This window comes from Homalodisca vitripennis, chromosome 8 (assembly GCF_021130785.1).
Source record: "Homalodisca vitripennis isolate AUS2020 chromosome 8, UT_GWSS_2.1, whole genome shotgun sequence".
Taxonomy (NCBI): Eukaryota; Metazoa; Arthropoda; class Insecta; order Hemiptera; family Cicadellidae; genus Homalodisca; species Homalodisca vitripennis.
The window spans coordinates 30,354,856-30,499,034 of NC_060214.1; the positions used below are offsets into that span (position 1 = coordinate 30,354,856).

General features: G+C 34.1%; 1 protein-coding gene across 2 annotated transcripts; it reads left to right on the forward strand.

The window, feature by feature from the left end:
- The first annotated feature begins 31,495 nt into the window (after positions 1-31,495).
- LOC124367472 lies at positions 31,496-90,875 on the forward strand. Of its 2 annotated transcripts, XM_046824308.1 has the most exons (23): positions 31,496-31,634; positions 39,901-39,993; positions 42,074-42,216; positions 45,449-45,583; positions 47,016-47,188; positions 49,235-49,336; positions 51,367-51,472; positions 54,772-54,954; positions 58,759-58,959; positions 60,145-60,364; positions 61,681-61,844; positions 64,882-65,064; positions 65,912-66,050; positions 66,985-67,139; positions 71,954-72,123; positions 74,136-74,310; positions 76,761-77,613; positions 77,653-77,942; positions 80,534-80,710; positions 82,707-82,853; positions 85,389-85,638; positions 88,209-88,312; positions 90,405-90,875. In XM_046824308.1, the coding sequence occupies exons 1-23, from the start codon at positions 31,583-31,585 to the stop codon at positions 90,669-90,671; spliced, it is 4,482 nt and encodes a 1,493-aa protein (XP_046680264.1). In that variant the 5' UTR covers positions 31,496-31,582; the 3' UTR covers positions 90,672-90,875. The 2 variants fall into 2 exon arrangements, with proteins under 2 accessions (XP_046680264.1, XP_046680263.1); XM_046824307.1 differs by having other exon boundaries at positions 76,761-77,942.
- The last annotated feature ends 53,304 nt before the right edge of the window (positions 90,876-144,179 follow it).

Consider the following 144,179-nt stretch of genomic DNA (forward strand, 5'->3'; position numbering starts at 1 on the left):
ATATGTACTTCTGGTTACATACGCCTTCACAGGATGTGACACTGTGTCTGATGTCTATAAGAAGGGAAAAATTGCACCTTATAGGAAAGTTCAAGCCAACAACGTTCTTCGTGAAAAACTTCTGGTCTTCAACAACCCCAAAGTCGACCCCAGTGCAGTGGCTGATGCAGGAAATTACTTCCTACTTGCAATGTTTGGAGCCAAGAACACTGAAGATCTAGATTGTCTCCGCTACCAGTCCTACTTGAAAGCGATTGCAAAGCAGCCTATACATGCATTACTGAAGTTGGATGCACTACCCCCCACTTCAGGAGCGTCCAGAAAGCATTCATTTAGGACCTACCACCAGGTACAACAGTGGCTGAATGAAGATAAGGATCCACTCGAGTGGGGTTGGAAGAAGATTGGCGACCACCTGACACCAATTACAACAGCACGTCCTGCAGCCCCCCAGGAATTACTGTCCCTTATAATGTGTACTTGCAAAGATGAATGCGTTCGTAATTGTGAATGCAGAAGGAGTGGTCTAAACTGCACTAGCATATGCAGCAATTGCTCAGGCCAAGCATGTGATAACATGGACAATAATAACATCTTAGACGACGAGCTAGAGGAGGAGGATAATGTGCTGGAGGATGAGTGAAGTTAATAAAGACATTGAACATTCCAAATTTGAAAGATATTTATGCTTAAGAAGTGAATTTATGTTGCAATGTTCGTAGAAAGTTCAGGGTGGGTTTCTCCGTACCACAGGTTTATATGGCCTAGGCCTGTGGAAGCCTCTTTTCCCTTAAAAAAGAGTGCCCCTTGATAAGGTGGTGAGGTTGTCGTTCCTTCAAGGGCTTATCACTAACATACCACAGGCCACTGAAATAGCAACATTCTTTTACGAAGCTTATTTTTTTTTAAATTATCAAAATTACGAAAAAGTTAACATTTACACCGTCTGTAACTCTTGAACCGTACAACTTAGAGTGATTATGAAAAGGACCATTCTTATTTAAAATTTAACGTAGAACATTTTTGTATATAACAATGTTTAGGATAAACCGCTTAGTTTTTGAAATATTTACGAAAAACTAAAAAAACGTGATTTTTCAAATTCCCCCCCCCCCCTCACCACCAAACCCGACGCTCAAAATGGTGTAAATTTTTACCATAGAATAAGGGGACTATGTAGAGCAATTTGGTGTTGGAGGAAAACTTTTACTTTGGATGTTGAGGTTTAGGTCTAATTACACCGTACTATTTGTTGTACTTCCGTGTTTTACCCCTACATTTCTCCAAACACAGAAAATCAACAAAAACAAACATTACCAAACAAAAACTAAACTCTTTATTGAAAAAAAAAAAACACACACAACTTGTTTTTATTCTTGATCATACTCCGCCACCCAAAATGCGAGTGCCTCCGGCCATCAGCGCGGGGCAGCACCGAAGGTCAACAAAAGAAAAACATCCCTCGAGATAGTACCTATCAGTAAAATATTAAATTCTAGAGGGGCTGATCAGAAATATAAATTGAATTGTAATGGAAAGGCAATTATGTAACGTGCAAAAAACTTAAATAATCATGTGATGCCGCGCGGCCTGCCGTAATCGGGATTCTCGAGAAAGATAAGATAACAGCGACAACAATACCGATCACAATACCTGGAAATGCTTGTTGATTGATGGAATGTTAGTTCTGTTACTCAACTACGTCGTTTTATAACGTTCTAAGTTCATTGAAAAAAGTTTAAGCGTTGGGGGCATATAACGGATCTGACCCCATTAACAATTGATAATAGTTTTAAGTTTGTAATTTTGTAATTAAAGAGTTGTTTTTTCGTTCTATCATGTTTGTTTCTATAAATTTATATTTTTGTGTTCTTCATATTGGTGTGGTCGGTATAATCTTAAAGTACCCTAAAAGGTTTATTATGAGTTAAATTATATTATAAATTAAACTATAATTAAAATAGAATACAATTAGGAAAATTTTATTTTGATATGTATAGCAACTATTTCTAAGTTTATAACAATAACAAACCTGCAATATCAACAATTTTCAAAAAGTGTTGAAAACTAATAATGATATCGTATTATAAATTCATATTTTTGAAATACCAACAGATGATTAATTGGAATTTACGAATGAAAATTGAACTGTATAGTAACACCACATTAACCTAAAATTAAAGTCAACTTTCGACTTACAAGTTTAATATAATTCAGAAGATAGATTACTTTTCCGCCGGATATTTTCATTGAATTATATTACAATTCATACAAATTCGATAAATGTGTATTGTGGACTATTGCCCAATTTCAAGGTAGGCTAAGTAAATAAAGCAATTACAATTAGTCAAATATTTATATCACTGAAATTACATTTTTAAATTCGATCTTTATAGGTAAAATCTTATAAATATTACTATATGGTATTGGGATTTTATTTTACAAACATGGGCGCTGAAAAGATTTTACTCACATTATCAATGACTGTTTTAGGTGTACTGGCATAAATATTCTAGTAAACAGATTGTAATATACTGAATAATTTTACATTTAATTTATAACAGCTATCATAATAAATAGAACTAATATTCAAAATAAAGTGTGTATGGTTCTAATGATAAGTTTAAAAGTGGATAGTATCATGGAGTGGGGTTGTAAATTAACAGCTGTATATTTGTACAAGTGAGGTACAAAATGTGCAATATTCTTCTACAGTTATAATCAATATATGCTATGTGACACACATTAATGTACTGAGAGACATTTTATTATTATAATTTTCTTTCACAATTCTAATCAAGAAACACTGTTGAAGTACTACAGTGTGAGTACAATCCCTTGTCAACCCCTCGTACTGTGAGGTCGGACTGAGGGTCCCTAGCCGGGTGTGTGGACCCAGTGTCCGCCTCTTAAGAATTAACTAAGAAATAGTTACAACAGTTTTAGAACATGGACTTACAGTTGTTTACCTAACACTTCTCGTTGTATTCTTCTTTCTTCTTCTCTAATGTTGTCAAATTGGTTAACGATTTCTTAATAATTATTTTATAATATATCACATTCATTATACGTTTGTTTTATTAGTAAAATAATTAATTTCATAAAATATATGAGTAAGATATGTACAAGAAAACAAATGGACAGATTTTCGCGTGTGCTATTATCCAAAACGTAATACAAGCAAAATTTGTACAGATAGAAAATTGTTTATATGTAAAAAAACTTTTGCATATACAAAACTATACATTTTCTTGCTAAGAAATAAACAGGAAATTGGTTCATGAAACAACTCTTAGTGACAAACTTTGATTTTCTAGAGTTTTAAACACTCTTGTCTAGTAAACAGTGATGTAGTAATTGTGGTATAGTTTGTAACTCCGCCAGTAGAAACTTTTTGGGAGAGTTGGAAACACACACAAGCATATCTCTGTTTTAAATGATGCTATAAATTTTGTTGGTGGTAGTAGGTAAGTGATGGATACATTGTAGGTTCTATTCAGAAAGAGAATGCTCGTAATTCAGATTGTTGAAAAGCGTTTTGTGAAACACATTTTTATATAGAATCCAATATTAAAAAAGAATTATGAATTAAAAACTAATTTGGTTGAAGGCCCCTCTCTCGGCCATGTTAAAATCGGTAACTTAGGAACATACATTTCAGGAACCATTGCACACATGACTTTGAAATGTTGTATCACTGTTTATTAAATATGTTTACACGAAACAGACTAAGATCTCTCTCAAAGCCAACATAAATATAAAATTTTTTTCAAAAGGCAAACGTTTTAAATATTTTTAAAAGTTTAAATTCTGTATATTTTTGTTTTATGAATAAATTAATTATTCTAGTTTATTTTGTAAATTATATATATACATACACTTTCAGTAAACATTTCAAGGCAATATCTCAATTAGAACATCATTGAAATGTACCTAAACCTAAAAAAGTGTACTTTCGGGAAACAGCAAAAGACAAAAACATGTAACTGATTCTAAAGAAATATTTATCTCAAATCCCTCCTGGGCAGTATTGGATGTCATCTAATTCATGTACTTCTAGTCTCTTTCTTCTTCTGCCAATCCTGGCTTCTTTAGTTCCTTCTTGTGCTGCTCGATGAGCTTTGTAGACGAATTTCATCGGAATCTTTTAAGCGCTTCAATAGTTTTTATGCCACATTCACTAATAACTAGTTCTTTCAAAACTTGCAATATCCCTAAATTAATATCATAAGTGTCAAGATGGTATCAAACACTCCTATTTCTAAAGTTTTTCTCCCAAAAAACACATTTTTAGGAATCATTATCCAAACTATATTATGGAAGGCCTCATTCACGTTGTGAGTCTTGTCATGGAGGCCCTTTTTCAGGAGACATGGTTGAGCCAATGCTTGTGTACTATTGTCCAAATGTGTGCCACAGAATAATCGGTGTTACCAAAGTTAATTTTTTCCTAACTGTTTACTATTCAACTCAGTACAGTACAAAGTGCCTGTAAATACGATCGTAAACAACATTTAGCTAACCGCTAATCTGGCCATGAAAAAGGCGTGCAGACTACTTTTTAAAATTACATAAAAAATGCTTAGAAACAATTTTATTGAATATGTTTGGTATCAAACTGTGCAAATACAAGTGGAAAAAATTCTATAGTAAGAAAAAAATGAAATTTTTTAGTATTATAGACCCTTTAAATCCTCTCAAATCATACAAATAGATTTCTGAAAAGCTGAAACACACTGCTGAAATAAACTCTTCTGTCCATGAGCCATGAGGAGACTTCTCTGGCCACGATTATTACGTTGTGGTATCTCGAGTATTGCAGGTACTGGTTTTATTTACGACTTCAGCTTTGCAATGTGCTGTTAGTATAAAATAATTTATCTCATAATAATGTGTTGAAAAAACTTTTTGTTGGAAATTGTAATCCCTCCTCCTGACTCGCAGATAGTAATATACGGCGTTCGGGAGGGCAGACGATGGCCACTGCCTTTCTTCAATAATTTGTTAGAAACACCGAAGTCTTGGAGAAATATGAGGTTTTAACTTCTGAATTGCATTCGTTTTAAAGTTGCAAAAAATATTTTCGAAATAAACCCCTCCCAATGTATCAACATGCAGTTTTTTATGTGATACACATACTTAAAATGAACAAGATTCCAACCAATTACACTGGTTCCAGGTGTGCAAGCCAGAAACTTCCGTTGATTGATATTACACATGAAAACGTTATTTATATTACGAAAACATAACCACCTAACAAATTATACTATATGAACGATTAATGTGTAAAGAGCACAAAATTGTTTGAAGGTTAAACTTTATTGGAGTCTTTTACAGAATATTATAAAAATCCAAACGACAATAAAGCGAAAGCATTTAAATATAACCATTACTGTGATCGATTCAGTACCATAGATAGTAGCTGAGTGTTTTCAGTGAACTTTACTATTATTTTCAAATGAGCCGTATGAATTAAAAACAATTATTTCCTTGTTTTGTCATTTAGTCAGTGAGTTCATTTCACATTTTATTTATAATAAATATGGTCAACATTAAATAAATTTAAAAGATTCTTTGACCTTTTAATATTGTAATATTTATTTTACGTTTTTAAGGTTTTTGATTTGAAAAACAAAAATTCAACCCCACCCACCAAAAATTCCCATCCGTTTGGAAGAGAAACGAGAGCTAACAGAAATCGATCTTAAGGTTCGGCCTCAGAGTATTGGAATAGAAGCAAGTGTTAACAAAGTTCGACCTTAAGGTTCGGGTCTCAGAGTAACTGATTAGAATACTAAACGTGAAACTGTGTACATTTCTTGTTTACACTAAGAACTAAATAAATTTATTTAGAGCATTTTGTGAAAACGAAGAAAAGGCTTTTGCTGCCTGGGAAAACTTGCTATTGCATCATAAAGTAACGGTCGGTGAAAAGTATTTCGTCATTGACCTTGATTAACTTTTATGTCTCTTAAGATACGGCATTTCGTGTTAGTTACGGTAACTAATCACATGTTATAAGAACCATAAAAGTTATAAACCCATTTAGCAGTTGTTGATCACATAAATTATCTACGGTTACCACAATTAACATGGCGCTTGTATTATGAACAAAGCCTGTACGTCTTATCTTTATTCGTCCAGGAGATATTGGTACTTTTAGGAATAATGAGTGTGGACTAGACGGTATAGTATCTATGGACAATATATTTTGCACGCCAACGAATTATCTGACCTAGCCTGAAGTATTAGTAGACATACGGTTCCTGGCCAGAGCTTCTCAATTCATATGCTTTTGAGATACTTAAGGAATTTCAGTGAATGCCAAAGTTCAAAATGTAATTTGTTCTAGAATAAATTGAATATTAGAACTGTGTTTTAGAGCTGTATAAACCGTTAGGCGAATATAAAGCCTTAAATTCGTTTGTATATCGGATTTATGTCCTCGAACGAGATACAGGTTGACAGAACTAAAGGATTTGTTAAAATAAACGAATCTTAAATCTAATAGAGGGTAAATTTTACTTATCATCGTTTTCAAAACTATTTATCCACATAATTTTTTAATTAGTCTTCAAATGGCTGTCACACTCCAAGTGCATTTGTATAGTTTCCTTGTTGGATTACACCACAAATGTTATGGTGAAACAGCACGACCTTTTTCGTTCTCTTTTGAAAATGTTGGCAGTACTGGGCAGTAACTTACAAAGGCCTACAAGGATAACTGAAATTACGGATCTGTACTGGGTAAAATAGAAATACAGCAGGCTTGTTTTTCCAGGATAACATCCATAATTAAAGTATAAATTTAGGAGAACTGTCATATAGTATAATTCTTTTAAGTTGAAACATATCAAAACAAAGTATTGTTTGATATTTTACATTTTTTTATATACCCTCCTTCGATCTCCGCAAGAAATAGCATGGCTGGCGATAGTTTGCAAAAATACTAGATTGGAGATTGGCCCTCAGCTCATGGACTATATAGAACTAATGAAGACATGCTACGGAAGAACTGGACAGAGTCTTTTTCGGCTCCAGCCATAGTCGCATTTACCACTAACTAGGTCACTGGGAATCGGCCTATGGCCGCGGGCTAGGAGGGGCCGTACGGGCTGTAACATATGCATACAGAATTCGAATATAGTCTACCGCATAGCGATATATTGGTTCTCCCACTGATTAATCTTCGGTTCAGTTCTGAAATCCGAGATTATCTGCAGATGTATTTCCATATAGGCCTAAGTGACAACAATCTGAACAATCGCTAAAAACTAACGGTCGCAAAACAGCTGGTGAATTCGTATATCATTCCATGCCGCGTGGCGATAAAGTAGTTCTCCGACTATAAATGTCGTATTGTAATTTGGCTTTTAATTTCTTAAAAATAAATATTTGACTGCGGAAATTCGCTTGTTTCTTAGTGTAAAAAACATTCAATTAGAAATCGAGAGACGTGAACTCGAACCCCACCGAGCAAAACATTTTTTTCTTCGTCAAATTTCTGTAATTTATTTTCGACAAAATTCACAAATACAATATCATCGAAAGATCAGTTTCCACTTTAGTGACAATGTCCATTAAAGGGAGTTAGATGTTCAAAAATGAAAAGAGTATATTTTGTATTATATTGTTTTATTATTACCTAATCCATTACAAATAAATTAAAATAAATTCCAACTGAATCGGTCAAATATAAACATTTCTACAACAGGTTTTATGAAGCGCTGTCTAACGATTTTGCACGTTTTCGGGAGTTTTTATGTTTTGAATAAACCATAGTGCAGTAGGAGCCTTCAAATCCAGAATGATTTTGTGTTGTCAAGTTGGTAATGGTTGCCTCTGAGCAACAAACCAGTTGTAAAAAGCAAAATATCTATCAGCTGTTGTGAGTAAACATTTGAAAAATGTTAATGTTATTATTGTGTTTGTGAGTAGGCCTACTTTAGGGTATTCCAAAGTGTCTACCAATTCTTTTTAAAACACTTTACGTTTAAAGAGAGTTACCGTAAGTGTACCTGTTACATAAACCTTTTAATAAAAGAAGTAAATTCTTATCAAATTTGTACTTTGATGATTGATTGATATCTCATCACTGACCTGTGATGGTTGTGTTTGATAACAAATTAAATAGCAATGTCAGCTATATTTTAACCTTTTTTTATTAATCTACACACGTGTTTGTACGTTTCGTTACATTTTACTGCCATGGTCATGCGTATCTTCATCGACTCTGAACCTTTCTGAACAAGTGATAAGAGATGATAATAATGTATTATCAGATTTTTTAGTTAGTCAGTGTTGTGCCGTGTCCTTGATGACGAGTATTGTTGTCTGTCAAATATGATGCCTTTCACAAAGAAGAAGCTTTCTCTATGTTGACGGTGATAGTGTATTAGGTAAATGTTTGCAGGACTACACAGCTGCTGCCGCGCTGTACGCTGTACGCTTGACGCTACCCGGACCGTGAACATTATTCACAAAAGGTTTAACAAACACTTGCTAGTCGTGTTCGAGAAACTAGAAACACACAACCAGACTACAACAAAGTGAACCAGCTCGCTAGGCCTGTAAGGAATGATAAGGCACCAGACCTTTTGGCTGCGATTCAGCTCAACCGTCATGACTCATCTAGGAGAGTTTGTTATCGATGCAGGAATTAGCCGACAGTACTCAGGTCCTTAGGACAGTAAAACGCACCCATACCGGATTTCACTACATCAAGCATTGCATAGAGATGACTTCTAAGAATGAAATTTTATTTATCAGCCCGTGATAACATGCACGAAGATTGATATTTAATGTTCTATGGTGGGACGAAGCAACTTTTCGGATCAATGGAGAAATGAGCCGTCACAACATGAGGTTTTGAAAAGTTTTTGAAAATCTCACTGGATGCGAGACAACCAACCTTAATACTTGGTGCGATAACCAAATTATTGGCCCGTTTTTTTAAGAACACTTGCATGGACATTTGTATAACAACTTCTCTGAAGCGGTGCGACAAACTGTTCCAGTCAACTACCCTCCCCCCCCAAATCCTCGGATTTAATGCCATGAACTACTACTTGTTGGAAGCTTAAAATACTTGGTTTATTCTTCAAGATCCACGACTCGAGAAGACATGATGCAACGAATCCGGGCTGCCGTTCAATCAATAAATGGAGAAGAGTTCTTAAGGGCTGTAGAAAACTTCTGTTCCCGGGTAAAACTCTGGGAAACAACGGATTGCAGCTCTAACGTATGTAAATGAGGTTAGTTTAATAACACAATTGTCAGGCCGAAACAGTTAGAACCTAGATATATGTGGGAATAATAATTACGGCATGTAACAGAAAAATTGAAAAAGTAAAAATTCAATTCACTAAAACCCTACGCAAATACAGGAGTTCAAAACTTTGCGGTGCAAAAAACGTTACGAAAATTAGTATTTATGAACCATAAAGCCGAATTTTAAATACAAAATATTTGGTGTTTAAGTGAGCTATTTAAAAGGCGTAGTGAAAATTGTATTTAGTAGTATTTTCACTTAGAAGCATTCATAATTCACTTATAAACTGTATCTACTTTTCACGAAGTTTTGACACTTCTACCAACAAAATATAAAATAGGTGTTTATCAGAAAGGTTCGTTATACAGGTTGAGGTAGACCACCCTTATGCGATTTATGGGTGCTGATTACTAAAATGCACGTGTTGCACAGGCACTAACCAGTTTATATCAGCTGATTGGTTACAACGCTCACAAACCAATTTAATATTTCTTTTCTTTACAATATTTGATTTACAATCCGTTCAATAAATATTAAGTAAATACTTTTGTGAGTAAATTATTATATCACAATAAAATAGTTAATAATCTTGTTGCACAACAGACAATGTTTTCACCAAAACCGGTCAGGAAGATCCAGTATGTAACATCTTTGAAGCCTATTGGCAGTCAGACTATTGTCTAATAAATTCGCTGCCCGACGATTAGGGCGATTATTTAATTTGGCTACACATTTTTCCTGCTGTATCTAGTGATTTCTTGTCTTGCTGTTTGAACTTTCAAATTGGCATTCAAAGTTTTATTTCAAATGTACCATGCAGCATGTACAGTTTGTCTTAAGACTGCACTGAAACCTCTGAATGGTTTCGATGTTGGAGTTGCTGGCAGTACCCCACCCCCGTAAGTCCAAATTTTTTGTAAGTCCAAAGGGTAATTTGTTCTCTACAGTTAGTAGTTCTTGCCAAGAAGCCATTCAACTTAAACGAGATTTTAGATGTAGTTGTCTTTTCGTCCATATGTGATGATGCCAATTCCGTTTTCATCAAGGTACAGCCCTAGATATTTATCACTTCGAGCTTCTAGAACCAACTTTATCACACCACTTCATGATGGTTTACACTGTACGACACTGTACAAGATTACTACCGGCAGTTAATGTATTGTTACCAATGCGCGAACTGTCAAAATTGAGGTAGTAATACTGAAGAGCGATCTGAAAACTCAAGATCGAAGCCTCTGTACCATAATTCGCAATAATTTTATTTCCGTGCTTTATGTTTTTAGTCTTTTTAACGTCATGTGATATTATTAGGACAAATAAAAAACTTATTCCTCATTAAAACCATATAACTACTGAACTGAAATGTAGTAAGCAGCTGGACTATATCGTACTTAGCTGAATTCGTTGTTTGCCCCACTCCTCCCCACACCCCACAACCTTGCAATAATCGAACAAGGCAGTCACTACGGCACTCCTATGGGATGACTAAGCAACGGCACTTGATGTACTGATGCCGTATAGGTTAAGCACCTTTCTCTCATGTTGACTTTACTTTCTAGTCAGCCGTTGTAGTTCCCGCCAATCATCTTCAGTTAGTTGTACCATTCGGCCGCTTTCTAACACAGCTGTCGAGGAGCTGACAATGCTGTCGATTTTATTTCATATTTCATTACTACAGTCGCCATTCACAGTAGATGCATCACGAAATACTCTCAGCGCACGGAGAGATCGCCTCCGAGAGGATGAGATTGCTCTCGTACGTTCAAGTGGTATCAAACTTTTTGAAGGTGCTAACATTCTGTAGCACCAGCTGTAAAGAACATTTTGTAAGTTTGAAACTTTTGGAATTTTCTTATAAGGCCAGCAATTGTTACAATTTGATGTATCTGTAGAACTTTCAGGCTTCGTGCCTCCCTTAGAACACTTGACATTTGGTCACGCCCCCCCTCTCTACCATCAGCACCTTATATGGCCAACACAAGTAGTACTATTCAATTTGTAGGTTAGACTTGTAAGTTTTAAAAATTAAATATTCGATACATCTTTTTCGAAACATTACCTCAGATACCATTTGAATAACAGTACTTGCATATACTTATTGTCGGTAGTAAATCTTACTAAATACATCAACAAAACGCATAAGGAAAAAATTGTAATGATATCTAGAAAAGGTAATTGACAATAATATCGCTCACTTTGTAATTTAGTGTGAAGGTTGGCACTGTGTTTTTTTTACAATTTCTTAAATATTAGGTTGTTTCGACGTCCAATCCTGCTCGAAATGTTTACTTTAGATAAGCCAATTTTTAAAATCCAGACTCCAGAATAAATGAAAATTGTATCGACAAATTTTAGCTTTCAAAGCAACTTGCGGTTAAACAGGAAGATAATTCAATCAAAAGTCTTCAACACCCATGGGTTAAATTTCCCCAATGCTGGAGAATCACATTTTATGTCAATTGCCTGTCCGTAAATGTGGTCAGGACGTACATCCACATCAATTTTAAATGGACCTCTTGTCAATTTAAATTGCAAGCTCTCTGTTCTAACTTATATAAGATACTCTCCAATTAAATTTTTTAAAGTTATACCAAATGCCGCGATACAAGATCATTAAATTTGTTGATTATTTGCAGTGTTACCTGTATCTTCAACGACACCTTTCTTTTTTCCATCCGAAAACTTCCAGTAGAGTAGAGTTTCAAGCGTCTAGGCAGCATGGCATTATTACTCAAAATAACTCGCTGGGGTTAATAATAGCAGTTTTTGTGAATAAAGTGAATCCGTATTTAGTATTTTCATCACTATACAGTATTTTCTTTTGCAGTGATTTTCGATGATGTTTAGGCCTACTACATCAACATAAAACTGGTCTCTTCCACTTTTTATGTTTTCTGGTCGAACAAAATGCAGTAAACTACTAACAAACCACGCACATGTCAAAAATCAAATAATAAACAAACTGACACGTAAGCATTAACGAGAATCGCTTGCAAACCGTGTTCCCCAACACTGTCCTACTATTCTAAAAAAACCGGTACCTTCCCGGGGGTGGTGGAGGGGGGGGCGCTCCCATATTGAGAACTGCTGCTGTAAGCAGTAAGATGCGCCTCGCATCCTAACGTCATTTTGAGGTCATTTTGTTATGAGCTCACACTACACTAACCTGTCTACAAACGATCTACCGGGGTGTCATTTTTCCAAAATGCCTGCAGTGATACTGGCCGTGTAGTAAGTGGCATTATAGGCTGAAGAATAAACTGATGACTTGCTGAAACGAACAGGAACGTATATAGCCTACATGCCGTCAGTCCAACAAGTGGACGCTCAAATCACCAGTCTTCATTTCAGTCAGTGTTTTTGCTGCGCGCTTCAATGTTACAGCCTTTACTAACTTTACTTAATTGACGTAACCTGTGCTTTAGCTAATGTATTGCAAACATATTTCTCTGTAACCGTATAATTTCACAGTTAAGGCTAATCTAACTGGATTGATAAAAATGCATTAGTCGTTTATGCTGAACGTGGTAAATGCATTCCCGAAATGAGATTCGAACCCGGGTCTCCGGGATGATAAGTTGGGATCTACTCATTTACGAGGGTTGGCATGAACTTCATATCGGCGGAAGTGAGTGAGGTGAGCATAATGAGTGAGTGACTAGTTACTTACCGAGATCGATCGTTTCTTAGCAAGTTTGCTACAAGCATTATTGTTGTTTATATCCCTATAAGCAGTGGCAGTTACGGGTGTTGTTCAGTTTGACCTGGATTCCGAACCACGACAAACCCGGTTGTGGCTAAGTTTGTGGCCGGCTTCCGTCCAGCTCTAAACACCAAATTCCCAAAACGCCAAAGTAACCCTTAGCGTGTTCCATTTAACTCAAGGCATCAATGCGGAATCAACATCTTTTTGGCAATCAAGTGTACCATGTGACTCGTGAGCAATATATTTAGGACGTGTTAACACTCAATATGGCTACTTAAATAAAATTCTATTTCACTAATATAAAATACCAATGCACTGTATTTACAAGGTTATGAATATGTAGCCAGTGTGTTGAAGCCTATTAATTATTTATGCTTGTTACATTTTTTAGTATCAATTATGAAGTCAGTACTTCTCTTAATGTTTGGTGACCTTTATTTTCGTCCTAAAAATTGTCAAATGTTATTTCATAGTGTTGATTAAATTTATAAGAACATTTTGTTAATATAGATGTCTGTATCTGTGCGTGGTTAATTTTATCTACTCAATCTTTATGTATTAGCAATTTGGATGTCAGCCAACGCATTAAATAATATCTAGGAAAAAGGGTATTATTTTATCAGAACCCTCTAAAGCTGTCTACTTCCCAGCATACGGTGACAACACTGGTAACACGTCATAAAGAAAGGCACAACAATCTTGTGTGATGTATTGTGTTGGCGTTTTGTTTTCACTCTTTTTTAAGCTTAAGTTGTCAAAAGTACTTTTTCAGAAAATAGCGACTAGTATAATTAATTGTGAAATAACCTTATAAGAGTCTACAGCATATATTATTTAAATATATATTTAACCAATTTCTACTTTGTATGGTTTGAGATATAAAATCATATCCGACGGCAAAGAGAACTTCATAGTAAGAAAGATGAAGATGTTGACACAGTCATTACTTTACAATTGCTGCTGAATAGGGAACTGAAAGATTGATAAAGAGAAGACGGCGGCTCTTTTCAAACCTAACCAGAATGAGGTCACCTCGCAAGCGCACGAGCGGTCCGTCCCTGCCTACCTGCTCGTCCCCTGTCTTCCTGTATTCTCGTAAACCTTTATTTGTACAACTGCTTCAAGGGCGTAGCCAGCGAGGGGGCCCAAGAGGTCCGGAGCCCTCCTCCCCAAATTTTGAATTTTTCCAGTTAATTCTTTAGTAAACGATTTTTAAGTTGTCCAAATATCAGATAAATTCTCTGAACCGATTCAACTTAGTTACGGTATCCCTCAAGGATCAATCCTTAGTTCAATTCTTTTTCTTATCTATGTTAATGATATAGTCAGCGCTGCAGCATGGGAGACTTGTAAAGTATTCTGATGACAGAACACTTTGCTTTAATAACAATACCAAAATAATTCAGGAACAAATAATTGTGTTCAACAATTCAACAGTGTAAATCTCAAAGCAAATTCCTCAAAATCAAATGTTCTAACTTTCGCTTTGCGATCGGCAGATCAAAACGATGGACCAATCGTCTTATTAGATGGTTGGCTAGATGAAGTCGATAGTTCAAAGTTCCTCGGAATATTCTTAGATGTGGGATTGACTTGGATCGTCCACATAGATCATGTATGCTCTAAATTGTCCTCCGGTATTTATGTTCAGAGGTCCTTAACCACACACTGCCTTAGGTTCTGATGACGGCGTATTACGGTTTCGTATATCCCCACCTCATCTACGGCTTAGTGTTGTGGGGAGCTAGCGCCAATAGCCAGTTTCACAGAGCGTTCAAAATGCAAAAGCAAGCAATTTATCAGTGCCTTCGTTACAACATTTATGTAAATGTAACTTAATTTTTAGTTACAAATGTATAAAAATAACTACCGTACATTTATTATAAGAGGCCGCCATTTTTATACTCCTCGCATACTTTATTATTAGTATATATTACTGTTATTAGCTTGAAATAAAACGGAATAAGCTAAAGAACGCAATAACCATAGTAAGTGGTGCCGCTATTTTAGTCATAGTACCGCGAAATTACCGTGGGTTCAAATGTTTCACGGTTTGCCGACTGATTGTGAATGCACCAGAAAGCTGTCTGATACGGAAATAAGGCCGGCCGCACACATATAGAAACGTGAGTCAAATTGTTTCGACCGGTAAAGCCACCTGACAAGTTGGAAGCGTTTGGGTTCGAAACATAAAATGTTGTGATAAACAATCTCAGTCGCACTGTGATCACCGACTGATGAATGTTTTGTGATAAACAATCTTAGTCGAATAGTGATCAACGACTGAAGAATTTTAGTGATAAACAATTTCAATCGAACAGTGATCAGCGACTGAAGAATGTTTTGTGATAAACAATATCAGTCGCACAGTGATCACCGACTGATGAATGTTTTTAGTGGGGGTTTTTACAATTTACCGTGGACGAGGATATCACGTTGCCATTCTGTTGAATATATCTTGAAAGTCACCACCGGAAAGAAAAATAAAATATTGGGTTCACCCCACAAACCAGAAATGTTTTGAGTTTATTGCGGAACTCGAAAATGATCGAATAAAGATTTATAACTGTATAAAGAGATCAAAAAAAGTTTACCTTTTTTTGTTCGTAATAGTTGCAAGACCATCACACCAGAAGAAATGCTTCTGGTAACAGTCCGACACGTGTCGCCACGTTCGCGCGCAACTGTTTCGAGACATTTTGTCTTGAAACGTAATTCAGACGTCAGGTGCTTTTAGTAGCGAATCCTGTTTACAACTTTGCGGAGCGACTCGAGCCGATATTTCGACATTGTGCTGCACTCGATATAATGTCTTCGTTGTTCAAGGGTCATCCGCTGAAAAGCTGCGCAGAGCTGCGGTCAAAATGTTTTGATCTGTATGCTGCTGGCCGTGGCGGTTAATAAGTGGATATGTGAAATAATAAGGTCCCAGTAATGATTAATACTTTTCATAGTCACCCTCCATCCGAATATGATCATGATTAACATTAAAAAATATTGGCTTTTAAATATTACAATTTGCATTTGCCTTCAGAATATACGTAACATCTCAACGACAACAGAACTAGTAGCATATTTCAGTACCATGCAGCTATAGAGTAAATCAATACAAGAAAGGTTGTGGTTCAGGTCACAGGTTGTCCGCTAGATTGTAGTCATGTACTCTGAAACGCCACGACATAGGGTTACATAGGTTTGGTCTAACCATGATAAACTCATCGAAGATAGTGGAGGCGTCGATCACATCGATAATCACACCACACAATGTAAACCACGCGCTATCGATACATTCGGAGACATCATCTCCCGCACGTCGTCGACTCTCATTCACAATTAAACGGATCAAAGATGCGTAAAATACAATGTACGGGAATGATCAAATCACGATTCAAGAGGCTGTTCAAATTATGTTGTGATTCCATAAACTCTTAGACAGAAAGTCGGGTTTTAGATATTCCTCTTTCTACAACGAATCTTATTTCACGTATTTCCTCTGCGCGTTAAATTTCCAGCTTATCCCCGGTTTCCTCGGTCGGATAGCCACTCTGTAGCGATGTTACGGGCATACAGGGGATGGTCGTCCCCTCCGACCACCCTTAATTGCTCCCTAAAAGAACCTCTTATCCTTATAACCCCCGTTAACATTGATCCCATCCCAGAACCTCATTGATACGCTTAGATGGGTAAATTAAATCTCCTTTGCTGATAAGGATTACTGACTACTTATTCTCATAATAGTCACAATACCCTCAAGAAAAGAATATCCTTATCTGTTACCACTCGGTAACATTTATTTATTCCTGAGATAGGTAACCATACACCTGGATCTGCTTAACTCCCTGTAAAACGTAATCTCTAAATTCAATATAAATTCCTAATCTCTCTTTTTCATCTTATTCTCGAATCTGGCTCAGCGAGCCTACGGCGAGTTTCTAATATACGTTACTACGCGTATATTAAAAGACCATAGTATATTAATCTTGTACGTATATTGGCTACGGCTTACTAAATTGCGTAGTAAATATATAGCTTTCTTTGAATCTACTTTATTACGTTATTTTTAACAAGCAACAGATTCGACGCAAACAATTACTAGGTTGGAAATCCGGCTCGCAGTCATAGGAAAGTAGTGCTCTAATTATATATTAAGACCTATCAGAGCGTTAGGTTATGCGACGAGCTTTTGCTTTCGTAAGCGCACAGTATAGACAAAGCCAATGAGCGTGAAGCGAGGATAGGGGAGGTGACGGTCTGCAACGCGAACCCCCACCTCCCACAAATAGCCTACCCCTCCCGCACCTCAACCGAATACAGACTTCTCTACAGTCCAAGCGTCACTGAACAATACAATGAACTTCACTTGAAGGAGCGACTTAGTAATAAAACTAAGCGCTCTCGTGTACAGTGGAGAGGGGAGAGTGGCGCTTAGATATGCGCTAGTTACGGTTCGAGCTAGGCGGTTGTCTGTAGCAGGAGCAAGTTAGTGACGTCATACAAACACCAACAGCCAAACTTAGCTCTTTACTTTCTCACTCTCAGTATCGGTTTCCGCGCGGTTTTTGAGGGTGACTAATAAAGAAAAATTGATAGTGATTTGTAAAGGAAACAAATACTGATTGAAATAGTATAATATTTGTAGACATTATATAAAACAAAACATTTTAAAGACAAATAGCTCTTGCAAGGTTCGAAAATGGCGTCAAAAGTTCTAATTCTTATGTCTTTTCGTTAAATTACAGCATAGTGAACTCCAGTATTTGCTGTACGTTTCTAGGGAATTAATTTGTTACCCTAAAAAAACCTTTTCTCCGTTACATGTTGTAATTAAGGTTATTCATTATAATATAGGTTAATTAATTAACAAGGTTCAAAATATTTCGGTTCAATAATTATGTTATTCAACTAACCTTATTTTTAGATGTTCGGACTGTAATTCGCTGTTTTCTACCCTGGAACTATGTTTTATAGAGCCCTTAAGACCCCTTCTACATGTATTGATTGAACAGCAGCCCTGATTCGATGCATCGAGCCCTCTAAAATCATGGGATTTGATGCGTAAATCGAGTTTTTTTTAACCTTCCTTATAATAATAATAATAATAATGTTTTATTGCGTGAACATATTACATGTTATGCAATCGTCAGATAACTGAATTAAGCTAAAATTTTTCACTCATACTTGCATCAAAATCCCTTTCTAACATACAGTTTTGACATTCACTCTCTCCCAGTCATTCGAATTGTTCCACCCTTTCCCCAGTCAGTAAGCCAATTGTTATGTCTCCCAGTTGTGTGCCATGAACTCGTCCGTACTGTAAAATGCGTAAGTGGTCAGTGTTGTTTTTAGACGAGTCTTAAATGCCTTCAGCATTGGGGCACTTTTAATCGAGCTTGGCAATTTGTTGACCAATCGAACTCCTGCCTGAGAAGGCAGTCGTTCATGAGCTACCGTTCTATGTCTCACAGATCGGTAGTCGTCCCTGCCTCTCGTTGCATAAGGGTGTATGTCACTACCTCTTATGGTCTCGCATTTGGACTTGAAAAAAATGCAGGTTTCCAATATGTAGAGGCAAGGAAATGTCAACAGTTTCAGGTTTTTGAAAGCTGGTCTGCACGACTCTCTCCGTTTCAGTTTTGCAATTGTTCGGACTGCTTTTTTTTGAAGGATGAAAATTCTGGAAAAGTTTGCGTTTGTGCAACCTCCCCACAAAGCCACTCCGTAGGAGAGGTGCGGGTAGATTAGTCCGTAATATGCCGTCATCAGTACCTGGGTTGGGCAGTATTCGGACAGTTTCAGCAAGACATAAATGCCTGAGGATAGCTTTGAACAAACATGATCTACATGAGAATCCCAAGTCAAACCTCGATCTAGGTGTATTCCTAGGAATTTCATAGCGTAGACTTCAGTGATTTCAGTTTCATCCAACATGACTGTTGGACTATAATCTGAATCTGTTTGTCGCAAACTGAATTTGATGAAAGATGATTTCGATGGGTTTGTTTTCAGATTGAGCTCGTTGAAGTGTTGAACTAAATTGTTTAGCTCAATGAAAGACATTTTTTCGAGCGCCTCTTGTCCATTTCTACCCCTATGGATGGATTATATTAATGAAAGATGTATGTATTGCTATGTATTACACTGTATAATTCAAAATAAATATGTAAAGGACCTAGGAGCAAAAGATATAAGGCAGAAATTACAGGATGGTTTACTAGAAAGGAGTCACTTTAGTTCAGATATGATAAAGCCAAACTTCTATTGACAGTCAAGCTCCACGCGATAGAACTAATATGGGCTCAAATTAATTTACATATCGCAAAAATAATAAGTCGTTCACTATTACTTGTATCACATAATTTGTAAAGAAGCTTTGGAAAAGACTACACCTGATTGTTGAATGAAAGTTGTAGAGAATAAAAAAATAGTTATTGATAACGCTTGGACCAATAAATGATTGCTGGGGAGGCTGTAGAGAGACTACTAATATTTTGACTGGGGGACAGAAATTCGTCGGAAGGCTGTGTCAGTGAACATGAGGTAAACAGTGAAAATATAACACCGATAACAAAGACGATGATGATAAGATTATGGAAGGTATTCGGCCGCTTCGCTTTGAGGAATATTAACTTCCCTCAAATTATCTGTTAGTGAATTTACAAATATAAGTTTAATTAAATGTTTGTTTTGGGTAAATAAATAATTTAATTGCCTTTCCTTGAATTAATATATTTACCAGAATCATACAAGCCTAATTTAAACATTTTCCTGTTGTGGTTTGTGTGAAAATAAAACTGTCGATATTTTATCTTGTGTTTTTGGCACACGGGGCAAGTTGGTATGTGTGTTTCATTAAGCCATAATGTAGTAAGGTTCCGGCACAGTTACTTGTGTACCTCGCTTGTTCTGCACCCTCACTCATAAGTAAAGACTATTAGTAATAAGCATTGCGTGATTTATAAATAAATACAAGTCTAATGAGTTTCCCAAAAAACTTGTTACGCCTTTAATTATTAACTTAGAACTCTGAATTATCAGTATGTCGTTCTTTAAGAGACATACAACAAATTATATATTATATTTTTAACTGTAATTATTTTTGAATTAGGAGGAGTTAAATTGGAGAAAGCTTAAATTTAAAACAAAAACTGTGTTTTTCTTCATATTTTAGATTATCACAATCAATAAAAATATCTAAAATATCTCACTTTCGCTATAATATATAGATTAATACTACCTAAACCGTCAAACTTTTTCAGATGTAATAAAGGGGTATATTTTAATGTGGTAGACGTTTTAAGTGAGATGTTTAGTGTGTGTGAGAGAGGTCGCCGGGATTCGGTAAAAATAACATATATAAATTCCAAAACGAAACGTCCACCGCCTTCAATTCTTCCAGCGAGCGCGTTAATGCAACCCGCACAGCACGTGTCAATAACCAACTCAGAGCTCTCCCCTAACCACGCGACTCAACGGACGGTCGCCCACTGGCCACGGACAGTGGTGGCGGCCTACCCCTCCGGCGATCCCCACCACTCCCTTTTAGGTGGTGTGATATTAGGTGCTATAAAACTCCAGCACGATCTTTAGGTGCCGTGCGACTCTCAGGCATTTCCTTAGGTGCTGTGAGATTAGGTACTATAATATTAGGTGCTATGAGAATCGGCCTTATTAGACGGTTCAATTTTAGGTGCTGTGATATTAGGTGCTATTAGATTAGGTGCTGTGAACCCCCACGCCACGAACGAACCGCGGATCGTTGCACAGTACCTAACCTTATATCGCCTAATATCACAGCACCTAAACGACGACTTTTTTGCTGTCGGTGGTATGAGATTAGGTGCTAAAAGATTAGGTGCTATGAAGCCGCACCCTGCCAAGGCCATCTCAATTCCTTCTACCTGTTGTCACAAAGTCAGTAAACTCACGCAGTCGGCTGTTTGTGACTTGAGTAGTATTTTATTTTAAATTATTCTGTGCTGTCACCGTTTTCTTATGCAATTTTCAAATCCTTCATGATAAAATTAAGTGTCGCTATTGTTGTTCATATTAACCTTTACTGAAAAATTCTGACCCGCAATTCTAGCCTGCAGCGTGCCCTAGGGTAGTGCTGTTTTGCAAACTGTTTTCTTTATTTTTCCCTAATTGCGTATATGCATAGACGATTTCCGGTGGAAGGGGGAGGTTGTGGTCCACCCCCCCCTTGATTAAGGTATATTTAGCTTGCGTTAAACTGAAAATATACTCGTAGTCGAACTCTATATCATAGTTCCGTTTTGTTTTTATTTGTTTTAATACATTATCTGTAACAGCTGATATGTAGTGAATACAAGACTAGGTATTAGTAATTTTTCGAAATATCCGAGTCCTGTAGGTGTTTACAAATATACGGAATTTCCACTGCACTTCCACAGTTCCCGCACTTCGGCCGAGACAGACAGACAGAAAGTAATGGCCATGAATGACTACCGGCCATATCTTTGAATAGGTTTGGAACCATAACTTTCTGATGTGTAAATTAATATTGTTATTTTATATTTAACTAGCAGTTACCCACGGCTTTATACGCAATTTCCAAAATTGAAGGACGTAACCTACTTAGTGACAGCAATTATATGTAATAATGTGGAGCACTATGATTTTGTCACACGTAAGTAGACATATAATCCCGGTAAAGAAAATATACACCTACATAAGCTTAAAAAGACTATTTTAGTCAAAAATCATATACTACCGTCGCTTGTGTTCTTCTGGTATAAGGGCAAGAGTGTGTCATCCCTTTGTGTAAAAATGTTATACACATGTTAAGGCAGCCAAGCAGTTTCAAGTACAGTATGTTCTTCACTGCTTTGTTCATTAACTTGGGTTTTATAACAGCATTTAAATAGAATTTCCAATGCATTAGATGGTTTAATTTATCACTAGTTCAATATGTAACAAAAATCACATGGTTACTTCGTCTTTGAAATATGCGTTAAACTAATGATCAATGACTGTATATTTAATATATTATAATATTTAAATGTAAATCAATGTTTCTGCTTCTTTGGTGAACTTCAGCTGAATTTAATATTCTAACAGCTGTCTGTATTAGGTAATTTAAAATTGCATTTCGTAAATATTATAATTATTTTCCTGAATTCTCAAAAATATAAATTTTTGCATTATACAAACCTTTGTCTACTTTCTACGATTAAAATATTGATGTATCATATCTAGAAACTTGCCCTAATTCATAACGAAACTGGCAGTGAAAACAACCCGTATCAAAATCCGTTGGAGTTGTTTAGAAAATGCCGGTGCAGAAAACAGACCAACACAGAAAGCGACTTTAATTTATACTATGTATTGATTGGTAACTTTCTTTGTTAATATCCAGGCAATAATGACCTAAATGTTTTCCCTGCATTTTTACACCTCGATGTTAAAATTAAAAAAATTTATATAAAAAATAATTTTTATAAAAATATGTATCTTATAAAAAATATAAAAATTAATTATTAATTTGGGGAATATTATATATTTAGGAAATTATGTGTATTGTGATTATTCTGAGATTTTCTGAAATCTTTTCTTATTTCACTAATCATAGTTTTTATTTATCATACGTACGCACAAACCCACAGTAGCATTTAAAAAAATTAAGTGACCACAAAGATACAATATTTTGTATTTTACACTTCATATTGATTTATTTTTCTATATTAAATTTATCACCTTTCAATCATATTTTAGAACCTAAGTAATATTTTTTTAATTAAATTATACGTCATAATTTATGTTTTTTACTATAGTCAAATGTAGATTATTTTTATCTAAAAACTTGTAGGATGTTATGCAATGGTTCTACATCTATGTGTGGTTAGACAGGGAATTGATTTCCAAACCAACTTTTCAAATAACAGTTTTAGTTACCATAGTATACGTTCAAAACGCTAAATATTTGAATTTCGCCGTTACAACAACAATTAAAGTGAGGTTAGTTTTTGTTCCTTCTTGTAACTTGTAAGTTGTACTGGATACTTCCGGTAATCGAGAACAAAATGTACTCTTCCTGATAATACGTTACAGAATACTCCTAAAATGGTTCAGATACGTGTTACAGTTACTGTTACTGCTAAGGGATTCCGAGTTCTTTGTACCAGTAACGACAGTGACTGCCGTTTAAAGTAACTATTATAAAAGTATCTGTTACAGTAACCTGGGCTGGGTATTTTCGGTTTAAGTACCTTGTAAGGGATCTGTTGTACGGACGTGAACAGTTGTATTAGTTTGTTGTCTTCCGTTGGCACGATGTGGCAACACCGCCCTGTGCAATCTGGCGGTTTCCGAGATTAGACGAGCAGAGTGCAGACTTCGCATCACCTGCTCAATAAGTTGAAAACTAAACGTTTAAAATAGTTGACAAAATTACACGCTCAATAACGAGAGTAATGCCGAACTTTGTAGACTACCCGGTCAAGATTATAAGTTACGATTGTAATTTATTAACAAATTTCTTTCACATAATTCTAAAATACTCAATTACAGTATATTTATTTTACCAGACTTGTATAACAAATTTTGTTTCTGAAAAAATCGGATCACTTGTGTCCGAGCTATGCATATCCAATGTTGTTTGTAGTTTGGTTGAAAAGCGCTAAAAAACTGTTCACTTTTTTGTTGAAATCGATTTATAAATTGGAAGTAAATTGATTTTTTATAGGACTAAAAACAGAAATAAACAATCTCGGATATCAAACTCTTTGATCTAAGAATAGACATCAACATTTAACTTTGATCTAGATCTATGCCTTAAACGTTTCCATTTAACTCAGTATTCTGTTCGTTAATGTTATGATTACATTTTTTAAAGTTAATTATCAGTTTGTGTTATATTATCAGTTTAGGGAAAAGCAATCTTTACGTTAACAATTGTAAAGGCGACAGCGAAATTCTGGATAATGTAAATCATTACTACTTACTTATCATTACTATTGTATTTGTTTCAGAATAGACTATATTATTTATCCCTGTATAAGCTACCTGGTAATTAGTGGTAGAGTGGTTTTACTATACTGTAAACTTTATAAACTGAGCTGATATTTGTTCTCCCTTTTACAAGTTGAGAAGGTACTATACATTTTAGGACCTGACATTTCAAAAATTTCCCGAGCGAGGCCCTCGGACACCCCCTTTTACTGATCAGGGAGCATTTTATATCACGACCCCCGATGTTCCAGGCACCCCCAGAGAAGATTCCTAGATACGCGACTGTTACGTAATGCGTAGTATTATTTGTCAAATAAATTTTGTTATTCACTACCATGGCTTAACAGCCAACATTAAAAACAGCAGAGCAAAAGTGCGACAAGTAATAATAACCATCTCATAATAATAACTTGTTAAGACAAGTCTTAGAAGTCTTCAAAAAACAGTAAATATTAAAAATGTTGTTAACGAAAAATATATTTATACCCTAACGCTTTGGGTAGTAACATTGACTTTACTAGTTGATTTTACTTGAAATATGATATTTAAAATTCCAAGTTGTGTAGAATATGAAATAAAGTCTCTTCATTATTTGAAGGGACTTATAAAGGCTAAAAATGTGAGAAAACTAGTAAAACACATTTTGTTCAACACAAATATTATCAGTTTAGGGAAAAGCAATCTATACGTTAACTATTGTAAAGGCAACAGCGAAATTCGGGATAATGTAAATCAGTACTTAGCCTTACATTACTATCCCATATCACCGGATTTTGCAAACAAGAATATAAATCCTCAAAAATAAAATAGCCTATCTTCTTTTTAAAATGTTTCAAAAATGTTTAAAACGGAATTTTGGTTTTAAATTACTATATAGATCTAAGAGTATTTACGTCTATGACCATCAGTAACGTAACTTGACTTGGCAGGGGGAGGGGGGGTTAATTCTCATTAAAGATCACACCGCACTGGGAAAGTGGGATAAATCAGAATAAATCTATATTTAAATAAATTAGATAGCACATTTTTTAATTACTTTATCCCCCTTACCTCCACCCCCCATTTGTTACGCCACTGGCATTGATTTAAATTCTACATCTACAGGTTGTTCAGTAAAAGTGTTCTAATACTTTCGGATTTTGCTCTGCACATAAAAATGAGCAAAAAGTTCAAATGAAGGTATGTCCTAAAACCTTTATTTTTCCGTCTATCTGTCTGTATTTGTTTTTACGAAGAATATATATACACACACACACACACACACACACACACACACACACACACACACACACACACACACACACACACACACACACACACACACACATTTCACATGTTTTGTGAAGATAGTAAAAGGATTTTATTAATATTTTATTTTCAAAAGGGTATATTATTTTTATATATGTACAAGTTTGAAGTATAAGATAAAATTATGAAACTTGAGAATTGTATTAACCTTTGATAGAACCCTTTGAAAATAAAATATTAACAAAATCCATTTACTATCTTCACAAAACATGTCCCAGTTGAGATGTATCAGTTGTTGCTCCTGGCTTGTGCAAGCGTATCTTTGAAGTGCCCGTGCTAGCTTATGCGTTGACAGATAACTTCGATAAAGGTACCGTTGGAATTTGTATAAAAATTACTAAATAGTTGGAACCTTATACATTTTTTATAACTATATAGGCTTGTTTTGTTACTTGACTTTATAAATTTGTCAACAGACTCCATTTTGAAATTGCTAAAATGATTTGTTAATATTTAATTTTCAAAAACGTCTATCAAAGGTTAATACATAAAATTCTCAAGTTTCATAACTTTATTTTAACTGATTCAAACGATATAATTAAAAAAAAACACAAACATACAGACAGATAGACGGAAAACTAAAGGTTTTAGGACATACCTTCATATGAACTTCTTTGATAATTTTTATCTGTAGATTGAAATCCCAAAGTATTGGAACACTTTTACTGAACACTCTGTATACTACGTCACGCAGCGGTTACCAAACCTAAGCTGACTCTCTCTGTACATTTGGATTTCTATTCGCTTTGCTTTGGTGAACATTGAAATATTTAGTTTTGCGACAAAAATGACACGAGTAAACAAAACCGATGAATTCTGAGAACAGCTTTTCGCTGTTTGCAATATAAGATGGATGACAAGATTACTGGGAAATGACGTAACGTTGTCCTCGATTGCAGATAAGCTCTGTGGGGCTTATCATTTAACGTTCACCGTTAATTAACATTTATATTGATGGATATACAGCAATAAATACCAATGAGGTATTCAGGACTTTTGAAACTAGAACAATACTTCTACAATGCTTCTTATAGAGAAGGCGTTTCCTCATATATCTGATCATTGTACAAAATAAAGGAATAGACCAACATTACATTTAAAGCCCCCCCCTTTATTAACTAAATTATTAATTCTTATAAATATAAATTAAGTGATTTATTTTAGGGGATGTTTATATGACCAACTGAGGGGTTTCTTGACGTATGAAAATTTTTCACTCTCCCAAAAATGGGGAATTTTGGGGGTAAGTCAAAGATTTTAAATACGAACCCCTAGAAAATGACACCCCATTTTAAGGGCATTGTAATAAAAAGAAGAATGGCGCAAACTAGAGGTCTCTAATGTTACTCTATCAAACTTGGTGGCCAATTAAAGTTTGAATTTGTTACAAAACCCCCACTGATTAAATTGCATTTAAAGTTATTGTAAGGCAGATAAAATGAGGAGTGACAAATCAAAACGTGTTTTGTCACAGTTACTAAAATATTGGGAAATCACAAAAAATTGTTGATCATGTTTTTAAGCTTTACATTCTTTAGGCTGCCTCATTATGAAGTTCGTACGATTTAAATTATAATTAACTCTGTTTTTCTGTTAAAAGTTTCCTTTTTCTTTGTAAAAAGTGCTTAAATAAGTTGGACATAACACTATTTGAACAAACGGGTTGGACAAAACACGTTTTGTTTAAATTACTCAAGGACAAATCACGCTTTGATCGAACCATATCTTATAACCACGACAATGGATAAGGGGTCATAATAAAGGTAAAACAGTATAGTTTGTTCAAAAAGTGTATTATTTACATTGATTTTAAGTTGCCTACAGTTGAAAATTAAGAAATACATTGATAAAACTATTTAGCATTTAATTCACCTTCAAGAAATCATTGTTTATATTCTTATGGCAACCTCGTCTTCCAAACACTCACACAAAACTTCATCATTGTCATTGTCTTGATTATTTACTGCCTCAGTGTCATTGATGATTTTCTTGTACCATTCAAAGTATTCACCTGGTAAGGTCTCCCAGTCCTGTCCAAACATAATCTCTAACAGTTTTTGAACGTCCTTTTTCTTTTCACTTGAAATTGGGTGGCCTAAAAGAATCTCTTCTAGTGCGATATCCATTATCTTCTTGTCGTTTACTTGCTTTTTGTACAAAGTCACAGAGTTCTCTTCATCCATATCTTCAAAACGGTAGTTTTTTGTAGCTCTCACGCCAACTTTAATAACTTTCTTCTTTGTCACCAATTGTTTGTCTTTATTTTTCACTTGACTTGTCACAGTTGCTCTCTTGGTTATGAAAATTCGTTTCATTACACTAATTGCTTCTAAGTTCTTGAAGTACGTTGACAAGGATTTCGTATTCAAAGTTTGCCAGTCAATTCCAAGTTGTTTGACCTGTCCAATTTGTTGATACAACTTAGTGTAATCTTCTTTCGATAAAATTGTGACATTCTTTCTTAGAATGTTCTCTACTCTGCCAAAAATCCGGTCCGCAGGTAAAAAGCTGTGTCCTTTGACGGGATAATATATCTGAATTTCCTCTAAGGTTGTATTTACTGTGTGCATGTAAAACATAAGTGTGTGAAGTACTATGTTATTTTTATTTTGAGCACCGCACCCGTCACAAAATAAACGAAGTACAGTCTTACCGTTGAAGTCCATTGTGTTAAGGTGATAAAAAAGTGCTGATGAGACCTCTGTGCTTCCTTTTCCAGATTGGTCTTCCGTCCAAGTGTAAAAAATAGGGTCCTTTGTGGCCAAGTCAACTATTACCAATGAATAAAAATTAAATTGCCTTAGATAAAATGCTTCCTGAATGCAAGTTTTAGGCAGCGGCTGGATCTGTTGGAGATCAAAACATAATGAAATGGAGTTATCAGGTTCCGTTTTAATGTAGTCGTAAAATGCCTTTGCTCTCCTCTTGTGGATGGTTTTTTCGGCCATTAACATAGCTTTTTCTTGAGAATTTGGTGGCGCCTGTTTCAATTTTTCTTTTATTACTAGGCACTGGCTACAAACATCAGACGCTGGAGTTCTGAAACCTATGTTGAATTCATTTCTAAAAATGTCTCTGAACATAGAAAAACTAACTTTTAAGCTACCTTCTGCATCAGAAAGCGTTGAGTAATATGAATTATGTAGTTTTCTTATACTACACTGGCTGCTCAGATAAACCCTTTTTGATTTTGTTCTATTGTAATGACTTTCAGTTGCATGCAACCCTGATATAAATTCTCTAACCTTTTCTTTCTTTGCAATGCTTTTTCTACTTTTTCTATCTCCACCTCTATGTTCAGCGATTGCATCTCCAGAATTTACCTTTTTAATTATACTTGCTAGCCTAGTTCGCCCAAATTTGGTAATGGATAAGAAGTTTTCCTTGCAGACTGGAATACGTTTATTATTGATTACTGAAGGAATAAAGTACTGAACTGAGAATGCATGTTTACCTGAACTTGGTAGCTCACTACGTTCCGGGGCCTACGCCTCTTCACTGGCCTAGGTTGTACTAAACTGGCTACAATATTGTCTTGTCTAATTTTATCTGGGATTTTGTACAGTTTATCCCTGAGAATTTTGACATCTCTTGGCCTAATTTGACAACACATCAAATGTGATGTGTTATGTTTGCAAGGAACAAACAACACTGATCCGGTTGGAGCTGAATACCTTTTAAGCTTAGCTGCCTTAACCTTAGTTGTTACTTTTTTTCTTTTTCTTGAATCGTTGTTAATTAAGGAAACTGGCACTCCACCATCCAACTCACTATGGAAACTATGGATGAAAACTCTTCCATCACTGAAACTACTGTTTATCCTTTTTAAAACACAAGCAAAAATGCCATAAGTTTTTACAGAACTCACTGTAACATAACCTCTACCACTGTGAAATCAACACAACATGGTCACATGACTCATTGAACCAATAAGAACACTTCGCTGACTGACTCCCATTGGTTGTTGGACAAAACATGATTTGATCCAAATGAGGGTGTGGACAAAACACAGTTTGATTAAATTCATGATTTTCCTACTTAAGTTACATGGGACAAAACATTTTTTTGGTGCCTTTTGCTATGTATAGGTTGATAGAATTCAGTGAGAGGAAAAAAACCATGTGCATAACTCAATATCGAATTTTTGGTGACAAAACACGTTTTGATTTGTCACTCCTCAAATATTCACTCACTAGTTGTTTTTGCAAAAAATTCTAACTGATTTTTCCATACTTATATTTAGCAACATATATTGTATCTTACTATCGTTAACAAAATAATAAGATAATGTCAATTAGATAAGTTTGGGGAGTGAGGGCGAAGCGGTATGGTCGGGGCGCGGTGGTGGGATATGAGAGGGCTTGCCTAATATCTTTCCCAGGGCTCGACAGCTGTACGGCCCTGAAAACAAGTGGTGTATACAATACATTCAGGATGTAGTAGTGAGAGTAATTAAATTAAATGTATTTATGTTAGATGTATGTTTAATTAATGTACTATAGAGGGTATAAATTAAGTCCTGATACGCCTGGATATATTCCAAACGGATTGAAATACTGATGTACAATCTTCACCTTTCATATTAAAAACTTTTTTGGCCTTTTTGAAGGATAAAAATACCCCCCCCTTTTTTCAAAGGGGGTTGGATAGGGGGGTCACTTTAAAATTTCAAATTGCAACCCCTATTTGTAGCGTGTCATTTAAAAGGTAAATTAAAAATAAACACAATGACATGAACGACATATTTACGATGATCCTGGCAAAAGTTAAGGGAAAATAATCCCTTACATTGTAATGCCACCTCTTACCAAAACTATGCACACCAGAAACATTACATACTAGTAAAGGGGTAAGCTAGGCCCCTCAAAGTCTTACTAAAACTTGGCATTGTGCCTACAGATAATTTTTTTGTCTTATTTACCCATAAAATTTGCTAGAAATGGCATAGAGGTGTTTTCTTAGTGGCATTATGTTTCTATTGAATAGACCTTTGATATGACATCTCACAAGATAGGGGTTGCAGCTTGAAAATGTAAAGTTACCTCCTTTGAAAAGGGGGATGAATTTTGTTTAACCTCAAAAGATAAAAAAAGTAATTTAATAAGTATGGTGAAAGTTGTACATTGATATCTCAATCCGTTTGGAATATATCCAGGCGCATCAAGACTTACTTTACACCCTTAGATGTAAGGGGTTGTTTGACCATAACTTTTGCTAGGATCGTCGTAGAGATGTTTTGTTCATGCCATTGTGTTTTTTAAAATTTATTTTTAAATGACAACGTACAAGATAGGGGTTGCAGTTTGAAAATTTAAAGTTACCCCCTCTACCACCTTTGAAAGAGGGGCGAAATATTTTTATCCTCCAAGTAGTCCAAAAAGTATTTTAATAGGTATGATGAAGATTTTACGTCGATATCCCATTCCGTTTGGAATATATCCAGGCGTATCAGGACTTAATATACACCCCGCATAAGCTAAATGGCAATGCTGATGGTTAGCTAACACGTATTTTTTTATTATCCATGCATTTATATTCTAGCCCTTTTAATAACGGAAACTTAATAATATATTTATTTATAATTAGTACTTAAAACAAAATGTAAGCCAACCATTCATTTTTCTGTAGCTTATTAATTTACAAGAGAAAATATAATAATTATATTCTTATATAAAGTTTAGCATTTTATATATTGTATAATTTTAAATTAAATACAACAAAAAACAAATACAAATTAAACAATAAATTGGTACAATTTAAATATAATAAAATGTTTCCTGCAAAAAGTGCAATTATAAGCATTACAATGGAAAATTAACTAACTGTAATTTATGTTGAAATTCATCAAAAAGCATTTTAAATACTTAATTTTTTTAAATTTTTCCAAGAGGCCACCCCTCTCTTTTGTGGATTTGTCATCAACTACAATACTATATATTCTCTCCCTACCGCATGACAGTCTTAAGTAAAAATAATCTTTAGCAACGAGAACACATTAAATATAATGAGTGCGACAGATGGAAAATACATTTAAGTCACCGTCACTCATATCTAACCCATAAATGCGATTCTGTTCAAACGAGGATTGTTAGCAAGATGACGCCAACTCTTGCTTCATCGTTTCCTGGATATCTGGGAATGTGGAGTCACAAAAGTTAATGACTCCGAGTATAGTCTGGGTTGAAGACAGTCGCTGATTTTATTGAATGCAAGTAATTCATTGCTGTAAATCAGCTGGCCGTATCTTATCAGAGTGGCCATAGGTCGTGGTCGTCTATTCCCACTCCTTTATCCTCCAGTTTCCAGTTCTATGTGGAGAAGAGATCATAATGGACGGGTTGTCTCTGACTTCGGCGATCCTCCTTCTGTCGCATTTATTTGGTAAAGTTGCATTACATTCTTTATAATTACCATATTAAGAGTAATTAATTCTCATTACACTCCCTCACTGTGTAATCTGTACCTGGCGATTTTCTAGTAATTGAAAATAGTTGCATGTAATATTTAACTTGCCGAAACCTGTTCGAACTTACGTACATAACAATATTCAACTTAACATCGGTGTAATCAGGCTTTCATAATTTTGGTCCCACAATTAATTGTTTAAAGTTTTTCAATGCTTGAAGTCAGTAACTTTGGTAATTGTGATTTTACAACACAATTGTAATTTAGCACAAGAATAAATTTCATGCCGCTATTACCTAAGGGATATAATAGCTTATTTTTAAGAAATAAAAATTTGGAATCGTTATAATCATGGTGGTTGATTATTTAGCTCCACTTTTAGCAGAATCCTCTACTTTTTGAAACCTTCAAAATGTATTTTGAGACCCTACCATTTAACTTATATTTTTTATTTTAAATGATTTGTTTGTGTTTTTTATTCGACATAACTCGGGTTTGAAAGAATGTTTCTTCTTTAACTTCCAAATAAAAAAACACTTTAAAAAACAATTAAATATACTGAAAAATTTCATTTTAAGACCTTTAAGATCTTCCACACACTCGCACTCCAAGTTAATGGTATAGGCTACGTATAGTATATGCAATACCTATTAATTGCAAATTTTTAAGGTGATGCTATTGTTTTTAGATCGGGATTATTTTTTTCGTTTCATAGTTACAATTCAAGATGTATTGCCTGACAATGGCGAAAATAGAACATTTTTTAAATAAAACTCAGCAATTGTGAACATTTCAACTAACCATTTTGAGGCATTTTGTTGCAGTATATAGGTTATAATTTAAGGAAGATTTTTGACATTAAAAATGGAATATCACTGAAGGAAAAATATTATTTACAATTAAACCAGAATTTAGGAGATCAGATATAAAGTAAAACAAGAATTGTTCTCACAAATAATTTTCAAATATATACGGCAAAAGTGTATAGCTTTATACTTAGCAACTTTTTCAAATCTGATTTTAAATTGGTGCAAATTTTTACTTTAAATGCATCCAATTGTTTTCTTCTACCAGCATTTCAATATGTTGGATAGTTAGAAAATTATTAACGTTTGTTCTTTTAACAATGTTTATATCAGTTTCTTAAAACTTATTAGGTTACTAACGTTTCCTACAAAGAAACTAGGTTCTAATGAACCATTTTAAGATAGTAATATATTACTAAAGTAGGTTAAAATATAGTAACTTCTTTTCTGTTGTATAGTAAATAAATGTGTTTTAGGATGAAATATTTCATTTAAAAAATCCATTTCAAATGAACAACTAGCAGGAAAAGAATTTTTATTTAGATAGTTGATAAAAACTTATAAATAAATTTACATAATGAGTTCAGAGTTTTGAGTTTTTCATAAATAGTATTTAATTCTCGTTTACTATTTTTAATTATGCTTTCGAATCTGATTATCAATTCTGACACCACATATAAACAGGATGTTCACAAATATATGTAAAAATGTATATCTTCATATTCAGCAATGTTTCCAAGTATGATATTAAATTAGTGCAAATTTCTACTTTAAATGTATACAGTTTTCTGTAGAATTCTTAAAAGAATTTTTCTATTTTTCTTCAACAAAATTTATCTTTACTATTGTTTTCTTCTGACAGTATTTAAATATGTTGGATAGTTGGAAAAATATTAACGTTTGTTCTTCTAATTTTTTATATCAGTTTCTTAAAACTTATTAGGCTACTAGCGTTTCCTACAAAGAAACTAGTTTCTAATGAACCATTTTAAGATAGGAATAGATTACTAAAGTAGGTTAAAATATAAGAAACTTCTTTTCTGTTGTATAATAAATAAACGTGTTTTAGGATTAAATATATCATTTTTTTAAATCCATTTCAGATGTAAAAGTTGCAGGAAGGAAATTCCGTTTAGATAATTTAAAAATAACTTAAGTTACTTATAAATTAGTTTACATCATAATTTTCAGATATTTGAGTTTTTCGTAAATAAAATTCTTGTTTACTGTTCTTATTATGCTTTCGAATCTGATTATCAATTCTGACATCATATATGTACAGGGTGTTCACAAAAGGGTGTCAAAACTTATGTGGCTGATAGTATACAAGAATATAAACAAAATATGTTTAACAATGTTGAGTAATGTGTCGTTTAGCCACTAGCCGCCATTTTGTATTTTTGATAAAAATAGTATCTCTAGAGATAGTACAGCTACAGACAGGGCCGTACTCAGATCGGCGCCCGGGCCCTTAGGGGCCCGGACTGGGCCCTACATTTGTATATTTGAGGGGACAGTGCCGACGGACGAGATAGCTCAATCTAATTACTGTAACGCTATTATAGGCTACATTTGTAATAACGTTCATTACAATTTCGAAGAAACTGTGACTATTACTTTAAAAGTAATAATCTTACTTTTGATTTAACAATCTTGATCGTGTTTATTTATATAATAATAATAAATATTTATTTTCCAACATTTACATTCATGTTTACATATAAATGAAAAAACTTGGGAAGTCACTGACCAAAATCAAGTAGCTGGTCAGTGTAACAGATACACAATACACAAATAAACAGTTTATAGCTTGCTCTCACATAAAAAAAAAACGAAAAGGTCAGCAGACTGCTCTCCGCGACGTCTGCACAAGACTACACAAAACTACAACCAAAATAAATACATATAACCGACGTTTATACAATATAGAGTGACTAGGAACTAATTAGACAATGCAAAGAATAGAAAATAAAAAACAAGCTTTAAAAAAATACAAATATACAATCTTATGTACTAAAATCATAAATAATTTTACAAAAAAAATATATATTGAGATAATGGAAAATTAAATTAATGTATTACATAAAATTACATAAAAATATATCATGCATTCAAACTGAAAAGTCAATAATAGTTCCTGCGATCAAACAACAAACATCTCAACACTTGTGTCCGGTCCGACCCGATGAGTCATAACTGGAATGTCGATATACAAGACGATTTATTTTTAACTAAATAAAAATAAAATTTATTCCTCACAATTATTAATAACTAAAAATAAGTTCGCTAAATGAGTAAAAAAACCAATGCTTAAAATGGTCCGATTTGTAAGATATTTTCCATACTTATTTTAAGCAACATATATTGAATCTTACTATCATTAAAAAATGAGATGTGTCAATGGGATAACCGTGGGGGGGGGGTTGAAGCGGTGTGACGGGGGGGTGCGGTGGCGGGACATGACGGGGCCCGTTAAAGCTGTGTACGGCCCTGGCTACAGATACCAAACTGCACATTTGTTTATCGAAAATTCAAAATGATACTAGTAGTTAAACGACGCATTTCCCGACCTACGTTTATAGGACATGTTTTGTTTGAAGTCATAAGTACTATTAGCCACAGAAGTGTGGGTGCCCTTTTGTGAACACCCTGTAAATGTATACAAAGACTGTGTACGTTTACGGTGATAAAGATTTGAAAGTGGTGCAATGTAATTTTGTTTTTTATTGCTCGCTACGCTCAATAGTGTTTCATAGTTTTTTGCCTACACCAGAACCTGCTCAAGATATCACCCTTACTAATTTTATATAAGTTTTTATAATAGGGATTTCAATTTTTTTTATTGTTGAATCAGTAAAAAAATATTGATTAAATAGTAAGTCATATTTAAAGAAATTAATTAACAAGCTAGTCCAAATTATGTTACGTAGGCCTGTACGATCCACGGATTTAACGTTGAGTAGAAATAGCATGTATTATGTTATATTTGTATTTGCATCTAAAACCAGAAATTGTGATTTTTATATAATTAAAAAAAAAATAATTAAGCTGTGCATTTTCAGTTTTATAGATGAATCTGTTGTTCGAACAATGCTTAAAGGAGGAGATATTAGGACGAGGCTATTGTTCCCAACCTACCCCCGACATAAGTTGGAGACTTGTACACAGTGTGTCTAATGTCTGGAAACATCAAAACATTCTTATTAGTAATCGGAATCCGAAAGTTTTTATTCAATTCTTTTAACGATCAAAGTGCTTTATTTTCTGATAGGGTGATTCCTAAAACGTTAATTCTATACCAAAATTACGGCCATTTAAAGGTTCACTATTGGTTTTATTTCAACAGCTGCTATTTTATAACGAATAAAGCTTACGAGGTTTGCGGAATTGTTTTCTAATAAACAATACCTTTTGATATGATACGCGCCTATTGGCATAGACTTGCATTTGAGACATTCTCCACGGGTCTTGCCTCCAATGTATGCTTATGATAGTTATTGGATAAAAAAGTATATAGAATATCCGTATAACATTGTGCAAAGTTTATAGATTTTATATGCTATGACGTAAAAAATATGAGGGTCTTTCCAGAAATTTTACACGCCATGTATGATGTCATCCAGCCGTCTTTCCATTAGTGATTATGCCATACTATTATATCTTCCTGTACTCTTATACCTAAATCTGATACATCTCTTTCTTCCTATAAAAAGCACCCATAGCACTGCGGATATCAGTTCTTTACCTTTCCGTTTCCTGTACTTTTATCTTCCTTTTCCATTTAAATGGTTTAATTGAGTGGGAGAAAACCTTTAGTTCTACCCATTAGAAATACTGAGATACTTAACGTTTATAAGCTGGAACCTTTCCTGCCAAAAGGCTGAAACCAATTTCAAGAATGGGTTCAGAGAAATAATATGTTTAACGATCTTTGGCGTGTATTAAATAACCTAAAGTTAACTACTCAAATTTGGAATCAACCATTTTAAAATTAGTAGGCAATGTTACAACACAGTAAAAATACCACAAAAGTAAAACATTTCTTAATGAGTCTCAAAAACATCTTTGAAAATACTTCGCGCTAAAATGAAGCACTTTGTCTCTTTACATACAAAAAAACTACGAAAGTACTAAAGTGTCTTGGAAAATCTACTGGCAAATATAATTCTAAACTATTTAAATTCTATTTGCTACTTCAAATCTTGGAGAATAATAACACGAAAAGGATTTACTGCACATATTCTTAATTTAGACTTATATGAGAATATAATAAAATTGTTCCTATTAATTTGGCATATATAACGTTTTAGTTACGTTCAATCAATATTTAAAAACAAGTGTTTAATAAAATTGAATAAAAACGTACAGAGAAATGTTACTTTCAATGTTTTTAAAAATGGCTAAACTGAGTCGCTAAATTATGAAAAATGTCAGAGTAGGATAATTGTAATACTTGTATAATTTAACTAACCAAAATGTTCTATACAGACTAAAATTGCGTATGAGGATATATTAAATTGTAAAAATGTCCGAGGAAGAAACGTAACTAAAATTAACAATTAAGAGTAACTAAAACAGCGTATAAAGTCCCAAATTTAAAAAATGTTATTCCTACGAGAGTAAACGCCAAGTTCTTATTTCCTTATAAACCAATTGTTTGTTCAAGTATTAAAAGCATCCAAAAATCCTGGTATTAAAAAACTTAAATTTTATAGATCGTTTCTGAAGGAGTAAACGTAGTTTTTAAAATATGTTTTCCAGTTTAGTTAACTAAAGTCGCTAAAACCATGTGCTTACTTCCAAATATCAATAATTTGATGCGAAAACAGTATTAGGTGCATGTTTTAAACCTATTTCGTAAAATATGTTGTAAAAATTGTGTTTTGAACATTAAAAAGTCTTTCCCGGGCGTATACGTGGTAATATGTTTATATTTTTCGAAAATAGGATTTAGTTTAACAACCATTTAGAGACCCTAAAATCCCTATATTTTTACTGCCCCTTGAAACCTGTTTGTGACGTATTCCTTTGCTACCAGACACGAAAAAGTAGTTTTATTTCGATTATGAAGTGGGGGGGGGATGAGGCGGATATGACCACATCAAAGAGCCCTAAATAGAAATGAATCATAATTTATTCAAATTTAGATTCATCCCCCCAAAGCCAAGTCCTAGTTACGCCTCTGCCACTTGCCAAAATTGGGACAAGGGTTAATACGAAAACTTTTAAAATTTAACAGATTTTAGTTATATCAAGCATTATTTGTTGTATTTATCTATGCTTGTTACGTATTACAGTTTCACTCTCTTTCTGTCCAGTTTTTATTTCATTACTTACTTAGTTCACATTTTCTTTGTATCCTTTATATATGTTAGTTTAAGTTTATTATATTTTACTATACACAAAAGTCATCGCAATTGGTTCAATAAATAAATGAAGTCTCATCGAGTAATATCTCAAAGTAATACTCTGGTCTTAATGAGGCCAAATCAACGATACCAACATTTACCACGAATTTCTGACTTTTCTGTCAGAAGTGGTTTGGCTACCCTTTGAACGAAGGTGAAGGAATTAATTTAGATACGTTTAATTTCCACCAATGTTCTTCTTTTATCAATACCGTTAAACTGATTCATCACATAATAGGGTTATTGTTAAAGTCATTTTGCTTACTTCGACAAACACTAATTTCTTGTGAAAGTGTCCAAAAGTTTTAGCTGTAACTAACTCCATATCATAGCATATCATATCATAGCATATTAATAAAGGTGAAGGTTAAAGATCTCCAAGTTGCTTCATCCAGCATAGCGTCCAGTTAAATTTATAATTTTATCTTTGTTCCACCTTTAAACTTGAATACAGATTGAACAAATTCGTGAAACAAATGAAAAGCCAGGATGGCAAAACGTTTTGTTTCAGACACGCACGTATCGTAATTTTGAGAATCTGTCAGTTTCTTCACTCAACTAACGGCTTACGTGTTGGTTTTGGTTGTTCCAAAGAGTAATGTTAAAACCCAGGAGCAGAGAGCCAATTCGAATCGATTGAAGACACAACCTGATTATTCTTAAAATCGATAGAGAACTTTTCCTTAAGAAAACATCTAGCCACGCCAGTTTTGGTGGAGGTCGAATGGAAGGGTATCGTAGAGGTTAAAAATATGAAATGATAATTTTTCTCACATGATATTTTCTTAGCACACGTAAATAAATAAATTTTAAATCAGCGTCACCTAAATATGCACACCACCTTAAAGTGGTGTCTTTCAGTTTTTTCATCTCGTTATCTGACGGGATCGTTATATAACGATTATTTGTGTACATGAAGGTCGGTTTTACGTGTCCCAAATTAGGATAGTAAATATCTTTTCATATTTTTAACTCTTTTAACCCCCCCCCCCCCATTTCGACCTCCACTAGCGCGACCAAATTTCTTTCTCTGTTAAAAATTCCTCTATCGGTTTTTAGGTCGTGTTCTCCCGGAAATATTTATTTACACCAGCTTTCAAACTCAGTTATATTGGCATTTAGCCGATTTTATACTTCTAGTCTTCGCATGTGCTCCAAGAACTGTAATTGTCCCATCGTTACACCTGCTCACAGCTAGATGACGATAAATTACACAATTAAAATACAAAAACAAAAATAAATTATCAAGAATTTCGTAAATCGTTTTTGTTTTAATACTTATAAAAAAGTTAATTTTAGTATCCTAATAAGGAAACATAATTCTTTGAGTATTATTAATTAATAGATAAGAAATTAGTCATATATTATTAACCGATTTCCGGCCCTTCTTGGCACCTTAGTCTACAGCTAGTAGTACGGGTTAGAGTTGTCCTCAATATTATGTTCCATACTCATTTGTCTTAAAATAATTCATTCCTAGTACTTTTTAAATCTTGCAGCAGCCTTATAAATTGTAAATTAAATTATAAATAATGTAAAAATTATAATGGAATTCTTTAGTGTCTCTTCTCACGCACAAGCTATGTTTATGTGGAAAGTACATTTCAGTAAATATCTAATAGCAGAAGCTAATGTATCTGTTAGATACGTAGAAAAAGGTGCTATCAATGCTATAATGTATAAAATAACAGATGTTTGTGTTGTTTTGCTTTTTTAATGTTTTACTTAATTATTTTTTTTATATTTATAACGTAGCTATGATGGGAATGATTAATTCTGTGAATGTTAATTTTAGCTCCAGTTCACCTTCCTCTTAGTGCAGCGTCTGAAATGTGACACTGCTATAGCTTGATTCCTGGAACTGGAGTCCACTTCACTCTGGAAAAAGCCGTAAAAAGTTGGCGACGAAGACAACGAACGTTTAGCAAAGTGAAAAATGGAGCTAAACCTAACATGCACAACTTTTTTTATTGTTAATGTAAAGCTGTATAGTGTTTTACATTTACACGATCGTGTATTCTGCTGCAGTGTCTTGTAGTGGAGACTATTCTACAGGAGCACTCCAGGCCATAAGATGTACTTTGTCACGGACTTTGCCAGAGGATTGTTCCAGTCTTCCAGGTAAGGATGACCTTATTGTTTGCGATCATTACGACTACTATTGCTTATTGTTTGCGAATTCGCAAACTTCAAAGCGGTTTTATCGCATAAATAGAAAATAAAGACTTATGATAGTTCAATTGATTTTCAGTTGTGAAAACATCTTGTTATTGTTATATTCATAGCTCTTTCAGATAACTTTCCTTATAAAAAGTAGTAACAAATGTTTGCATCCTATTTCGTGAAATTACAAGAATTTTAGGAAATGCATTTAGGCCAAAATCAAAATGGCTGAAGATAAAAATGTAAATGTTTACAATATTTACAAGATTTATACTTCAGGAAGTGTCTTGTTTTTTATTCATTTTCGAACCCAAGTAATTTTTTTAATTTAATAAAATTTTTTTAAATTACGTGCTTGTTATATATTTCTTAATTTTGTTACTTACATTTTTTAGAAGTAAAAATGTGTCAGTTCTTGGAGCTATTATTCTTGTAGACTACATACATAGCAGTTTTTGGGTCTGATTAAAAACGGCCTAAATTGCTTATAATGGTTGCCTTATTGCCTTATTGCTTATTTAATTGCCTTTAAATGATTGCAACAATCTGAACTCAACCAAAGATAAATCAAGTCTCATTGTATGACCACCCGTATAATTTATTTTTTTACAGAGTTTAAGCCATAAGGTCTACAAAATTTTAATTTAGCACTTTATGGTCAAGTGTAAGCCGCATTTCAGGGAATTAACATATGATTGAGTTAATTTCATCAGTAAAAATTTAAATCATAAGTTTTAAGCGTGAAATTACACCGTAATTAAACGTAATTAAAGTTAACAATAACAAATGGCACCTACGTCAGAAAAATCATAGAACGAACGTACTGTAACGCAGCACCACCCCAAAAATTGTTAGGGTTCGTTTGGAGCTGTTAAGAAACAAATTTGGGGAACCAAAAAATCTTCTCCATTTTGTTTTTCTTACTACTGTAAATACCAAGTATCCAGTATCCCAAGTATCCAATTTCATTCCGCAAAAGAAATGTCCTAATGAAAGGATATTAGGATTTCAGTAGATGGAAAGTGGCACACTTTACATAGTAGTCATAAAAAATAATCAAAATGTGAAATAAGAGTTTGGAACAATGGAACCAAACCTAACTACATCAATTCAGAACATTAACCTGTTGCATTTTATCATACTGTTTTAATGGCAGTTTTTTTTAATACAATACGATTTCATGTTCACTGAACTACTGTTACTTTAAATTTATACTTTATGAAATTCTCAGTGACTGTATAATATGTATGAAACATGGTTTTAGTTTCATTTTACTTAATGAAAGTTTCCTAGCTTATTTTTCTAAGACCAATCATTGATTTCTCGTTTTTTTACATCGTTGGCACAAACGTTGTAATATTTTATGGGTAATTAACTTGATGTGGTTCAGGTAAGTATATTGTTTTTGAGGTACAGTGTTTTTTTGTGTTTACGGCCGAAAACAGGCCCAACAAATTAGTTCATTAATTCTCCTAAACAGGATTGTAGCAGATACCCTTACACGATAACAAGGCTCCTTGTTTGGGTCTCATAGCAACGCTATCAAGAAGGCATTTTATCTGTCACTGTTCCAACTCTTATCAATAACACCGGCTAACGCCATGACGAGTTGAAGATAATGATTGAAGACAAAATCCTTTGATTGAGTATAACATCTGTTATGTTCACACTTTCACAATGGTTCACAGCTATGATTAAATTCTTCACAAACAGTGTCCAACAATGTTAATTTTACGAATATGTGGAGCAAACTTTCACCATCTATAAACATTTAAGTGGTTTTGAGGTTAGAATGCATTGTAATGTGCAGTTTCTGCTTCTAAAAATAATTGTAAAACTAAAATAGTGTATCAAGTTGTATATAAAATCAATGTAGTTTTATTGTATTCTGATAGTTTAAAAATTATACTTCCATTTGGATATAAATGAATCGAACTCGATGAATATTGTACTTCCAAAAACTTAGCACCTATAATGGATACAGTATTATGGAGACTTGGTAACACATCTGAACTTAAAATGCCTTTTATTGTTGCAGAGGTAATGGTTCCCAGTTGTTTAATAGTTGCGTACAACGACAGTCCCAGTACGCTACACAACGCTTTACGCGCAGGCAAATTGAGTCAGCTGACTGATGGGCAAGTTGCTAGTCTTCCTCTCAGTTTGCTATACTTCATTCCGGTAAGTCTTGCTTGCTATCTTGCTCATTATTATGAAATTATTTGTTTTAAACCTACCTGTATCAAATTAGTGAGATCATGTCTACTTAGAGACACCAGTGAATTTTAACTTTAAACATTCTGTTACTTAAATTTCAGTAGGTATACCACAAGGTTCTATCTTAGAACTAATTTTTTCGTTTTTTTTTATCAAGAATTTTCTAATTATTTACCTAAAGATCATGCCAAACGAGTACGGTAATCTTATATACACATATTTATATAACACATATTTAACTGAATATAAAATCCTGTCAAAATAATTTTTATGTAGGCTATAATGTACATGAACATTTCACTAAAAATTTAAATTTCATGGCACAATTTACGAATTATGTCTGTACTAAAATGCCAAAATTGAGTGTATTGAAATCTGTAGAAATGTGTTAAAACTTAGATACTATTATAAATGTGAGACATAGGGTGTTAAATAATTTTCATCTTGATCTGGTTCCGTAGTTTCCTCACAGGGCGGGAACAGCGAGTGCGGTTTGGCGTACGACGTGCGGTTTGGCGTGCGGTTTCGACGCTTCTCGTCGAAACAGGTGTGCCTCAAGGCAGTCATCTCCGCTTCTCTGTTTCTGATTGTTTTAATGATTTATAAAATAAAATTGTTATGAGAAGTTTAGTGCTTTCGCTGACGTCATAGCTTTTTTCTTTTCTCAAAAAACGCACGAACCAGCTAGAACCAAACTGATCAAGATCTTCCTTATTTTAAGACGATGGCGTGAATTGAGCAAAATGTTCATTAATGTTGATAAAATAAAGTATATTAGATTTTAGAGATTTTAACTTTAACTGCAATTTTAAATTTCGTGCGATTGACTGTGCGGAAAATATGGAATATCTATGTAATTTTAAATATGCAACAAAAGAATAAAATTTTAAACATCTTATAGTAATTTTTTATTGAAAATCGACATGGCAAAAGCATATAACTGCCCTGCAAAACAATCTTAAATCGACCACAAGAAAATTTTGTTTTATTTTAATTTTATATTTTTATTATTTTATAAGAATAACTACACACAAGTGAATACAAGATAGCTCATTTCCGATTTTCTTTCAGTTAAAAGTATTACCATTACAGCATTTATTTATTTTTAAAATCCTAGGTGTAAAAAAACGAAGAGTCGTAATTTAGTTACGACGGATCTAAATTACAGCGAAAGAGACCGGCGAATATTTAGAACTCTTAAGATTAACAAGTCCGTATTGAGGCAATAATTCTTTATAATGGTTCAAGTTTTTCAACAAGTTACCGTATAATATTAAAATTTCCGTTAACATTAGAAAGTTTTGTAGCAATTTAAAAACTGTTCAGTTATAAAATGAAAATTGTAACCTATTCTATGGGTAAAAAGACGTCTTGTTTTCTCTGTGTAGTGTTTGTTATATACAGTAGTTGTGAAAAGCAATGAGGGTAGGGTCTTGCTCAGGAGCAGGATACCTTATCAATGTTTAGCGTAAAACCACTGAGGGCAGCCCTGCTGATAAAAAAGCGCTGTTCTAATCTTTCCTCTGATAAGATATTATCTGTTGCATACTGTGTACTAAACTGACCACAATACTCGTAAAAGTGGTTAATCAATTCCCGGTCGTTTTCTTATGTAACCATGTACTGATTATAATGGGATTCATTCTTATTTATGTCTAATATGAATGTAAGTGCTAGTATAATATAAAATTGAAGGTCTCAGTGATTGATTAAAATAAGGAAATTAAAATACTTCCTTAGACCTCCGAAGCCATTATTCTAGAATCTAGGTCGGTGGTGCCATTTGCTACTAGACTATAGCTAGGAAACTTAGCAGCAACAGGCGGTATGTATTGCCTGATGTAAAGCATTTTACCCCAAAGGCCACCTCCTTCTTCTAAAAAAAATCTTCTTTTAAGCCTTATTCTACCTGATCTTCTGAAGCACTGGTCTTCGCGATGATCCTATCAAACAGAATAAAAAGGAGAGTCGATACAGTACAAAGTTTATGGTACAACGATCGCAGTCAGGATTTGAACTTGTACTATCTATAACTCAGATCCGTGATCATTTATAGCCTTGAATTCATGTATTCAGCATTTTTCAGAATTAAACTAAGGGTCAACTCTAAATTAAGGTTCTAAATCAAATGCAATCTACTTTTGCCTACGGCAACGAGAACCCGAGAACCTCGTAGCTGTGATGGCGGATGATGTCCTCCTAAAGAAACACCAAGTTCCTAGGGATGCATCTAGATCGAGATCTGAGCTGGGATAATCACATTGAAAGCATCTGTCCTAAGGTTTCTTCAGGCATTTATGTATTACGAAAACTTACCAAATTCTGCTCTGCGGATGTACTAAGAACGGCCTACTTTGGCCTTGTGAATCCCAATGTGAAATATGGCTTGACGTTATGGGGCACCTGTTCTAAATAAAATTCTAAAGGGTGCTTTGTAAGTCAAAATAAAACTGTCCGAATCATTTCGAAATTGAATTTGAGATTTTTGTAAGGATGCCATTAGGGAGCTTAGATTGCTGACTTTCCCTGCCTTTATATCCTTGAGTTGGCCCTGTACTGCCGATTCAAGTGTGACTTGGTCCAAGGCAGGAACGTTCACCAGTACAGGACTAGAGGCAGGGACGACTTCCGCGTACAGCAACACAGAACGGCAACATTTGAGCGTTTGCCAACCGAGGTTGGTGTCAGGCTGGTCAATAGACCCCCTGAGGAAATAAAACAATTGAGTGACCCTAAACAATTCACAGCTTGGTTAAGACACCTATTGGTGTCTAGGGTGTTCTACTCAATTGACTAGTTTAAAATGAGCCGCTGGGATGCAATCCAAAACTAATCAATCATCTGGTTCTGATATGAAGTGTATCAAGAACGGCTGACAAGAGTGAATTACATTTGAGTGAATGAAAAAAGTTGTGTCTCTGTGAGTGAGCGAATGGCAGTTATCTGTAAAAGTTTTATGCAATGGCTTCTGTATACTGAAACACAAAATACTGACATTTGTAACCAAATGTGAACATGTTTGCCACAATAAATATTTATTATTATTAGATCGAAAGTCTGACGTCTTAGAACGTACAGAAATCTGTTCTCGTTTGACGTCGCGTCGATTTTAAAAACACAATTTTTAATGTACACAGTAAGCCTTCTCAGTGTTACTGTACAACTTGCACTCGTATTTGAGGATTGTATTTTGCAGATAAGTCGGCTTGCAGAACTCAACGGCACACAGTTGGGCATCATCATCCAAAAGCACGCGAAAGACACAAGCCTTGCACGCCAGGTCATAGCGAGTGTGCAGAACACAAGGCAGCAGTTCCAGCTGTTGCACAAGGTATTATAGATAAGTGGTGGATAAGTTAGAGTAGGTTAGCATAAGTATGTTACCAGCAGTACCAATGTTGCCCTATATGTGCCCTCAGGTGATCTGAGCTAAAATTTAGGTACTATCTCGAGGGATAGCTTTCTTGTTTCACAATAAATGTCCCAAGTAACACCACCGAAGCCCGCACTTATGGTCAGGGCCATTTACGATCTGTACTTTCCCGACCTCAGATTACGTCCCAGATTGTCCAACGAAAAGTGAATGCCCCTAGCCATCAGAGCGTGCTTCGTTGGCGCCTTGGGCGCCAACCAGCACATCTTCCAGAAGAAGAAAATTCCCTGGAGATGATACCTAAATTGAAGCTCAGATCACGTGAGCGCCCTTAAAGGTCAACTTTGACTTTTCCTATTTATAATAATTACGTGTGAATCTAACTACTTGTACCTAAGTAGTAGATAGGGACAGAGTATAATACCAAAGTCTCGATGTGGTGATGTAGGAAAGGGAAAGAGTGTCAGAACGAAAGAGTGTCATTCTTACCGATTTATTTTTCTAAAATCATCTTGAGTTTGCATGAAAGTCTCCGTTTAGATCCAAGATAACTATGACTATCCAGTGACTATCCTAGTAATTAAAAAATAGTCATTCAGAAGCAGGTATTAGGGGCCGACTGTGCTGGTTTTAGTCTACGTTAAACTTTGTTAAACCTCAACAATTTTAATTTTTTGCTATTGTAGAGTGTAGGTACATGTCTCGTTTAATAAAAATAATTAATATGTATACAAAACGTTGTTCGTTTCTCTTGTAAAGATTTTTTGTGTATGCAAACGATTTAGTTTCAATGTAGTGTGACTGAAAATTTAGATTAATATTGACGAATGCTATGGATTATATTATGTTTCTGGCAATAAACATATTTTATTTATTGGCGATACAATAAAAGTTCTTTGTTTAAAACCTGATAAAAAATATCGAAACTTATGTTATGGTGGATATTTATTATATTTTTAAATTCAAACATGTCCTATACTTATATATTTAAAAATAAGACCATGCAGTCATTTTTTAAGTTTAACATTGTTTTTATGGGGTTAAAGCAGATATCCCTTAAAATATTTGGCAAAGAAATAGCCCTTATCAAAATATCTTTATTGCGACACTGAAGTTGAAATAAAAATATTCAGGAGGTCCCTTAAGAATTAAAATCTTTATTGGTTCTTTTAGCATCGAATTATCTAATTTCCTCTTTATTATTTAAACTGATCGCGCCTGTCAGCTTTTTCCATGTTCGTGGGATTTTTGCGACATAAAAAGAGTACCGAAGTACCGAAGTGCTTAGAGCACTTCTAGCCATTTCTACTTTTTTCACCTACCCAGCAATTCTTATGATGAGTAGAAATTTGCACGTAAGTAAAATATTGATTCTCAATATTGTTGACAGCTGAAAGCATCGTCTTTGCCTCAAGATGTGGCACAAGTGGTGGGAGAAGGCATCAAAAAGTCAGATCTGAAGGAGGTCTTCGTCAAGACGCTTCCAAAATTCGAAGAACCCATCTTAGCGTACGTACGTCCGAATACTTACCTCAGGCTGGCCGTTGACACTGTCTATGCAATGTAAGTACCACTTATTGCAATAAATAAAACATTGCTGTAAAAGATTCATCCATTTAAATCCGTAAAAAATAAGATCAGTTGAGTAAGGTGCATGAGCCTTTAGAAAAGTCCTAATGCTCTCCTACGTCCATAAGTCAATTCACTGAAAGTGTCATTGTTACTGTCAATATTTTTTAATATCATTGATGAGCTATTTGACATTCTCATTACTCATATCCAACGTTCAGTGATACAAAAAATCAGTAACACTACGTTTCGATATCTGCAATCTGATCTCTTCTTCAGGTAATTACTAACCTAACACATAATTACAAACTAGGTTAAAACGAACAAAGCATACCAGAGCGTTGTGACACGCGTAGGTCAGGAATCACAACCACCATGTTGTGTGTCAACTTTAGTAACTCTAAAACATGCACTTAATAAAAAACTATACACAACACTAATTATTATACTTGGTTGGGTTTAATCTTTGAGGAGGAAGACAAAGCGTGGAGATCCAACCACGGAATTTGATTGAGCATTCAAATTCCAAACCATTTGTGCACTTTCTTAATGATGCCGTTTACTTCAAACTGTGTATAACTAACTCTCTTTCTGCTGCATTAAGAGTGAAATATCCTTAAACATACTGCTACAGACGAGTAAAGAAATGTTTGATAGAAAATCGCCCATGGATGATGTTTAGCAACATGTATTATTGGTAGTTCAACGCGTTGGCTGTGCTACATGCATAATCGGATTGAAAGTACTCAAGATGACTTATAATAGAGCTGCAGTGAAGATGTTAAGTGTAATTAATTATTCTACTGTCCCTTATACAAGTTCGAATAACTTTTTAATTCATATTAACAGCATCGTAAGTTATTACTTTTTAATTTAATATTTACTAATGAATAAATTTGTTTTTACTTAACAAAGAGTCATACTGGCTGGCAAGAACGTAGCCAGGAAAGCCTTTGTTGGTGGGGGGAGGGGGTTCAGGCAACTGATATTTTCCCGTAGTGGACAGAGAGTAAGGCCCCATTTTGTTTCTTAAAAAGGTTTTAAACCGTTTTTTTTTTTTTTTTTTTTTTTTTTTTTTTTTTTTTTTTTTTTTGAGAACGATCTTTCAGCAGTATACATAAGTAATACCGAATTATTTAAATAATAATAATAGTTTACTAAAAAGTCATTGAACATTTGGGGGGGTCTGGACCACTTGGACCCCCTCGCTGGCTACGCCCTTGTTGGCTGGCTCATTTTATAATTACAGGCGTGTAAAGTTTGAAAACGTAGATTAGCATCTCATTTTCCCTTTAGTGCCAAAAATATCGAGATATTTATACTTAAATCGGTGATTTTTCTAAATAAGTTCAGTAGCGTAGTCGTGTCCAACTTTGGGAGCCACATTTGTCTGTAGCATAACGTGGTTAATTCTTGATAAATTGACTATCATCAACATTTTTCCGGATCAAACCTAATCAAAATCTTACTAACACTATTACAGTTTTTAAATATTGTTCTAGCCTTGCTATGGATGGCCCTCTTTAGTCAGTAGCCTACTGTTGTATGAAAACTGGCAGAACCAGTAATATATTTCCGCAGGGAGCAGCTTTTTCATGATTGGCTAATATCAACACAATTCCACGAAAACACACAAAACATCTATACAGAAAATTTAACCATAGCAGGAATAGGCACATAACCATCAGGCAATGGACTTTGAAAAAACAAAAGAAGTCTACGTGCAAAAATTCCATGGCATTATTCAAGAATAATAGAAATATTAGAGACAATTCAGAAGGAAAGTTACTTGAAACAAAATAGGTCAGTGCATCGAAAACTCGAACTTGTGGTAAAGAAGCCAAAATGATCACTGATTCGTCAAATTAATCACGATTGGTTCAGTAAGAAATTATTGTTTCTTTTCTCCATTACTAAATTATCTAGGATATGCTAAATTCTTGCCCATTACAAAAATTACTAGTTGCATTTCTGTTACTCCTTACATGTGTGTTATGTGTTAAGCCCTGTAGCCTACTATTCTATTGTTTGTTGTTTCAGAAATTACCTACTAAACGAGTTCGAACTGTCCAAGATTCCAAAAAAATCCACCATTCGAGTTATTGCTCAAGCCAGCATTAGAAATCACTTCCCACTGCCAAAGTAAGTAGGAACATAAGTCAGAGGTATTTTAAAATTAAACTATTCACGGTAAAAATAATGTAATGAAACTGTAAATGTATTCCAAATTTTGTAGTTTCAGCTGATAACCGAAAGCTGTAGTAGCTTTTTGTTAGGCTCAAAGGAAAATTTAGAAAACCTGTTGTTTTTTTACACGATCATTTTCAAATTGACCAATATGCGATTGAAGTGATTTTTCTGATTTTGAATTTTTGTTTTCCAGTTATTTCACTTCCAAATAAAACAAAAACCATAATTTACTCAGCCTATGTTGTTTGAAATTGTTGAGGACGCAACTTTGAAGGAGGTTTATTTGTACAGTATTTATATAAAGCATGCCTGGACATGAGGGCATCTATCTCTACCCGCTCTTGCTGGAGAGGCTGATGCCAATGATTACTACACTATGTATTCATTGCTGGTACAAAACTGGCCTCCCCTTGTTCCAAGGTGACATGGCTGACTATACCCGCAATCCTTTCCCATGGATCTCGACAGGAAGTGCCTCCTTCCGCTGACCTTAACCATCCTGAATATCTTGTCTTCGGAGGCTAGCGCAAATGCTCTTTTAGGGCTAGGTGCAATGGAAGGTATCTCAGCTTCTTGTCCTACAAGAATAAATGTATATATATATATATATAGGAGAAAAAATATTTATACAGTATAACAATGTAACTGGGATTGTACTGGGAAGTTTATTATATACTGCCTCTTGTTTATTACTTGATTACTGAATATATTTATTATATTTTATAGTATATATTTTATAGGCTACACGATATGCATATCAATAGCGACAATAGCTGGTTATCATATGAATTCCACGCAGCAAAGAATACGTTATTACTCCACATTATAGGGTTATCTTAAAATGGTGAACTAAAACCTTTTTTAAAGAAAGTTAATATTAATTTTATTTCATACACGTGTTTTGGTATAAACCATCTTCAGTGGGTACATTAACCTCAAACTCTATGTATGTATGTGTATGAAATAAATTTAAAATTAATTTAAAAAAAGGTGAATATTATATATAAATGAATATTTGTCTGTATGTCCTTTATAGACCCAGAAAATTTTTGATCAATCATAAAAATGTGTATGTATATGTATTTTTTCCACGTAGAATGTTTATATGGTACGCCCATTGATGTAACTCACCACCAGGTGGCGTTGCAAAATATAAACACTATCAAAGCGCCTGCACATTATAAAATGCAATTACTAGACAGTTACGTATAGCCGAATACGATTTGAAGGCGCTAAGTTTTGATGTATATTTGTTTTCAAAAAAAATTTCTGGTTGAACTTAAAGCTTGAGTGTTAGACCACTTTATAATAAAGTACATGTACGTGTACAATGGCTATAAACATACTCTTTTGTCAGATTTTCTTGATCGTGACAACAAGGTAAAGTCTACATCGGCGTTGGAAATATAATTTACTTGAACCAGAAGTGCTCACACAAGGGCAAAGCTTGCGAAAAACGTGCGAAGCCGCGGGAAACAGCTAGTACCAAATGTTTGTTTTAAGCGCTGATACAAATAGACTTGTATTCATCAACTTTCATATTCTCAAGAGAATTTGTCAGCAACGTTTTTCTTAACCATTGCTGGAACCTCGCTCTACCCTCGTCATAATACTTCATTCCACTCTATGCAACAGCATTCTTTAAAAACACAATTTTTACAACTACATAACCATGATAATCTCTCTTCCTGTTTGCTATAAAGTAGAGGCTGCTGTTGAAAAATGTCCAGAAGTATTCCTAGTTGATGGGTCGTTTTATAGTTTCCACGAACTTGACAGTCAATGGAGATTTTTCTTATGTTTGTTTAAATATCAATTTAAGTTCCAACAAATTATGTTTTCTTTATTCTGATTGGTTTTCTTTATCTACAACAGTCTATCACATAATATACGGAAGAGTTTTAAATACAGTGTTTTACAGTAATAATAATACAACTAAATTAAAAAATGGTAGTTTGTTAAAATGGTGACGTATTTTGTAGAGTGTACTGGCTTCTGAGTGGACTATCACCCGATGAGATCAAGAACGACTCCTTGGTTCGTCAACTGGACAGGAGCAGCTTCAAACTTGACCTTGACAGTATGCAGGTTAGTGAAGCTTACCTTATCATAACACCGATAAACAGCTGCGCTGTACCATCGATGTTGACGTCGATACAGAAATATCGGATAATAGCATTGATATCTTACCAACAACCATCTATGTTTTTAAATATCCAGTCGTATGGTTTAAATATTTCTTCAATAGAATGGATTATTTGTTGTAACCAGGCCCGTACTTAGGCACGTGCAATTCTATGCTCATGCACAGGGGGCAAAATTTGGGAGGCAAAAAGTGTAAAATAATTTGTCATTTTTCATATACCCTGAAAGACCAGTGTTAAACATCAAACACTTTTATTCCTTTTTTTGATCGTATGTATGGGGGATGTGTTATATAAACATGTTATGTATACAAGCAAAGAATAAAAGTAAATATATAATGAATTTTTACAATCAGCTGAAATGTGCTCATCTAAATTTATAGTGTAATTTTTAAATTCCTTGGTATATTATAAGACATTTTTTGAAGTGGCTTTATATTTAAATTGAGATGATGAACAAATATAATAAAGGCGTTCTGACTGCTTAAAATTAAAATAAAATAAAATATTAACAATTTTGTTGTTTTTGAGTTGTGCATTCATAACAAAAATAAATAAATAATAAAGTAGGCAATACATTTTGTTTTAAATTTATTAGACTATTTTTAACAGATTATAAAGGGTAATTTTGACTTCGTGACTAATTAATACACTTGTTTTTAATTTTCTAATTGAATTCCGAAAGAATCTTCTGATACTTTACAAATCCCTTTTAATGTGTAACAGTTATTAAATCATTTGTTATGAGCCAATGCATGTTGTGAAACCAATTTGTTGTCTTTTCTGTTGGATGAAGACCGATGGTTATTCATCCTAATATGTAAGGGATTAGTCGTTAAACCAATATAGTCCTTGGCACAAAATTTGCATAACAACTGATAAATTACATTCTTTGATTTACAGTTAGAGTTATCTGAAATTGGATATGTTTTATTGTCGTGTTACTTGTAAATGTTTTAGAATTTTGCATGTAGCACAACGCTTGTCTTCCCAATATTTAACGGCTCATAACAAAATATTTAATAATTATTACACATTAAAAGGGAAGTCACTAAGTCAAAATTAGGGAGTCTTGTCTCCTCTCCTGTGGGCGATGGTAGTGGATGATCTCCTAAGCAAAGCAGAGAAGAGGGGAATAAGGCTACTATGTTATGCGGACGACCTAGTGCTTATGATTAAAGGAAAAAACATAGGCAGGCTGGAACGCCTAATACAAACAGAACTGAACTTCATAAGTAACTGGTGTCATGGGGAAGGTCTGCGGATCAACCCATCAAAAACTAATATGATTACCTTTACCAGGAACAGAAAATTCCAGCTAGAAAAACCGGTCCTGGAGGGAATCAGCTTTAACCAAACAAAGGAAGTGAAGTATCTGGGTTTAATCCTGGATGAGAAGCTCACTTGGAACTCCCATATTAGAAACAGGACATCCAAAGCAATAATGGCCCTTGGGGCCTGTAAGAGACTCTTTGGATTTAAATGGGGACTTAAACCCAAAATGATATATTGGATTTACGAAACCATAGTAAAACCAATGGTCACATATGCTGCCTTAGTGTGGTGGCCGAAGGTCGAACAAACAACAAGCTGCAAAAAGGCTACAGAGTCTTCAAAGGTTAGCTTGCTTAAGCATCACGGGAGCAATGAGCTCCTGCCCAACACTAGCTATGGAAGCGGTCCTGGGGTACACTCCTCTTGGCCAGGAGGTGATGAGAACAGCTGCGATGAGCGCAATGAAGCTTCTAGGAACAAAGTTAATAAATGCTACCTCCTTAGAAGGCCACATGAAGATATTGGTAAATTTTCCTGAGGCTGAAATGCTAACCAAAGTATCTGATACTATGGTTAAGAAATACTCCTTTGAAAAACCATATATGGTCTCTATAGGAAGTAGAGAGGAATGGATTTAAAGGGAGGTCTACCCTAAAAAAGGAGTCCTGAAGTTTTTCACTGATGGTTCATTTCTAGACTCTAGGGCAGGATACGGAATACATGGACCTTGAGTCGACATGGCTGTGCCCCTAGGAAGACATGCCTCGGTTTTTCAGGCGGAGGTCATGGCAATAGATTCTTGTTCCAGAAGACTCACACAGTTGAGGACAAAAGGATTATCATACCTAATACTTTCTGATAGTCAGGCTGCACTGAAGACACTGGATACCTGTTCGATTGATTCGAAAGCGGTCTGGGAATGCAGGAATGCTCTAGCAGAGCTGGCAACAAATAACAAGTAACACTCGGTTGGGTGCCGGGTCATGAAGGTATTCATGGGAATGAAAAAGCGGACATCCTCGCCAAAAAGGGAGCAGAATCCACATTGGTGGGGCCGGAGCCAGGTTGTGGGATAGCCTTCTCCAACATTAAAGCTCTGGTCAAAGATTGGGAAAAGAGGACAAGACACAAGAATTGGAGTAGAGCCTCGGGTTTAAGAATATCCAAAATGTTTATCTCTCCTTATGCAAAAGGGTGGACAGCTCTCCTAGACCAGAATAAGGAGGATATAAGACTGATATTAGGAATGTTGACAGGACATGGCCCTCTGAGGAAGCACCTTTTGAAGGTAGGCCTTAGTCAGAGCAGCGAATATAGACTCTGTGAAGAAGAGGAGGAGTCAGCGGAGCACATTTGGTTGGAATGTCCTGCCATAGTAGAGACTAGGAAAAGATACTTGGGAGCATATCTCCTCAGCCCCAAGGACATTAGAGAACAGGAGCCCTTAAATCTGATTGGCTTTTGCAAAAGCCTCGGTTTCTGAGGGCACAAATTAAAGTAAGGGAGGCGCAAAGGTCCTTTTAGGACTAAGTGCGGGGACAAATTGTCCTCTTCACTCAGGAAGGAAAAAAAAGTCAAAATTACCTTTTGGTTTGAGTAAGAAATGGTCTGTTTAAAATAGTCTAACAAATCTAAACCAAAATGTATTGTCCATTTTTTATGAAAATGTACAACTCAAAAACAACAAAATTGTTAATATTTTTATTTTAAGCTGCTGGAACGTCTTTGTTATATTTGTTTATTTATACATATGCTTCATAAGCACACAAACACTATTTAGTTTTTATATATAAGTAATGCATAGTGTGGGTACAAATGACTACCACTAGCTCTTAAAAGTGTTGGAATTTCATCACTGTTCTTATAGATCGTTTTACAACAGCTAACTCATGAAAATAAATCCAACTTCTAAAGTTTTGTCAGAACTGTAGTTACCTTACCACTCACTCTTGACTACAACTATTTCAGGCAAGAGCCGTCTTCGAGACTCACTACCAAGGTCGTCAACTACGTGGAGGAGACTACATAGACAGTATATCTCTGCTAGGAAGACTATCTCCCAGCCTTCTTCAGAAGTTCCCAGTCCAGGAACACAGATATGAAATTCTTCAGGTTATTCCTAAGCCTCACTCCCTACCTACAGCGTACCAGGTTAGATTTTGACAGAAACATGTTAATAAATATTTTTTTTAACCAATTGCTATGTTCAAAAATATTAAAATAGTATTTATTGAATTGGGAGAACTTCATTTTTCGTTTGGAAGAGGATTTTGGTTCGGCATTTGATCTATTTTACACTGACGGACAATTACCCTTTGTTGCTTTTGGAAGATGCAAATTCCTTGACAGATATTTCTTATTTTGTAAGAACTAAACAAAATTTCTCTAACCATTAAGGTGAAGTCCTACAATTTTGCCACGAAAGGGTGCAGTTGGCGGCGACCAATAGATTGGACAGGCCCGCGCGACGTTGTCACATCACACTTCAAATGCCGCCCGGCACGGCGAGCTGTGGTTATGCGGGGATCAAGTTTGGCAACGTCGCTCAGTCCTCATTGGCTGCTCCAAGGTCACCCGCCAAACAGGCTCCTCCTTCAAATGCACTTTCTGATTGTTCTTACTGTAGTCAAAATGATACTTATCTCTAAAGCTGATTTATCACCTCAATCTTATGAATTCTGCAACAACGGATTTTGTTTTGTTTATGTTGCGTAGCATCCAATTCCAAAGTCAGGAAATTGTTGTTTGGTGGTTACAATTAATCAAACCACTGAAATGCCGACTCTCCAATTAAAGTACGATTTTGATGCCAAATTGCTCAATGGTATGTTAATAGTATAATTTTGAAAAATTGTTTTCTATGATAATTTTATATTTTTTTTTTTTTGGTAAACAAAATTGTAATAGTAATTAATACTAATATAATAGATATAATTTGTATATAATGTATATTTTTAAGTATATAAAATTTTAAACATATAAAATGAAAAATTAACCATTTAAATATGAAACAAATAAACTATAAATAAATTAATTAATGCATTCATGTTTATAGCTTAGTAAATAATATTGTAATATGGGTCACAAAACTATGGATAAAACTTTAAATTTTATCCTGCACCAGTGACATAACTAAGGGGCGGACTGGGGTTAGAACCCTCGAAATCACTAAACATTTCATAATTACATGTAAAACAGCAATTTTATTTGTTTAAAATATAGCAGTTTAATGTTTTCCTTTAAAATAAAACTAACTAATTTTAATTTGGATTTATTCCACAACCCTGGAATGTTCTGGGTGTGAACCCTGTGGTATGTTTTTCATTAAAATTTTATCTCCCCCGCCCCCAAGTAAATCCTAGTTGCCGGTGATTGCAGTAATAGTTAAATTATCTGATTACAATTTCAATAGTTTTAAATTCAGGCAAAATAAGAGGTTTGCCAGGAAAATTATTATATTATATATGCCTTTATAGTTACTAATATCCAAAGTTCACTGGGGAAATGTAGTATTGTATTCTAAATTAAAGGATAGAATCCTTAATGCTATTGTTATATGGTATGCTGTACTAATCACCTGATTACAACATAACATTGTTAAATTGTTGTCATAAGTATCCTTAGCTATTGCATATTCTAGTTTTCATCTCAAATCAAAAATCAAATCTGTCTTGGGACCAGTACTTTTCATTCTGCTAACCAACGATCTCCCAAACTATCTCCAAGAGCTAAGCCAGGTACTCATGTATCCTGATGATACTGTCCTCCTCATAGCAAATAAACAAGTACAAGAACTAGAAATAGCATCCTTCATCGCTCTAAATACAGCAAAACAATATTGTAATCAGAATTTGGAAGAAGAGCAGTTGAATTGACAGGACTCCCAGAAGTTGACCTTGATAATAAAGCTAAATACTTGGGAGTAACTATTGATAACAAACTCACCTGGACACCACATATTGATCAACTTTGTTCAAAACTTAACTTCTGGATCTATGTCCTTAAAAGACTAAAGGCTACCAATACTCAGGAGATAACTAGAATTGCCTATTTCGCACTTTTTGAGGCTCATCTCCGATATGGCATAACAGTCTGGGGCAACTCCTCAGCAAAAAATGTGCAACGTATCCTGGTAATTAAAAAAAAGCGATTAGGATCTTAGCCAACCTCAATCCACTTGAAGTACATTTAAAAAACTAAAGATACTCACATCAGTATCCCTCTACATCCAGGAAGTCATCCTTTACACTACTAATCAAAATCTAACAAGAACAGGACAGCACCATTATTACAACACCAGGCATGAAAACAATTTCATTTTGCTGAACCACCATCTCAGTCTATATGAAGAGAAGCCAAGCTACATGGGACCAAAATTGTTTAACTGCCTTCCTGACTACTTGAAGAAGATCTCCAGACAAAACCATTTTAAGAGGAAACTTCAAGAATGGCTCCTGGAGTGGTCTTTTTACTCGATCAAAGAATTCACTGACTTAAAACAACATCAAAATTTGTAAAATTAAAAACCACTTTTGTATATTTATATAAAATATGACTTTACTATCATGACGCCATTGTATTTCTCCATAAAATTATAAATAAAGAATTTTTGATTTTTTTAATTTTAATTTTTTGATTTTTTGATCTGATTAATGTACAAAAATAATAATTATTAACACAGGTCTTCGAATGAATTTACACAAGTTTATATATCATAGCAATGAATATTGTTTAGTAATTAGTTTTTTAAAGGCACATTATCTTCCTTATTTATCAACCGATTTTTTAAAAATTTGTAAAAATTTGGTTGAATTTGTAATTAAATTGTACAACTAAAATGTGACTTTATAATTGTCGTTTTAAGGATATGTACGCTTAAAGATATAAAGATTTTAGTAAGTGCTTTCAAAAATAAAGCTTCTAAAAAAATTAAAATTTTTATTTATTTACGTTTTTAGATTATAAAGGTATATACAACATTTCAACCTATTATATCTAGCTATATATCTAAATTAAACATATTTAAGTGAAAAAAAATTAGTAGCTATGCAGGGAATTATTGAGTTTTTGGAAGTTTTAATATTATATTTTGGTTTGTCTTTGGTCCAAGAATAATACCTGAAAATATTGGTAGAGTGCTCTAGGACATTCTGTATATATTAATGTTTAGTATTCACGCATATTTTATAGTATATAGCATAATATTAGTTAACAATTTCATCGATGTTGACAGTAGGTATTTAACTTACACTGGAGCAATATAACGTAAATAATTTAATTGCCAATAAATGTAGGTACATATTGTAATTGGTAATAATAGTAAACTATAAAATAAAGAACTATACAGTTGAGTGCCTGGTTTATAGTCTGGTTTTTGTAACATTTTGTGTGTAGGGTGCCAAATAATAATATATAGTCTATTAGAACCAGCCCTTCTCTGACTGTTACACCTTAAATTAAAAAATTCATAATTTTTTTTCACTGAGCTTCTTTAAAATTATTATACCCCGTCTTTGTATATAGGCAGTAAGTTTTGAAAAAATCCTCATAAAATATGTAGGAAAAACATCTATAAAATAGTAATTTTCGTAATATGCTAATTAAATTCCATATTATTCTTCCCAGTCAAAGCTTTCATTGCATTTTGGTTTCAATCGTGAAATAGAACTGTCAATACGGTAGGCCAGAAATTATGGGATCGGTCCTATGTTACGAGGATTGGCAGAAATTATGGATCAGTCCTATGTTGCGAGGATTGGCCAGAATTATGGGATCGATCCTATGTTTTGAGGATTGGTCAGAACCATTAAAAAATTCTGCAATTAACAAATACTGTGGTGTTTTTTATTTCCTCATTTTATCATTGGCTCTTCTACTTCTTCAAAGCACACTTATTGTGATGTCAATGTTTCCAGTCATAGATCAACATTCCGGTCACACCTGTTGATGTTACAGCTCATGGAGTACGTGAAGGCTGACTGTAGAAAGACAGGGAAGTTGCCATTACATGAAGAGGAAATGTGGGGCGTGCGTATCCATTACATGGGCCAATGGGTGTACACCCTGCCTCTGGAGATCCTGAGGGAGTACCTCCATACTCCTCTGGACACGGCTTGGCTGAGAACTGTACAATCACCTGCTCTGTCACCCATCCAGGTAAATCTTTTTGGCTGGATTTTGGCTGAGTTTGGGTTCCTTGAGATCTGGCTGTATTGCAACAACCTCGAGCTTAACCCCATAAGAACAATGTTAAACCACATGCACATTACCGTCCTTATTTATGTAAGATGTCTCATTTTAAAGTTTGATTCATACACATCCAAATTCTGTTTAGTTATTTTTTAATGGTAGACTAGTTCAATATTTAAATGATGAAGTAGACAGTAGTATAAGATTAAAATGGAAATCTAAACAATTACATGGATTTTGATGCATATTAGTTGCTTTATATCATAAAATGAGACATGTCCCATGATTATATTTAAAGAGATAAATTAATTACGATAATCCTTCATCATCAAATGTCACAATGAGAAAAAGACAACATTTCGAGGACTGTAATCTGCCTTTTTCTTCAGGAGCAAAATCCTGAAACAAGGTTAACCATACAAGGAAGTAAACAACTCACTATGATGATAAACATTATTGTAGACAAAGTTGAGAACAAAAAGGTAGCACGTCAAAAATTTAAACATACCTGAACACAGCACTTATTTTACATTTAAGTACTTTCTTATCAACTATCATTACTACTAGAATAAACATGGGTAAAAGTCCTATCAAATCTCCTATGTACTTATGGTGTTTCTTTTAGTTTTTGTATTTCAAAGGGACAATTCATGCCCTTGACCCAACAGTAACCTTTTCCTTTTCTCACCTTATATACTCAATCTGCTTACCCTAAGGATAGATATAGTATTGAATTGGGGGTAGTGGTCTTGGTTTTATTTTATCACTAATCTTTATCGTAACAAGTGATTTCGCATTTCAATACAACAAAAAATTAAATGTTTAGAAAAAAATTTGATCATACTCATTGATTAGCCCAAACACTTACGTTAATTGTATTTTCAATTATTAAAATAAGAGAGTGATTGTTTCTTTTCATAAAAACATATTTTACAAAATTTTGGAGAGGGGCCCCTAACCCCATTCTAGATCCGCCACTGCTCTGCTCTTATGCTTGGTTACTCCAAGATTAGCCCAAAACTCGTGTTAATCGTATTTTAAATTGTACATTAAGAAAGTGATTGTTTCCTTAAAAAAAATCTTTCACAAAATTTGGGGGGCCCTTGACCCTCCACTAGATCCGTCACTGGCTTACTCTTGGTCTGTCTGAAGGCGTACTACCTGACTGGGAAAGGGGAGGTGCTGAATGCCGGAGCAGCAAACACCCTGATGGACTTGGACACTATGCTGCATGCTCTGCCAGCCAGTGAGCTGGTCAGCCGCTATTCAGGGAATATTAGCTCTAATGTACTTCAACACCTGACAGCTAACCTCCCTGGCGGTAACATACCCAGGACTATCGCACTTGTCAATAAAATATCACATATCTTAGGTGAGTCGGGAATAGTAATATATTTATTTTCTCAAACAAACATTACAATAGTTACATAAAAAATCAAATCAAAATCGTTTATTCTCAGAAAAATGTATGAAAGTTACATATTAATATATTCACTGTCTTAAAAAACATATAATTAAATTTAATATTTTGGTGTAAAAATAAATTGATAGTTTAGCCGCCAGCTGTCATTTTGTATTGTTTATTAACAAATTATTATCTCTAAAACTAGTAAAGCTAAAGAAACCACATTTGGCACGTAAATTTGAAGAGGAAAAAAAATTGTGTTATTTTCTTTAATACTAACAAAATTGTGTCTATTGAAAATTTTTAAAGTCAAATAACAAAAACTCCAGTATAGTTATAAAACATATACTATACACAAATTATTTGGAGAATTTTATTGCAATTCCAACGGTACTAGTTTCAACGAAATCTGTCAAGGCATAAACGAGCACGACCACTTTAAAGATACGCTTCCACAAGCCGGGAGCACCAAACAAGTCATAGTTGAGAGTTATCAGTTGTTTGTCGCTCATTGCTTCTACAACAGCACCTTTAAAGTGGTCAAGCTCGCTTATGCCTTGACGGATTTTGTTAAAACTAGTACCGTTGGAATTGCAATAAAATTCTCTAAATAATTGGTATCCTGTACATGTTTTATAACTATACTGGTTTTATTTCTTAATATTAAAGAAAATAACAAAATTATTTTTTTATTTTCCTCTTTCTTACCTACTCAAACCTACGGTTGATTTCTTTAGCTTTACTAGTTTTAGAGATTTTCATATGTTAATGAAAATACAAAATGACGACTAGCGGCTAAACAAAGTGGAAATTGGAAAAAAGTTATTCTTCATTTTTAGCTTAGGATCACAATAAAATCTGAAAATACATAGCCAGCCCAACCTTTTAGTTACACCCTGTATATCAAGAGTTGTGACAACACTGTTTTGGATTTGATAGTGGTATGTGTACCTAATTATTTTTTTCTTTTTAAGGTGACTAACTTCTTGAACTGGAAGAGCTACTGAACAAATTTCAACAAAATAATTTCTTTTGATTTGTTGTTATTTCTACTTGCCAAAAACATTGATACATTGGTTTTTATAAAACTGGGTAGTAGTTGAAAAGCACTTCATATGTGCTTATATCAGACCTTAATAATTACTTCAAAGTGACTTGTACATATGCCTTTTTAGGGTCAAGGAGTAGGTACTGATACAAAAAAAAAAGATTTTAATAATGCATATACAACTTTGTGACAATCATGGTGATGGTACATATTTATGATATTTTGAATATTTCAGACGAACCATTTATTCTGGAGAATCTACTGAACAGCTCTAATCTGAACAATATCATGAGCCTGGTGCCCCCTAATGATTTCAAGAAGGCCGGCATGAGGTTCATACACTGGTCGATCACTAACCCAGAGTCTGTGGAGAAGATACAGCAGATGCCACAACCCATTGTGAGTATGATTCATTATTTGGGTGCTGAATTTTGAGTTGTTCCTTGTATTAAATCAGAGTGTGGAGGCAAACTCATTAAAAAAGCAGGCCTGTCACACACCAGCTTTATTGCTTTATAAATTATATAAACGTATTAGTGATAATATCTCAGATTGTCTAAATAATAATTAAAAAAGAACCATTAACCAATAACATTTAAATAATAACAATCGACAAACAACAATTAACAAATAAGAATAAACAATTAAAACCTAATGAAAAAAATTTTCCTATGGAGTATAAACAGTTTTCTGTTGGTTTATTTTTAATGCATCTTTTAAACGAATGAAGATAAAGTTCTTTTATTTTTGTTGGCAAACAGTTAAAAAATCTATTACTGCTACCATAAAAACTTGAGTAAGACTTACTTTATGAACAAAAATTGTTAATTAATTTGAAGCGATTTCTGGTTTTACAGCTGTGTACTTTTGAATAATCTCTAATTCTCTGTTTATTCCCCTTCACAAATGTCAAACACTGCAAGATAGACTGTTGGAATTCTAGGCCTATACTTTGAAAACAGTGGTGGACAGCGTTCATCATGCTTGGCTCCAGAAGTGATTCGTAAAGCTCTTTTCTGCAGCACAAATAAGCGTGAGACTAATGTATGGTGCGCCCATACAGTAATGCAGTAAGAAAGATGGTTATGAACATGGGCATAATATAAACTCTTTAAATTTTCAATTTTGATTCTCCTCACTTAATCACCGAAGCATAAAAATTCCTTTCGAAACTCTATTTCCAATAGACTCTACGTGGTTATTCCAATTCAGATTCGACTGTATCGCAAAACCTAAAAAATGTACTGTGGCAAACTCATGACATATTTAAAAGAAAATTGTACGTTTTGAGTTTTTTTTTATATTTAGTTTAAGTTTGTTGGCTGTGCACCAGTTTTTCACATTTTCATTCTTTTATTTTGTAAACTAATTCAAAGAAATTATCATGGTTTGAATTCAAAGCAATGTCATCTGCAAAAAGCTAGCAGGAAGTGTTCCGCAATTAAGGTTTGATGGCAGGTCATTTATATAAATTATAAATAAAAAAGGTCCTAAAACTGATCCCTGTGGAACACTGTTTCTTACCAAGGACTGAGGAGAGAATTATCCATTAAAAAACACGGATTATTTTCTGTCTTCAAAGGTAAGACAAAAAAATTGCATGTAATTAATTCTATCAAATCCATAAAACTTCAGCTTAGAAACCAAAATGCTATGATTTACTGTATCAATAGCTTTTGTCAAATCATAAAATGTGGATTTCATCTGGTTTTTGTTTTCAAGAGATGAATAGCAGTCCTTGCTAAAACTAACCACTGCATCACTAGTACCTTTGCCTGGCCTGAAGTTAAACTGCAGTGATGATAAAATATTAATTTTTTCAAAATATTTTGTCAGTTCCCAATGAACTAAATATTTAAATACCAATTTTGAGAATATAGGAATCAGAGATATGGGGCGGTAGCTTTCAAAAGACTTTACATTGCACTTCTTTTGAATGGGAATAACTTTAGAAACCTTAAAAATATTTGGAAAAACTCCCTTATCCAAACATGAACTAAAAATATGCTGTAGACCTCACAGATTTCAAAAGCACAAAATTTTACTATTTTTCAATTTCAATTATATATATATATATATAAACTTCCTCTACAAAAACACGTCTTAGATAAAACTGAAAGTTTCTGATAGGAAAAATATTCAGAAAATCAGAATAAATATGTGACAAATTACAACTATTAACATTATTTACAATCTTATCTATACTATCTACAAAATAAGAGTTAATCACTACTGAGATCTTACGGTAAGTCATTTTTTGTGTTTTACAAACACCACTCTGAAAAGGTTTTAAGAATGCAGAATTAATGAGATTCCAGGACACCTTAACCTTAACACAAGCATTTTCAAAACATTCTTCATTCATTTCTTCTTCATTTTCAAAGTAGCTTCAAAACATTTAAGCATTTTGTAACTCTTAAGTTTGATTATTTCATTTGCATCTTTCATTCTTCCATAAGATTTACTTTTTTGCTACTCTTTTGTCTTCTTCAAAATATCTCTATTACTAAGCCCTTCTTCCATTGTACTGTAAGCTATACTCCCCTATTCAAATTCAATTGAATAAAATCATTGACAATTTCTGGATAAATCAATAAAATTTTAATTAAAGACTATCTATTGCCTTTCATGATATAGCATAATCAGAACAAAAAAACTCAAATGTAATTAACAAACAAAACCAGGAGTGATTCAAATTTGTACCACCAGTCGTTTTGACTTATCAGCATGTTTTGCTGTACCCAAGATATTACAGCCTTTAACTGATTGAATAAGGTAAAGTGCTGAAATTTAGGGACGCTAATGAAAATTGAATGCGGTAAACTAAACAAATGAATTCAGTGCAAAAATATAATGCAATCCTTAAAATAAAATAAACGTACATGTAGAGCCTAGAGTGGAAAGCAACAATGTATTTTTGTAGACTAAGGTCTAACTTAGTACATTATAAAGTATGATAGCAAGATCTGCCAAAGCTAAATGAAACAATTTGTTATCTTAGTTCTCATCTAAGTTTGCCGAATTCAGTTACCACAGCAAAAATGCAATAGACCTGAACAAAATACCTTTAAAATCTCCATATTACTATCCAAGGATAAGAGAAGTCTTATAAATAAGCAATAAAGAAAAATAACTTCAACTAGAAGATAGTATCAAATTATTAAAAAGCTGGCATCATGTGATGTCATATTTCTTTCTCTTTGATTATTGCTTGGTTAAGCTTCTGCAAATCAGAACACAGCTTCTTCCCTTTTAACTCATATGTATAAGTGGATATGTATTACTGGCAGTTCCACATTAATATCTCTTGACTGAGGACGGCTGTCCACAGCAAAGGCAAACTATTTCAAGATTTAAATTCTATTAACAATATTTTGGTGCGGTTTGAACTGGAAAACTTTGGCGATACTTTATTTGTTCTCTTGGTGTTGTTTAGTTGGCAGCTCTACTTGAAATGGTCAGAGAAGATAAGAAAGATGTTGGGTGGAGTTGGCACTACTTGTTGGAGAGGAAAGAAGTCAGGCAGCTGATTGGTGGGATGACTTGTGAACATATTGAGGAGATGGATACCGGCCTCTTTATCCCCATAATTTCTATGTACAACAGACAGCGGCAACAGGTAAGATGTTTATTTCTACATCCCGTCTGGAACACAATAACGTTACGTAACGTTACATTACGTTAGAAAGTAAAACGTAACACTGTATGTCCTGTATTGGAACATTGCTGTAATAGGAAGAATGATCACATTAGGAATGATAAAGCATTAATAAAATATACACAATAAACTTAAGTATTGTGTCTTTCAGAGGATATTACTATACAGTGTAGAGTATAGCCTAATAACAAAATAAATTTTAAAATTAATTGTTTACAAACTTCTTTATCTGGTTGAGCTTAAAATATTTACAGTTTAGACTTTATGGAACACTTGTAAATATTGCCCCTTCTAGCAATAAAATGTACAGTGTTTGTTTAATAAATGTTTAATAATGTTTTTGTGTTAACTAACACCTGTGTTTAGTCTTTACTTGTATATAACATTTTCTAGCTGCACTGCTTAAGTTTCAAATTTCTAGATTCATTTTGTATCTAGGTTGTGCAAAAGGTCTAAATACATAGCAATAGGCTGCCCCTTAGAAGAATAAGTAAGTTTGGTTTTAAGTGCTGCACTATGTAGTAAATTTTCGTAAATTATGTCAGAAATATAGTTTATGTAATATAATCTTCTATTTCTCAAGTACGCACCCAGAAATTTGAATAGGAGGAGTAAAACACATAATAAGATATCAACAGTAAAAATGTAATCAAGCTCGTTGGGGCAGTTTTTGAGAAAATTTAGTTATTTTAAATGGGATTTAAAGAAAAAACTTTTCAGTTACGTATTTAGGTTTTCACCCATTGAGCGCTATAACGAATCAAAATTGATCTGTTCATTTGTTAATCTACAATTTTTCTTTCTGTAGAGTTTTCCAAAGAATCTCCAGCAGTGTTGTCTGAGGAAGCTGATGGAACATTTACAACTCAAGATGACTCTTACCCAAACTCATTCTGACTTTGGTCTCATCTCAATGCTCGAACCTGTTGAGATAGAATCACTTGGAGGTATCAATTTTGGTTATTTATTACTGATACTTTTCTTGTTTTGGTAAAATAGTCAGAAGGTAACACATGCAAGATATAAAAACAAACCAGGAAAAGAATAAATCCAGATTTAATTTATGTGTAATTTTATGGTATTTACAAAAATATATCTGTAACAAAAGTAACGGTTCTAAACCAAGTAATTAAACATATAAGTATAAACTATGACTTTATTCAAGCATTCCGGCTTCCTCCGCTCAGAATAAGCCACTAATTCAAACATATGTTGACGTATGGAATATTTGGAAAATATGGGTACTAGAAACAGGAATATGGGTGGAGAAGTGTTTCAGAATATACTTATTAAGGACCTGAAAGGGCGTTACTGAAATCATTTGGTTGTCGTCTGTGCGATGACTCTTGCGAAAAGGTCCTAGAGCCTTAGAGACTTGAAACTTGGTAAGATTCCTTATGGCCCAAGGAAGAACCCTATTGATTTCGTGGTCAATAGGTCAAAGGGCAGTCTGTCTGTCCATCCATGAGATAGCTCTCAATACAAAGGTCCAAGACACTTGAAATCTGGTCCTTAGATATTCTGAATACACTGAAAATTGTATCAACTTGTCCTTTTTCTTACCAGTTTTTTTTCAATATTGCAATTACACATAAACTATAAATTTTCCCAATCATTAAATAAGAAATCCTTTGGTTGAAGACATTTTATTGGGGAATTTAGTGTCACTTTACAAGTTCCAGTTTTTTTGGGTGCAGAAAAATTGGAAACCTTCAGATTTGTTACTTATTTAAGCCACTTCTAACCCCCCTTCCAAAATTCCTACTAACCAATTGCTTAAAATTGTAAAGCGACCTTTGAATATGATTGGTGACACCATTCATTCATATTCATGAGGTATCTGAATTTGTCATGTAGCCTCACAGTTCATTTGATGGCCAGGTTTTGTGCTGGTTGGCCTACCAGTTGAAGCCCTGAAGGCTTCACAGCACCTGGACCATATCTTGGCAACCATTGGAAAACTGTCCAACACAGATCTTCTGATGGCAGCTAACATCAGCCATTTACAAGCAGTAGCCCATCTTGCTATCAAACAGGTTTGGCAAATGTGATAACAAAATGTAATTTTAGTACTTTATAAGGTGATGATATAACTGTATTTTGGGTACGTTAGAAATTCATCAATATCTTAAGGTGTATGGTCTTAAGATTTATCACATTTTTCCTTATTTGAAGTTCTTAAACATTATACATAAATCTTTATTAACATGATCATAGAGAAAAGTAATTGCATCAAATATTACAGTTTTTGGTTTTGATAAGATTGACGAACAATGGGTGAAGGTCAGGAATCATAGAATTCTTTCTCCATAAAGAAGGGTCTCTCCTGTAGCCATTCAGTGAATGCTTTCTTGAAGTGGTGTGGAAGTTTTTTGGCAGCTTCTTGAAGTACAGGACCCCTTTGTATGCAGGCTTCCTTCCCATAAAGGTTGAGATGGTGGTATGGCAGATCGAAATTTATGACATTTCTTGTATTGGTGTATATTGTTATGCCTGTGTTGTCCAGAGTTGACTGCTCAAGGGATCACATCTTGAATGTACAGAGCTACAGTAGTAGGGATTTGGAGGTGTTTGAAGGGCTCTCTACAGCTTTCTTGGGGTGTAGTCCAGCCAGACATATGATAGCTCTTTTCTGATGTTTAAGCACTCTGTCAAGATTGGTGGTGGTAGTACTTCCCCCATACTGCCAAGCCGTGTCTAATATGGGATTCAAAAAGAGCAAAACATGCAGTCTTAGCTGTTTCTATACCACTTAAATGCTTAATTCTGTGTATAACATAAGTGCCAGAGCACAGGTTTTTGCAGAATTGGTTGACCAATTCCCCAGTTAGCCAAGTAATGTAATTTCTGTTTTGTAGTAAAATTCATTTATGGAGATTTTTTCTCATTTAACACTAGATCATAGAGCAGCAGTATTGTTGTAATTATGTTTTTATTGATTCTGAACTCATATGTGAGTCAGCATTATATGAAATTCGAAGGAAGAAAGGGCCATTTCTAGTATTAGGAGTTTACCGACCACGTAGTTCAAATCTTGATGCAGCACTGAACCAACTCTCAAGTATGATAAATGATGGGCTAACCTCAGAGAAACCAATAGTGATAGTGGGAGACATAAATGTAGACATCCTGAAAGAAAATAATGATAGTAAAAATATTACATAGCTGTTAGCATGCTATAACATTACCAGACATAAACTTCCGGCAACAAGAACAACACCAACCTCATCAACATCAATAGACTGGTTATGTACTAATCTGCAGAAAAATGAAATTATTACTAAGGTAGTTCAAACAGGCCTCTCAGACCATACCGCTCAAATAATAACCCTAATTTCCCAAAACATCTCTAAGCCAACACCCAAAGAAAAAAACAGAGTTTTTAGTGAACAATCTGTACACCAACTCAAGTTACTCTTAAGCAATGAAGACTGGACAGAAATTCAAACAATACATAATGTTGACGCAGCCTATGACTCTTTTTGCAATATACTTCAATATTCTCTAGATATTGCCTATCCACATGTCACTTCAAACAAAAAACGTAAACCAACAAAGTACGTCTGGGATGAGGATAGCAAGCTGTTAAGGAAAATACAATATAGAAGTAAATGAACAGTACCTGCGCTCTGGGCTACCAGAAGACAAAGCAGAAGTAGCAAGAAGGAAAAAGGACTATGAACTAAAGCTCAAAAAACTTCGTAAAGACCAAAATGCAGCTTTCATTGACCAAGCGGACAACAAATCAAAAGCATTATGGCAGGTCATAAACCAAGAAAGAAAGAAAAAAAATGGTAAACTAACCGAAAAGGTATTACAGGTGAATGGTAGAGATGTGAGAGAACCAAAAGATATTGCAAATAACTTCAATCAGTTATTTTCAAACACTGCAGAAAGAACATTGAATGAAAATAACCAAAAAAAACAACCCTGCCTCAAATTTCCAAATTTTACAACCAAACATCCTTGAAACACTCTCATTGTATCCTGCTACTCCTGAAGAAGTCAAGAAAACTATAGATTCCCTCAAACCAAAAACATCAACTGGAATTGATGAAATTTCAGCCAAACTGGCCAAGAGCTGTAAAGAAGAGATAGCCATTCGATTGACAACCATAATAAACAAATCATTTCAACAAGGCATCTTTCCATCAAAATTAAAAATTGCAAAAGTCTACCCGAAATTCAAAAATGGGCCAACCACAGAGATTAACAGCTACCGCCCCATTTCTCTACTACCGACTTTCTCAAAAATTATTGAAAAAATCGCCTTAACCAGATTACTACTACACCTGGAACAAAACAATCTACTAACTAATTACCAACATGGCTATTTGAAAGGCAGATCAACTACTACAGCGCTAATACAGCTGATTGAAAATATAATTGACAAACTGGAAGAGGGCTATAAGGTCACAAGTCTATATTTGGACTTCAGCAAGGCTTTTGACTGCTTAAATCATAACTGCTTACTTGATAAGTTAAATACTCTTGGAGTCACGGGAACAGCACTAGCCTGGTTTGACAGCTATTTAAGGAGCAGACAACAAATGGTGGAAGTTGAATGCCTCTCTAATAATACTCTGAAGAAAGCTCAATCAACTCTAACTCCAATGCAGAGAGGTGTGCCTCAGGGATCAGTGTTGGGCCCGGTCCTATTCCTGCTACTAACAAACGACCTTCCAGACCAACTTAAAGATGCTTGCCAGACTGTTATGTTTGCAGACGACACTGTCATTACAGTAGCAGAAAAATCAAATGAACAACTTGACATCAACGCCTACATAGCCTTTAATATGACAAAACAATATTGTTACTCAAATGACCTTGTGTTGAACGAGAAAAAGACTCTGCAGATGATCTATAACATTCGGAAAAAGGAAATCGAGGCTGGACTACCTGAACTGAAGAGAGAAGAAAACACAAAGTATCTCGGAATAGTGATAGATGAGAATCTGACCTGGCGAACTCATATTGACCAACTCTGTAAAAAACTCAGCTCAGGAACATATGTAATCAGACGAACCAAACAAACAAGTGGGATAAAAACATCAAAAATTGTATATTTTGCACTTTTTGAATCACATCTAAGGTATGGCCTGGGAATATGGGGTGGAACAACAAGCTCAAATCTGGAAAGAGTGCTTATACAACAGAAACAAGCGATTAGGAGCCTTGCAGGGTTAAACTACCAAGATAGCTGTCGAGAATCTTTCAAAGAACTTAAAATATTAACTGTAGTAGCACTGTACATAAGAGAAATCATCTTGTATGCAGTAAAAACCAACCAAGACAGACACAGAGACCTACATCAACATAACACCAGAAACACAATAGATTTCTCACTCCCAACTCACCACGAGTCTTTATGAAAGGAAGCCTAGCTACAGAGGAGCCTTGTTCTACAACAATATGCCTGGACACCTCAAGAAAGTATCTGGACAACGACTGAGTAGACAACTAACAGTGTTGCTGGAAGACAGACCCTTCTACTCAGTGAAAGAATTCCTGGAAAGAGCCCTTGACTAAATGAAGACCACATAATGAATTTACAAACTCTGACTATTACACTCATTTATAACATTAACACTTCTTCTTGACCTTTGTTCTGTTCTCTAAGAATATGTACAATAAAGAAAATGAAAATGAAATGAAATGAAAATTGAGATAGTCTATTTAACTGGTAATGTGAGGACTGTATCATCCGCTTTCAAAACTGTGTGGCAAGCATCTTGTAAACAGTCAGGCATGTCATTGGAGAGCAACAAGAATAGTACTGGGCCCAGCACTGATCCCCGAGGCACACCGCTTTGTACATCAGTCTTAGTAGCTGTTTTCTTGTTGAATGTGTCGTGTAGGGTTAATAAGAAATGAGTGGAGTTCTTAGAAGATGTCATTTAATAAAATTTTGTTCGAGTTGGAAACAGGGCAATTATATATATAATCGTTGCTTAAGGAGAGTTAAGGAAAATTGTTATAAATATGACATGAATCAAGATATTCACAATAATTTTACATTTATTTAAATTGCTGTTTTAATGGAGTTAAACTATTAATTGTGATTTAATAGTGCATGGATAACAAGTCTGAATACATTTAAAATAGTTAGGAGTCGGCTTAAGATTACCTCTTCTACTTGTTAATGACTTCTTAGTCAGTGATGCAAGACCACCATTTTTCAACCCTCAATGTTTTAACTTATTTCGTTTGTGTACTGATAGTTTCAATTTTGATATGTTTTCATCTAATTTTTTACTACTGTTAAATAGCATAGATATATTTTTATCCATTTAGTTTATTGTGTTATTTATAAAAAGCTTTTATTTATATGATTTGTAACCATTTTAACTTTATTCTAGTCAATATGCATTGGCGTTAAATTGAATTTTCAGCTCAAGGGTGTAGTAAATACTAGTGTGTACCAAGGACGTAGCTAGTGAGGGGTCCAAGGGATCTGGACCCTCCGAAATTTTCAATTTTTAAAAATTATTTTTTAGCAAACGATTATTATTATTTAAATAATTCAGTATTACTGACATGTACTGCTGAAAGATCATTTCTACATTGAAACGGGTCAAGACTTATTAAGGAACAAAATGGGGAATGAGCGGTTGACTGCACTTGCCTTACTTTCTGTCCTCTCTGGGAAAATATCAATTGTCTTGACCACCCTCAAAATTGTTTCCTGGCTACGGTCTTGGTGTGTACTGCTAATTATAATTGAACTTCAATAGTATACTTAAAATTGGTATTTTCACAGCAGATTTTAACATTTCTGACAATGTCTATTGTACACTTGAGTATCTAAAGAGAATAAAATATCTTGAATCAAAGAATGTTGCATTATCAGGATGGCATCGTAGATGTGTTCACCGCCGGCAACCTTGTGTGGTTTTTGCCGCCCAAGTCGAAGGTTCCGGAGCTCAAGTTGATGTTGGAGGCAAAACTGTTAGATACGACCATCTGTGTACCAACTGCATCTCGTCGCAACTTCGCAGCCATCCTGCTTAGTCAGTTCGGGTAAGAACTGCATGGGACAGAACTTAAAATGCTTTTACATTGGTATTTCAACCCCGGCTGATGAATGGGAGTTGACTCGTTTTAAAGACAAAACTAATACGCATACAAACACCTTTTAGTTTTTTCTATATTATTATTGGTTATTCAGAGAAAAATCTTAAAATGTTTGTTCCTTATTGTTTAAACATTCTGAGAGTAGTGCTATACACTTTAGAACAAAAACTAAATAGCGTTTTGATGTGAATTAATCATATATTAAAAATGATACATCTCCTATAATTAAAAAAGGAAGGATGTAAATGTGTTTGTAAATAACACTGTTCTTATAGGTAAAATTCAAGGTCAACTCTTAAAAGGGCATAATGGATGGAAGTGGAATAAGTTTGGAAAAGACTAAGTTATTGCAGTTTTTAAAATTGTGATCTGTTATATTTCTTCCAACATGATATTTTTAGAAAAATTATTTTTGTGTGAAATATATTACAATACATGTTTCATGCTACTCTGTGTATTTTTAATAGTGACCTTGTATCATGAGTCTGTTGTTAGTTATTTATAACATCTAGACTTAGTTTCTTATCCTATCAATAAAAATAAAGTTTAGTATTTGTTATGTAAACATTCTTAAAATAAAAACAAACAACAGATTTTAGTTAAAAGAAAGTTTTTTTTTACAATTTACAAAAAAAGGCATGATTAGAAATGTTCAACTTCATGTTTATACTAAATGAGTAGCTCACCAATATAGTTTCGGAGCCGAAAGCCAATTGATATTGTATAAGCACATAGATTCTTTGTTTGAAATTTGTTTTTGATGGTGAAAGGATTGTGAAGGAAACAGGATTTTTCATACATTTTCTATTGTTTAGTGATACAATAGAATCATTAACACTTGTAACACAATGGGTTACTGATAGTGTTATATCACTGAACGATGGCAAATGTCTGGAAAAATCCTGTTTCCTTCACAGATACCACAATGTATGAATTTTTCATGAGAAATAAGTTGATCATTAGCTGCAATATTTTTGATGTAAGTCGAAATTGGACAATATCAAAAGGGATAACAATATCAAACGATCATTTTTTCTCTAATTATACTTTTTTAGTTTGATACACACAAAAAACTGACCATCAGACACATAAATAATAGTTTTATTATAATATTTTTAAGCATCACATTAGATCATAATTTTATGACAGGTGACTTGTCATGCAACTTAAAATACTACACTACATTGAAATCCTTAGGAAACGCTGGTTTAAAATAAATGAATTTACATGTCTAATGGTTGATTTTAATGTGTGTCAAGCAAAAAAAAAAGTGTTGTGTGCAAATTTATTGTTTCATATTTTAACCCTTTCGATACCGTACTCTCCCATTTCGACCCTGAACAAAATTAGTGGGGTTGACAATTTTTTTTTGGAGAGGGAATATTTTTTATTGATATCAATAAAAACCAGTTTGCTTGTACAATTCAAATTGACTTTCGCCTCCTAGATTGAAACGTTTGAAGCTAGTTACGAACGCAAGAAAATATTTCAGAATAAATATTAATTAATTATGAATTAGAAAAATATATTCTTTAATATTATGTTTTCCCGGTCATTGAAGTTTGTTATGTTGCATGAGATCCTCATCTTGCCTATGTCTACTATTTAATAGTTGTTCCTGACCCAAAGAAACCTTCCTTAATCGCTCATTTATCAGTTAATCGATACAAAAAAAGTAAACAAAGTATTTTATTTGTGAGATACATTATTTCATGATGTGTTAAACGTTTATGTAGAACACTAATGTCACTTAAATAAATAATACAGAATTTAGAAAAAATGTAGAATAAAAAATAGTACACTCTTTGTTTTGATTGGTACCTATTCTAAAGATGGATTTTGTAAATGTAATACATCAAAATGTGATGTTCAGTTTTATTTTCTTGTAATTTAGTCTAGTGCAAATTATACTTATGTAGAATTGAGAATCACCAGATAAAATCCTCATTGAAACACAGGCCTGCAGTTAACTGGAGTGGGGGTGTGTTGGCAACACTGCAGGATCTGTTGGTCGTGTTCACGCAGGAGGAGTTGAGCAACGTGAGCAAGTCTGCGTGGACGGAAGCTGCAGACTGCTTAAAGACTCACTATGCCGATGATGTAAACTTAGTTTCAAGCACACCGTTCTATCAGGTTAGAACAACAGTGACAGTTGATTTTTCAATTAATTTTGGTACTTGCTTTACTCATAAATGTTATTCTCTGTTCCATACGCAATTTTAAAAGTCAAAGTCCTTAGATATTCTTATAGAAAGCACTTATAATGTATTCATGATATTTTTTAATGGAAAGTATGCATGACATATATACAGGGTGTAAAAAAAGTTCTGCACTGGCTTGGTAACTGCCGAACGATTACAGGTAAAGCAATAAAACTTGGTACATCATTACTGCAACTATAAATGTACCTTTTGAAGTAACTACCATTTTTTTGTCATGTCAAGGGGATGGCCCGCAAGGAGTCAGAAGAAAATCTTAAATGAGAGCATAGATCGAGTAGTACATCAAATTAAATGTCTTTATTATTAAAGTACAATGGCACAAATTTGACCTCAAAGCGTTCAATCTTAAAAAAATTACGCTGCTTTAAAGTTTGAAACATTTACAATATAGGACCTGTTCTAGATGGTTTAAAATTCTTTTCTTGGCTCAAGTTGTGAAAGTTAAACTTAGTAAATGAATACTGGACTTAAGAAATAGTTTTTATGAACTAATTTTCTTCTGACTCCTTCCGGGCCACCCCCTTGACATGACAAAATAATGATAGTTTCTTCAAAAAATAGATTTATAGGTACAGTAATGATGTACCTATTGCTTTATCTGTAATCGTTAGAGTGTTGTCAAGCTCGTGAGGGACTTTTTTACACCCTGTATAGTATTTCAGTGTTCATGATTAAGAGAATCAGAGTTTAAGCGAATCGCAACTGACTTTTATCTCAGGTTTTGCATGTATAGAAGCGCTTCTAGTTCAAGTGAATTGTATTTCCAAAGCGATAGTTGAGTTTGCCTTGCCTAGATCAAGAAAATATCTGTGTATATGGTAAATATACAGGGTGTTCACTAAAGTATATCACAAACTTTTGTGGCTGACAGTACTCATTATGCCAAACAAAAAACATCCTGTTAACATAGGTCAAGAAATATGTCGTTTAGCCACTAGCCGACATTTTGTATTACAAAATTAATATCTCTAGAATTAGTAAAGCTACAGACACCAAACTTTGCATATAGGTAGCAATACATAAGAGGAAAACTAATAAGATAATAGAGTGATTTGCTTCACAATAAATACAAAATGGCGGCTAGAGGCTAAATGACATATTTCTCGACCTATGTTTATAGGACATTATTTGTTTGGAATAATGAGTCCTATCAGCCACAGAAGTTTGTGATTCCCTTTTATGAACACCCTGTATGTAGGTCTTGGATAGCAACTTTGGTCAAAGAGCGTTTTCTTCAGATCCTTGTGATATACCTTGGTTTAAGATATTTACAGTCCCATAATTGAGTTTGCCTTGTTGCCCTCATAATTATTATTATTATTTTGTCTATATATATATATATATATATATATATATATATATATATATAAACATTGAATCACAAAAAGTACTTGCTCCGCCGGGACTCGAACCCGGATCTCTCACTTGCCGGGTGAATGTGCTACCATTTTATTGAAATTAAATTAAGCTATTGCCACTTATGCAAATGTAATGAAAGTATATATATATATATATAAACATTTTAGAAGGTATGATTTTGGGCTATGAAAGGCAGGCCTGATGAAGTTATTTATAAATGTTCTTATGTGGTATCATGAAAACAATTACAATATGCTGATTTTGTATACAAAATCTACCTAAAATCAAATAATTTCTACCACACACTCTCTCCAAAATGGTTACTGTTCAAACAAATGTAAAATTTTAACTATTATTGGACACTATGTCAAATAGAGTTAATTTTACTATTACTACCCTTTTAGTAAATCCTTTAAAATGAGGTGTCACACAATTGGGTAACTGTTGAAGATTTCACCTCTCCCAAACAGTAAGGCTTTGCAAAGTAAGTAACAGACACTTAAAAATAACTCCACATGTAATATCTCGTTTTAAAGGTTTTGAAAAAGAAGAATATTAGTACAAATATAAGCCTTTCTGTCTAAGTTGAATTCATCTAACACAGTGTTCTATTGAAGTTAAAGTTTTACCTTTGTTTAAATGGTGTGTACTGTGCATAGAGTTGTAAGAAATGGGTTCTCTTGGTGCCATTAGTTTTGTCACCTAAAGTCTATTAATTAAAGGTATAATTGATGGATGATCATTTTTAAAGTTTTTTTTCCACCTCCTCTTATTTTGAAATGGTCAAAAAACGTCCTGAATTGTTGTTATATTGGCTCTTATTATTCATCGCCAAAGGACATTTGAACATTCTGGACCTTCCAAAAGTTATGGAGAGGGATTGAGACATTTGGAACAAACAGTAAATTGGACACTGTTCAAGCTAATACCCTACTGAGCAGTTTTGTTGTTGTCTTGTTCAAAAATTGAGATAACTGTTAAGTAGAGATAAATCTGTTCCAGTTTTGTTCGGGAATTCTAGGAAAGTCTGAGGAGGTTGAGATGATGTCAGCTGTGAAGATGCTGACAAAATGGCTTCTGACAGCTGCTCAATGGCAGCTAGACACCGTGTTACACGTGGGTGCTCCGAAAACGTCAGAGTACTGGTTCTCTGGAAATCTTGACTGGCTGAATCATCACGAGGCCACACCCGTTGGCGTTTTTTCACCTGACCCTGAGACTACCTCAATGTCAAGTGAAGAACCATCCTCGACAACCGTAGAGACTTCAACTGTCACCGAGCCAACCACATCGTCGACTGAAACCTCGACAGCTCACCAAACTACTCATACAGTTGTTTCGAAGAGTTCATCTTCGACTTCAAAGAGTACGAGAGCCAGTGAGAAAACAACTACTCCACCCTACATCACAGAAGGGAATACCACCGACAAAGGCATGCCTCATGAAAATAGTCACAGCGTAGTCGACTCACCCGTTGTAAATAATGTTACAATACCCACAACTGTGGAATATCAGAGTACACCAGTGAAACTCAATGTCACTGATGGAAGTCCAACAAATTCTACTTCGAAGAATGGAGAATATTTTGACAAACAAGACAAAAATTCAACCTTAAAACCTGAAGGAGGCGTTGAAATAAATAATGAAGAACATCTAAACATTAATTCTTCATCAGAAGCTGTGGTGAAACCACACGAAAATGATTTGGAAGGACACAATAAAACCACCAATACTTCAAGTTATGAATCCACCACAGTAAAGACCAATAATACTCAGGTAGATGTAATCAAGCCTCAGGACACCAATTCTACTGAATTCTCTCCACATGGAAAGAATGGTCTACCAATTAATGGATCCCTCCATACAAGACAGATTGGAATGGGTGAACTGGAAACAAATATTCCACCGACATTGCCCATGCCTCAACAAAGCAGTGACAATGGTAAAAGTGACCATGAAAACACTATTCAATATGATGATCAGTCAGTAACCACAATAAAGTCCCACACCATCTTACACGATCCATCAAAGAAATTAACAGATGTGGAAGAGAATACAGTGGTTTATGAAAGCTCAAATAAAAATAAAAACACTATTATTGAAGGTATTGAAAAAGTGACTGAAGAAGAAACATCAGCAGATTCCAATCTTCGGCAAAAAAGAAACAGTGCCATTTCCACCAAGGTTAGTAAGCATATTTCTATAACATTACTAAACATATATTTATGAATATTTCCAAATTTTTCAGAGTTTAGAAGTAGATGTTATAGAAACCTCTATTGTAGTGTATTAAAGTGAAATTGTTTTCTTATATATTTTTTTAAAGTTTAATTTTTATTATCAGAAGCCATATAAATTTAATTAAGAAGAAACTTGATGAGTTGTTGAAAGTAAATGTTTTTTGTGAAGGTAACCTTTGTTGCAGAAGTAATTATAATACAACTGTTATCGTAGGCCTTAAAAACGCTATTTCGGAGAAGAGGATGAATTTTTAATTCACTATAAAAACTACTTAAAGGCTGTAAATAAAACTATTCCAAATTCGGCATATTTATTTATCTATTAATGTATCTAAATTGGATACATTCCAGAAAAGCACAGAAAGTCACAAAATCATTAATTTGGGATATTCAGAAATGCAAATGGTTCGGTAATAATAATAGCTCCAATTATTGAAAATATTTCAAAGGCTGCAAGGAAATCAACAAAAATAGAAGTTGACATGTATTTTGGATCTGAATGTATATTTGAAAAAGAAAAGAAATAAATAAAGCCATAAACAGGTATAATATAACATATCATACAGTTATTTATAAATTGTTATCATTATTAGTCAATAAGAATGAGCTGTTCAGTTTTTGAGGTTAACAGCTGAAAAATGTAGTTAAACGATCAGTTTTGGTACATCAGGAAAATGTTCTTAGTGTGAATATACTTTGTCTTACTTAGTTACAGGGGCGCACCGACAGAGGGGGGGGGGGTGAATAGGACCGGTCCCCCCAAGAGCATTTTATTTAAAAATAATCGATTACCTAATAATATTTTTTTGCTAAAAAGAACAATTATGTCAGCACTTTGAAATCATTCATAATAAAATGTATAAATGCAAACTTTACACGTACTATTTAATATGCAAAATACATGGCACTACATATATAATAATTCAATTTTGTTCAAATTTTGTGGTTTCTTGTGGTTTTTAACTGTACCTGGTACTTTCAGTAACTGAGCACAAAATTTACTCACAGGATAGATAAGTACCGGTACAAAGTATCTGTTACAGTAGTCCCGACGTGATCAGTTGTCGCAGTAGTGACTGAGTTTCCTGAGCTCTGAGTAATTCTGTACTAGTTTGTTGTCATTCGTTGTCACGACAATGCAATACCGCCCTGGGCGCAGTTGGTTATTTGCGCGTTAAAGCAAGCAGTTAACAAAACCTGCTCAATCTTATCTATGGTGATAATTAAACGTTTTAAATAGTGGTTTACAAAATTACATGCTCAAGATTATGACTCTTAGCTCCATAACATGATCAGTACCAAATTTTGTGAACCGCCCGGTCATGAATAAAAGATGAGATTGGTAATTTAATAACAACTTTATTTTCATACTATTATAAGGTCTAAAATTACATAATTAATTGCAGCACACATATCTATCTAGTATAAACATTTGGTCTTAGTAGGACCAGAAGCTTCCAAATTATAAACTTTCAAAGTTGCAGTTTGCTTGAATAGTGCCAAAACCGATATATTTTCGTTGTTATATAAAAATTGGAAGTTATTTTTATTGAACATTTTTATGTGTAGAAACGCAGAAGTAAACTAACTAAATCTTAATATACCTCCCGCTATTGTAGCCTATCAGGTTGTTCGTGGTCAACTTTCAAACTCGTATATCTGTACTTTTTGATTCGAGAGTAGACATCATGATTTAGCTTTGGTCTTGATTTGTGATTTAAACTTAACTATTTTGTACAATATTTTGTTAATGTTATAATTAAACTTTGCTTGAGTTAAATATACTTCATATAAACTGTATTTGTTTCAGAATATTTGAGTTATTTCTGTATAAACTCTCTGGTGATGGGTGGTAGACTATGGTCGGTGGTTTTACTGTAAACTACACAATCTGACCTGATGTTTGCCTTCCTTTTATTAGTTCAGAAGTATTATAAAATAACGATTCTAGAACCCAATATTTTAAAATTTTTATGGGGGAGAGCCCCCGAATCTCTCTATTTATATCACGGGTTTCCATGCTCCCGACTCCCCAGTATCCAGGACATCCCCAGAGTAGATTTTTGGGTGCACCACTGCTTAGTTATACATAAGATCATTGTAATTTAAATTGCTGTAAAGTATAGCTTGGTTTAATTTTCGATTGTTTATTGTAAATGGTATAATAACAAGTACTTGAATTATTTATCCACTCTGAAATACACATTATTGTTTAAAGACACTGTCAGTTATAACCACCATAGTCTGTATTCGTAATCAATGATGTATGATCACATGAAGACTTCAAATTATTATTTGATTACAAAGAGGAATAAAAATGCAAACTCAAATAAATGTTCTTTCACACTTTCTTCACAACACGATGAGATGCCCACTGAGTCTGAACATTTGTAAGAGTTTAATGAAAGCATTAATCATTTTCCGAACAGTTCTTGTGTCTCTAACCAAAACTGATTGAAAATCGTATACTCGTATTCCTCTATCTTATGTAAATATCTCCAACCTGAAGCTATTAATTTTTAAAACTTGTTTAAGGTGACATGCAATGCTGTGAAGATGGTTGGGAAACAGGCGGGTCTTGTCATAACAGAAGGTGACCTAGAAGAAATGTCCGACTCCGACATAGATGACTGCAAAGTGGAATTTGGGGCCATGGATTTAAGTTTTGAGCTTCGCAAGAGTATTTGGAAGAGAATCAACTTCAGCTATTTGGTATGTCAAGCGTTTTAAGATCTGTAGTCTAAAGCAAGGAGTTACAAACAAATGTCCTTTGCTTGTCATTAGTCAAACTCTAGACCCAAATTCTATATCTGGTTGACCTGAAATTTGGAATGATTCAATTTGCTCACACACACTCGGGTAGTGAGAACCTCCCCTCATTGTTATTTGGGGGAGGGGAAGGGAGAGACAAAAAGACAAAATCTTTTTTCAGTAAACACACATTTTGGGATACCTTAAGGTGAGGAAGAAATTACTACTATGAGGCATATTCAAAAAGTAAGTGTAAGGCTCTCACGGCTGGAAGGATTTTGTCAAAATGTTGGCTAGCCAGATTCCTCCCCTCTGCAACGTGACCCATTCGAGGTCAGTATGCTAGAACTGTAGATGTGACAATACGTTTAGTGAAAAATTTCAATCTAATCTCCTGCTAAGTGTGAATTACGTGGCACCACCTGTTATCTCGTTTGGAAGGGAAAATTCCAGCTGAGGTTTATAATGAGGTAAAAACTGCATATGGTGACAAAGCTATGAGTTGTAAATGTGTTCAAGTGGTGTTTAATAACGGTCATACATCTGTGCATGATGATCAGAGAGGTGAAAGACCTTCAGATGTGTCTAAAAAATAGAAAATGCAGTTTATAATGATCGCAGATTGACTGTGGATGAACTTTCTGTGATTAATCTGCAATTTTCCAGATCTCTGCTATACAAAACCGTCACAGAAACCCTCGGATATAGGGATATTTCCGCAAGGTGTGTCACAAAACAGTTGACAGATCAACAAGTTAAATAGAGTGGAGGCCGGGCAAGAGTTTTTGAGATGCTACCAACTCCATGTAGATAAATTTCTCTGCTTCATCGTTTAGAATTATGCAGTTTTTACTTCACTACAAATCTCAACCAGAGTTTTTCCGTTCCAAATGAGATAACAGATGACACAGCGTATTTTGCACTTACCGGACATTAGATTGACATTTTTCACATATTGACACGTAGATTGACGGTTCTCAACGTATTTTCCCAGTTTGTACATAGTTTTATTTTTAATGATTATTAATTAAATTATCACATCAAAAATAATTCAAAACTTTTGGTAGCAGAAGCTTTCTAATATAACTTTATTTATTCCACATACAAATATGATGCTTAAACATAGTACATAAATGAGGTTAGAAAAATAATATGAATTGTCTATGATTTAATTTGGCTGGTATGATGTAAAATAATGAAATGTTCTTTGAAAATTTTTGTGTCAATAATTCTGTTACTTTCAGGACATTGGGGGTTTTATTTTTAATACAGAGAGAATTGATGAAAGTTTAATACAGAATATAGTTGAACTATTAATATTAAAATACAATTTTCATTATCCTTTCCTTCGGGTTATAACAATGCAGACAGAGTGTAACTTCTTTCTTAGTTTACTTCTTATTGAGAGCATATTCAACTAGATATGTAATAAAGGGATATTTTGCTTACTTGTACTTTAGATTTAAGTTTTAATGTTGGTAATAAAGTTAAAGGTAATAAAGGGCCAATTATGTGTAAGTTTTAAAATAGTAATAAATGTAAAATGTATATAGTTTATTCATGTTGTAAATAGTAATAACATTGTTATTTTATTTTAAGCCTATAAATTTTTAATTTTTTACTTCACTATCTTCTGCTGACTAATTGATATTCTATTTTTTCAAATTTGAAGGAACCTCTTCAAACTAATATTACCTTAGAAGCACTGTAGTTTCTCATTTTTCACTGAACGTTTTGGTTTTTGGGTCAAAATATTGTATATGAGAATTTAGTTTTTATTTTCATTAAATCTACGCTTATTATTAGAAGATTATGACAGAACATAGTAAAAGTTCTGACTTTATCCCTGAATAAAAAAGCACTGTTCATATTGAACAATTCAGGTTTCAGAATAAAAGTAGTTTTAATTTTATTTGTGATATCAGTTTCCTTCTTATATGGGTTATTCTGTCAACAGCATGGAATTCACCTTCTGGGGAATCTGCTGCAAGCGTCGGCTGTAGCTGACTTCTGGGACGTGGATTATAACGTCAACAGTCCTTGGGCGCTAGAGATCATTCATGCCATCACCTCACACTTCAATTACACCATGAATCCTGTTGTTGTAAGTTTGTCGATCATCTCCGTATACAAGGGGTTGACTAGCAATAACAATATTTACTTATGAAGTATAAAAGCAAAATAAAATATAAACAAGATACAAAACCTTTTGTACAATCGACAATAAAATACCAGTATACTGAATTAATGTTAAATAATCCACTCATACCAAGTTTTGAGTTTTGATTAAAACATTCACGACGACATGTACCCTATCGGGTACATGCGATCATTCACAACTGCTGTTGTGCACCCGATCAGGTACACACCGGGCTTTCTTAAGTGCGTCATACGCCCTATGGAGTACACATTGATATGAATTCCTTACTGCATTTTTATTCTTTGTCTGTCTTGGTGTTATGTTATCAATCAATCAATCAAGCTTTATTTGTTGGTCACATTATTTTAACAATATATGGCAAAGGTCAAAAGATTTTACATGCGATTATATTTTTCTTGATCTTTGGGCTGTAACATAGCAAAGAATTTGTAGTCTTCCTTGTTGAATGCAATCTGTAATAAACGCATTGAAAATATTTTTAGGGTTAGTTGCATTGTATTTTAACTAGCCTATACAAATTTAGTATGGTCGTTTTCAAAAATTTATTTTAAAAGTGTACCTTTTAACTTTGTTACAGTATTTTATAAAATAGGATTTAAATGTAATCATATTGTAAATAATTTTATAAACCTTGAGATTTATTGAGAGAGAGGCTCATAAGCTCAGGATAATTAACATACCAACATTTTATAGACTTCAAAAAAATGTTACGTAGTTTACGGAAGTGATGCACGTCAAAGCATCACTTACCTCATTATCTGAAAAATCTGTAGGTGTTGTTACTCGTATTAGCAGTTTCCGTGTCCGGTTCTGGTTGTATGATTGTTTCTAATGGTGCTTTTAGAACATCTTTACCAAACCCTGAAAAATGTTTAAAGCTTAAAATTAAAAATAATTACAACAATTAAGTAAAAAACAGTGTTTGATGATATTACACTTGTTTTAATACGTACAGAATTAATAATATAAACACTTTTGGGATAGAACTTTGTTTTGCCATGCTAAAAGCTAAAACCATATTATGCCTTGTCTACATGATATACGTATATTCTACTTACCCCGGACAGAATTACCATCGTCACTTGAAGTAACTCTGGACACAGAAGCAGAACTTGTAGAACTATTTCTCTACCGATTAGACCAATTTCGCAGGAGGGTTCACTTCTGGTTTACACCTTCCAGTCAACCCGCTAACCCAAGGAGCGGCACACCACTAACCGCAAATGTTGAGATTCCAGGGTGCAAGGATAATTCAATAGCTCTAGTCTAATGTGGGAGATGACTGTTGGAGTTGGTGGGGTTTGTTCCCTAAGAGTCAAAGGTTCTTTCCAGCCTAGACATAAGGGTGTGCCACCCCATGCTTGCTTTGACTGGAGAGGCTGGTTCAGAGCTGGCTTCTCTTTCTTCCAAGGAGACATGACTTGAGATTTGTGCTCTAAACTTTTCCTCTTGAATCTCGACAGGAGGCGGCCCCTACTCCCAACCTTACCCATCCAAAATATCCTGTCGTTCCGGAAGCAGCACAAGGTCCTTATAGGATTAGGTGCAATTTTCCAAGCTTCTTGTCAAAAGAGAACAAAAAGAAACCAATTAGACTACGAAACCTATTAAACCAGCCTACGCCCCTGGTAGTAGTTCTAACTTCACTTATAATAGTCATCTTTAATTTCATTTACTAGCACAGGAGAAGTATTCAACTGTAAGATGATGAAATGAGGGCACAAGATTGTTGTACCACAGATAACCTATACTTAAGTATGTATGATATGATTTGGAAGTATTCCAGCTCAGTTTTATCACAATACTTGGCTTCCATCTTGGATACCCTTAATATCAATCCTCTGTTTCTGAACTTGAAAGCCAGTTTAAACTAGACCAAATCCAACTAAGAAGGAATGCTGCGATGTAATGTTCCTCTTTAGACTTGCCAACGGACTACTGGATTGCCATGACCTCCCAAACCACCTTGATATAGCTGTTCCAGGAGTACTCTATTTTTCGTAGAGAATTTTGAACCCTGAGGGTGAAATTTCATGTTCTGTGGGCTTCTTCAGGGGTTCTTCAGTTGACCTTTTTAAATCTAGTGTATCTGGATTCTTAAAATGAATTACTAATCTTATTTCTAATTTTTGTTGTTGTTGGTTATATTGTTATTGTTACTTATCATATTGTATTTAATATCAAGTTGTTAATTGTAAGCGTCTCATCTTGTAAGATTATGTATTGATTTTTCTTTGTTAGTATAGTAATTATAAAATGGTGTAACCGTTGGAATGGTAATACATAAATAAATACGCACAAGTATGTTATCTGGAGCCCGTGCAGCTGAGCTCTGTTGGGTTAGGACTCTGGATAGAGCCCCAACATTGCCCAACCTGCTTGTCTCAACTCGCACATCTTGCCATTCATCATCTCGGCCCTGCAGCAGAGTGGACTCAACACTACGTTCACTTAATAGATTTCATTGTTATACCACAGGTAAACAAAATGGTGAGAGACGTGCAATCCAAAAACGAGGAAATAACCACGGAGCTGGTGGCAGCCCTGGGTGTACAAGTCTGTCGTCTTGACCCCCTGCAGCTGACCACGGTTGGAGGAGGACCCTGGCCCGAGTTCCAACAGTGCCCCACCTGTCTATCTCAACTTGTACGTGCCGCCATTCATCAACACGGCCCTGTCGCAGGGTGGACCCAACACTACGTTCACTCACTGCACGGCATTGTTGCAGGTCGGTTACCTCCCACTTGATTTTCCAAATGCGACTAGTGCTATGCAATCTTAAAATAAGTTAGCAGTATTTTAAATCATTATTTTATGAATATAACTGATGTAATGTAAGGGAAAAGCATCCATCTCAAACAATTCCTAAGGTCTGATCATTGATCATTGATTGTGGTCGGTTAAACTGCAGTCAATCACGATAAAACTCTACACCTTCCAACTCACCTATGTTCAGCAGTTTCGGTTGACTGAATGTGTCTCTCTAAGCAAGAATTTAATTAAGTAAGCAATGTTTTAACGCGGTGTGATTTAGCGTTGTATAATTTAGATTTTTGTTATGACACCAGCCATGTAATCCTAAAACGTTAATTGTGTAATGTAATTTTAGTTAAAAAAAGAACATTCTTAGGCCGCCATGAATGATGAAAGAGGAGAAACAAAAGTTAATGATATATTTTAAAATAGTAATGGAGTAAATCTTATACAAAATTTAATGGAAATGATGAAGTTTAAAGAAAAGGTAATATAATTTTTGTTTTAATATAATATAACTATTAAGAACAAAATCAAACCTTATTAATTCCACTTTTGTTTTTGATATTTTTTATATAAAACTAAAAAGATTCAAAGTTGTTTCATTACTAAAAAATGGAGAATTTATTGTATAAACATTATTTGTACAACATGGAGGAAATTTTACCAGTGTTTTCATTCACTGAAAATAATCTTTGAGAAAGCAATAGACTTTTAGACATTTTTAGGAGAAAAGAATTTTCGGAGAAAAATCAACATGAATTTAAAAAAAAGAAAAACCAGACCCATACTCAGACCGGTTTTTTCGGACAATTTTACTAGAGCCCGGGCCTTCAGGAGGCCCACACGTCTGTTTGAAGGGACCTGTGTCAACGAAAGCGGTGGCGTGCATGGCACGCCCGGCCGAATATCTTTTCTAGGGCCTGCCAAAGCTGAGTACAGTCCTTGGTAAATCTGAAGCAAGCATTAATTTTGTAGAGCCAGTTATAGAGAATAAATAGAATCTGACATGTTTATGGTAATTTATAAGGTATTTGATAGTATACTACACAAATTTTCATTGACAAAATTAAATTTATTGGTTATTAAAATATTCACATATTTTAATTTAATCTTATTTTATTAAAGGTAACAATGTGTTGTAATTTTACAGTAAACAAACAATCAGATCGTAAAATATGCTTCTTTTCCTTTAACGTTGAACGTGGAGTACCTCAAAGATTACTTCTTAGACCAATGCTATTTATTTGCTATTTGCAAGGTTTACCCAATGTTAATAGGGTTCTCTTAAAATTTTAAAAGCCAACTCTGTCTTATGTGCTGATGTCTCCTAACTTATGGGGTTTCTTAAAGAACTAACAATAAATAGCATCTTTTTTTGAACTTACATAAATAAAGAAATATACAATATAATATTTTCCTCAATCATCAAAAGACTGATCCGATCTGATCAAACAAATCTAAATGTATAGCAACAATTTGTAAATCTAGATAAAATAATCTGATCAAAAGGGCTAAATGTGTCTAATGAAGACAACTCAACATGATTCTAAGTTTTCTTTTCTTGATAGCCCTCAACATGTTGTTAATCTTGACAAGATAAGCTTAAAACTCTAAAAACTTAACTTCTCTTTTAACTTATAGGCGTTTCTCACATTTCAACCTAAACTTTTTTCTTTAACTTGAGTTGACTATTTAACCAATAATTTGTGTGTAATGAGTTTGTTATATAGATATGCATGTTGTGTCACCCCACACATCTAGCAAAAATAGAAAAACATCCCTCGAGATAGTACCTAAATTCAAGTTCAAATCAAATGAGCGCCTTAACTTTTTATAGTACGTCAAATATAATACGTACATACAAGAGTGTCACCAAAGGCAAGCAGGGAGGGGCAGCTGCCCCAACCCCCAGAGATTCTAAAAAAGTTACCAAATGTAAAGCTACCAAAGTCTTGACTTGACTGGTCTTCGAAGTGGTCGAGAAGTTTACAAAAATCCCTCAAAAATTATGTTTTAATTAACCACATCAAAAAAGAATCTGATGACCACTATCATATTTTTCTCAATTTCCATATCAGCTTGCCCTCCCCTCCCCCCCCTGAGTCATCGGCTGGCGACGCCCCTGGGTACATATGTATTTACCTTCTTGTATATTCTAATAACAAATAGTACTTAGGGACAGAGTGACATACTTCTCGCCGACATCGCTTCCTTTTGGAAGGCAGAAAAGAAAAAAGAATTATCATAATGCCATATCATTTTCACAGTAGTTCAAATAATGTCTATTCTTTGTGATAATGCAGTTTTTTTAGATCCTCGGTAATACAAAATTTTCCAAAAATAGTGGCCTTCGGATAGAACCAAAATACAACAAAATAAATCAAAATGAATTAATAAATGATTTTAGGTATTAAAACAATGATAATGTTATTGGAGTACAAACGGATGGTGGGAGTTAACTATAAATATTAGCAAATAATTCCTTTGTGAGAATTGGTAAATTAAAATAGATTGTAACAGACTGTATGCCCCTGTGTGCAGGACTACAACTGGACGAGTGGAGAGAGCTGATAGATTTGCCAAGCAAGCCTCTAGTAGCGCTTCAACCAGCTGCAGTCAAATGTCTCAACAGTAGTCATTTAAAGGTTGGTTCAGAAAACAAGTATATCAACATGAATGTTTGTCTGTATGTCCTTTATAGAATCGTAAACTATTTGATAGATCAATATGAAGATTTGTATGTATATATATTTTTTCACGTAGAAGGTTTATATGCTATACCCATTGATGTAACTCACCACCAGGTGGCGCTGCAAAAGATAAAAGTTATCAAAGCGCCTGCACATTATAAACTGCAATTACACGATATTTGCATATGTTAAATAGTCAAACACTATTTGAAGGCGCTAAGTTACGATGTATATTTGTCTTTAAACTAAATTTCTGGTTAAACTTAAACCTTGAGTGTTAGACCGCTTCTTAATAAGGTACATGTATGTGTACAATGGCTATAAACATATACTTTTGACAGTTTTTCTTTATCTTGGCAACAAGACAAACTCTACATCGGCATTGGAAATATGATTCACTTGAATCAGAAGTGCTCATACACGGGCAAAGCTTATGAAAAGCTTGTGAAGCATCGGGAAACATCTAGTCATTCATAAAATAGTACACAGGAGTGCTGAAAGGTCTTGAACGGATTTAATATTTTTATATTTGTAAATGTACAATCATAAAACTTTGTAAAGCGACATAGGGCATAAAACTGAACTTTTTGATGCAATCAGTTCACCAGTTTCACCACCTCAGAGGGATGGCCTATAAGAGTCAGTGGAAAATCTTAAATGTAAGCATTAGTCAATGTGCATACCATTTTAAAGGTCTTAATTAGTAGAACAGTATGCCGCAAATTAGATCTCAAAAGGTTAATCATAAGCAAAATGGCAGCGCTCGAAAGTTTCAATACTGATCTTATGTGTAAGTTCAAGAATGGCTGAATTTTATTGTAACCATATCAGACGAAGCTACAAAACTTCACACATGATTACTGTACCACATCTCTTGAGCCAGTTGCATTCAATTTACTTCCTTGTTTTCTAGTAATTTGGTTTTGTCTTCACTTTTTTTATAACTTAGGATTACATCAGTTTGCTATTTTTAATACTTAATTCAAATAGTTTAAGTGTAACATTAAAAGTACTTTATTTTGTCGGACAAGACTGCAACTGCTACACCGCCATGTTCAACAATTTATTACCAGAATTGAATAATGTGTTTAAGCATAAATTGAGGTTAAATGAGATATTGGTTGCTAAGCCTAATACTTAACCTTCTTTACAAAGTGTGATTACTTTTTAGGGCCGAAAATGTTTAATTTAATTGCAAAAACTATTCGAGAATGTAAAAATCTTAAACTGTTTTTAAGGAAATGAAAATCTTGGCTCTTGAAACATGAATATATTGATTTTGTTACAAATATACAAATGCTTTAAAGAATCAAAATTCAAAGCATTAACTTTACTTGTATTGGTGAGAATTTAAGGCATGTAAAATTATTAATTGCCTTGTGTTTTAAAATTAGGTACTTACATTTTAAAGAAACCTCAACATGTGCTCTCCCTTTTGAAACTATATTTTTTTAAACATTGCTTTATATCAGTTTAAAAAATTGTTCTGTACAACAATATTTTGTTGCAGCTAGGAATTAAAAAAGGAAAAGTAATAAAATAAATGGATAAAAAAGAAAATATGTATTAAATATACCAAGTACTTTATAAAACTATTTTTTAAATTTTCTTTATGTACAGTATCCTTGTTCTTTTTATACTATATAATATGAGTAGTCCTATACAAATCTTATAAATAGGTTTAGATTTATACACTTGATGTATCTTTCAGAAAATAAAACATTCTATTATTAGTTGTCTTAGGGTCTTGTGGAAACTAAAATCTGAGTCACGGTAAAAAATAACTCTATAGGGAGCGTTTATTAAATGATTGTTTTATCGTACTAATTTCTACGCTATTCTTTATTATACATGGTATACAGGAATATAGGTTAGATTATACTTTATATTCCAGGAATATTATCTTTCACATATCATATCAGATTTATGGCATTCTTCAGTGCCAGACCAATAATATTTCAAGGGATATTCCAATAATATTCCTTTCTCTCACAATTTCTGCAATAGATGAAAATTCTTGGATGATTTCCACTTTTTTTTGTTACAGGTTCTTAAACCAAATCACATCTCGATGATTCCAACATTGACGTTGCTCTCGTTCTCCCAGGAGCAGGTCGAAGCTCTGGACACCGAACAGTTACTGGCTTTCAAAAATGTTACTGAATTGTCAGTGCCAAAAAATCTTTTACCTACTGTCTCTAAGAATATTTACTACACTGCAGGAATTCCTTCTAGTGCTTCCAGCCACATCTTGGCTTCTGCTTGTAGCTTAATGCTTGTTTTCCTGGCTCTTACCATTTTCAGGATTGTGTAGAGATATTATGCTTTAAAAGTAAGTAACCCTTATCTAATATTATTCATATGAAGTTGGATTGTAAATTTAATATATTTTTAAAAAGGTTAGTTTTAGGTGTAGCACTAATAATTTAGCATTGTTACCAGGATTAGTGTAGTTTAACAAGCTGTAAGCTTTGATGTGTGTAAAATAAAACAAAATTGTTGTATCTTTTATTAATAATAATTTATTTTTACTTCATTTTTCATTCATCTGGTACGTTTGAACGTTAGTACGTTCTGTAACATTCCTAAGTTATTGTTTCAGTGTAAATAATCAATAGGTGCAATGAAATCAGGTGTATTGCTGATAAGGAATTTTATCAGTTTGTAGAAAGTCTAATTGTAATAAAATAATATGATAAAATATTTGTATCTAACATGAGAACTAACAGGAGAGAGTGGAGGAGTTAATTATTAATAAAATTTTATTAAATTAAATTTGTTTCAAATAGCGTTTCCTTTAAAGTTTGCTTTTTTTTCTAAAATAATATTTGTAAATAACATAACAATTTACAATATATTGAAAATATTTAAAATAGATTTGATCACATTATAATGCAGCAATGTTTTAATTGAATATCAGAGATAAACAATTGAAAGAAAATTGGGGGTTTCTGCATTGATAAACATTGGATTCTGCTATAAATAACTATACCAATTTTTTATTTCCACAACAGGGAAAACTTAATTTACCTCCATTAAAAAATATTTTTACTGGGCTTGAAACATGTAATATAGAATTGTTATAATAATACCAATACATAGCCCAGTGAAATAACACTATGGGGGTTGCATAGGTCCCGAAAATACAGTATATTTATTTTAATATTTTCTATTTTAAGATGATTGGCAATAGATTATTTAACTATTCAATGTCTTACTTTAGGGGTTTTTTCCAAAAACCATTACAAAGTTATTTTTTATATTTGGATAAAGATGAGAAACATGATTTTATACAAGAGAACGCATTATAAAAGAATAGTATTGCTTAAAACTACAGTATATGCAAGTTTACAGTTTCAAGAAACAACCTAGGCTGCAAGTCCTTGTATTTATAAAAACACTTAAGTGGTTGATGTTACCAAAACAAAACTCTGAATTAGAAAAACAACAAATCTATTTAATTCTTCAAATTATAGCACTGGACTTTATTTACAAATAACCATTTTCAACATTCTACTACCATAATTTGTAACTTTAGTTTTGGGAGAAAACTATTTATACTAATTCTATTAATAAATGTATTTTTGTAAGAAAATGCCTACCTAATTTCCAAACACTCGAATGAAAACGAATTGTTTATTTAGTGATAGTAAAAACTCACTTTCACATGGAATCATTGTGAAATTTAATAAACAAACTTATATATTAAATAAATGTTATATTTTAATGTTGCACAATACTTATAACAAATAATTCAAAGTATAGCACTTCTTGGGTACCTATACTAAAAGTACACTGCATAAATCTGTCGCATCAAATTAAATTTAACGGAACTTTTCTTGATTTTGTTTTAAAAACTCTAACAATTGAACTTTGAAATTAATATTCATATGGTTGATATAATTTTTACCTGAGATGTTTTATCTAGAAGTTCTTTTTTTAGTGTTAAATATCCTTATTTCTTGACAAGCCTTACAACAATGAAATGTTATTTTAAGTTAATAAATAACTCATTTCTTTTATAACTTTCTAGTAATCAATAATATACATTTTATTCTTTTACAAACATAATATACAAATGCAATAGAACAAATATACTGAAAATCAAATTATGTTTAAAGTTTATAGATATACTTGCAGTATTCAAGAACACAACATAAATATAAAAATAACATGTTTTTGAAAATAACTTTTTCTTACATTATTCTTGTTCATAAATAAATAGAGAAGCATAATATGGAAAAATTCCATGAACAATATTTTTGGCCATATTGTGCCAAATTCTTTTGAATAAAAAAATTAAAAATATTCATAGTTGTTTACAAATTTAACCAGTGCAGTTTAAAATATGGAGGGATGTTGAATTTGTGTATTAAAATAGTAATTAATGCTTAGTAACATTAATAAATAGTAACATATGCTTAGTGTAATAAAAATGTGTAAATAGTGCGTTTTTTAGTTATATTTTCTAAGAATTAAGGTGGACTAAAATAAATGCTTTAACAACCCTATAGCTTAGCTAAATATTTATATACTAAAACATTATAAAATATTTAAATATCAAAATTGTATACATTTTCAACACGTAAATATTGCATAAATGACAGCATGAAGGCAATATAAGTTTATAAAAAATTATTTACATTTCAAACATTAGGTTTTCACATGTTATAAATTATTTAGTCTTATATTTTCATTTTGTTATTGTATTATTTTTAATATTTATTCAATGTTCAATTACCAATGCATATTTATTGTTAATGGTAAATAAATGATGTTATTATTACAACTACATACTTATTTATTAAAATAATTGTGGGTAGTTTTAATGCTCTGGTTTCCAAACCATTGCTTATCCCAAAAATATCGAAAATTGTAATGAAATAAATAACCATTAAAAGAACAAAACTATTTAGTTTCATTTGTAATCACCCAGAGTGTTCTAAAAGAATATTCATCCAGCAGTAGATGTTCCTAAACCAACCTTATCAAATATTTAAAACATTTTTTTTTCTTACATAAGTAAATATACCTTTATTGCTCTTTCAAAAATAATTAAATGATTGTTATTTGTCACTGTAGAAAGAAATATAGTAATGCCAATCCCTGTCTAAAGTTATTTAGAGTTTTTCGTGATTTACCTAAAATGAGTTTTGTAAATTAGAAACGATTTGGAATTCTATACCTCAATTATTCATTTTTTTTAATGCTCTTAACACAACGATGTTGTTAAATGTGAATAAACATATGGCTATTGTTACAACTTATCAAGATAACGGAGAAAAAGGTTTCCTAAGTTGCTGATATACTCGTATGAAAGATGTACTGCATGTTCCAAAGATCAGTCATAATGTTGAAATTTTTCATATATGAATGTTCTGGTGTACGATGGATAATTTTACAGAATTGTATACTTAAGCTTTCTCCAAACATAGATCATCCCTTTTTTTATTGCTTAATGTTGCTAATCTGATTGTAAAATCATTTTTGAAGTAATTTTTGGTTTATGAGGCCCTTATCTCACACATATTGCAAATCTATATATAAATAAAAATGTTTTTATTCACGTTGCACAGTAGTATTTTGTTCTAAATATTAAACTTTAAAATAATTATGACCTAATTAATTAGAAAACTAATATTATCAAATGTTTGGATATCGCAGCTACATTTATTTCTACACATATTTAAATGGAATATTTAAAACCAGTGGAATATATCAATTTGAAAACTTTATATAAGTATCACTCTAGAGTAAGTAACAAATTCTAACTTGACTAGTTTAGTTGTTTCTGAGCGATTAAAGGATAGAAGTCAATAAATAAAAACTTTCACATTCACAATAGGCAATTAGCAAACTAGGATGACCATCGACAGATCCTGACTGCAAGCAGAGCAGCCTACCTTCTCAGCTGTTTGTGTTGGTTTGGAAATCACATAAACCATTGGTTCTCAGTTTGCGTTTTGAGGGTTTTTTAACCAACACTTTGGTCTGTAAAATATTTCTTTTTTTAAAAGTATTGAGTGATAAGTACATCTTGCCGATATTTGTATACTATAAGTAAAGCTGTTCATTAAAATCAGAAATATAAAATGTACGAGAACTTAAAAACGTGATTGTAATATTTGTTTTGATATCCAGATATTGCATGAGCTTTACATAAAAATGTATTGAATTATTGCATTATAATTAATTAACATGTGGTATGCTTATCTTTCATGCATTAAATACATCAGTGTACGTGTTTCTTTATCAAAATAAGTTTTTTTTTACTTATTGTAATCTACGTTTTCCTTCTACTGGGATAGAGTCTGCCGTTCCAGTTCCTTTTTGTTAGTTCTTGACAAATATATTCCAGAAGCTAACCTTAGCGTTCTGTGTAAAGGCGCATTTCCACTGAGGCAACAATATGCGTCATGTAGCATGCTATAAGTATCGTTCTGTTGCTATATGTGTACCGTGCGTCTTCATACTTTGTTGCAAGTAGTTTGTTGCCCAATAAATATGTCGCCAGTTGTCACTTGCTACTTGTCGCCGTTACTTGTAGCAAGACCCAGAACATTTCAAGTCGTGCAACATTTTTCTGTCAGTAGTGTGTCACTATCACGCCTTCAGAAGCAGTGATAGCTGCTGCTTATTTGATCCTCGCAAATGGCAGAAGAAGAAGTAGGAAGAAGCCTAGGTGGTGGATCAGAGATTTATTTGTTAAAAGCGGTGACAATCGCAAGGAATTTTTTGAAAAACTCCTTTCAAATGATGGTAGTTTGTTTAAAAATTTCACACGTATGAATAGGCAGGATTTTGACTACTTAATCGAAAAGGTCACTCCTTTGGTGAAAAAAGCAGACACCAGTTTCAGAGCCCAGTGAAGAGTGGTAGCTTGTTTTTCAATTATACGGGGTCATTCAGCATTGTTTTGATGGGGATTGCAGATGCTAACTATTGTTTTTTGTACGCAAATATTGGTTGTCAAGGGAGGATTTCAGACGGAGGAGTATTTCGTCAAACTTCATTTTTCCAAAAACTGCAAAAAATGAACTCTCATTCCAAGAAGTGATGTGTTATCTCCTTATGTTTTAGTGGCAGATGATGCGTTTCCCTTACAGTTACACATTATGAAACCTTATTCAGGACATCAGGAAAAAGGTTCTATAAAAAGAATATACAATTACAGACAAGCACGTGCAAGAAGAGTGATTGAAAACACTTTTGGATTGTTAGCATCAGTGTTTCGTGTTTTTCGAAAACCTTTAATGCTAAATGTTAAAAATGCAGTGACTTTAACATCTGCGTGTATATATCTACACAACTTTTTAAGGAAAAGCACTAGATCAAGACCTCTTTATGCACCTTATGGAACCTTAGACATTGATACACAGGATGGAAGTGTTATTTCAGGATCATGGAGGGCAGTAGTTCAAGATGACACGGGCATGGTGAATTTACAACGCAAACCACGGAAGTCAAATGAGGAAGCTAAAGCCGTTAGAGATGAATTCGCAAGATACTTCATGTCACAAGAAGGAAAGATATCTTGGCAAGATAATTACTGAGACGTGTATATAAAGACACTCTGTTTCTAATCCTAAATTTAATTAACTTACCTCAGAGTTCTCTGCTGTTTAAAATGTTTCTCTTGGGATGTCAACATCTAAAAAAATGTCAGGAGATTGTACGCAAACCATTTCTCTTTTTTCGGAGATGAGCCACTCTTCGGTTTAGTGATTCTGTTATGTTCCCGATGAAAAGCAGATCTCAAATTTTTTACTTTCTTTTTTCAATCAGTAACTGAACAGTCGTACTTGATAGCTAGTTGTTTTAATGTGTTACATTTTATATTTCTATCTTATATTATAAAACGCACTTCTGTTGTCCCATAGCTCTGTTGTATTATGGTAGTCTTCAATAAATAATGTAGTTTTTTTATTACTCCACTCCATGTCGCCCGTCTACTGCCGCACTCATCCACCTCTGCCTGGATAATGGCAACAGCGTGCGACACACTGTATTTTTTGTGCCGCAGTGCTACATGTCGTCTAGCGACGTGTTGCCTGACTTGAAATACACCGTGCTACATGCGTCAGTGCCGCATGCTACATGTCGCAGCGTGTTGCCTGACTTGAAATACACCGTGCTACATGCGACAGTGCCGCATGCCACATGTCGCCTACAAGTTGCCTCAGTGGAAACGCGCCTTTAAACATACACGATTGCATTCTGAGCTGGAGACCTGCAGTTCTTGCCAGAGTTGGGCAGATTCAAAATGCGATATCTTTATCAGGGGTGGTTGAAAATTGATGTAATCTTTTGGCCAATAAAGGAACCAAATATTTTTTTTTTTATTTTTTACTATTTGCAGCACTTATTATAGTGAACATTGTTTAGAGTTGTTCCTTATCCGAGAGTCAGTTTCACTGTAACTGCTATGTTGTATATCTTAATATAATTTTCTTGAATCATTACTGAATTTTGTGGGGTCTAAAATCAAAACACAGAAAAAGTCTATATTCTGATAATACCACAGGAAACTACTTGAGGGTGAAATCTTGTGTTTGAGAACGGAATATATGTAGTAGTAAAATCTGAACATGTTTACAATAAAAATATTTAACTTTATCAAAGTGATCACCGAAATTTAAGGGTTTAAGGTAATTTTCAGGCATTGGTAGTTTTTAAATAATTTGTATAGTTTTCATCTAGGCTAAGAAAATCAGTTTGGCTACTATTGGATGAATCCAAAATGCATACACTTCTACGATAAAGTGAACACTCATAGGAATACTTTCTATGTTTTCCTTTCTTTCCTATTGCTTTCAGTGGCGGCTCCTGATAAGTGGTCACGGGGGTGCACACAAGAAAATAACAGTAGGATTAGATAATTAACTTACGTCGCCAACATAGTTATCGTCTCAATATAATAGTAAACAAAATATTTCAGTCCTTTTAGGCTCTTTATAACACCAAATTGATTTGTTTGTAAAAGGTGTACAAGACTGTGAGTTATTTCGTGCTGTGGAATGAATAATTCGTAAAAATAAACTCCTTAAAATTTGCAACGATATTTGACTACTTGCATTTTAATAATTGCTTATAGCCCAGAAAGTAATTAGCAAATATAACTGATTTATTGGTTTATTTGGCTAACAAAATGTTTATGAAAATGCAAATAAAAGAAAGAGAATGTGAATACAAATATTATTTTTATTGATACAAAGAAAAATGTAAGGTTATAAGTAACTTTGAAAATAGGTTAAATAGGCTAATTGAAAATTAACTAAATGTTTCATGAAATCATAGTTCAGCATTTTTATTCACAGTTTTTCTCCAAAAACACTATTTGTAAGATGATTAGTTCATGTACAGTTTTTAAAGTTGAAGTCCATCCTTCTTTCTTTTTGCCTAGCAAAAATATCGATTACACGCTCATTAAAGTTAGATATACTCCTGATCATACCCTTTTCCACAGACAAACATAGCCAATGCTGTTAGTCTTTCTTGCCCCATGGTACTTCTCAAAAATGTCTTGATGCGTTTTAAGGTCGAAAAGCACCGTTCCGCCTCCGCAGTAGTCATAGGGATGGTAGAAACAATGGTCAAAAAGTTTGTGAGTTTCTGAAAATGAAGTCTGTAAGCCATTCTCAATAACGAACTGTAACAACGGCACAGTCCCGTTCATGACTTGAAAATGTTTTCGTTGTAGATCACTGAAAGTTCTGTTTTCAATCGTTCTTTGTCTAAAAATGAATACACCTGCACTGTTTCTTCCAAAAGTGTTGAATGGGAAAACGTTTTCTCATAGTGCGTGAACTTTTTTGAATCAAACAGAGAAAACCGCTGAATGGTGTGTCAAAAAAGAGTATCTCTCTTTTATTTGATTGGAAATAACATCACACACCTCTATTGCGGCATTTGTCCTCGTCACATGAATATTTTCATCACGTCGGGCTCTTTTCACAGGCATAGGTAGTTGATCAACATCAATTTTGACACTATCCATGTTTTGCCTTTCTTTTCGACGCATTCAATAAATGTTTCGACATTTTTCTTTGTTCGCACAGCATCGGTGTATGTAAGCTGTAGTTGATTATACAAAAATGTCAACATGGGGCATGATTTTATGGAACACTGCGAGCCAAAATATAAAGTTGGGATCCTCTAACATACGTCTGATTGCCCCTGCTTTGGTGATAGTGATTGCTTGATGTGATGAGGCCTCTATTTCCTCCATGCAAGCAATTAAATCTTCTCTGTATTCATACACAGTGTTGACTGTACGGCTCTTGAAGTTCCATCTAGTTGCGGAAGCACAAGGGATTCTTCTGCCAACTATTGTGTCTAAAACTGCAACTCTTGTGGAGAATTGCTAAAGAAGTTGGTCAAATCACTCAAATTTGAAAAAAAATTATCACTTGTTGGTTTTGACTTGTAGCCTGTCCAACTACCAAATTCAGTTGGTGTGCATACCAATGAACATAAAATGCACATTTGCTGGGGATACATTTGCTTAACAAGAGTCTGTACCCCTGCATGATGTCCACTCATTACACTAGCGCCATCATAGCTTTGTGATATAAGTTTGCTTGGATCGTCAACAACACTTTGTATTGCACTTTTAACACATCTAGCTATTGAGTCAGCATCGTGACCAGTGGGTTTGAACAAACTGCCAAAATCGTTCTACAGGTTGGCCATCAGGCAAGACATAGCGGAAAACTATGACTAATTGAAATGTTGATGAAATGTCAGTAGTTTCATCAGCGATCAACGATAAAAACCTAGTAGTTTTTATCTCTTGTTTTATTTATGTTGTCCTGGCAAACGGCAAGCATGCAATCAAGCAATTCGTTTTTGGATACTTTTAGATGTACCTTTAAACACTGTGGCATTGTCCAGATGTTCTTTCAATGAAGCATCAAATTCTGCTGAGAAATTTACTAGTCCCCTAAAAACGCCAGGATTTGAAAAATCATCTTGCTCACGATGGCCTCTGAGTGCTAACTCAAACGCCCCACAAAAATTAATACAATCAATTTGTTTGGAAAGCACATAAACGATTTTTAGTAACCTGTTTGTTTGTGCTTTTTAATATTTTCCCTGTAAGCACAGTCTAGCTGCTGTCGAATGTCTAACTTGCCCAAAATATTAAATTCCAAAACTGAGTTTAAGTGTGACTGAGAACATTCATGTTTTTCTGATTTTTGATTGCAAATGGGAAAGATCAGAAACCCCATATTTTACCCAGTTAGATTCACCAGTTTGTTTCGAAAAAAGTAAACAGGGGAAGCAATAAAATCTATTGCTTTGTTCACATCCACAAATTCCACGGGGTTCTGGTATATATGTTTTGATTGAATTCCCTCTTAAAGTCTCTCTATTCTTACCTTTGGTTATGTAAACAATGTTAAGTTGGGGGGTCGGTTTTCCACTTACTTTAATTTCAACCTTTCTTTCGAGAGATAAGTTAGAAAAACCTAAGTTCTTTAAGTTCAGTTACTGTCACTGCCATAATAATCAAATGAGTAATAAAATATTACAAAACACTCACATACAAATCTCTGTAACAAAACACAACACAATATTCACAAACAGCGGTCATTACGACATTCACACAGCGGAGACGCAACGAAACGAGATTATGTATACATGAGCTGCGACTAGCCGTCGCACTACTGGTTCGTGCACCCACGCTGTTATATGAGACCCTCCTCCCACCGCATCCCCCCGCATGCCCCTTGTCAATCCCCGCTTAGATGCCAGGCAGCTCACGCACCGCACCTGCACTGTCCGCGCGTCTCTGCTCGATTCGCTTCGCGTTTAACGCGTCATTGTTGTTAATAATTCGTTTTACTCCGTATTAACTGAATGTTATTTATGTTGTGGATTCAATAAGAAAGTATTTTAATTATATTTTTACCCTAGGGGGCTCACGTGCTCATGTGCTCAAATAGAAAAACCGCCACTGATTGCTTTCTATCTATTCAATATATAACTACTGTACGCCTGAAGAAGACCGAGTAACCAATCCCCTAGATTAAGATGAAACCACTAACTGTTTTGAGAGTGCAACCTCCTACTCTGAGAAAATTACTTAGTGGCATTTAACTTAACACAGACGGAGTATTGCCGTACATTGGACCGAAAATAGGACCCTGTCAATATCTAAGTGGATTAAGTTGTTATCTAGTTAAAACAAAAGTAACAAATGTTATGAGGTCGCACAATTTAGTCTCGTGCAGATTTTGTTATAGTTGAGTTATACTTTACTACAATCTAAACTTTACAGTTCACTCTTCATCGAAGCATTGCTATCACAGTTGAATATTTGAAATATTTTGATCTAGCTGTGTAGATCCATCTTCAGTGAACAGATGTTAATCTTGAACTGCCGATAATACGCATCAGTCTGTAGAGGTAAGTTGAAAGGAGCAGAGCTATATGGTGATTGGCTGAAGCTTAACCAAAGACTAATCGTGATTAATATGGTGTTTTTATCACAGGCTATATTTTCAAGTACTTTTAAAGATTTTGGTTGATTTTATATAATTGCATGTTTTTTTAATTGGCTATTCATACTGAGGCTTATTTAATTAGGCTATTATAATAGCTTAGACATCGTAGTGTAGTACTTCTTAAAAAAGGAAGAGGAGAGAGCTCAAGATAACCATTGGCAGACTCTTACCAGATTTAATGTCGGAAATATGATTTGTGATCAATAGGTTTGGATTGTTGTCTCTGCATACACAAATATAATGCTGAAAACTATATTTTTTTGTTTATATAGCATCGATATTGCTCAGCCCAGAGCAATAATCATATTTAGATTAGTATGTGCGCGAGCGCGTGCGTGCGTGTATGTGTGTGATCTAATGTATAAAATAGTGTATAAAACTACACTGAGAAAACTTTTATAAGCGGCCCAATTATCTAATATCAAAATTCATTAGAAATGAGTGACTCTTAGTAGGTCCATCAATAATGATATGTTCTTATAGTTCACAAATTTATATTTTCCTATACCATTTACATGCCACTCTGGTTTAAAACTTGTTTCGTTTTTCCAAATAGCCGGGTTCTATACACGAAGCCATAAGGTACACTGTTTATTAGCACTTCGGTACTAATTTATTAGACGGTGTTCAACATAGTATAATGTTCAAAAAATTCTGCCAGTAATTTGTCATGTGTATTAAAATATTAAGGTAGGTTATTTTATGATATTCTGGGCATTCTTAGCCATATGCTCATTGTATGTTATTCTTTCCGCAACAGTATCGTGCCTCATATTTAGTGCTAAATGTGTGCTTAATGTTTTCTGTTTATAAAGCTAAGAAAGTGGTATTTTTAAGGGCGTTCAGAGATATTCATTCATAAGAAAATTAATTTTTGTATAAATAGAAACTCCCTTCAGTCTTCTTTCATATACATACTATAAAAACTTCATATCCTTATCTTCAGCTGGTGTTCTGTTGCATTACAGAATGGAAAGACTAAACGTTTTAAAAATTGTCTTGTCTCCAATAAGATACAGTAGATTTAATACCCGTGACTAAAAAGGCTCTTGAAAATTAAAAGAATTTTAACTCAACCCAACAACAATTGCACCACATAAATCAACATCACGTAATGGTGTATGTGCCGTAAAACATTACACATTACCATTGAAAAGCTAAATAACTATTCTTATAATTTGTACTGGTTAAGAACGGTATTAATTACAGTTAATATAATTATTTCTGTCTTTCATAAGTAAAATGCGGAAATAATGAGCATATATTTAGATATATATTTCAATGGATATTAATTAAATTACTATATTAAACCCTGGACCGATAATTAATTTAACTTCTGATATATATACACACATGCCGAAAACGAATTAGGTAGTAAGGATTTATTTTTCCTGAGTTGGCTACTCTTGGCCAATGGTTTTGTATTGTTTGTTTACTACTGATATTCTATGTCAGCTGGTGACAGATACAAGAGTTTGAAAATTTAAGTTGAGTTGTTTAGGTTAGATTTTTGTTTTGTTTTTAATATTTGGTGGTGTCTAATTGATATGTATTTTTCTATCGTCGTGAATTGTATTGTGGTTGAATATAAATATGTGAAATAAAATTACTTTGTGACATGCTCTTTTATTCAATAAACTGTCGCAATAACAATGATTGGAACAGGTAAGCTTTTATTAAATTTTCTTTCAACCGTTTTTTTTCAAGTCGTTTAACTCACATTTTTATTGTTAACAGCTGTATTATATTCGCTTTCCCTAGTCCCAGATAATAGCTAGAGATTGTTTGACTTAACATGATCAGTGCATTTTCATTGACAATTTTGGTAAATAGATCTATTGGGTGTATTGGTCACTCACTTAAACAATCTAAAACTACTTTAAAAATACTCCTGGTTATGATAATTGTCATTATTACTACGAATTTTAGTGAGGAAAAGGGGAAGACTACTGAGGGGTCTACACTTGCTATTCAATTGTTATTATTAAGTGATTTGATTATTTATCTTGGATATTAGGCTATGGGTCATTCCACATCATCAATTCAACCAGAAAAAAATAATTTTTTTCACCAAACACCTCAGATTTTTATGAAACTTGGTACATTTGTTCTATATATAGAGATTAATAACACCACCAAATTTTAAAATTTTTATCTCACATACTTTTTAGTTATGGCACTTTAAAGTTTGGTCGTTTCTCAGTTTCCGAGCATTGGATAGTGCCCAGTAAAACGTGTATTAGGATAGAAAAAAAAATTCCTCATTCACTTATTTGGCACCCAAATCTTGGTGAAATTTTCAAGGTAGGTTTATATAAGTATAAGGAAGTTAAAAAAATATATAACATAACCCTAAGCTAAGCATAAAATATTATAAAAAAAATATTTTTTTGAACTTTTTACAATTTAAAAAACGGGAACATGGCTCAGCGTAAAATTAAATATCTCAAAAAGGGAATGAGATAATCAAGAATTTTTTCCCCCCTAAATTATCTATATGAAGTGGGGTTTAATTTAATAAAAATAAAAGTTTTGTGTATTTTCTTCCTTCTATTAACTAAGGCCATTGCAAGTTACAATATATATTAATTACAATCAAAGCGAGGTTGTACCAGTCTCAATGGCTACAGATTGTTAATGAAAAATTAAATAAAATTTTTAATAATTTTAATTTAACATTTTAATAATTATAATGTTCTATATAAACATTATAATTATTATAATATTTATATAGAAGCTTAGTTTAACACAGTACTGTACCTAAGTTCAATGTCAACATTCATGTTTAAATAGATTAGACTACAGAAATAAACAGGCAGATATTCTACCTCCTAATCTGGGCAAGTTGCAACACGAGGTTTTCATGTCATGACAGGCTGCTTTTCTAGGCAGTGTATCTGACAGTTATGAGCCAGTCTGTTACTAGTGTCCCAAGGAGGTAACAGTGTTATAAGCTGTGGTGGTTTATAAAGTGGTGTTTACCTTTCTTTGGATTTATGATATTGTGTTAGTGTGTGTGTCTGAGTGTTGAATTGAGTTTTAACTAAGTGCCAATCTTTAAAAAAACCTAATATTAATACAAAGATTAATGATATTCCATATACTTGTATAGATCAAATTTTTTGAACTTAATTTTTGAAATTTTCGTTGTTTTATGATGCATTTGTTAAAGAAGAGAAATTTAACCTGCTTTTAAATCAATTAGAAATGGACAATAAGTGTAGTATAGGGCTATTAAAACTGACAGAATGCCACAAATTAACTTATGTTACAAAAAAAAAGGGCTAGAAAATGTTAGTGATTTGTCTGAAGAAAATCTCAACTTGATTAAAATAAGAAGTGAATTAGATGATAAGGAAATAATTAACATTTGTTTGCATCATAAGAGTTTATTTTTGACCAAGTACGAATTCCTCCAAAAAGTCTGTTGTGATCCTTTTAAAAAAACATAAGAAACCCATTAAAAATGGCTTAAGAGTTGTAAGTATTCAGCAAAGTCAGGCCTGTATCACAAAAGGTTTAAAGGTAAAACCAGGGGAAAAGTTGTGCACCAATTGCTCTAAAAATATATTCTCTACTCCAAATGACTGTGAAGAAGAATCACATGATGATGATCTTTTTACACTGCCGACTGAAACTGAAACTCAGTTACAAAAAGAAGAGGCTATTGATTCTCTAAATTCCTCTTTAACGGATATTGGTTGTTCACCTCTTAAATTACATGCGTTGAATGAAAACTCCAAAATTGGTTATGCACAAAATAAATTAGAAAAACTGCATCAAAATGTAAAAAAAGAAAATTGAAACAGTTTTAGATGTTCAGTTTGCCACCAAAAAATACCTTAAATTGCAAAAAACAGCTGAACAAAAAGCAGATGAAATGGACCTGCTTGTTGAGAATATAAAAAGTGAAGTAAATAAACTTTCATCAAAAAAGAAAATACAACTATTAACGATTCCAGCATCACTGAATTGGTCGAGAACAAAAATCAAAGATGCCTTTGAAGTGTCTGATTATTCTGCTAGACAGGCACAAAAATTGTACAAAGAAAAAGGACTTTTGGCTGAACCTGAACCAAGAAAGAGGAAAGAAACTCAGTCCTGAAGTTGTGGAGTTGGTCACAAATTTTTATCAAAGCGACGAGCAATCAAGAGTTTTTGCCAGGTATGAAAGATGTAGTAAGCCTGGGAAAGAAAAAATATGAGAAGAAAAGATTAATTTTAAATAACCTCAATGAAATATTTGCAAACTTCAAAAGGGAACATCCTGACATAAAAATAGGGTTTCTCCAAGTTTTGTACTCTTCGTCCCAAATGGTGTGTTCTGGCTGGTGCTAGTGGAACACACTCTGTTTGTGTGTGTTACTATTCATCAAAATGTGTTGCTCTTAATACATGCAGCACAACTGGAAGAGAATCACAAAGATCTACAAAATCTTCTTTTATGTGAAAATCCAACTCAAAACTGCATGTTAAGGCGATGTGAAACATGTCCCTCAAAAGACAATCTGACAACATTCTTACAAGCAAAGTTTGAAAACTATGAAGAAGATGATAGAATAGAATTCAAACAGTGGGTAGCTACAGACAGGACACAGATGATAACACAAACTTCAACTATTGATGAATTTGTTGACGAGTTGGCAACAAAAATAGAAAAACTGATCCTCATTCTTATATTGCAAAAAGCCAGTCCAACTATTTTAAAAGCTTAAAGGATAACTGTGCGCCAAACGAAGCCATTATATCAATGGACTTTAGTGAGAATTTCTCATTTGTGATTCAAGATGAGGTGCAGGGTTATCATTGGACCTCAGACTCCTGTACTGTTCATCCAGCAATAATTATTAACATGTGTGTTGACGAGGAAAAAATAGTCTCATCACATTGTGTAATCTCCGATGACTTTAAATCATGATGTTTGTATGGTTTATAAAATACAAGAAACCCTGTTAGAGTATGTCAAGGAAAATTATCCCAATGTCACGGATGTTCACTATTACAGTGACGGTTGCGCCGGACAGTAACAAGAACAAATACAACTTCATGAACCTTTCACTTCATGAAAAAAGACTTCAAAATTAAAGGCCAATGGTCTTTCTTTGCTACAAGCCACGGCAAAACTGAATGTGACGGTATTGGGGGAACTGTTAAAAGGTTGGCGAGAAAAGCAAGTCTTCAAAGGCCCTCTTCAAGATCAAATACTAACAGCAGCTACCTTTACGAGTTTTTGTAAATCAAACATATCCAAAATAAATTTCCATTTCATTTCAAAAGAATCAGCAGATGATGTTCGCCGACAGCTTGAAACACGTTTTGAAAACCTTAATACTCTTCCAGGGTACCAGAAGTTTTCACAACTTTAGACCCTTGGACTCTTCAGGAACATTAGAAGCAAGGCGAATTAGTACTGATGAACATCCTAGCCTAACGTACAATTTAAGGAGAGGGTTGCCTTAAATGTAAGAGAAGAAGATTTGTACCCCTCCCACGCTACATTGCTTGTAAATACGACAATCTTTGGTTCTTTGGGATAATAACAAATGTTGCCAAGGAAGATGGAGACGCTACAGTAAAATTTCTTCATCCAGCAGGACCATCCCCCTCATTTTACTGGCCAAAACGAGATGATATATGTGATGTGCCGATTCCACACATCCTTGCAGTGGTTGAGCCTCCACACACCTCGACTGGAAGAACATATCAATTCTCACCAGAGTGCATAAAATTAATTGAAAAGCTAATGGTTCATTAACTTTCAAAGCCTTAAAATAAGTACAGTGAAAGGGTGAATTATGATTTCCAAACATAAAAATGTAATTTATCCTTGTTTAACAAGCTATACCCATTTATTGAAACCAGGCGAACTTCACATTGCTCGTAAGTAATATAATGTCACTTTCAAATGGTATCAATAAATAGAAGGAAGAAAATACACAAAACTTTTATTTTATTAAATTAAAGCCCATTTCATATAGATAATTTAGGGGGGAAAAAATTCTTGATTATCTCATTCCCTTTTTGAGATATTTAATTTTACGCTGAGCCCATGTTCCCGTTTTTTAAATTGTAAAAAGTTCAAAAAATATTTTTTTTATAATATTTTATGCTTAGCTTAGGGTTATGTTATATATTTTTTTTAACTTCCTTATACTTATATAAAAACCTACCTTAAAAATTTCACCAAGATTGGTGTGCCAAATAAGTGAATGAGAATTTTTTTTTTCTATCCTAATACACGTTTTACTGGGCACTATCCAATGCTCGGAAACTGAGAAACGACCAAACTTTAAAGTGCCATAACTAAAAAAGTATGTTGAGATAAAAATTTAAAAATTTGGTGGTGTTATTAATCTCTATATATAGAAACAAATGTACCAAGTTTCATAAAAATCTGAGGTGGTTTGGTGAAATGACCTGGTTGAATTGACATGGAATGACCCCTATGTAATAATAATACGCACTTCTCTGCGGTACAATATATCTCAAAGATGGTCTGCTATATAGTCTGCCGGTAGGTATTCTACTCAACATTTATGATTGCTCGCCGAGGACTTTCAGTCATTTTTGAATTCCCAAAAATGATTTACTTCTTGTTGTTTATTTTTACATTATACATTATTATAATTTATTAATAAGCTCAAGTCATATTTTAAGTTAGATAAATTGTAATATCGAATTAGTCATTTGATAAAAACAACTGAAACATTCTATAACAACTGAATAACGAGTGTAGGCTGCAACTAGGCCGAGGGTAGGGGATAACTAATGAATTCATGTACTACCAGAGTGCCAAATGTCGTACCTGAGGTTTTACTGCCCTATTTGAGGACCAACTAGACTACCCAAGAATATTATTTATTTATTTATTTATTTATCAACGGTACAACCATTTTACAACAATATAGGCTATATAATAAACAATAAACATACAAAATACAACATGGATAATACAATTCTCCTATTAGACCCTCCGTTTCAGGAACATCCTGTAAATTGTAACTTCAAAATTAATTTTATCAGTTAGCCAGTAGCTTATTTAGTGGGTTTACAATTGCTTTGACGGTTCTAGTTCATACTGCTCTCCTTATATATAAGTAGTGGATGGATGGTCTGGAACACCCACTATATTACCCAGTGCGAATACAGGCTATTTCACTCTTATGGTCTCTCTTAATTCCCTTTATAACAGGAAAGCAAGATAAAATATCCTGATATTTACACAATGGTCAGAAATGCTGAGATAAGCTGGAAACATTGGCATTGGAGTATTGGAGGTGCTTAAATGTATGCGGGTTCGCATACTGGATTGTATACAATAGAATTAATATGTACCAAATACACCATTTTATCTATATAGTTGAAGCAGGTACATGTATAAATACTGTTACGGGAAAATTTCTAGGGAACATATAAACTCTAAGATCACTTTTGAAACAAAACTTTGTAAGATTTAAAGTTATTGGGTGTGCTCAGATGTAACAGAATGTTCGTTCACATTCTCAGTGTTTGACGTAAAATCTTTCTATTGAAACTCTATGGAACAAATGTTTGAGATCTGTTTGGTGAAATTTAATGTTAAGATTTTCTGAAGGTAGCACATTGGAATCAATAGGGTTGAGATGATGCAATTGCCTTTTTGTTGGGATATTAAAAAAAAAAAATTTTAAATCATAGCTTCTGGCATTTCTTTCCTGAAGACAAAAAAGATAGAATTTGTTTATCAATCCATGAGGATTACAGGTGCTTAAAGTAAGAAATTTGAGAAATTGTAACCAAACACAAATAAAAACAATTGGGTATGTAATTTTTACAGTTGGCGAATTATAGCTACAGGCAGTAACACGTTGTTTAATGATTTATGAATTTTAAAAAATATCAAAATTAAATATTTTCAAATAAAATATGAATACAAAAAATGTTATACCCATTGATAAAACACACACTACATACATGTCACTTCATCTAGTCATCTTTTATGTATATGGGGTATAGTCAAAAGTAACAGAAATTTTCAATCTTTGAAAAAAATATTTATTTATTAGTCTACATTTATGTTGTGATCTTCAAAATAACCCTCATTAGATATTATGCACTTGTGCCAGCACTTCTTCCAATCATCGAAACACTTCTGAAACTCAATCTTTAGCCTTTAGCTCTTTCAGCAGTGCACTTTTAATGTGAGCTATGCTTGTTTTTACCTCCTCGCCTCCTAAATTCTTGGCCCTTTAATGTGTTTTTTATGTCAGGAAATATAAAAAGTACACTGCCATGTCTGGAGAATATGGAAGCTGGGGTAACGTTTCAGTACTGTTTTTGGCCAAAAATGCACAAACAAGCAATGAAATGTGAACAGGTGCATTGTCATGGTGTAAAGGCCATGAATCGTTTTTCCACAAATTCGGGTGTTTTATCCAGATTGCTTCACACAAACAGTATGGAACTTGCAGGTAGTACCCCTTATTTTCTGTTTGACCTTGTGGCAAGAATTCATGATGCACTGTGCCATTAAAATCAAAGAACACATTAGGCATGGAATGAACACACCGAAGAACCTTCATGTTCGACTGCACTTGTGAGCCTTTTTGGGTCTTGACGATCCAGAATGCCTCCACTGGTGTGACTGAACCTTAGTTTCGACTTCATATCTGTAAACCCATCATTCTTCACCTATTACATGTTTAGTGATTCTGCATCGTCATTCAATAAAATATGATTAAATATTGCAGAAAAATTCATACAATTTCAGAGGTACTTATAAAAAACAGTTTCACTCTCCAACTTCAGAACCTATTCTTTGAAAGATTTTTTCAAAATTAAATTACGTGCAAAGCCGCGTGTATTTGCAAGTTATTTGTATCACTGTCAGACAATTTGATGGAAACCCTGGAGCTACTCTCAGGGTTTGTAAATGGTTAGCAGACATTGATTCAAGAACTAACCTGATGAACAAGTTCTTTCTCATAAAAAATTTCTCTATAGATTTCTGTGGATCTTGGACTATAATAATTGATTATACAGCCAACTTTTACTTCAAGGTTGAAGAATTTTTTACCTTCAGAAATGATGAATATTAATTAATTGGTTTATTAATGTAGATTGCAGTATGGACATTAACCCTTGTACTTGGTATGGATTGTTTGTATAATGTCTCATTTAATTAAAGGTAATACATAAATCATGGCAGAGAGAAATGTAGATATGGGGGTGAAACCATCACCAATGACACCTAGTTTTGACATAATATAAAACAAAACTCATCGACAAAAACAATCATTGTAAGATATTCATAGGCAGTGACCACTATGCCCTGACCAGAAGGGACTGTAAAGTTCTATATTCAATTATCCCTTTGCTGGCCAGGGATTTCTTGCCACAGTTTGAATCTTATGGTCTTCCTTTTCAATATGATTTTATTTATATTTAATTTAGTATATATTTTATTTTTAATATTTAATATTATATCATTACTATTATAATCAATATTAATATTATAAAATAAATAAATAAATATAAAAATTAATAATAAATCAAATACGTATTAAAAAACAAAGAAATAAATTATTATTATTTTATATTCATATTTTGAATTGTATTTTTTAAGAAAAATAATTTTAAAAGTTTACAATCATTAAAATTAGTAGCTTATAAACAGAATGTGCAAAAGTTGACTAAAATTGACCCGTCTGAAATGTCAGTATAGGCACAAATTTATTATTGAACCTCTTGTTTCAGAAAGGTGGCATTTCAAATCAAATCAGTCTATTTATAAATAAATAAAGAGTTACACAGGTATTATACTCAAAATTGGGGAGACTTATTAATTGTGTTTAGTATGGAAATAAAATTAAAAAAAATCTTTTTTGTAAGTTATAATAATAAAGTTAATGAATAGATAGGTAAAAATATGAATTTTAAAAATTGGGAATTATAAACAATGAGGGGGTTATAGAATTTTTTGAATTGAATAAGTAGAATAGTAGTTTTAATTAAAATCTATGTCCATGACTGTTTATAGGTTAACTAGGTTTTTTCTAGAGGCAATTATACCCGCTATCAAAATACATGTCAAAGGAACATTCTTGTTACACACATGTGTGTTGTTTACATACAGATTAAAAAAGTCTCCAATTGATCGAAAATTTACAGTTGAATAAAATTTATTTATAAATTGTGATCTCAAAATTGCAAAGAGAATTTTTAATTGTTTACAAACAAAAGTTAAATGTAGAATTAATATTCGAATTAAATTAATTAATTTACATTGCAGCATAATATTACTGCTGTTAACCTATGTCACCCTTAAAATGTTATTAAAATACATCTCACAATTCAGTTTAATTGTTAGATATGATTCAAGTTTTAGTCCAAATAAAAAATAGTTGTATAGTTACAAATTGATTTCATGGGAAAAGTTTGGATTTTCATGAAAATAAAATTTATCATCTCTTCCTGAAAATGATAAATTCTTTACCAGTTTGTATTGTTTTAAATTCTAAGGCCAAAACAGATAATAATTGATTTTATGGCCTCAAAGCATACAAAATGTTGATAAAACACTCATTTAAAGTTTGGGAATGTATTCAGAATTTTAACTTTGAACACAGGCTTCTGCAAGTGAAGCATACTCGTGGATGGAGAAGTCCTCTCAATAGTCCAACAGTGCTAAATCCACTGCTATTAGCACTTTCTAGACATGAAACGCACACCACTACATAAAACTACTACCTTGTTAAATTTAATAATGAATGTGAAAAATAAAATAAAAATATTGGTAATTTAGTATTGAGATAATAAGTTAAATTTAATAGAACAAGCATTTTTGAGAGATGGTGCATACAATATTTTGAGACAAGCATTAAATAGTTCAACATTGATTAGCTGTTGTTAGCTATTAAGAAAAATAAAAACATATTGAACAATTTAGCAAATAAGTATGCAATGCTTTATCGGTAGTGTAATACAATGTTTGCTACAGATTTAAGACAATTATAAAAGTAACCATATGTAATATTTTATTGATTGGGCCACCAAAAAAAACCCGACTAATGCGTCGGAAATGTAATTAATTTGAACCAGAATTGCTAATACACGTGCAAAGCTTAAAATAATAGAAACTCTCAATTTCGCTTAACGTCTAAAGCTCTTAACCACAAACACTAACAAATATTGTCCTAAATTATGTCTACTTATTTTTCAAAATTACATAGAGCCCTATCATTATTACTCGTACATCATTTGTGCGTTAACTGAAAAGATAAGGACTTTAGAATTCCTCCACACTGGCCTAAAATAATTCAATTGTTACTGAAATCGTTGGAGCTATTCAATCAAATAACATTAAATATTGGAAAGAAATTCGAGATATTTCAAATGTACTTAAGTACAAAAACTCTTCCACTCCGCCTTGAGGGCCCCAAAACCTGCGGTTTAACCAAAGTCTAAAATGGATCAGGAGATTGGAATATATTTTAGTGACTCACTTTATTTCAGGAGTTTTTAGATGTCATTTAAAAACAATATGCCCATGTTGTCACGGTTTCAAAAGCAAAAGACGTGTGAATCTGCTGCTAGTTGTTAATAAAGGTGGTTAACTTGTTAATTGTGTATAAGTATTCATAACACGAAGTAAATTCTTTGTTTGAAGTTTATTTTTGACGATGGAAGGATTGTGAAGGAAACAGGATTTTCCGGACATTTGCCATCGTTCATTGAAACAAAAGTTATTAACACTACATTTCGAGATCTGCAATCTGTTCTCTTCGTCAGGTAAATAACTAACATAACACATTATTACAAGCTGGGCTAAACTAAACAAATCAAACCAGAGCGTTTTTTATTAAGTGCATGTTTTAGAGTTAGCGAAGTTGACACACAATTTGGTGGTTTTGATTCCTGACAGGCGTGTCACAACGCTCAGGTTTTTTTTTTTGTTTATTTGAGCCTAGTTTGTAATTATGTGTTAGTTTAGTTATTTACCTGAAGAAGGCATCAGATTGCAGATCTCGAAACGTAGTGTTACTGATTTCTTGTTTCACTGAACGATGGCAAATGTCCGGAGAAAATCATGTTTCCTTTACGAAGTAATTTGTTCACAAATCGTTTTAAGACCATAATGATTGACTCCGAGTTTTAGGAAACAATCATGTCTTTTTATTATAACTGCTTCTTGAAATATATATTGAATTACGAAATCAGTATCAAAATGTTGTCTTCTTAGGCGATGTCTAGACAAGGAAAGACATACAACGTGTCTCGTAATGGAATTTAATGACGTTGCATGACAAATATCATGTCTAGATCAATTCGTTATCGAGAAGTCCTGTAGACACTCAGACAAAAGATATTTTTATTTTCTCCCGGCAGACAAAAGATATATTGCGCAAGCCAACTGAGTGACAGGCTTCAAGGACACAGCCATATCCCATGGATGGGCATGCAACATTATCGAACTCAATCTTGTCTATGTAGAAATGAAGTTTCATGCAACATATAAAGTGTGCAGATGAAGACTTTATTGATATATATAGCGGACAGCTGGACTACGTGCTTACATTGTCACGTGTTGGTTGAATGCACTCAGTTTCTTTACGGATCAACCCAAACCAATAATAACTGGGTCCAGTATAGTTTAAGTTGGTTGTTTGACTATTTTTTAATACATTTTAACTTTCCACGACATTAATTTGAGTCTATCAACTACACAAAAGTGCACATATTTTACTGTATTAATTATTTTGCCGAGGCGGCTATCTTTTTAGCCGATCGGCCATTTTCACTGATTGAAGAGCTTCTACGCTTCAGCCAATATCTTTACTTAGGTATGTCCTTCAGCATTAAAATAAGAACAAAACATCTCAATAAAGTGTACTCTAAAAGAAAGCTCCAGTGTGTTATTTAATTATTAAAAACTAAGCTTAAAGATCATAAATTATCCAAAAGTGTGAAAATACAAATTGATAAAAATCCATTTTCAGAATTTTTTAACACAAGGCATGCATATTTGATATGTAATTTTTTGTAAAATAGGTAGTGAAAGTAGCAAAACATGCTCTTAAACGGTGTTACTGTATTGCATATTGTTATTGACGGACATTTATAGAATAACTACTTAGTTCTACTTTTAGGGTACAATTTTACACGAACGTTACTTGTTTACTAGATGTGGATACAACGAAAGTTTACAATTTCGCCAGATTAGACTTGTTCTTAGAAAACTGAGGGACATCCAGAAACTAGAGTAATTTTATTAGTTCTTGATTAAGCCCTCAAATCCTAATACATGTATTGGTTTGCTTTTGGAGTTCCTTAATTGATTAATTTAATATTAAAAACCTTCAATCTGCTCAGTTCCATTTAAAGACTTTCGTGTGCTTTGATCATCCGCGAACTATTTTTGCAAAGAAACACCGACCCAATAAGTAAGAAGAATAGGGAACGTAAACTCAACAGGGTGACAAGACAACGCGAGGTCCGCTCGCGTGTGGTTCGGTGCTGATGTGAACCTCTTCATCACGTGATCAATACCACAAACATCAACCTCACGATCACATGCAAGGCTCCAACAACGGGGCTCCCTCTTACTTGCAACGCCACCCAGCAATAGTCAGCTAGGGTCTGTAATTTCCTTGTAGCATGGTGGTAACTGTTTGGACTGTAGTCTCGTAGCACGCTAGTCTTTTTCCGTCCCAAATGCTTCTTTTGTGTATAGCTTTTTCTACTTTCTACATGGAATATCGCTAATTGACAATTCCTAGACTGGCTAAATGGTCCCTTGATTTAAAATTAGTGCTAGTCCAAATCACGTGATCGTTCAGGAGTATGAATCTCCAATCAACGTCAGAGGTCTATGGGTTTGATTGTTGCAGGTTCGAGGTATTCTTAATATTGTTTAAAAATAGACTGAAGTATATTAAAAACATACAGAGTGTCCACAAAGTCCCGCAATTAGGGTGACCAGAAGCAAATTCTTAAAAGGAGAACTTTTTGTGGTGTGAAAAGGAGGACAGTAATAAATCATCTTTTCAAAAGACATTTATTTATAAATTATAAAAACACACATTATAAATTAATACCGTATTTGAGCATATTACAATGTAAATAAAAACTCAAATTGGATTTGTTTTGGCTTATACATTGAAAAGTGAAATTTTTTTAAAGAATATATTGATGGATAAAAATTATATTTGTATGCGGTATAAGATTTGAACCAAAAAAATTTGTCTCTTTAAAAATTTTGTATACTATCTTATATATAGGATATGTATAAAGATTTACACATTGACATAATATTTCTTAGGAAGAATCTTAGAATAAAGCTACAAAATTTTGTATTAAATTTTCTTTTTATCTATTTTTGTACAGCACTCGTATATTGTATTTATTATTTGACACGTGAAAAAAATATTAGTCTACATAAAAGTGTCTGCTTTATAATACAATATGATATGTTTCAAAAGTCCAAATTTTAGGAAATTTAGGTGTAAACACAAAAATATACATTGTCATGGGGTTCAGAAATTAAAATTGATATATTTGTTATGTTTACCGAAAAAAGAGCAAATTGGAAAGAAAATCTTTACCCATTTTCACTTGCTAAGTAACACAATGAAAGAACCATAATAAAATTGATTCTGATGTAAATCAATGTAGTTTTCCTACCTTTTTCTGAACTTAGCTGGTATAGAACAAAGAAAACAAGATACAATGCTTCTATTTCACTCAGTCTTTCATGTCATATTCCATTTTAATGTCATGAATATCACTTGATCTATAAGGAGTACCCATTCTGAAGTGTTATGTAATCAACAGTGTACGATAAAACTTTGATCAATTCGAATGAAAAAAACTTCAGAACAAAGAACCAAATGATTTGTTTACAACCATCCGTCTACGCTGCATTGAGGTTAACAAAATTAAATGTGAAAAAATCACAGAATTTAAACTAGAAGCAGGATAAAAGAACATCAAAGACCACTAAACATTACAATCAACTCATAGGCTTTCGATTGATGTATAATTTGAAGGTCTTTGACGGGTAATAACGCTTTTAATGGGTCGGTCGAAGCTCCCAGGGTTAAAGAATACTTCAGTCCAGATATTGCTATCCGTTTAGAGATTAATCAAATTTTAATGAAAGTAACGAATAACAGGAACATTCTTAGTACATCCTTTTGTCTGAAGACATCACGGGTAGCGGGTGACAGTGGCAGACTTCCAGAAGCTCATGTTTTACCAAATTGAAACTCAGTTTCTCTCATGTTGATAAATAGCTTTTAGCTTGATTTATTTTCCATCACAAATTTAGAAATGAATGAATCTCAGCGACTGGCTGGGTTATCAGTGCAATGTAAAGCATCTTTGTCTCAGAAACACACTTACATTTTTGTAATCAACCTTTCGTAATAAATATACAATACGTTTTATATTTACATGACAAAATTTACTGGCCTTCTAACCACGCCAGTAATTAATTAAATGAATCGTATCACACCACTGTCATAACTATCTCCCAATATTTATACAATACCAACAAATATTTCTCGTAATTTTTTTACGATTTCGTTTTACAACGATTAAGCTTTACATGGTAGATTCTTGCACCAGTCATATGCATAATTAGAAGCAGGCCAACTGTACCAAAATCTCTTTCTTCCCCAGTTCCTAAGAACGTAGCCAGGAAAAGATATTGGGCAGGGGGGTAAAGACAACTGATATTTTTCCAAAGTGGACAGAAAGTAAGGCCCCATTTTGTTCCTTAAAAAGCTCTTGACCCGTTTCTGTGTTGAGAACGATCTTTCAGCAGTACTTGTCAGTAATACTGAATTATTTAAATAATAATAATTGTTTATTAGAAATTAATTAAAACAATAAATTAAAAATTTGGGAGGGGGGTCCGTACCCCCTTGGACCCCCTCGCTGGCTACGTCCTTGCCAGTTCCATATTAAAATTTAAAAGTTAAAAAATTCACCACCAAAATCTGTTCCTTGAATGAAAATATATCTTAGTCTCAGGTCTGAATTGGGAATATAATGTATTCGTCGGCAAATGCATCTAATCAGTCTCAAGTCTGAATTGGGAATATACTGGATTCGTCAGCAAATATATCTTATCAGTCTCAAGTCTGAATTGGGATTAAATTGGTTTCGTTGGCAAATATGTCTAATCAGTCTCAAGCCTGAATTGGGAGTAAATTGGTTTCGTTGGTAAATATGTCTAATCAGTCTCAAGCCTGAATTGGGAATATAATAGATTCGCTGGTATTTATTCGCCGGTATTATTCGCTGGTTTCGTTGGCAAATATGTTTAATCAGTCTCAAGCCTGGATTGGGGAGTAAATTGGTTTCGTTGGCTAATATGTCTTATCAGTCTCAAGCCTGATGGGAGTAAATTGGTTTCGTTGGAGAATCAGTCTCAAGCCTGAATTGGGAATATACTGGATTCGCCGGTAAATATATCTTATCAGTCTCAAGCCTGAATTGGGAGTAAATTGGTTTCGTTGGCAAATACGTCTAATCAGTTTCAAGGCTGAATTGGGGAATTATATGGATTCGCCGGTTAATATATCTTATCAGTCTCAAGCCTGAATTGGGAGTAAATTGGTTTCGTTGGCAAATATGTCTAATCAGTCTCAAGCCTGAATTGGGAGTAAATTGGTTTCGTTGGCTAATATGTCTTATCAGTCTCAAGCCTGAATTGGGAGTAAATTGGTTTCGTTGGCAAATATGTCTAATCAGTCTCAAGCCTGAATTGGGAATATACTGGATTCGCCGGTAAATATATCTTATCAGTCTCAAGCCTGAATTGGGAGTAAATTGGTTTCGTTGGCAAATATGTCTAATCAGTTTCAAGGCTGAATTGGGAGTAAATTGGTTTCGTTGGCAAATATGTCTAATCAGTCTCAAGCCTGAATTGGGAATATACTGGATTCGCCGGTAAATATATCTTATCAGTCTCAAGCCTGAATTGGGAGTAAATTGGTTTCGTTGGCAAATATGTCTAATCAGTTTCAAGGCTGAATTGGGAATATACTGGATTCGCCGGTAAATATATCTTATCAGTCTCAAGCCTGAATTGGAAATATTCTGGATTCGTTGGCAAATATATCTTATCAGTTTCAATTCTAAATTAGGAATGTACTGGATTCATCGACAAATATGTTTTATCGGTCTCAAGTCTGAATTGGGAATATACAGAATGTGCCCGCAATTCTGTCTTATTGGTCTCAAATCTGAATCGAGAATAACTACAAACGTACAGTTCTCAATAATGTTACCAACGTTTTTTGTTTCTTTAAATAATTTTATAAATACACGAAAAGTTGTACTTAAAAATATCTTTGAGTTCCACACTTTGTTCCAATGTTTAGATGTTTTAATATTGTGCGAAGTATGGTCAGCCTAAGTTAAACTACGTAGTAATTGAAAAGTGTCGGAAAGTTATTCAGACAGGTATATTTTTGGGATCTAATAATCATCTTTCTAATGTATAAGATTGTACATAATGATGTGTTATTCTAAAAAAGGAATGCCATTCCGTAGAGAAAATCTGGCCTCATTTAGATGAGAAGAATAGAAAAGAGGACAAAGGGGCTTGTAATATAAGCGTTATAATGACGACTGGCTGAGTAAACGTGTCGGTGCACGGCCTGGCAGGTGGCGGCGGGCAGGTACCGGCAGGTAGCGACCTGTGCGCCAGCGCCAGCAAACATGATTTTATAATGACCTCTTTATCAGATCAGAGGATGGGTTGAAAGCGTCCCGACTTAAATATTCTTTATCCGATTCCCTGTTGTGTTCGATGGATGCTCTTTCAGTCTGGCGTAGATTTAACACGCTTTTTGATTATTTATTCGATGGTTGAAAATGAGGCGGATTAGATAACAGGAACTCGTATCGTTTCGCGTACCAGAGGTTGTCTAATCACCTTTAAAGTGAATATTTTTATATTTTTAACACAAATTTAGGTAATAAAATGTACAATTCGGGTAAATTTAATAAAAGTGCCCTCTCAGATAATTAAGATAAATACTATACTATTTCAGTGTGAGTGCATTAGATAACGTTTAACAGTTTTTTGAAATTAGGCAACTCTATTATTACCAATAAATATTACTGTTGGTTCTCTTCGGGCTATTTGTTTTGCCCATTGAATTTTCATTTGCTGTCAATTGACATCATAAGTATGGAATCAATGGTAATTACATGTAAAAAATCCTGTTTCTAACGGTATTAATTATAATATTTATTGAGGAAGTTGCTTATATCTTAGTTATTACATTCGTAAAAATTGTTACACTACTTTGTTTAGCGAACACATTCCATGGCCGATTGTACTTGAAGTTCGGAAACTAACACCATCGTCCATTTTTCAAAATAGCTGTCGGTGCGAAAACTGCCAGTTCCACGATACCTATATTTATAAGTCATAACTTATAAACCTGGACTGTTATTTCAGTCCATATCTTAGGATCAAATCCCATCTTTTATAAAGAACTTTCCACGATGAGGTCAGTGCCGTTCATTCTGACCATAGTTAGCAACAATCAGGAGTTCCCCAAGGTTCAGATTTAGCACCTCTGATTTTGTTAAATATTCTAACATACCGCCTATTATAAACAATGGCGTGCGTCGTAATACTAATATTATAATCTATCCATCAATCCCTGAAGGTGAAGGCAATTTTGGCCTGCAGTGAGCCCACTTCTGACGGTCGATTCATGCGATTGATTTATTATACAAGGCAGTATGTTTCGTAACAGGCTTTGCTAAGGTTGCACGCAACAGTTCAAATATGTATAGCTAATTCAATTCTCTAGAAATGCAGACAGATAGACAGACATACAATTACACTGATCAGAAATGTTTACATCTCCCTGAAGACAAAGAGAAGTTGTGTCCGCCTACTTAGTCATAGGGTTCAGTTCAGCTTGCGCACGCACCATCGTAGGACTAATTCTTTTCTATATAGAAATAAAGTTTCATGCTCATTAAAATCACAGATAAAATCTTACTCGAGATATCTTGCCGCATGATAAATTCACATTTTTATTTTTATAGTACGATAGGGTTCGTAGTGGTATTAGTATAATGCAAATTCCTGTAAACTAGCGAGAGTAGACCTAATACACCGCAAGAATGCGTAGAATCAAATATTGTGACCAAGTTTTAACATTGACTCCAGTCTATTATATTTCTTTTATTACTGAATGAATAAAATTGTCCTCTGTTGAAATCTCCTATGATTATAATGTGTGTTTATACATTTATTTAATCCGATATTTTCTCGTTATAATCATGGTTACCCATAAGACCAATGTAAAAGTATTCGCCAACGCTAAGCCAAATGCCACGGGGTGACCGGCACCAACATCGATTTCAGAGTTGCTAATATAGGAATGCAGCTTTATTCAAAATTCCACGTGTTTAGATCAGTTCGTTTTCGAGATATCGTGCGGACAGACAAACATGCAGAAATGCATTTTTCAGAATTTCTAGTAATAGGCTTCGCTAACGCTCAGCCAATAAGATGAGCTGAAAGAAACTAATCACCAGCAAAACTGTGCCACTGTTTCCTTTACTAGTAAAATTATCTATATTTCTGTTTTTACGTTATTGAGTTTTTAGAATTGATAGAAAGTACCTAATGTTAGATATCAGTGTTTTGATTTATTCCATTGATTTGCTTCATATTCTCCCAGTGGAAGCGTTGTTGTGTCGGTAGATTCGAGGAACTTGGGTCTTCTCTTTTTATAGCTTTTTCTTTGTAATACAAGTTTTTTGGAAAATAGCATTAGGCCAACTTGGCTGATGCTTTACAGAGCTTTAAAGTTAACCCATATTGATACGTGCAATGTCGATGTAATGCAATCGGTTAAGGGTCGGAATAATGTTTTAAATGTTTAAACAAATTTCTGGTTACAGCCCTTCGAGATATATTTTTTTCAATGTGAATTTTTTATCATTCGACGATAAGTGTTAGACCACAGAGAAGCAATCAAATGTTATACATATAGACATATCTTTAGTCTGTGGTTTAGACATTTGAGGAAAAATGTAGAAGTAAATAATACTCAGGCCCAAAAATTAACAATATAAATTTTACAGTATACTCATTATAAAAAACTTAAATACTTAACTATATTTAATTGAACAATATGGTTTCTTTTAGTTATTATTAATTAAAAACATGGTGCACCTTACAGCTACAACTTATGTAGACCTACATATTGTAAAAAACCATACAGCCCATTAAAATCACCGTTATTGAAAAATTAAAATCCAGGACTGTTGTACAATTGAGTTGTAATAATGCACAATGTATATTGTAATGAATGTACTTGACGCATTCATGCAGTTTTGTAATCGTTGACGCAATAAATATTATTATTATTTTAAAGAGCTATGACTTTAAATTAAAAAACACATCTCAAATAGAAATCCATTGCACCATCTTAAGAGGAAAAGTGCAGTAAGAGAAAAAGGATTACAAGATGATTTAGCAATCTAGATTGTGCAGAATACGTTCTTTTAGTGAATGGTTTGGAAGTCTCCGATGATAGGTGTGCAGAAGGATATACACCTTTAAGGTCTCTCAGGTCGTTTTACCATCCTTAACACAGCGTTGCTATGACGGGAAAGGATACAAGCTCCACTGCACCGTCTGCTTAGTGTATCGTCTGGAGTTCGACTGTCGCAGACTGGACTCCTGTAATCTGGAATCCACGTAAGTTATGCAGAGATACAAAAAAGTCGACGACAAAGAAGCCGAAACGAACGATTTACATCGTTTCCATATAAGATACACCTAGACTACAGAAAGATGTATGCCTGGTTTCCCCGTAGCCATCCAATGTAAACTAGATGAAGAGGTATTCTCTTTGTATCATATGGTCACTGTAAACCATATTTTAGACAGCTTAAGATTTTAACTGTTTATTCTATTTTTATATTGGAATGTTTGTTGTATGTAAAAACTCATTTAAATTCTGTGCCAACTAATAGTTCTGTACATGGTTATTTCACAAGAAACTGTAATATGCTTAGATTAGATCAGTACAACTATCATTCCACTAAATCAAACTTTTTAGAAATAGGCAAAAAACTGTATAATTTGTTACCAAACCATATCCAACAACTTAGCTTAAGACCTTTTAAATTGAAAATTAAATGTTTGTTGTTGGATTTCTGCTGTTACAATATTGAGGAGTTTGTTAGTTTGATAAGTCAGGTAGATAGACTTAGTAATTAGTCAAATAATCATTAAGCCTAAGCATGACGTTGTGTCGCATTTGTGAAAATGTTTACCACAATAAATTTTCTGATTCTGATTCTGATGCACAATTGGAGGAGTCCAGATTCCAGGAGTCACGTCTGTGAAAGTAAAGATTTCACTGCAATAAGTTAACTCCAAGGTAGAATGGAGTTACAATTTAACATTCGCATGCTTCACATGTTATTATCTCTATAGTTCTGCTGACGAAAAAAATACAGGCACAAGACTTTTGGCTATTACATTTTGTATGGAAGATCCGCGTTGGTTTGGTTCCTACATTGCAATTTATGCTACAGTATGTTATTTGGAACTAGCACCATAAACACTTAAACTATGATTGTCCGATTAATTACTCACATTAATCTTGTTTCAAGGTTTCTTACTTGTGTTTTATGTTTGCCCCTCACACTTGTATTGGAAATTTCAAAAATGTAGGTGCGTATACAAAAATTTAGTTAGTTGAATGACATCAATATGTTTGTAAACACTCAAACAATGAACCTACAATGAGGAAGACCGAAAACCCTTACACCAGCTTTCACTAGAGTGGTATTAATAGCGCACCCTTAACAGGTGGGAGGGTCGGTGTGGAGGTCCTTGGGTGGTTGAAAGCCCTACACCAGAGGTTCCCAAACTTTTTTGGCCCACGGCTTCCCTTTGAGTACAGACATGGCTTTGCGGCGCACCTAGTATTAATTTTATCCGTTTTCCATTGCACTTACATTACAATAATTACATTTTTTAGTATAAAAAATGTAATAGTTATTTGTTATTATACTTTACGTAACATTGTTAATAAGATTGTTATTACTTTTTTTAACAACACACCATGTTTACCTTGTTCTTACAACGGTAAAAAAAACATCATTATAAACACACAAAAGTTGGATTGTACTTGATTTATTGCAAAAAAAATGTAATAATAATAACTTAAAACAACCATAAGAAAATCTCCCTTTATAACAAAATTCTATAATAGAAATGAAATCCTAACTTAAAATATATACATAAATAACACAGTCCATAAGTTTCTGCTTCAATGGGACGGATGCGCTTGTTTGTCTTTTATAAGCTCATTGTACCTGGGTGTAAATTTTGATATAGAAACCCGAAATTTCCTTTTCAATGTTAAGCTTTGCTCTATACTTGGATTTTATCACTGCAACAGCGGAAAAAACCACACTCGCAAAAGGTAAGAACTTGCAAATGGAATAACTGCAACGCAAAGCCTTTTTGCTCAACAGTGGGAAAATTCGTTTTCAATACCATTCCAAAACTCAAACAGGGATTGGGACTGAAATTTTGATTTCAATGACAAGTCCGTTGAAAATGTCAATTAGCTGTTCTACTTCTTCGTTGCTGAAGTTTTCAGGCATTTCAGTTTTGAAAAGGGTCGTTTACCCACTGCTGCGCTTTGATTTCATCTTTTGGCAGGTAGTCTTCAAAATAACTTTGTACTCTAGACAAGTGCTGAGTCAACATTGTTTTCATTTCTTCTTCTTTCAGAGTAAGATCGTTTTCTTTAAGGAAACTGATTCAAAGTTGAAAACATCGAACAATCTCCATTTTTCAAACTTTTTTCCCCAAAGCACAAGTTTCTTCTTGAATGCTTCAACTTTACTGGTCAATTGAAAAATATCCGTATTGTTTCCCCTGCAAAGACTTGTTAAGAATGTTCAAACGTTTCAAAAATATCTGTCAGGAACGCCAGTTTAAGGAGAAAACTTTCATCAATAAACATATCAGCAAGTGCATTATTATCTTCACTCAGAAAAATGTGGATTTCTTGCCTCAGCTCAAAACAATCTTAGCAGAGAATTCCCCAGAGATAGCCATCGAGCACTGCTATAGTACAAAAGCGACGAGTGTTGAGCGCCTGTGTCATCACATAGTTTAAAAAAAAACCGGGCTTTCATTGGTCTTGTTTTGATAAAAATTTATTACTTGGATCACGGTTTTTTTATAACTGCACTTAACTCTGAACTGAACTTTGCTGCTGCCAGTGCTTCTCGGTGTATAATACAGTGTGTACAAACAGCGTTTGGGGCCTTTTTCCGAATGCGAGATTGCAGTCCTTGGTAGTGGCCTGACATTGACCGGCCTCCATCAGTACACACCCCAACACAGTCTTCCCAGTTAATATCATTCTCCGCCATAAAAATTGTTAACAATATCAAACAACTCTTTACCAGAGGTGCCTCCTTCAATTTCCTTACAAAACAACAAATCTTCTATCAACTGGTTTTCATTCACATACCTAACGTAGCAAATTAAATTAGCGTCTTTTGTGACTGTCAGTAGCCTCGTCTAATTGAATTCCGAACTCCTTACGTCTCAAACTATTTATAAGCTGGTTGTTTAATGTCCTCAGATATGTCATCAATCCTCCTGCTTATTGTATTGTTTGACAGAGGAATTTTAAGAAGCTGCTTCCCTGCATCCTCATCAATCATTATCTTTGCCATGTCAACGGCAGCTGGTAAAATAAGCTCTTCCGCAATTGTGTGAGGCTTTTTGCATTTTGCAATGTGATATGCTACTTTGAATGAAGCTAAAAGTGCATCGCTGTTAGCTTTGGAATGTTTAGAAAAAGAAGCCTTTTGTTTTACTGCCTCAGTTTCCTTTCTTTTAAAGAACTCTCTTGGTTTCCCTATCAAGTTTGAGTGGACAGTTTCTAAATGCCGTTTTAGTTTACTAGGCAGCATAGATTCGACTGATAAAACCTTCATGCAAACACACACAATTGCGGGCGCTCTTCATTATTAACTTCAATACAAGAAAAACCAAAATCTAAATACTTATCGTCATATTTTTCTGTATTTTTTGGTTTTACGGCTTCCCTCAGCTGCCTCGGCATCGCTCTTTGCAGACGTTGACGCGGAATCACTACTTTGTTTACTTCCTTGTTCAGTTTTATTTGAAGATAAGAATCTTTTTCATTTTAAATAACAATATAATAACCAACACTAAATAAACTGAACAAAACTACACAACTTCACAACTTTGATTATTTACTTCACTTGTGCGACTGTCACACTGTGTAAACATAAACTCGCAACTTAAATCTAAAACATAACCTCAACAGAAGCTAGACTGCAAGTAGTAGTAGCAGACTGTTTTGCCGGGAACGTACGACGATTTCCGAAAATACACGAAGTTCCAAGAACAGAATGACGTACCGAGATGCAAAGCTCTGCTGTCTGGACCTTGCCTAGTTGTTTTGTTTTGTGCAACCCGGCCGGCTGGGCCAGTAAGTAACGTTCGGCAGGGTGAAGAGGGAGTGGTAGTAACTCCAAAGCCGCGCGCACAGACTGGTCCGCACTGTATTGTAGTATGATGACGTTTAGACTCTTTTGGTAGACAACGGCGGCGCACCTAGCACTAGCTCGCGGCACCCGGGGGCGCCGCGGCGCACACTTTGGGAAACTCTGCCCTACACACTACAAAATATAATTCCACACACAAAGGCTAGGTTTTTTGGTACATTATTCCACTGTCATGGTGCGTTTAGTCGTAATTATTTTAAAAATTGTTCGTCAAATTTAACTGTACAGGCTGTTAATTACCTATTTCTTTTGTTAGATAACCAATTTTGTCACATCCTGTATTCATAATAGTCCGTCTTTTTAACATGTCCATCCGTCTTAAAAAATCGCTTTTAAATTTATCATATAGTTAGTTAATTTGGCATTTACACAGTTTTTCATTAAGATAAATATTAATTAATTGGATTATGGTGTAGGGAATTTCATGCAAAATACTCTGGTACGAAATTAACTGTGGGTGTAATAAATATCAAAATGTAATAAATGTTGTCCTAAATTAAGTAATTAATTTTTCTGTGACAAATTTTGTAATTAGAAGTAGACGGTTGTTTAAGAGACTAAATTTTAAATACTTTAGCGCTTCAAATACTAAAAATACTAACCGGGCAATATAAACATATTTTTAAGAGAAAAAAAAACAGATTTTTAGCGCAGAAAATCACAACTTTAAATATTTTTAATTAATAAATAATTTAACGACAAAACTGAATGACGTACTTGTTTGAAGAATTTAATTTATTTGCGGTATGAGGATTCCTCGATAAACAAACGTTGGCGTGCTGTGCTGCTGCGCGCTGGTGTGGGGTGGTGGAGGGGTGGGGTGGTAAAGGGCAGGACGCGCGTCGCGACGCTCACTCAGTACCGCCCCTGCCGTCACCAAGATGCCACGACGTCGCTCGCTACCAGGTATACACGTAACATGCATTGCGTACAAATTAGACAAACAGAGAATGACGATTAAATATCAAATGAACCTCCGAAATTGGAAATTCCAGTTAGGTGCACGGTTGTTTTTAGAACTGTTTATGTAAATCCTTCACTGGAATTTGTAATTTTGGTTCCAAGTCATAAGTTGAATTTTTGATATTTGTCCAACGAAGAAGCTGAAGCTTGGATCGCGTATGGTTGTTAGAAAGAATTAAACTCGTGCCCGAGTGAGTTGTTATGCTTGCTTTGTATAGACTTTGATATAATCTCCAAGACTAACTGAATTGTAGGAGTAACTGTACTCAGGGCATTCAGGAGATCGTTGTATCGTTGGGAGGTTTCTTTGCATTCCACGCTGTTAATTCTTCGTAGATCTTTGAATATCCAGGGAGTACTGGAAGCTCCAAGGATATCAGAGAATAGGAGCCTTCAAATGTGATAGGCTTCTGCAAAAGCCTTAGACTTTGAGGACACAAATTTAAGAAAGGGAGGAGCAAAGGTCCTTTTAGGACTAAGCGCGGGGACTAACCGTCCTTTTCAAGTTCACTTACTCAACCACCTTTTAAGGATTAGGAGGACCTGTATTAATTGAAGCGTTTTATATATCTGTGTTATTTGTGGTTTTTAGAATTTTAGTAATTGCAGAATTTGTTTTCTCACAAAAAAGCCATATAAAATATTGAGCGGGTGTTTTGAATTTTGAGAAATGTTAATAAAACTCGCATTATTTTATTCTGGTGATGTAGCGTGACGAAAATTACAGAAGTCAGTTAAAGTTAAAACATTTTTCATTACTATGCAACATTTTGAGAATCGTGTTTTAAGGTGAGGAGGAGCCTTCACTTGTACTTTCAATGGCCAGGATGTAATGTCTGAATATTAGTTTAGAGTCTCCAATTAGCATAGGCCTATACTTAGGAATCGAATGCTCAGGTTCGATCTAGTAGTATAGATACAGTATAGTATTTAACATAACATTAAAACGTTGGAAAGATATAGTTACAGAAATAGGCGAGCTTTAAAAATGGAATAAATAAGCTTGATTTGTCCTTTAGCGTACATCCTAAGGGCTCACATCGTTTCCGGTTCTCCACACATTTACATATTACGTTGCATCCGGTATATATCGTACCTGCGTATTTAATTGCTTCCAGTTACCTCTGTAGATATATATATATATATATATATATATATATATATATATATATATATATATATACATACTACTCATTTTAATTTCCAATTCAAAATAAAATTATGGACTTTTTATTGTTATTTTATTATTTAGTAATTTTATTGTAACTTTAATTTAAGTTTATTCTCTTAAAACAGAATTTTAGTTTGCCTTTGTGTTTAAATGTTTAAAATAGCGTTTTAATACATTCGTTTTAAACAATTTTTGAACTTAAAACAATTAATTCAGAGGGAAAGAATCAATCTTTTAGCTCAGTTAATTTTAAATAAAACCAGATAAGTGAATTGCGTCATAATTTGAGTCTGTAAGTTTCTTTGGGAACCGTACATCCTTCAACCAGACACATATATTTTGATATTTACCAGGTAACAGTACAGAAATAAAAAATAAAATTGTGACAAACTGTTACGAATTACTTATAGAATGCAAAAATATTTTGGTTTACATAGAATTATTTGGGTTGTGTTTCTTGATCGCAGTTTACAAGGAAAACGTTTGTGATATTTATGCTTCCAGGGAATATTAATGCTGGTGTTCTATATTCCACATAAACCGTTATAAACTTCCTCAGTGTGTTGCTGTTCAAATAAAAGTAAAGTTAGATCGTTAAAAGTTGATACGAGGGTTTCCCGCCTCCATTTAGTGTTGTAAAATGTACAGTTAGAGTGATTTTGAAGTTGTGGCGGGTGTTGCCCTTTTAAAAAATCCTCGATTGAACGCCACAATCTAATTAGTTAGGTTAAGAGTTGCACTAACAATGTAGACACCAAACAGGGCGCTACCACCCCCTCCCCTCCCGGCGACGCTGAAGTGCAGGAGAGTGTTGTTTAATTGGTCTTGAGGACCCTCTCTTCGGTCTCGGCGTCCCAAGTTCCAATGTTCCCTGAAGTGGTGAGAATACAGTTAACATATCGTTTATTCCGCTATGAATTTGATTGGCACGTCGGTTGAAATTATTGACGTTTCCTCAACAGCCATCAAGACTTTGACTGCGGCGGACTCACCAGTGCGTCCGTCCTGCTCCTTGAAATTACTCAGAATCGTTCAGTATAGATCGGTAGGGAAGGTGTTGGGTGGTGTTTTGTGGCTTTTCTAAATTACTCTCTTCGGTCTCAGCGGCCCAAGTTCTAATTTTCCCTGAAGTGGTGGAGAATACAGTTAACATATCGTTTATTCCGCTATGAATTTGATTGGCACGTCGGTTGAAATTATTGACGTTTCCTCAACAGCCATCAAGACTTTGACTGCGGCGGACTCACCAGTGCGTCCGTCCTGCTCCTTGAAATTACTCAGAATCGTTCAGTATAGATCGGCAGGGAAGGTGTTGGGTGGTGTTTTGTGGCTTTTCTAAATTACTCTCTTCGGTCTCAGCGGCCCAAGTTCTAATTTTCCCTGAAGTGGTGGAGAATACAGTTAACATATCGTTTATTCCGCTATGAATTTGATTGGCACGTCGGTTGAAATAATTGACGTTTCCTCGACAGCCGTCAAGACTTTGACTGCGACGGACTCATCAATGGGTCCGTCCTGCTCCTTGAGACCAGTCAGAATCCCTCAGTATAGACCAGCAGGGAAGGTGTTGGGTGGTGTTTTGTGGCTTTTCTAAATTACTCTTTTCAGTTTCAGTGTTGCAAGTTCCAATGTTCCCTGAAGTGGTGGAGAATACAGTTAACATATCGTTTATTCCGCTATGAATTCTATTGGAACATTGGTTGAAATTATTGACGATTCCTCAACAGCCATCCATACGTTAACTGCGGCGGATTCATCAATGGGTCCGTCCTGCTCCTTGAGACCAGTCCAGTATAGACCAGCAGGAAAGGTGTTGGGTAGAGTTTTGTGGTTTTTCTAAATTAAGGTATGATGTTTATACATATTATGCAGGTAACACATCCAATGTACTCCACTCTTTGACAGAGTCTTGAACTCGGTGAGAATTCAAATTCCGCTAGCTTCAGAACTGCCTGTAGGGGTAACCATCTTGATTGAGCGCCGTTGGAAGGATGGCCGTCCAGTTCTAGCATAAGGGTCTGAAAACAGACACACGCAGACATACAGGCTGTGGTATTCCTTAGGTAAAATAACTATATAAATTTGTTGTGATATTTGTGTTGGTGAATGGCGCAAGGCTGAACAACGGTGGTAACTAAAAAAAAAAAAAACAAAAAAACTTGTGGTAAAACATCGAACCGACTCTGAATAAATTATCTTTTCTTGTACCTCTTGCTTTGTTGGGGATATGTTGATGAGAAAGTGGACAAACTGACCATAACTCTAACTTGGAATTCTAAGAGAACATAATTTATTCTGACTGAGAATTAGAATTCCTCCGAGTTCAAAGTTAATCACTGAAGAGTGGAGTGCTGTATTGAAACCCCCCCCTCCTCTTACTCTCTACAGATGGTGGTATAGGCGTGGCTGGACCCAAAGAGAGAGGTTCTCAAGTCAAATAAAAAATAAAACTTCCTTCCCTCTTTTTATATGTTATTCTCATCTGCACCAATTGTGCACCCGATGAGACAATGAGACTGCCAATTCACCTATTTGTGTATAGGCGTCTCTGGTGTTGATACTATGTAAAGGTTCGTTTTGAGCTTCTTCGTCGCCGACTTTTTTTGGATCTCTTCACACGAACATGACTCCAGATTCCAGGAGTTAAGTCTGTGACGGCATTAGATACCAGACGCTGCAATAAAAGGAAGGTGAACTGGAGCCGAATTCAACATTCAAACCCTCTTATGTTTTTTACAAATAAATCCGCATATCGGTATTGAAAAGCAGTGTTTGATTACCAATTTAAGCTTATATAGTGCAAATAATACCATTTCTTTAAAAAAATCATGACAATTTTAACATGGCAAACAAAAAACATACACTGCTTTAAAAGGAAAATGTTGTTTAAAAAATTAAAACCGAAACAGTTTTTTGGATTCAAAAGTTGATGAACTAACTAATTACAAGATATTACAAATTAAAATATACTGTATAATTTTAAGTGGCAACAGACAACGTTTGGCTATTACTCGTAAATGAAAAATGTTAAGGCAAATAGCGTTGCGTATCCTTAGACCAATGAACTAACTAATTACAACGTATCACAAAATATACAATATAATTTGCAGCCAATAACCCGTCTAGTGCCAAGAAACAAAAATTGTAGCTATTACACGAAACTGGAATTTGATCATTCTTTTTCTTTTTTAAAGACAATTTGGCTATTTTTAAATGGAGAACCTAATCAAAATAATTTAAACCAACATAATATAATAAGACTTACTAAAGATAAATTAATAATAAATACGCTTAGGCCCGGAGTTGCCTTAGGCTTCAAAAATAAGTAAGTTATATAATTTTTGAGGGACAGAGTTATAAAAATAAATTTGGTGGTTTACGCGTTTAGCCCTTGTGGATGCCTGCGTGCACAAGTGTTACAGGTAACCACAAAGGAATTCAATTCTGCTCGAGCCAGATGGAATCTAGAGAGCTTCTAATTGAATCTTTAGAGGATTGACAATCCTAAATCCTTACTTTAACAAACCAACAAAGAACATAAAACTTAAACATATACCAATAACTTTACATAGGCCTATGTTCCATACATATGTACTTTCTTTTTTTTTTGTGCCAACTAGGCTTCATTCCTAGTCCCACCTCACTCCACGTAGATACTTTTTCAAAACATGTACTACTTTGTCTCTGGCTTTCAACGTAACGCTAGGGAGACTATAGTTCGTCAGGTGGTGGGCTAGGAATTCGTACCATGAGTGTGGGGCAGCTGTGGAAGCCCTAGACAGCCTTCTGAAGCTAATCAGAAATCCTCACGGTGCACCAGCAGCGAAAATATTAATCAGAAAGCCGGAACCAGTATCTAGTATCTCGCTAAAGAACGAGATTTACAAAACCGGAAATTAAATGAAACCTAGCAAATAATTCACCGACAAAAACACGATTAGAATACCCACCATTAATATAACAGAACAAGCAATATATATATATATATATATATATATATATATATATATATATATATATATATATATATATATATATATACGGTGGAGCTTAACCAGTTAGCAGAAGAATGGTCCGTAGGCCAGTATTCCTAATATAACAGCTTCATTGAAGATACCTTTTAAGTACATTTTTGTTCTTGAAAATCATTAGGTAGCATCTTAAGCCCAATAAAAATATTAAAATGTCAAAGTCAAAATGGCTAAATGGTCATTTTGGGTAATTTTTGCTCCCACTTTTTGGGACTGCTCTCATAGTAACGACCGACGACGATGGATTATACAAGCTTCGCGACCAACCAAGCGTGAAACCAGGGATTTTGGAAACGAGAGAGAACGACCAGTCCACCGTTGAGACGTACGCTAACGTAGGAAAATCCCTTGAATATGTCTTTGGAGAGCCGCAAACTACGCTGGACCATGCATCACGTTCGGATATTAAAAGACCGCTCTTTTAATATCCGAACTATATTATAAGTATGGCTCCAAGAGCTCCAGGAGGGTTAACTTCTGGTTGGTTTATACCTTCCAGTTGAACCCACAGTGGTTGCAGCAAAAACCGATGTGTCACTTAATCTGGGCAACCTTATGGATATCCAGGAGCGGCACATCACTAATCGCAAATGTCGAGATTCTGAGGTGCATGCGTAATTCGATAAGTATAGTCTACGACGGGAAATGACTGTTGGAGTTGGTGGGGTTTGTTCCTTAAGAGTCAAAGGTTCTTGCCAGCCTTGACATAAGGGTGTGCCACCCCCTGCCAGCTTTGACTGGAGAGGCAGGTTCAGAGCTGGCTTCTCCTTCTTCCGAGGGGACGCGAATTGAGATTAGTGCCATTAACTTTTCCTCGTGAATTTCGACTAGAGGTGGTGGAGGTGGCCTCTACTCCGAATCTCTTACCCATCCAAAATATTCCGGATGCAGCGCAAATGTCCTTATAGGACTAGGTGTAATTTTCTAAGCTTATTGTCCTAAGGGGAAAAAACAAAAATATGGCCCTAAGAGGTTAGACTGTACGACAACGCCACCAGCCACAGCAAAACTGAATAAAAAATAAAGCGGATAAAGGGGAATAACACTTTATTTGATTAAAGCTTTTGATCCGGGCAGCAGCGAGGGTCGAGACCGCGGTTCGATCTGATTTAAACCGCAACAAAAGCAACTCATTTGAAGTGAAGCAACGACAAATTCCGCATGAGTTTTAAGATACTTATATTGTTCTATCCTTATATGGAGGTCGCATTAACGTAGAGAGGTCGCGTGTTTTATTAAGAGCAGAAATCCGTTAGTCCCAACACCATATCTCCTCGATAGGTAAGTTATTACGTGTTATGGACTAGAGTTGAAGCTTGACTTGTATTCTTGGTCACTGTTGAAAGAAAATTTTTTGATAAAATTGAAATCGGAAGAATTTACAGTTTAAAGAATGTTCAGCACAACCTATGATTACAATTAACATTTCCAGAAATGATCAGATATACAGGTTTTAGAACGGCTAAAAAAGATTGTTGAACGAATTACAAAAATTAGCATGAAGGGGCTTTCCTGAAAAATGTTTTTAGATCAACAAAGTTCTCTGGACTCGGTTATCGAAGCGTAGTATACGCAATAAGCCCACACACGCAATAGTCTACTCAAATTCACACTCCATATCCTGTAAGGTGAGACAAAACAGTTCGAGCAAACGGTATTTCGGGAAAACCCATAATTCGGACCAATCAAATTCTACATCACCCGGATAAAGTTCGAAAATCCTCTTTCAAAGCCTTGTAAGGATTTAATTAATGCGTATTTTGCTACAAAAGATCTTAGCTAAAATATCTTAGCCTACGAGACAACTTTCTTGAAAATCGCACATTGAAGACTCAAATAACAATAAAATATCTGGGATGTAATTAAAGAAACAATTCCTTATAAAAGCTCACAGCATATGAAAAACTGGATGTTGAAAGATGCCAGTTTACAGTGTCTATGCCCGAACAGGTAGCTGAGTTATTCAATACGTTTTATACAGTATATCACGATTCTAGAAGACAACGAAATTAATAGATGAAATAATTGTTCGGATCACTCTACGAAGAATTAATTATTTAAGTAGTAATCTGGCAAAATCTGTAAAAATGCTCAAAAACGCACAATTCAAAAAATTGATTTTTTATTAAAAAATGTATGTTATTATTTTATTTTTAAATTTATTATTACGTTTTAATCATATATTTTTTAAATTTTTAAATATATATAATAAAATGTACCTAAGGAAATTTTGTTTTTTAATAATAAAATATGTGGAAAAGATTATCTTTTTTTAGATTTTTGTATGATGAGAAAATTACATGATTTATGTAAAAACTTATATAGGTACCTATGAAAAGACTTTCCAAGAACATGATTTCGAAATGGTCCAATCACTATTGTAAATAGTTTCTTCATTCCTCTTATAATTAAAACAAAAGAGTTTCGATTTATATTTTTATTAAAATTAATATATTAAAAATAAGTCAACCGAAAACTAAATATGCTACATTAAAGATGTGACACATGTTTTATAATCTAACTTTAGAGAAACATTGGTTTTCGTTCAGCATGGCTTTGATTTTTTTTCTCAAAGACGTCAACTGAACATTTTTCACCTCAAAAGCGAAACAATTGGGAGCAAGCACTTGTTTCTTTGTCACTGTTAAGCGAATATTGCGCTGTTTGTTGCCTGGTGGCCTCCAGTTCGATATTTCCTTTCTCGCGAGTGCTTTGTCTCCACACGCCATTACCGACCGCCTCGGGCTGAGAACTGAGGTTTGACACCTTTCTTGTCAGCCCAACCTTTCTGCTTGTGCTTTGCCTCCAGATAAATAAATTAACATAAAATATTTATCTACAGTGGTAGAATGTTATATTTGATGTATTTCGCGACATTAGTGCTCAGGTTCTAAATCGAGTGGAGTTCCATAACTGCATTCCGATTGTTTTATCGATATTTAGCGATATTATTTACTCACATAAATAGTGATATTCTTATGAATCTTATGAAATCGAGTGGAGTAACATAAACTGCATTTCGTTTGTGTTATTGATATTAAACTATATTCTTTACTCATATGAATAGTGATTTTCTTATGAAGGCCTACTTGAAAAGCCCAAGAAAACATCTACACTCGTAGAACTTGAAATATATTTTACGTATTTCCCATAGAGCACAGAATTCTGTGCTCTACGAGACAGACAGATAGGAAACTAAGCATCGGAGACCCATGGTGAAATGTTTGTCGACCTGAGCAATAACTTGGTATACCTTTGTCCAGAGAGTTACGTGACACCCCGTATATAGCCATATCTGTTTTATTGTTTTTATGTGTAATGAATTTGCCGTTATAATGAAATTAATACATAATATGTCATATCCTACCCCCTTCTTTCCATACTGGCGGAGGCCTTATTTCCACATTGTTTTACTGACTAAACTGTTATCACATGAACATGGTATAACATGTATACATCAACGCACATCAAAATTGTGTAACATGTATGCATAAACCTACATCAAGATTTTATAACATGTATACGTCAACCAACACAAAATTTGTATAACATGTATACATAAACTTACATCAAAATTGTATAACATGTATACATCAACCACATACCACGATAGGTCGTGAAGGAAGTGAGAATTTCCGGATTTGCCATCGTTCAGTGATACAATACAATCAGTAAGTAACACCAATATACACAGCGTTACTGATTGTATTGTATCGCTGAACGATGACAAATGTCCGGAAAAAGTACTGTTTCCTTAACAATCCTTCCACTGCCAAAAACAAACGTCAAACAAAGAAATGTTGTTAGGTCGGTGACTTCCACGTTATGCTGTCTTCACTGTGGCATCGTAAGCAGCGCCGCGAACTAACAAATGCGGCGAAGTAAAACGGATACGCCTGTCAGGGAAATGTGTTACAGGGATTAAGAAGTAAAGGTGTCGGAATCGGGATTTATGTCACACCTTAAGCGATTCACAGCGCGAGTCGCGACAGGTGGGCTGCAGGTGTAAAGTTTTATACTGTCTGCATCGGAGTAATTCATCTCCCATTAAATGACTTTCAATAAAGCTTACTTTGCAATAAGCGTAATGAGATAGGATATCTGTAGTTGAAACTATAGTTGAACTAGCAGTTGCCCGCGGCTTCGCACTTAATTTCCTGTTGAAAAACAGTACACTACATTCACGTACTCTTTTTATATCACATTCTAAACATTCCTGAGATAATTTATAGTCGTTCCTTCGTGAGCCTCTTGGGCGCATTATGAAGGTATGTACCATATTTCCTGCCTCTTCTTTCGTGGTTTTTGCTAGATAGGTTATTCAGTACAATTAATTATATGGAAAATTATTTTCTGTCTAAGATATTTCCAGTGTTATTTTGGAGTTTGCCTAGTGCTCCGATCAAGAAAATGTATCAACGAAAACCAATTTCGATCATAAAGCGTCTTCTTTCTGCTCTTTTCATTTACCTTCGATCTAACCAAATTCGATTACCTTATGTGCAAACATTCACGGCTTTGTACAATGAGGTGGTTTTTATAACAGCGTTTAATAGCATTTTCATTGCATTAGATAGTTTATTGATCATTGGTGCAATCCAGATTTAAAATTAGGCAATAATTTATTCTATGCAATCTGCATTGATCAAGCACTTTACAATAATAATTTTCTAAATTTTAAACGTAAACAAATGTTTTTCCCTCTTTGATGAACTGCAGCTGAAAGTATTAAGAGCTGCTAAGTACCAGTTCACTTTGTATTACGTGCCGTAGCGCAGTTTGCCGGATCGAAGGTAAAACATTCCAAAATAAACAACCATTTATAAATAAAACATTAATTAAATAAACCGTTTAAATTGTACAGAGTTGTATCTAAACCATTCTCAAATCCCCTTCAACACACACAAAAATAATTCGTCAAAATCGGTCCAGTCGTTATGAGTTTTGTAACATACATACGCACACAAGAAATATATTTATACATAAAGATAGGTAACAACCCATCTTAACGTTCACAGTTGTGTTCATCGTACACAACCCATCTTAACGTTCACAGTTGTGTTCATAGTACACAACCCATCTTAACTTTCACAGTTGTGTTCATTGTACACAACCCATCTTAACGTTCACCGGTGTGTTCATCATACACAACCCATCCTACCGTTCACCGTTTTGTTCATCGTACACAACCCATCTTAACGTTCACAGTTGTGTTCATCGTACACAACCCATCTTAACGTTCACAGTTGTGTTCATAGTACACAACCCATCTTAACTTTCACAGTTGTGTTCATTGTACACAACCCATCTTAACGTTCACCGGTGTGTTCATCATACACAACCCATCCTACCGTTCACCGTTTTGTTCATCGTACACAACCCATCTTAACGTTCACAGTTGTGTTCATTGTACACAACCCATCTTAACGTTCACCGGTGTGTTCATCATACACAACCCATCCTACCGTTCACCGTTTTGTTCATCGTACACAACCCATCTTAACGTTCACAGTTGTGTTCATTGTACACAACCCATCTTAACTTTCACAGTTGTGTTCATTGTACACAACCCATCTTAACGTTCACCGGTGTGTTCATCATACACAACCCATCCTACCGTTCACCGTTTTGTTCATCGTACACAACCCATCTTAACTTTCACAGTTGTGTTCATTGTACACAACCCATCTTAACGTTCACCGGTGTGTTCATCATACACAACCCATCCTACCGTTCACCGTTTTGTTCATCGTACACAACCCATCTTAACGTTCACAGTTGTGTTCATCGTACACAACCCATCTTAACGTTCACAGTTGTGTTCATAGTAAACAACCCATCTTAACTTTCACAGTTGTGTTCATGTACACAACCCATATTAACGTTCACCGGTGTGTTCATCATACACAACCCATCCTAACGTTCACCGTTTTGTTCATCGTACACAACCCATCTTAACGTTCACAGTTGTGTTCATCGTACACAACCCATCTTAACGTTCACCGGTGTGTTTATCGTAAACTATAAGTATCCAAAATTAATACATCGCTTCTTTAGTTACGGAAATATATAAAATTTAGGTGCCGAAGGTTTATTCAAAATAGACCAATTGGTACTGTCGTGAGCAACATTATACTCTTGAATACAGTTGAAAAATATACGAATGGAGTAAATACTTCGATATTTTTGTCACAGTGTAATAGTGCTCTGAAATAAAAATTATTTTTCAACTTTTGATAAATAATTGTGGAATATTGGGAGTTGAAAAACAAGCGGAAAAGCCAGTGTGGGTAAATCAGCGAAGCGGATTGAAGTTTCCCCGAGTATAATACACAAGAGTATCGATTAGTCATAATCTGATTAACCGAATATCCGTTCGGGCTGAAGAGAAAAATCTTACATTTATGTGTAATAAATAAGTTACCTTACTATTCAATGGAGCTTAAAACATTATTTGCTTTAAAAGAAGGGGTTTTGAACTTGTATATTATACCGCATTAACATAATTAACTTGATTACTTAATATGCGGGTAAACAAAGCCCTACTGTCGAGATTAAAGTCAGTCGTTTTATGTGCAAACTCATTGATTTGCATAGGTGATAGAATTAAAATTAACGTTACTTTAAGTTACATCATTATTGTGGCTACAGTATTTGTGAACATTAATAAATAAAATTCTGGTCTGGAAGAAATATTTTTGAACAACTGAGGGCGGGAGGTCTTATTATTTTACAGTTGTAAAATATAGTATTCTATAATTTTAGAATAATTTCTTAACACCAATCCTTAGGTGAACGGACAAGAACACGCTGACATTGAAGCAAGTGTAAAGATCGTCATTTTCGTGGTTTTTTTCCACATATTAAAAATATTCTTTTATTTAGTTCACAAAATTTTAGATCAAACTACACCCCCCCCCAAATAAAATTTCCAATCCGGAGTATCCAATTCTAGAATTCCTGGGTACTCAATTGTGTCGAGGCTTCAGATTCAATTCATTTAGTGACTTACATTTTATATCGTACGTATTAATCTACTAATTATGTATATTGATGAAACAACAGTTTTCTGTAAAGGTCTATAAACAGCTTACACAATGTTACATTGTAGCTTATGCTGTTGAATTCGTAGTTTACACATTAAAAGTGTGAAAAATCTTTAAATTTTAGTGAAATATGCATTGTGGTTCACTTAACTAACCAGTTTGTCGGAGCATCGTGAAGTAAGAGGTACTGAAAGGAAACCCCTCTTCCTCTTGGTCTACTTCACAAACACCGCCACCTGGGTAAACACAGGATAAGATAAAACAAGTTTAAGGACACTATGGCTCTCGCAGTGACTTGCGTGTGTTGCCTTGGATGTTCTCCTATTTTAGGTAGATGACGTAATCACAAAACTCTTATGTCTTCGGCTTTGTAATCAGGGTTTGAATTTTTAAGTAGTAATTTTATCAGTTATTCCTGCCCGAAATACTTACATTAGGATGGAGAATAAATGTAATAATCTGAAAAGATAACAGGATTTCGGACATTTGCCATCGTTATAGGTTATAAAAGGTATAACACAACGTTTCGAGGATTAGGATCTATCATCTTCGTCAGATGGGGGAGTTATCAATTTTTGTTTAAAGTTTGCTATTGATGATGGAAGGTTTGAAAGGATAACATGATTGCGGACCTTTGCCATTACAGGTTATGAAAGGTATAACACAACGTGGCGGGATTGGAATCTATCCTCTTTGTCAGGATAAAAAAATCATTGGTATTTTTGTACGAATCAGATTTATCCTACATCAGGTAAAGGGGAGAGAATCCAAAGAAGTTATTGTTCCTTACATCATATTTTCTGTTTTGAAAACATCAACAGTGTAACGCAAAATATTATACTTCACAAAAATAACTGTTAAAATTAATTATAAGAAATTGTTTCAGCTATTTCAATGGTAGGTTCTTTTCTTTTGTTTCCTTTTACGAAGCAAAATAATAATAGTCTTATCCCTTTCAAATACCGTGATGGAATAAATACAAGTACATGAAATATATCAAACTTCCTATATTCAACAACCATACTATACCGTAGTCTAGTGGGTTTGCGAGTATACATAAATAATGTTGGTTTTGAATCACTACCTTAGTAATTTACCTTGATCATTTGTATTTATGTTGTATATGCTTAAGAGCATAATTAACTCTAATTTTTTATTGTTATCCGCAGAAAATAAGTGCATGCATAATTATTTACATTCTGTACCATAATATTGAAATACATTTATATCATAAGAAAAGCTGGCCCTGATATAAAGTCAAATACAATGACGTAGCCAGCGAGGGGGTCAAAATGGCCCGGACACCCTCCAAATTTTCAATTTTTTCAATTATTCTTAGTGACGAATATTATTATTTACATAATTCAGTATTACTGACATGTGCTGCTAAAAGATCGTTCTCAACCAAGAAACGGCTCAAGAACTTTTAAGGAACAAAATACTGTATAAACCACCGGAAAATATCAGTTGTCTGGATCCCCATAATTAATTCCTGGCTACGTTCTTGGTAAAATAGAAGGATACTATCTTGTATGAGCAGGATGTATTGATGGTAAATTTGTATTGTACTGCAGTATGGTGTATTTTATCATTAGTGACTCCATACCTGTTACAGGATGGTTACTCATTAGTATACGATGGCCAGAGAAATTATTTTGCACTCGTTGGTTATGATTTTTATTTGCATTCAATTTCCAGGTTTTTTTAGTTTTTAGTGTAAACTGTGATTTTATTTAATAATATTTGGAGGCCATTGCAAAAAATTCGAACAAACTGTATAAAAAAGCGTATTTTGGACAAATTATGTGTCTGACAAACGTCATTTAGAACAAGTTAAATTGTGGACAGACGATAAGTGCACAGTTTGGCTCAAAGATATTTAAAATATTTATTTAACCTGGTTCGACCTTCTAAATGCCGACTGTAGTATTAAAAAAATCGTAAATACACCTAATAATCCAGTAGACTACTTTAGTCGTATTAATGTAAAATCTTTGCATGTTCAAGGATGTAAAGTTAAGAAATTCAGTGTAACTGACGCGGACTGCTTAAAATGTCACTACTCAAAGTCCACTTTGCCGAAGAATGATAATGTTTATTTCTTACATAAAATCAGTAACACTACGTTTCGAGATCTGCAATATGATCTCTTCTTCAGGTAAACAACTAACCTAACACATAATTAAAAACTAGGTTAAAATAAAGAAATTATACCAGAGCATTGTGGCACGCGTAAGTTAGGAATTACAACCACCATGTCGTGTGCCAGATTCACTAACTCTAAAACATGCACTTAATTAAAAAAAAATACAAAACACTACTTATTAAAACTGGACTACAGAATACAGGTCACAATAGGTTTGCATTCGCCGACCAACCACCTGCAACTGACCAGAGGCCAATATCAAATGGTGATCGTCACGGCAGAAACAAAGATGGCGGCAAAAGCAAAAGGGAACCACTGTAGGTCAGATTGTAGATTTTCGAAACGTAGTGTTACTGATTTTTTTGTATCACTGAACGATGGCAAATGTCCGGAAAATCGTGTTTCCTTCACAATCGTTCCATCGTCAAAAACAAACTTTAAACAAAGAATTAATAACTTATTTACAGTTAATCGACTATATTGTTAAAAAAAAAAACAGTTAAATGTAAGCAAAAATTGCTTAAATTTGGTTAGGAAACAAAGCCAATCTAGTGTGAGAGTCACTTATCAGATTGAGTCATCTATGCTGACCAATGCTCAGGTGCTGCGCTTCTTTCTGAAACTCATCTCCGGAACGCCGGCCACATTTGGTCAGATGCCAGAGTTCTCAATGGTCGATCACAATCGGCGATAGCATATCGACCGTTGGCCGCTTAAATGATCGCTCTCTCTTAATCGAATGACGTTAACATTATTTGTTGAAGTTCACTATTTGCATAACACGTCCATGCCCACGCCGGTAATCAAATCCATAGGTATAAGTTACTTAGTTTAAGTTTAAATAAGTTAGGCACTTAGTTTTAGATTACTTACGAATTAAATTAGACGATATTTCTCTACATTTAGTTGCGGGTGGAGTGATTAATTTTGAATGTTAAATTGAGATCCAATTCACCTTCCATTTTATTTCAGAGTCTGATATCTGACGCTGTCTCAGACTTAACTCTTTCAATCTGAAGAGATCCAAAGAAAGTCGGCGATGAAGAATCTCAAAACGAACATTTACATCGTTGCGATATCAGTCACACCTATAAATACGAGGTGAAGTGACGGTCTCATTGTCTCATCAGGTACACAACTGAGTGCACTATGATGTTTCTGACACGATCTATAAGCACGGTGAAATAAAAAGAATGCGAACTGGAGCTCAATTCAAATTTAATCAACCATTCTTACCATAGTTACGTTATGTGAAGTGGTTAATGTTATATCCAGTTTTAAATATTCTATTTTGAAAAATACCGATCTAATAATGTGAACACTTTGTCTGCCAAGCAGCACAGTATCTAGTCTTGGGTTATATAGAAAAGTCTTTAAGTGTGCATCATGAGAGTGAACATGTTAATGTAGATTTTATGAAGATCTGCTCATCGCATTCATCTATTAGTACTTCCGCAAAATGTCTCTCAGCTCCTACATTTTGAATCTTTGTACTGTTATCTCCTCAATTTTTCAATAGACATTGCCTTTGTAACCGGTTTTAGCCGATCTCGGTGTGACGTTTGTAAGCCCTTATTTCAATTAATTAGTCTAAAAACAACTCGAAATTTATTTAAAAAGATCTCAAGATTCAGTACATATGTGTTTATAAAATTGCCTACCTTGTGTATGACCCAGTGTGGAGCAAAATATTGTTACCAAATGGCAGACCTTTGGCGATTGAGGATATAAAGGTATGTCTTTAGAAAGCTGTGTCTCATCTGCTAACGTATTCAAAAATAAAATGTTACCACATGAGTTGAAAATATGTCAATGTTTGCTGTCGCAAAAAATTTACCTCTGTTATAATGTAAACTTAAGAAGTCTTCCGTAACAGTTGATCAAGTTCATGACTTATGGATCAAAATTATCACAACTCGTTCTCCACCATAGTTGCATGATTTTTAAACAATGCTCTGATCGGCCAAGGGGGACTACTCCAATTTCTCCAATACGAAGTGGTTGCGTAGTGAGGTGAGTTTTTACAGCAGAAGAAGGAACAGGATAGGAATATTACATTTAGCCCGGTAAAATAAGGATGCAACCTCGGAATGAAAGATAATAAGCTAAAAATTTGCATACGTCTTTATTTTTATGGTATAAAACTTACCTCAAAAGTCTCATATAATCACGTGTACGCGACTTAAGATATTTAAGGTCAAGAAAATCAGTTCTTTGCAAATATCTCGTTTCCCTTACGTTAAATGACTTTGAAGGTGGTTAGAGAAATTGTAGAACGGAAAATTCTCTTGAACTTTTGTCTGAAGTAATTTTATGTACGTTGAACCCTTTTGGAGTTACAGCGCAAAGAGTAGGGGACCGCTTACCTGTATACACGATAATGTGAGGTCAGCCCTTAGAATACAATAAATAAATTAGTTATATTGTTAATTATTCACTTACTATTATTATTACTTAATAATATTATTATTTTTATTATTATTATCATTATCAAAGTCATTTAGCGTAAGGGAAACGAGATATGTGCAAAAAACGGATTTTCGTGACCTTTGACCTTAAATATCTTAAGTCGCGTACACGTGATTATATGAGACTTTTGAGGTAAGTTTTATACCACAAAAATAAAGACGTATGCAAATCTTTAGCTTATTATCTTTCATTCCAAGGTTGCATCCTTATTTTGCCTTATTTTACTGAGTTAATTCTTTTCCCTCTGGTCAGTTATACTCGCTGTCAAAAAATTGCTTTGATTAAACTGACTCTAATGCCAAACACACTTTGTATAATCTCCAATGTGAATTTATGACGTATACTAGTGCTAGAGTGTGGACATTAACAATAAACGAAACCTTAGTAGAATTAATCCATTGGCATGTTTTTGTTTCAGGGCTCCTCCTATTGCTGGCATGTGCAGGCGCCTCCCAGCAGACCGCCCGACGTAAGTACCTCTGTAAATAATCCACCCGGCCGTTTAAAAACTAGTTGCTTTATAACGGAGCCGCGCGGTGTGTGTGAAAAGTGATTTATAGGACAAGTGTAAGCCCCTGGATCAGCGCGAACTGGCCGACACAGAGGGATTTACTTGGCGCCTCGTATTGTGTAGACCGACACCTCTGGCCGAGCGGTGACACGGCAACTGGCCGAGTTTGTAACAAGATCAACTCGTCCCTTGACCGTCTGACGTGTCATCAAGCTAATCTCGTATACATCCTGTGTACGGTTGTAGCTGACAGTTTACACCCATACACTTTACCTAGAAGTTCAATCGTCTAAAGTAAAGTACAGTTCAATCGTGATAATCCGACATTTGCCAGTCCGACACGCTCGAAAAAGGCTATCGGCAGTCGGCGCTGGCC

What these genes read in the sequence shown, in the direction of transcription:
- LOC124367472 (XM_046824307.1), top strand. Translation starts at nt 31,583, where the DNA reads ATGGACGGGTTGTCTCTGACTTCGGCGATCCTCCTTCTGTCGCATTTA. An exon ending in AGCAGATGCCACAACCCATT is followed by an intron (nt 61,845 to 64,881) that starts GTGAGTATGATT and finishes GGTGTTGTTTAG; the next exon opens with TTGGCAGCTCTACTTGAAAT. An exon ending in ATCCTGCTTAGTCAGTTCGG is followed by an intron (nt 72,124 to 74,135) that starts GTAAGAACTGCA and finishes ATTGAAACACAG; the next exon opens with GCCTGCAGTTAACTGGAGTG.